This window comes from Lacerta agilis, chromosome 2 (genome assembly GCF_009819535.1).
Source record: "Lacerta agilis isolate rLacAgi1 chromosome 2, rLacAgi1.pri, whole genome shotgun sequence".
NCBI lineage: Eukaryota > Metazoa > Chordata > Lepidosauria > Squamata > Lacertidae > Lacerta > Lacerta agilis.
Window position 1 is genome coordinate 13,198,650 of NC_046313.1, and position 144,179 is coordinate 13,342,828.

The 144,179-nt window shown below is 47.4% G+C and overlaps 2 protein-coding genes across 2 annotated transcripts; both read right to left on the bottom strand.

The window, feature by feature from the left end:
- Positions 1-2,996: 2,996 nt before the first annotated feature.
- ACVRL1 (activin A receptor like type 1) lies at positions 2,997-60,821 on the bottom strand. The gene is made up of 10 exons (XM_033138667.1): positions 60,291-60,821; positions 44,041-44,124; positions 42,408-42,629; positions 40,818-41,035; positions 39,404-39,503; positions 37,112-37,258; positions 35,422-35,697; positions 34,009-34,206; positions 11,847-11,977; positions 2,997-3,390 (listed from the first exon to the last, which is right to left on the bottom strand). The coding sequence occupies exons 2-10, from the start codon at positions 44,117-44,119 to the stop codon at positions 3,256-3,258; spliced, it is 1,506 nt and encodes a 501-aa protein (XP_032994558.1). The 5' UTR covers positions 44,120-44,124; positions 60,291-60,821; the 3' UTR covers positions 2,997-3,255.
- A 20,416-nt stretch (positions 60,822-81,237) lies between these two features.
- Positions 81,238-92,669, bottom strand: ANKRD33 (ankyrin repeat domain 33). The gene is made up of 4 exons (XM_033142528.1): positions 92,344-92,669; positions 89,709-89,838; positions 85,202-85,342; positions 81,238-82,028 (listed from the first exon to the last, which is right to left on the bottom strand). The coding sequence occupies exons 1-4, from the start codon at positions 92,653-92,655 to the stop codon at positions 81,253-81,255; spliced, it is 1,359 nt and encodes a 452-aa protein (XP_032998419.1). The 5' UTR covers positions 92,656-92,669; the 3' UTR covers positions 81,238-81,252.
- Between the last annotated feature and the right edge of the window lie 51,510 nt (positions 92,670-144,179).

A 144,179-nucleotide genomic window follows, 5' to 3' on the forward strand; every position in this document is an offset into this window, starting at 1 on the left:
CATGTAAAAATATACTGCCTGAAAAGTGGCACATCGTTTCCAAGAGTCAGTGAAACTAACTTTGATGTGTCACAGTAAAAGGTAAAGGGACCCCTGACCATTAGGTCCAGTCGTGGACGACTCTGGGGTTGCGGCGCTCATCTTGCTTTACTGGCCGAGGGAGCCGGCGTACAGCTTCCGGGTCATGTGGCCAGCATGACAAAGCCGCTTCTGGCGAACCAGAGCAGCGCACGGAAACGCCGTTTGCCTTCCCGCCGGAGCGGTACCTATTTATCTACTTGCACTTTGACGTGCTTTCGAACTGCTAGGTGGGCAGGAGCAGGGACCGAGCGACGGGAGCTCACCCCGTCGCGGGGATTCGAACTGCCAACCTTCTGATCGGCAAGCCCTAGGCTCTGTGGTTTAACCCACAGCACCACCCGTGTCCCATGTACATGCTGTCACAGTACATGCTGGTTAATCCGAAATATAAAAACATTTCAAAAGTATATGTCTGACAGAGGGAATCCCAACTTCAAATTCCAGCTCAGCTATAGGCTTGCTTTCATGTCTCTGTCCCTTGGCAAATATATCCGCAAAGCATACAAGCACACCTTTTTATTTTAACTAGTCCACCTGTCTAAACATCCCTGTTGGCTATTTTCAACTTAAAAGAAATAGGGAACCGTTGTAGGGTTTCACTGGGGAATTATTATTTGCCATAGGTGAGTGGAGAAGGATTTATTTACAAACCAGCAATTAGAGTTCTTAACTCCCACCAGCCTTAATGGGATTTAAACAGCCTGTACATAGAGGTCCAGCTCTATTTTTGTCTTCTCCATGTTATTAAGAAATTCTCTTTTTTAACCCTTTCTGCCATTTTCCATTCTTTTGTGCTCCTTCCCATGACAGAACGTTTGATTATCTTCAGTTGCTTTCTTTCTTCCCAAACAAAAACCTGTAATTTCAACTGTCAATGACCCCCCCGAAAGTTCCCCCCTGTATTTTTCCCTCACACTTTCTGCAAAAATAATGAGGCTTGCACAAAATGACAAACTTTGTGGGTGCTTTTTTCCAGTACAAATTTAATAAATATAAAACGCATTTCCGTGCAAAATAATTATATTTCTGAAGCAACTTGAAGTTTTTTTTCTTTGTGAAATGAGTTTACAGGTCTTTCACGTAGGTTTAACTCAGCTGCCCTGTCATGGATATATTTTGAGATGGAATAAATGTTTCTGAAGGATGAATGGCAAGGAAGATTAATTCTTTTGGGGTGCCGATACAGCTTGGCGTTTGATTAAAATGGGACAAGCCCTCCACCCCCAATTCCACCCCCCCATTATTATTATTATTTTGCAGTGTTACATGCACCAGGGCATCCCGTTTGCAAGCTGCTCGTGCACTGGCCTGATCCTGCACAGGAGAACTAATGCACACAGTGTATGCAATGTGCAAACAGCTCTGCCAAGCCTCAAAGCTTGGCTCACCAGGTTGTTTGGGGGAAACCTATATTTCCTGGACCTGACATCATATATGACAGGGGTGGCCAACTCCCAAGAGACTGCGATCTACTCACAGAGTTAAAAACTGGCAGTGATCTACTGTATATACTTGAGTATAAGCCTAGTTTTTCAGCACATTTTTTGTGCTGAAAAAGCTGCCCTCGACTTATACTTGAGTGAGGCAGGCGGTGGGGGGCGGCGAGAAAGAAGCCCTTTCTCTCCACTCGTGCCGCTGTTGCCCGCTCACCCCAGTCAACCATTCCTTAAGAAGCGTACAAGAACGGCGGTTCTTTACTCTCCCCAGGCAGCTTGTTCCATTCCTGAACTGCTCACATAAATGCAAACTTTAGACCCCAGAAGACAGAAAGCCTATCAGTTAAGGAAGTATTAAAACACCACAGGTGCTCACTTTCCTTGCCTCCTGCTTAAACAGGACAGGATCCCAGCCTTCTCTGTATAGCACAAGGGAACATTGCGGTGTGGGTTAAACCACAGAGCCCTAGGGCTTGCCAATCAGAAGAATGGTGTTTCGAATCCCCGCGACGGGGTGAGCTCCACAGCGGCAAAGGAGGAAGAGGAAGGAGCAGCCCAAAGGGCTGCTTGTTCCTCCTCCTCCTCCTCCTCCTCCACAGCAGCAAAGGTGAACCGGCTTATACTCGAGTCAATAAGCTTTCCCAGGTTTTTGTAGGAAAATTAGGTGCCTCGGCTTATATTCGGGTCGGCTTATACTCGAGTATATAGGTGCCCCCTTTTTGGGGTTCAGGTCAAAGTTGTTGGAGTTTTTTTCAGGGAGCACTACAGGCAGGGAGAGCCCTTCTTGTCCAACATATCACATTTTATATGGGAGGAAGCCTCTGGGGGTGGAGTTGCTAATGCCCATTCTACTGGAATGTAGACCTTATCACAATTGACGGAGCTCACCTGTTTGCTCATGCTGTGCAACACAATCATGTTAAAAAAAATTTTTTTAAAAAAATTTGCACACACCCAGGGTTATTTTGTAGGGCTTTTCGTAGGGGAGTCGGGTTTAAATGCAACGCAGAGAAAATAACACTTTTGCCCCTTCCTAACCATCCAGACAGCCCTCCATGCTCCTATACGTCTATACACCCCAGGCTTAAATTCCGGTGGCGCAGAACAATTGTCTACATGTGCGTGTGAATCCACTCCTGTTCTTGCAAGCCTGTGCCTCTTCTTCTGCTCTCTCTTTTCTTTTGTAGGCACATATGCATGGTGCAGACAGAACACACATACAGAGAGATCCTATAGGCCCAATCTAAATACTGGCTTATGAATGGTCCTTAAACTGGTGTTTCCAAGGTAGCAGGCCCTTCGGCAGAACAGCTGCGCTCTTTCCAAGCATGGTCCCTCCCCATTTTTCCGGCGTTGGTGGCGAGACGGGCTGGCGTCAGGTTACAGATCCAGGGGGTATTTATATTAATGCACGTTCTAGGAGAAGTGGGTGTTTCTTCTCTCTTCTGTCTCTCTCAACCCCCCCCCCCCGCACGCTTTTTGTTGCTAGAGAAAACAAATTAAAAGATGCCCGATACAAGTCATCTGTTCCATGAAATTCTCCTGCAAAGGATCAATCCCAGCCATGGGGGGGCTCTAGACCAAATCCTCTTGGCCGGGTTTCAAACGAAGTTTGCTGCAGCCGCGGACAGAGGCCGGGACTAGCACACTGGAAGTGGGAGAAGAAGTGACCTTGAACTTTCTTGCCGAGCCAAACAGTCAGAAATTTGATCCCTGGTCCCAGAGCTGGTCCCTGCAGTTACGAGTGTTGTTTGGGTTTGTCGAAGGAGTCGCTGAGTTTTTTCAGAGTCTTTTTAATCCTCAAAGCCGTGAGTCTGGCTGGCGGGCTCTGGAACCAGCATTCCTTCATGGTCTTGGCCAGGGCAGACAAAGTCTGGGAAGCAGGGGTGAGGGGAGATAGAGAGAGAAAGAAAGGGGAGGAGGGGAAATCTTATTTTCACACAGGAACAACTGCAACATTCAACTACTATAGGCTTTCCTCTAGTATACCGGTAATTCTACGTGATCAGAAACCATGTATAACGTTTGTTAGGGATGTGTGCAACCCTCTCCCCCACCACTCCCAAATTTCACAAATCCATACCCTCCAACGTCCAGGTGATCCAAAATGGGACGCTCATTGTCTTTTGGTCCAGAGCTCTTGCAGGAGCCAGATGACTCACGCCAGAGGTCAAGACAAAAAAAAATGAACATCTTTTGGTTCAGCGTTCTGGTGCGAATCAGCTGACTTGCACCAGAGTGTCGGACCAAAAAACCAGAGACATTCCAGGATCCAATCAGAAGCCAGGAAAGGTTTCTATAATTCCGGGATGCCCTGCTTAAGTTGGGATGGTTGAGCGGTATGCTAGTCACACCAAACCATTTTTTTCTTCTCTCGACATGCTTTAGGTGTCTCCCCTGAGTGGGAAACTCCAAAATTACCTCAGCATTTCATTTTAGATAAAATTAGGTGGCAACACCAATCCCAGTTCTGGTCACATCTCATAGAGCAATAGGCCAGGGCATTGCATTTTGGGGAAATTGAGATGGCAGGTGGGAACTGTGCTTGGTTGCCGTTTAAGGAGCATGTCCACCCTCATCATTTAGCTCGGACAATGAGATCCATCTCCGAGGGCCTTCTGGTGGTTCCCTCACTGCGAGAAGTGAAGCTACAGGGAAACAGGCACAGGGCCTTTTCGGTAGTGGTGCCCGCCCTGTGGAACACCCTCCCAACAGATGTCAATAGGATGAGTAACTTTTTAACCTGTAGAATACATCTGAAGGCAGCCCTGAATAGGGAAGCCTTTTAATGTGTAATGTTTTATTATGTTTTTATATAGGTTGGAAGCTGCCGAGAGTGGCTGGGGCAACCCAGTCTGATGGGTGGGGTACAATCATCATCATCATCATCATCATTAACAGCGACACCACTTGCCACTAAAACAGCCAACTGGGGCAGGGGCGTACCCAGGATCAAAACTGGGGGGGGGGGCAAGCCATGGTCATTCAGGTTCAAAAACAAAAACAGCTTCAAAAAACAAAAACAGCTTCAAAAACAGAAAAACTCCCCCCCCCCAAACAGAAAGCCCCAAATGGCTGAAAAACTCAGTTTCCCAGGATCCTCAGTCCTCGCAAAGGGACTACTCACCATGCAAGGGAACTCAGTTTGCCAAGCTCCCTTGCAACGATGAATCCCGGCAACGATGAATTTGCCCCCTGACACTGCCCAAGTCTCATCCTGCATCCCCATTTGACCAAGCAGGGTGCAGGCTAGGATCCGGTCTCTGATAGGCAGGCCAGCTCTTTGTCGGCATGAGGGAGGGGGAAACAGCCGGCGCAACACACACACACACACACAGAGTGGCCAACTGCCTCGGCAAGAGCGGAAGAGCTCAATTGTTATTGAGATTTTGGGAGGGGGAGAAAGACCAGTCTTGAGCTTTTTTTCCTTTTAGGCTGCTGATAACCATTTAATTATTATTTTTTTGCTTCGGGGGGGGGGGGGGGGGCAGCTGCCCCCCCCGGGTACGCCCATGAACTGGGGCCCCATTTGGATGGCAGTGAGTGGCAGCACAGTTGGGCTGGGTGAGTGAGAGGCTCTTCCGAGGCCCGAGGCCAGTGCCCAGCCTGGCCACCTGCTGGCACTGGGCTTAAACCTCAGTAATGATAGGATCCTACAAACCTATGATTAGACGTTTTGCATTTATTTAAAAGGTCCCAGGTTCAGATTTGGCTGCTCCAGGCAGGGCTGAGACACACTCCCGTCTGAAATGCTGGGAATTGCTTCAAGTTAGAGTAGAGGTACATGGACTAATAGAGCGACTCGGCACACAAGCAGATTTCTGCGTTCCGAGAAACAGTTTTTGTCTCTCATTTGCAGACAGGAAAAGGGGAGGTCCGGAAAAATTACACCTATAAAAGCAGCCAGGAGACTAATTTGCACAAGGCTGTATTCCAAGGGAAGGGGCTGAGGGGTTGTGTAGGATTTTCAAATAGGGTGCCAGTTGAAGTGGCAGTTAAATGTGGCTCAGTCTGCGTAAGGAAGCTGGATCTCAATTTAACCGATGCGGACAGAAATATCTTTTTTTCTGAGTGAGCCAGAGTAATTGAGTAATCTCTGCCGCACTGGGGCATCTCTCTACACACCCCATAATTCTCAGGGGGGAACTGCTTGGAAGCTTTCTAAGCATTCATTCAGCCTAGGATGTTGGAAAGTGAGAATAAAGTGCAGACATCCGTACATAGCAACACACTTGGGGGGTGGTGAGGGTCCCATATGGACAGCAACAGCAAAAATGCCAGGGAGCTGGAAATAAAATGTCCACCCCACACCTCATGGACTCTCTGCGGAGTCACACTGCCCAGAGGTGAGCTGGGAGCTATCGTGGCTTTTGTGTTGTTTGTAATCTGCCTTGGAGATTATTAAACTGAAATGCGGAGTATACCTCTTTAAATAATAATAATAATAATAATAATAATAATAATAATAATTTTATTATTTATATCCCGCCCACCTGGCTGGGTTCCCCCAGCCACTCTGGGCGGCTCCCAACAGAAAACTAAAACACAATAAAAGGTCAAACATTAAAAACCTCCCTAAACCAGGGCTGCCTTCAGATGTCTTCTATAAGTCAGATAGTTGTTTATTTCCACAGGGCAGGTGCCACCACCGAGAAGGTCCTTTGCCTGGGTCCCTGTAACCTCACTCCTCGCAGTGAAGGAACCACCAGAAGGCCCTCGGAGCTGGACCTCAGTGTCTGGGCTGAACAATGGGGGTGGAGACGCTTTTTCAGGGATACTGGGCTGAGGCCATTTAGGGCTTTAAAGGTCAGCTCCAACACTTTGAATTGTGCTCGGAAACATACAGTGGTACCTCGGGTTACATACGCTTCAGGTTACATAGGCTTCAGGTTAAGAACTCTGCTAACCCAGAAATAACGCTTCAGGTTAAGAACTTTGCTTCAGGATAAGAACAGAAATCGTGCTCTGGCGGCTCAGCAGCAGCAGGAGGTCCCATTAGCTGAAGTGGTACTTCAGGTTAAGAACAGTTTCAGGTTAAGAACGGACCTCCGGAATGAATTAAGTACGTAACCAGAGGTACCACTGTACTGGGAGCCAATGTAGGTCTTTCAGAACCGGTGTTATATGGTCTTGGTGGCCGCTCCCTATCACCAGTCTAGCTGCCACATTCTGGATTAATTGTAGTTTCTGGGTCACCTTCAAAGGTAGCCCCATGTAGAGCGCATTGCAGTAGTCCAAGCAGGAGATAACTAGAGCATGCACCACTCTGGCGAGACAGTCTGTGGGCAGGTAGGGTCTCAGCCTGCGTACCAGATGGAGCTGGTAGACAGTTGCCCTGGACACAGAATTGACCTGCACCTCCATGGACAGCTGCGAGTCCAAAATGACTCCCAGGCTGCACACCTGGTCCTTCAGGGGCACAGTTACCCCATTCAGGACCAGGGAGTCCTCCACACCTACCCGCCCCCTGTCCCCCCAAAACAGTACTTCTGTCTTGTCAGGATTCAACCTCAATCTGTTAACCGCCATCCATCCTCCAACCGCCTCCAGGCACTCACACAGGACATTCACCGCCTTCACTGGTTCTGATTTGAAAGAGAGGTAGAGCTGGGTATCATCCGCATACAGATGAACACCCAGCCCAAACTAAATGGAAGATCAACTGAATTTCCCCCCTCTTTTCTCTGCTGTTTGGATGCGATCTGCAGTTGCCCAAATCTCACATGAACTCTTGGCGATAAACATTGCTACCATCTCAGGCCAAGCCTTGGAACAGAATTAGTTATGGTTTCCGCCTTCTTCTGTGGAGTATACTGCCTTGAATGGTCATAAGCATGGAAAAGGTCTTTCGTAACCTATTCTGGATCCCTCCCCTCTTTCATATATTCATTCAATACCCTATTTGGATGGCTTTTCCTCTCATATTTATGGACCTGCTATAACGACTGAGGAGTGTACAGATACTTTGAAATATGTTGTCCTTATTGTGCAAGAATGAACTGTATGAAAATAACTTCTGGGGAGCTGAACATAAAAATTCCACAAAGTATGAATGAATCATAGGAAAGCTTTATATCACGAATATAGGCAAATTAACACTGGCATAACATTTTAAATATTCATTTTAAACTCTTTTTTTGGGTATATGTTTTATGTTCTGTACGTCTGTACTATATAGACCACTGAAGAAGACTCGTGGTTGAATTGCATTTGGTTTAGTTATGCTCAGGCTGAGAATTTAAAGGTTTCGTTAGTGTTAATTTGTTCATGATATAAAATTTTCACTTACTTAGTTTGTATCGTTTTACTTTGTAGAATTTTATGTTCCGGTCCCAATTTTTCTTTTTTCCCCTTTTCTTCTGCTGGGACATATTTTCCTTTTGTCGGGTTTAGTTTGTGTGAAATTAAGTTCCTTTACAGGCTTGGCATCAGTACTAATATTCCCTGGGCCCCCAGCGCCCGGTGGCTGGGACTGAGCTGCCATTCTGTTTTCCACCCCCACCCCCACCCCACTTGTCCAAGCAATGCTCAGGAGCATGGTAGGAAATCAAAATGGTGGCTCAGTCCACCCAGTGCTGATGGCAGCCTTGTCAGTCTTCTGTCAGTGGCTTGTCGCTGACAGGAAAGCCTACCTGGGCTCACCAAAAGGCCCTTTGCTGAAGGCCCCCTCAAACCCAGTGCCAACCCTGCTTCTTTCATCTGTCTTCTCTTCGTTCAATCTTATATGACCTTTTTTTTTAAAAAAAGCAGCCCAATACTATTCATGTTTACTCTGACGGAAGCTCAATAACAATTCGTATTCCTAAGCAGATGTGTCTGGGCTCGCATAGCTTCAGTTCACACGTCTAGTCGGAAGCGTACGAAGAAAACAGCAACACACTTTTTAAATCCCCATGTTGAACCTGACCCATTAGGTAGCTCTGTGTCTCACAGAGCATGGTTCGCAGACTTCGTGTCTGTTCACAGTGAAAAAGCAGGAAGAACTGGTGGCAGCACTTGCATTTTTTCCCTCCTGGGTGTGTGGTGGAAGGGTTATACAACTGCTTCACCACGATAACAAATCTAAACAAAGCTCAGGGAAGGGTGTTGGTGCCCGGAATGCGGTCCTGCAATGAAAAATCTGGATCTGTCTGCATAAGGAAGCAAACACACGATTCCTTTACCAGATTCTCATGGGTGAAAAACCTCAAGCCACACTCACTTAGCCTATCTCCTGCAGGCACCTTAAATGTGGATGTGTGTGAACCAGGTCACATTGTGATTTTATTTTATTTTTAAATCCATGCTATAGGAAGCTGAAATGGTTCCCTTATAGGCTAGCATGCTGAGGATACGGGATCTCAGGACTGTGAATACCCCAGGACAGGGATGGAAGACCTGTGACTCTCCATATGTTGCTGAACGACAACTCCCATCATCCCTGACCATTGGCCATGCTGACTAGGACCCATGGGAGTTGGAGTCCAACACCTGCAAGTTTCCCATTCTCAGGGACAGGCAAGTGATAGGCTTGGGGCTCCCCAACCTAAGGCTCTGCCCTCCTCTCATTTTGCATCTCAGATGCTTTCTCTACTACAAATAAAGAATATAGGCAAATAGCAATTTAATCCCACCTTCCCCATGAGAATGGCCTTAGAGGCTCTTGGACCAGAGATACCTGGGTTGAAATCCCCATTCAGTGGGCCAGTCACCATCGCCTAGCACTGCCTTAGCTCATAGGACGAGACCTGGGCGGATTAAGGAGGAGGTGCTAAGATGCAGTAGTAGTAGATCCAGTAGTAATGTACGGAAGTGAGAGCTGGACCATAAAGAAGGCCGGTCGCTGAAGAATTGATGCTTTTGAATTATGGTGCTGGAGGAGACTCTTGAGAGTCCCATGGACTGCAAGAAGATCAAACCTATCCATTCTTAAAGAAATCAGCCCTGAGTGCTCACTAGAAGGACAGATCCTGAAGTTGAGACTCCAGTACTTTGGCCACCTCATGAGAAGAGAAGACTCCCTAGAAAAGACCCTGATGTTGGGAAAGATGGAGGGCACAAGGAGAAGGGGACGGCAGAGGATGAGATGGCTGGACAGTGTTCTCGAAGCTACTAACATGAGTTTGGCCAAACTGCGGGAGGCAGTGGAGGATAGGCGTGCCTGGCGTGCTCTGGTCCATGGGGTCACGAAGAGTCGGGCACGACTGAACGACTGAACAACAACAACACTAAGATGCAGAATACAGAGGAGAGGCTCTTGCCAACCCCTCTGTTGTGTTTCATACCAGGGGCTGAAAGAGTCCTTTTGTCTCTGTTGGGCTTTTGGAGGGTCAAAAGAGTGGGCAGAGCCAATGTTGCTGGCCCTTCCATCCTTGCAGAGTGAAAAATAGGGCCCTGTTTTAAGAAAACCAGTTGCTAATGGGGGGCATGCCCTGTCTTCCAGAGGAAAACCGAGATTCAGTGATGTTCTGGCAGTTGTTGAACTCCAGCTCCTGCTGTCCGTGAACATTGGCCATGATGGCTGGGGCTAATGCAAGGTTGCCCATCTCTTACTTGCACAAAGCAACCAAATCCTGGTTTTCTCTTATTCACTTTTAAATTCTTCTGCTGCAGAGGGCAGAACCACTCTATCTCCCGACCACCCAAAGTCCTGGTCATCCTCCCTCTGAGCTCCTGAGATTCCACCCGGCAATGCCCCCACAGATTCACATTCTTATCTTCACAGCAAGGCATTTCCTTATTTAATTAAGTGGAAAGATAAGTGGAGATCACCAGGGATCCAAATGTTGTATCCTAATGCCACAGGGTGATTGCAAATCTACGTATTATAGATTTGGGAGGGGACCCCCCACCAAAAAAAAACCCCTAGAAATTAATAAATGGTAGGATTTTGACTATCTGGGATGTGAAGGGAGAATTGCAAGCTGCAGAGGAATTCTTGGGCTAGCTCATGCAAAAAATAAACGACCTGGCCAAGCTAGGGCCATTAAGAAACAATACAGGGCCATTGAGGACCATTGGCAATGCAAGAGAACTGTCCTTGCCCTGAGGTGTGAACAGAGACAGGGGGTTTGGAAGGTTGCCAGGGTTAATTGTGTGTGAGGTGACAGGAAAAGAGTCTTGAGCAAGCATTGCTGGAAAGAAGGAAGAAAGACTGGGATCCATCTTGGGCAGGCTGGCTGAAGGCTGCCAGGCAGAGATACCTTGGACTCTAGGGTTTCACTGCTGTGGGGTGCAAGACCCTCTTGAAATGAGCATGTTGTAAGAGCTGGACTCCCTCCATGGAGACGCAAGGTGTAAATAGGTGGATAAATCATATTTCTTAAAGCGACAGCAGTCTCCGCCGTGTCTCAGTTCTCCCAAGGGCCACAGACCCTGCGTGAGTGCCTGGAACCCCCTGGAATCTTGCTGCAACTCAGCAGAGAGAAGGGGAGGCACCCAATTTTTGTAGCATACACAACACAGAATGCTCTGCCTAAACCAGATCTGCCTTGGGGCAACAGGTTTGGGGGTGTTGTGGCCCTCCAACTGCTATGGGACTCCCATCTGCCGTAGCCAGCATGGCCAATGGGTCAGGGATGGTGGGAACTGGAGTCCAGCAACAGCTGATGAGTCACAGGTTCCCTACCCCAGTGTCACAGTTTGAACTCAAGGTTTTGTCAGTTTCATGTCAGAGGTCTGCTCAGCCCATTAAAAATTGCTGATCCAGAAACTGCCGCTTCTCCTGCTTGCCCTTTCCTTTGTTGGATCCTGTTTCTTGCATACTCTGCAGTGTGCCTGGAGAACTCTTGGCTTCGTTGCTACAATGGGTTGGGGAAGGGTACCGGCAAATAAGACCAAGGTAAGAACAGGTGGGAGAAGCTACCTATGTGTGTCTTCAGGAACGGGTAGTTTCAAAGCTACAATGCAACACAGACACCCCTTACGTTTAAAGCATATGGCTTCCCCAAAAAAGTTCTGGGAACTGTAGTTTACCCTTGCAGAACTATATTTCCCAGCACCCTCAATGAACTACAGTTTCCAGGATTCTTGCATGGGATTCTTGTGCATTAAACGTATGGTGTAGATGTGACCCAAGGCTGCCGACTGACACCTTAGATGTTGTGAACATCCTTTCTCTATGGGCACAGAAGGTGCTGCTCAGTTTCCCCAATGGCTTGGTCCCTCGATTTGACATGGAAGCCCAGTTCACATCCAGCGATGATGTGAAACGCTCTCCTTGTTTCCTTACAAGGGTCGAGGACAGGGCAAGAGATAGAGACCTGGCTCGTTGGTCTCCTCCCCTCGGCTGCATAGAATCCCTCCCTACTTAGAAAAAAACACGAGTCTTCCTGATGCTTTATCACTCACCACGTCTGAGTACAACCGATTTGGGATGGTGGGCGTCTGTTGGTCGATGCAAACCACCTTCTTCATATCGTCAAAGCTGGGGTCAATTGGCACCATGTCAAAGAAAGGAGGCTTGTAATCTTCGACAATCCCTGCGATATGAAAAGATGGAGCAACAGGGAGGGAGGGAGAGAGAGAGAGAGATGTTTTGAGGTCAGGGTTTGCAGATCTATAGGGCATTCCATCCATATTACTGTCCACCAAACTGTCCAACTCATCTGCAAATGTGTGCGATATGTACCTTGGTCTGCTGCAGGCCCGCAAGCTCTGCTAAACTTGAGTACGAGCAAGAAATGGCACACAGGGTGAAAATTTGCAGACAGAGGGATATGTTGGTCCAAACAGAAGGCTCCGTTTCCAACAGCTCCCTTTCACTTCTATGGGGAAATGGTCTGCAATCTGGCTGGGGGATACATGCAAAAGGAGTCTATCACACTAGACCATAGCTGTCAAGTCTCCCTTTTTTGGTGGGAAACTCCCTTATTCCAAGCCGTTTCCCTCTGCTATCCCTTATTGTTGATATCCCTTAAATTTCCCTTATTTCCGGGAAGGAGAGTTGGAGTCCGGGGACTCCTTGGGTCCCTGCCTTTCTCAGCCCTGCCTGCCTGCCTGCCTACCTCACAGGACTGTTGTGGGGATTAAATGAGGACTAGGACCAGGGAGCTCATTGGAGAAAAAGGTGGAATATAAATACCTAATAACAAATAGACAGACAGACAGATATATAAAGAAGATAAAATAGACGAATGTTTCTTGGCAACAGGTGCTCAGATTAAGCATTGCTGCCCCTAACAGAAGGCAGAGCAGAGCCAACCTGGCCAGAAGCCATCAGTGGTCCTCTCCCCCTGCATGAATTTGCCTAATCCTTTTCTAAAGCCATCCAAATTGGTGGCCATCGCTGCTCCCTGTGGCAAGGAGTTCCAGAGGTTACCGTGTGCTGCATGAATAAGTGCTTTCTTTTCTCTGCCCTGATTTCTCTTTCCTGGGAGCTCTTTCCTGGTATAAATTAATTTGTAGCTTGGGGGGATTACCACTGGGCTGTCCCCAGGACAGGTGAGGGTGCTGATCCCTTATTTTCAAATCCGAAACTTGACAGCTATGCACTAGACAATGGTGTCACTAGGAACAAAGGGCAGGTTTAGTTGTACAGTAGTTTCAATGGTGGTGAATCTCTTTACTTTCTCCCATATGTGAGAATGTTTCAAGGAAGGCACATTTCTGACACTTGGTTGTGCAGTCTCCACCGACAATAATTCAGCAGGGGGTACAGAGATACACTATACCTCTAGGGGCCCCTTGAAATATACATGACCTCACTGAAACCCTCCCCTTCCCCCTTCCTGTCATCACCATATCAGCATGGAAAGCCTTAATCCACAGAAATACTCTTTACAGTGATGATGAGTGTTTCATCTGTCAGCATATTAAGGATGCTTTGTGTATTCAATTGTGCAATTTTAATTTTTCTAGTAAGGCTGTTTCCCATACTATTTGGTAACATTGGTCCATGCTTACTCCTGACATACTTACTCTCCAGTGTCTGGTTATGATGTTTCTAGTTGCTGAAATTAACCAATAAGCTGAAAATGACACGGGGACAAATAGAAGAAGACGCCTTCACCCCGGTATGGTTCCCCTTTATCACACACACAGCCCAACAAGACAATGACAAAAAATCTACCAACAGCATACAAATCAATATGGCTAACCTGATCCAAAACACCCACCCAACCCACTCACACACACATGAAAACAAAGACCACCACGGCCAATCACAGATGAACAACCACACCCTAAGCCAACCCCAACCTCTCTCACCACCAAAGGAACACAAGCAAACAAGAGAGAACCTACACAAGCAACGCTGACATCAAACTCTACATATATTAAGTAAAATAGAAGCATCGTCACCCCACCCCACCCCCACCCATCCTCCCCCATCCACCTCTTTCCCCCTTATTTATTTATTAATTAAATTTTTATTAAAGATTTTCTTGATTTACAAAGGTATTTGTGCTGGCCCCAGGGGTATGTCCGTAAAACGAGGTCCAAGTCCAGTCCTGGGTCAAGGGGTCCAAAGGAAGTCAGTCCGGCAGGGAGCAAGGCAGGGAGCAGGTCAAAGTCCAAGGCACGAGGTTGCAGGTTGAGCACACGCTTGCAACAAAGTTGCTCACGCAACTTGGGCTGGGTCTGGCTGGCTTTTATCTGGCCCTATGCTTAGGGCAGTCCCGATCCTCCGGAGACTCGCCTCTCCTCCGGGCCTGGAGGCGAGCACTCCTCCTGCAGACACTTAACTCCCTTCGCCTCTCTGCCCTGAGCCTCTGTAGCTCAGGAGAGGATGGTGGGTTACTGGACCCAGGGGATGCCTCAGCTTCCTCTGAAGAGGCTGGGAGTGGAGCACCTGCAGGCAATGGGTCCTCCCTCCCATCAGGAGCCAGAGCAGACTCTGCTGATGCCTGCACCTGGGGATCCAGCACAGGTGGGGATCCTTCAGGCTCAAGCCCTGGCCCTGGCCCCGGCTCAGCTGGTTCTGGAGGCGGGGAATCCCGTGCAGGCTGGGATCCCTCAGGTTCAGCATCAGAGTCTGACTCCCAGGCCATCACACCATCCCCCCTCCCAGGCCTCCCCCTCAACCGAGGGGCCGGACCAGGCTTGCTGGGGTAAGCTGCATGGAAATCACGGAGGCAGGCAGGCGCGTGGACGTTTTCCGCTGGTTCCCATGAACGATCCTCAGGCCCATACCCTTTCCAGTCGATGAGGTATTGGAGCTTCCCCCTGCGGTGTCGTGAGTCGAGAATGCGCTCCACCTCGTACTCAGGCTCCCCCTCAACCAAAACTGGCTGCGGTCGTGGGTTGTCTGGGTGGAACTCGTCGGGCGGGGCGACTGGACTAAGTAGGGACCGGTGGAATACCGGGTGAACCTTGAGCGATGGAGGTAACTGGAGGCGAAACGCCACCGGCGACACCTGCGCAGTGATGGTGAATGGGCCGGCAAACCGTGCATCCAGCTTTCGTGAGGGCCGAGAAGGATGCAGGTGACGGGTAGAGAGCCACACCCGATCACCAACATGGAGTTCTGGCCCCTCCTGACGATGTCGGTCAGCCTGGGCCTTGTATGCGTCCTTGGCCTGGTGCAGTTGCTCCATCAATAATTGTTGCTGGGACTGAAGCTCCTGAAGCCAGTCTGTCACTGCGGGGACCGCGGAAGCTGGCAGCACGTCTGGGAACAAACGAGGATGGTAGCCGTAGGAGGCCTGGAACGGGGTTTGCTGGGTGGAGGCGTTCACTGCATTGTTGTAGGCGAACTCCGCCAATGGCAAGTGATCGACCCAGTCATCCTGCTGAAAGCTGCAGTAACACCGGAGATACTGCTCCAGCACTGCATTTGCCCGTTCCGTCTGGCCATCGGTCTGCGGGTGGTGGGCCGAAGATAGACAGACCTCCGTCCCAAGGGTCTGGTGCAGGGCTCGCCAGAAGTGGGATGTGAACTGGACGCCGCGGTCAGAAACCACACGCTCGGGCAGGCCATGCAGGCGGAAGATGTGCTGCAAGTACAGTTGAGCCGTTTCCTTAGCTGTGGGTATGGACGGGCAGGGGGCACAGTGCACCATCTTAGTGAAATGGTCCGTGAAAACCAGGAGGCAGGTACAGTGACGAGATGGGGGCAAGTCCACCACAAAGTCCAGCGAGACCGTGTGCCAGGGACGCGGTGGGACTGGTAATGGCTGGAGCAGACCGGGGGGTCGCCCGGTAGGACCCTTGGCCCACCGGCAGACATCGCAACCAGCAACATAGCGTGCCACATCAGCCTTCAGGCGGGGCCACCAGAACTCCCGGCTTACCAGATGGGTGGTCCGGTACCGCCCAAAGTGCCCTGCTGCTGGGGCATCGTGGGACATCTGGAGAACCTCAGCCCGCAATGGTCCTGGTGGGATGTATAGACGACCCTGGTGCAGCAGTAGGCCCTGGTGCAGGGCCAGCCCCGGATATCGAGGGCATGACCCGTCAGACAGTTCCCGGAGCCGTTCCTGTGCCCAAGCGTCGACCCGTTGCTGTTCTCGCACCCGAGCCTGCAGCGGCTTGGCCTCCTGAGTGGCCAGGAATGCGGCTGGTGGTAAGATAGTCGCCGGCACTGCCTGCTGTACAGTGTCTGCGACGTCCTCAGGTTTCCGGGACAGGGCATCCGCTTTCCGGTTTTGGGAGCTAGGGATGTAGCGGATCCGGAACTGGAACCGGGAGAAAAACAGCGCCCACCGGATCTGCCTTTGGTTCAACTTGCGGGTGGTCTGGAGGTACTCCAGATTCCGGTGGTCCGTTCTCACTTCCACCGGGTGTCGTGCCCCCTCAAGATGATGGCGCCAGACCTCAAAGGCCACCTTGATGGCCAGTAGTTCCCGCTCCCACACGGTATAGTTACGCTCCGCCGGAAGGAGCTGCCGGGAGTAGTAAGCGCAGGGTAACAGTGGCGCATCGGGTCCGTGTTGCTGAGACAGGATGGCACCGAGAGCCGTACTGGAGGCATCAGTCTCCACCACGAAGGGACGAGAGGGATCAGGATGCTGTAAAATCGGCGCCCTCTGGAAACAGGCTTTCAACCCCTGAAATGCCACTTCAGCCTCCTCATCCCAGGAGAAGGGCGTCTTGGGGCGCAGCAGTCGGGTTAATGGGGTGGTGCGATGAGCATAATCTGCAATGAAGGTCCGGTAATAGTTGGCGAACCCTAGGAACCGCTGTAAGTCCTTGCGGTTCCGGGGCGCTGCCCACTCTCGAACCGCAGCCACCTTCCCAGGGTCCATCTGCACCCCGTCAGGGGAGAGTCGGTGTCCAAGGAAGTCTACTGACCGCTGGTGGAACTCGCACTTGCTGAGCTTGGCGTACAGGCGGTGCTCCCGCAAGCGCTGCAACACGGACCGAACATGACTCTCGTGACGGGCTGGGTCACGGGAATAAATCAGAATATCATCTAGGTACACCACCACGTATTTGTCTAGCAAGTCCTGGAACACGTGGTTGATGTACCGTTGAAACACGGCGGGCGCGTTGCATAATCCGAACGGCATAACCAGGTATTCAAACTGCCCATACCGGGTCCCGAATGCAGTCTTCCACTCGTCCCCGGCACGGATCCGAATCAAGTTGTAGGCCCCTCGGAGGTCCAGTTTGGTGAACATCTGCGCCCCCTGCACCCGCTCCAGCAATTCTGCAATAAGGGGCAAGGGGTGGGATGGTGATCTTATTCAGGGCCCGGTAGTCATGGCAGAGGCGAAGCTCCCCACACTTCTTCTTAACGAAGAGTACAGGAGCGGCAGTGGGTGAGGTAGAGGGTCTAATGAACCCGCGTTCCAGGTTCTTGCGAAGGAAGTCCTGCAAGGCTTCACGCTCTGGCTCCGAAAGAGAATATAAGCGGCTCACAGGCAGGGGCGCCCCAGGCTGTAGGTCTATGCCGCAGTCGAAGGACCGATGAGGCGGCAGTTTGTCTGCCCCCTGTTCCTCGAACACGTCTAAATAGTCCTGGTACACGGCAGGGAGCGTTGACACAGCCTGACCCATGGGGGCAGCTGCTACTAACTCGGACTGAGCATGGGAACCCGGGTCTGGGAAACGTACAGTCCGATTGACCCAGTCGATCTGAACATTGTGCGACTCCAGCCAGTCCATCCCAAGCACCAGGGGAAACCGGGGCATGGTGGCAATGTCCAGGGTTCGCACCTCCCGGTGCTGCTGGTAGCACAGGACCAAGGGCTGGGTCTCCCGAGTAACAGCGCCCGAGCGTAGGAGCCGTCCGTCAATTGCCTCCACCTGTACTGGTTCCGGCTTGTTCTGAAGCGGCACCTGATGCTGAGTGGCGAAGGCAGAGTCCATATAGGAGCGGGTTGCCCCCGAATCCACCAGAGCGTGGGTGAGAATCCAGGGCCCACCGGGGGGGTATAGACGCACCGGTATCATGAGGTGTTGCAATTCCACTGGTGAGGGCCCATCATGCGATGCTTGGGACCCCAGGTAGCCTGGGCCATCGGCTACTGGGGTTGGCCGTTTTCCCTGCGGCTGGTGTTTCTCAGGGCAGGTTCGGGCGTAGTGTCCACTCCCACCGCAGTAGAGACACAGGTTCCCCTCCCGACGCCGAGTCTTTTCCGAGGGGGAGAGGCGAGGCCGCGCTGCCCCGAGCTGCATCGGCTCCTCCAATGACTCAGCTTTGGCCACGGAACTGCAGGGAAGCACCGGCGCCGGGAGCCCGGAGTGCCGGCGGCCCCGGGCCTGGCGACGGTCCTCCAACCGATCGTCTATCTGCAGACTCCGTTGGATGAGGGCATCCAGTGTGGCAGGGCGATCCAACGTGGCCAGCTGATCCAGTATCTCGTCTGAAAGTCCCTCGAGATACTGGTCCCGCAGGGCAGAGTCGTTCCAGGTCAAGTCCTGCGCCAGCAGCCGAAATTCCGTGGCGTAGGTGGCCACTGTGGACTTGCCCTGTTTCAACCGCCGAATTGCCCGATTGGCTTGACTCCCCTTCTGAGGGTTGGAGAACGTGGTTTCCAGATGATTGCAAAACCCCGTATAGTCTGTCAGCAAGGGGGAGTCTTGCCGGAGCAGCGGCAACGCCCACTTGGCCGCCTGGTCCTTCAGCAAGCTGATCAGGAAGTGCACCTTGGTGCGGTCGTCAGGGAAATCCCGAGCTCGCCCCTGAATATACAGCTTGGCCTGGGCGAGAAACATGGGAAAGCTGGCTGGGGACCCATCAAATTTCTCTGGCAGGGCCACTGGGTACTTGCCAGGAGCTGGGGCGGCAGCCCCAGGAGCCGGTAAGGCATCCAAACGCTGCTGAAGCGCCGTAACCACATTGCTTAGCTGCTGCACGGTGTGGGTCAAGGCCTGGTTCTCCTGCGCCAATGCCACCAGCACAGCCGCCTGGTCAGCCATGGCTACTAGTTCCTCCCGAACGCACCCCAGCAAAGGGGGAGTGCGGGTGTGGCGTGAGCAAACTGTGCTGGCCCCAGGGGTATGTCCGTAAAACGAGGTCCAAGTCCAGTCCTGGGTCAAGGGGTCCAAAGGAAGTCAGTCCGGCAGGGAGCAAGGCAGGGAGCAGGTCAAAGTCTAAGGCACGAGGTTGCAGGTTGAGCACACGCTTGCAACAAAGTTGCTCACGCAACTTGGGCTGGGTCTGGCTGGCTTTTATCTGGCCCTATGCTTAGGGCGGTCCCGATCCTCCGGAGACTCGCCTCTCCTCCGGGCCTGGAGGCGAGCACTCCTCCTGCAGACACTTAACTCCCTTCGCCTCTCTGCCCTGAGCCTCTGTAGCTCAGGAGAGGATGGTGGGTTACTGGACCCAGGGGATGCCTCAGCTTCCTCTGAAGAGGCTGGGAGTGGAGCACCTGCAGGCAATGGGTCCTCCCTCCCATCAGGAGCCAGAGCAGACTCTGCTGATGCCTGCACCTGGGGATCCAGCACAGGTGGGGATCCTTCAGGCTCAAGCCCTGGCCCTGGCCCCGGCTCAGCTGGTTCTGGAGGCGGGGAATCCCGTGCAGGCTGGGATCCCTCAGGTTCAGCATCAGAGTCTGACTCCCAGGCCATCACAGTATTGCAATGTCTCTCTCGTATTTTTCCATATAACATTTTTACAAACCAGTTTTTGTTGTTGAGACATTATGAAGAAAAGGGGGGAGAGACAGGGCCGTCTAGTCCATTTGGTCTGGGGGCGCGGCGCACCAGGGCGCCGGGCCCCCAGGGGCGCCCCCGCGAGCCCGCCGGCATACCGGGAGCCCCCTCCCCAACCCGACCCCATGGGTGGGTGGGCGGGCGGGCGCTCGTGCGCCGGCGGCACAGCCCGTCTTCGAGTGCAGCAAGTGGGGGGGAGTAGCGCGGCCCCGCCAGCGGCCTCCCCCCCCACCCCCCGACCAGGACGCATGGGGGCGCCGGAAGGATCGAGCCCACCGGCATACCAGCCGCCCCCCTCCCCAAGCCGCCCCCGCCCTCAAGGGCGGGCTGTTGGCCGGGCGCTCGCGCGCTGGCGGCACAGCCGCTGCCGCCCATGCCGGGAGCACTGGAAGGGCGCGCAGAGCCCCGCACAGCTCCAGCGCCACGCCCCTACTCGCCCACCCCCCCTCCCGAGGGGTGGCAAGCACGAGAGGGAGGCATTGGAGAGGCGGTACGCCAGGGGCGCCGGAGGGATCACTGCGCCACGGCGGCCGATCTCCTTAAGACAGCCCTGGGGAGAGAGATGGGTGGGATGGGGAAATAGGTGGGGTGGGTCTTGTTTGTATCTTTCACAGTGCAGGCTGTTCCACTAGGCTGACTGGGGAACTGCCCCACCAACCTCACTCTGCCCTCAGACAGGCCCTACCTACCTGCATTTTTCTAACAAGCAGCACAGAGGGTAGCAATGCCTGTCACATCCCTCCTCCTCCTCCTCCTCCTCCTCCTCCTCCTCCTCCTCCTCCTCCTCCTCAATGTTGCTTCTTGTGGAACTCAGCAGAGAGAAGGAGGGGGGACGAGACTAGAATTAGGATGGCTTCACCTGTCATTGGCTTTGGCGCCACCTACTGTTGGTCTCCATGCCTGCCGCCCTACCTGAAACAGCTGTGATTTTGTGAGATGATTTTCAAAGCCTGAAACACACAGGCAATGATTTGTGGGAAGCAGGGGTTCAAGCAAGCAGATATATTTTCTGTTGCTACCTGCGGCGCATGTACAGCATCATCAGGTATGTGGCGTTAATTTGAGAAAGAAGAGCCCATGCCCATTTTAGAAAGCACCAGGATCCCGTCTGCTCATAATTATCCTAAAGATGACCTTTCAGCCTTTCTATTGACTGCTGCTCGTATGGAGATAGCCAGAAGTTGGAAAACCGGTCTTGGGTTGAACATTGATTCTTGGTATAACAGAGTATGGTCAATAGCATTGGCTGAGAAACTAGCATGCCAGGTGAGAGCGGCAAAGGGCAAACACAACCAAATTCCTTTTATAACATATGGCAAATGTTTACTGAATACATAAATTGTTCACCCAGCACTCGTGGGAAAATGTGGCATGATATCTGAAGAGTAATTAAGTGAAACTTTAACACATGGCATGATAAAAGTCTATAATTTGTTTTCTCAAAATCTATCTTCCGTACCAAGAAAATAAATAAAAACAGCATTTAAATATTTAAAAAGAAAGATAGAAAGCACTAAGATCCTGAAGATGGCCTGAAGACTTTATTCACAGATCAAGGGAAGCTGAAATGCTCCAGATTTGCTAGTCAGCACCCTCATTTTGCAAATGGGTTCTGAGCAATGCAGTGACGTTTTTGATGCTAGGATAGGATATCAGGAAATTTCAAAGCTATGGCAAGCAAGATAACTGCATGTTTTTGGCACATTGTAATCAATTCCATTCACATTTTTCTGGTTTACTCAATACATTCAGTGGAATAGCACAGCCAGCATAAGATAACTGCCAATGAAGCTGAGGAGTTTGGCAAGAGACTACAGGAGGGGGAACGGTCAATTTGTTCAAAAAATGTCATAGTGCTGAAATCAGCACAAGAAATAATGGCAAGATTGCCGAAGAACAGTCGTATTGTTGATGGCGCAAAACCATCACATTGATACGTGCCCTATGAGCCAAACGTTTGTATGGCTCTCATTAAAAACAATCAAGCACATCCACCAGCCATGGTAATCTACGCTCTGGTAGCCTGCACTAGATTAGACTACTGCAATGTGCTTTCCATCATCATCATCATCATCATTTATTACTTATACCCCGCCCATCTGGCCGGGCCTCCCCAGCCACTCTGGGCGACTTCCAACAGGATACTGGGTATTTGAAGACTGAGTGGAAACATATACCGTCGTAGCTTGGTTCCCAAATGTAATCCATTCTGGAAGTCCGTTTAACCTACAAAAACGTTTGAAAACCAAGGCACGGCTTCTGATTGGCTGCAGGAGCTTCCTGCCCTCAACTGGAAGCCACATTGGACATTCAGGTTCCAAAGAATATTCAAAAACTGGAACACTCACTTCCGGGTTTTCGGCATTTGGGAGCCAAAACGTACGAGTACCAAGGTGTTCAAGAACCAAGGTACAACTGTACAGTAGTACCTTGGATTAAGAACTTAATTTGTTCTGGAGGTCCGTTCTTAACCTGAAACTGTTCTTAACCTGAGGTAGCACTTTAGCTAATGGGGCCCGCCGTGCCACCGCCGCGCCACTTCTGAGGTAAAGTTCTTAACCCAAGGTTTCTGGGTTAGCAGTCTGTAACCTGAAGTGTCTGTAACCCGAGGTACCACTGTAGTTGAAAATGGATCCATTTGAAATGGGATTGGCTGTAGAGACCATACCTTCTCATCTTTAAATAACTTCCCTGGCTATGGTTCCATTTCTGGGCACAATTAAAAGCCCTGGTGCTGATCTTAAAATCCCTAAGTACCTTGGAGCTCAGGTTCCCCTGAATGTTATCATCATCAAAGACCCTTCTTGAAACTCCCGACTGCCTGAAGTTAGGTGTGTGGTGACTGGAGAGAAAGAGCCTTCCATGAGTGGCACACCACATTTGGAAAATCTTTCCCAGGGAGAATTGCCCGATGCCACACACCTAACAACTTCCCAGTGCCGGGCAATGTTTTTATTTGCACAGACATTCAGTGGAGAAGCTGCATGCTCCAGCACCAGGGGCGGAGAGCAGGTGGAGGCATGGCTGGAGCACGTCCCGGGAGCGTGGTATGTGTCCTGGGGGCATGGCACACCGCTCCGCGGGGCGGGGCATGCATCCTGGGGGCGTGGCACATTGCCCTCAGGGGCATGGCGCGTGTCCCGGGGGTGTGGCACCCGGTGTAGTGGGAGGGTGCGTGGCGCGCGTCTGGGGGGGCGACCGCGATGGCACCCCCTCCCCAATGGTGACAGGGTGGTACGCTCCCCCTGCCCCCCCATTCCTCCGCCAGTGCAGGCATTCCAGCATATCAGCTAGCTGGTTTTAATGTGGTGCCTCGGATTATTTCTGCTGCTTATATTACTCTTTTGCATTATTTTATATCCGGATGCAAAACTGTTCTGTAATTTGTGAGCTGCTCTTAAAAGTTGTCGGCCAAAGAGCAGCACCGTAATTTTGGGACAGTTAAATACATAAGACTTACAGATATCCTGAGAGAACCTCTGTTGAGCAGTGCCTGTACCACGACAGCCAATGTAAACCCTAACATGGAAAAACCTTGCTGTATTCTTGATGGCCTGGTACAACATCACAGCTCAAGCCCATTTGCAGATGGGCTAGCACCACTCTGATTACTTCATAATGTTGCTTTTTCAACATGTGTTTCTGAAGCCTTTATCTGAAATGCATGTTGGAAAAGCAGCATTATGAAATAATTTTGAGTGATGTTTGATGGGCAGGGGTGTACAAAAGATACAGAAAAATGGTGAACAGCGGCAGTAATGTTTCATGAGAATTCTAAGGTCCTCATCACCAGAATGCCTCTTAGTTCCAAAAACAAACAATTTTGCGAACTACTAGCAGGGAAAAGGTCATAAAGGGCTCCTGCTATAGCAGTTGTGAAGAGCTGCTTTGAACTTTGCTGGGTGTAAGCTTGTCACAGTGATTGCTGATGGCACTGATATCTTAATCTTGTTCCTGCATCACGGGGAAAACATGTCCCATGTAATCTACTGCAGACAGTGACAAATTGTGATATTAAGCCATGGAATAATCTATAGCTGACGGGTGCAAAATTACAGTATTTTGCTATTTGCACACACCCTAGCCAAATTTGACAGTACAGGAGGTTTGTTTGGCAACAGGGAATCCAGATCTGAAACGCTAAGCAGTGGGGAGGAGGAGGAGGAGTTTGGATTTGATATCCCGCTTTTCACTACCCTAGGGAGTCTCAAAGCGGCTAACATTCTCCTTTCCCTTCCTCCCCCACAACAAACACTCTGTGAGGTGAGTGGGGCTGAGAGACTTCAGAGAAGTGTGACTAGCCCAAGGTCACCCAGCAGCTGCATGTGGAGGAGTGGAGACACAAACCCGGTTCCCCAGATTACGAGTCCACTGCTCTTAACCACTACACCACACTGGCTGGGGCATTTCTGGATTCCAAGAAAATGCCAGGCTTTAGACCAGCGCTTTCCAAACTCTGTGTTGTGACACATTAGTGCATGGGTAAGCAAACTAAGGCCCGCGGGCCAGATCAGGCCCAATTGCCATCTGGATCCGGCCCGCGGACGGTCCGGGAATCGCCACGCGGATCACCAGCGCGCATGTTCTTTCCTTCTCCCTCCCTCTCTCTCACATGATGGCAGAAGCGATGGCACATCTTCCCTCTTCCTGGCTTCTCCCCACCCTGCCTAGAGGAGGAAGAGGGCAGGGCTCAAGTGGCCGCCATTTTAAGCAGCCCCTCTCTGGAGCCCTTTCGCGCGCCGCTCATCGTCCCTCCGCCACCGCTGCCAGCCCCTGCCGCTCACAAGACACAGGTAAGCAGTCACCAGGGCTCGTGGTGCTCTTGCATCACCCCCCCAAATATAGTCCGGCCCCCTGCATGGTCTGAGGGACAGTGGACCGGCCCCCTGCTGAAAAAGCTTGCTGACCCCTGCATTAGTGTGTCGGCCGCAGTCAGGGGCGTAGCAAGGGGGCGGGGCGGGCCGCCCCGCGTTCCATAATGGAGGGGGTGACAAATTATCAAGGAACAATTTTTTTTTTGGAAATGCCTGCTCCGAAGGTCTTACCTTACTATACTAGGGATTATATAGCTATATATGAAATTTCATGCATATCGGTTAATATCTTGACCCTCCTCCACCAAAATAGCTGTTCACTTCGCTGTTTTCCTAACCCTGTGGAAAGCCATCTAATTAGACTTTAATTTGATTTTGAGATCTTTTTAGGAGGTCATTTAATTATCGTTTGATTTTATACCAATGTTACGTATCTGATGTTAGCCACCCTGAGCCCGACTTCGGCCGGGGAGGGTGGGATATAAATAAAAGGTTTTTTAAATTACTTGTTATTATTCCTTTGTAAGAAAATATGAAATAACGTAAAACCATTTTTTGCGGGGGGTGGGGAAGCAATTGGGGGGGGGGTTGACAAGAAATTTTCCACACCGGGTACCACCTGACCTTCCCATGCCTCGGGGGGGGGACAATTTTTTTTTGTTGCCCCCGGGTACCAATTTACCTTGCTACGCCCCTGGCCGCAGTTTGTAGGTGTGTCCTGCGAATGCTCCACACGCTCCTCCCAGGGCTGGAAAAGGGTTGGTTTAACGTCCGGTTTGCTAGTAAAACTGAATTACTGTGTCGTGAAATGATGCATGTCTAAAAAAGTGTGTCACCAGCAATATGAAAAGTTGGGAAAGCTCTGCTATAGACCAGGGGTGGCCAACTTCCAAGAGACTGCAATCTACTAACAGAGTTAAAAACTGGCAGTGATCTACCCCCTTTTGGGGGGTTCAGGTCAAATTTGTTGAGCTTTTTTTTTTAAGGAAGGAAAGCCCTGTTTTTTGGGGTTCACGTACAAGTTGTTGAGCTTTTTTAGGGAGGAGGAAAGTGACATTGAGCTTGTGTTGGGAAGAAAGTCCTGTTTTTGGTGGGTCAGGTCATTTTAGGGGTGGGGGGGCAAAGATGTTGAGTTTTTTTAGGGGAGCCAAAGTTTTTTAGCTTCTTTGGGGGGAGCCACTGATCTACCAGTGATCTACCACAGGCGTCCAGTGATCTACCAGTAGATCACGATCTACCTGTTGGACATGCCTGCTATAGACTGACATATCCCAAGATATCTTTGGGTGGAAGAAGTCTGAAGATAAACAGCCTGGGATCTATTTTGTGATACGTTTCCATCTGAAAATGCTGTGCACACACACACACACAGCCACCATGTGTGCATTTACAGGCTTTTGATGGCAAAGCACATGATCCTGCAGTCTGGGGGTGGAGAAGCATGGAAGGAGAACTCCAAGCGGGAACAAATCGACGTGAGTCGTGCACCAGGAAAAATACCAAACGTGACCCACAGTGCCTGGAAAATTAATGTCATTGAACCACGCAGCATCAAGGGCACATGAAGACATTATGGGGTGGAAAGTACTGGTGGGAAATAGCTGTGGAAAAGACTACAAGTGGAGTACAGATTGCTACTGACTATGAAGAGGTCTAAATACAGAGTGTAATACGATTTCGTTTAGACATGTAATATAATTTTGTTGTAGATTAGGGGGAGGTCTAAACTCTAGAAAGGAATGAAGGATAGGGTTTTGATTATTTGGAATACGAAGGGACAAAAAACAGGTTGCAGAATTTTTGAGCTAGATTACGCAAAACCTCCTGGCTAAGCTAGGGCCATTAAGAAACAATACAGGGCCATTGAGGACCATTGGCAATACAAGAGAACTGTCCTCCCCCCCTTGTCCTAGGGGTTTGGAAGGTTGCCATGGTAACGAGATGACAGGAAAAGAGAGGTTTTAGAAGAAGGAAGAAGGAAGACTGGGATCCATCTTGGGCAGGCTAGCTGAAGGCTGGCTGCACCCTGCAGGGGACAAGCCCCTCTTGAAATGGCCATGCAGACTGAAGGTGAATAAAATATATTCCTTAAAGCTACAACAGTCCCTGCCGTGTCAATTATCCAAAGAAACACAGACCCTGGGGGATGCGTGGAACCCCCTAGCATCTTGCTACAGCTCGGCCAAGAGTGGAGGTTGAAGCTTCACGCAGAGGCCAGACATGAAGTCAATGTATCGCTGGGCTTTTGAAGTAAGTCCAAATGTGCCTTTCTTAGCAAGGCCGACCCACCCATGAGGCAAGGGGAGGCAACCACCTCAGGCAGCAGTCTTCACTAGGGCAGCAGATCCCAATGTCAGTCTTTCTCCCCCTTGTTCCTGATGTAGATGTTCCCTCATCCCTTATTCTCGGGGGGGGGGGTTGCCATTTTGGGATCTGCCTCAGGTGCCAAAATGTCTTGGGCTGGCCGTGGCTCAACGTAAAGGACATAAGATGAGCTCATATGCAGGACACGAGCACACGAACCTCAACAATGGCTACTGAAAGTCACATGGACTCTGATAGCAGAGGTGATATAGACTCATCATAACCACTAGCTATAGATAGGAACTCAACCTGCATGAATCTGTCCCATCCCCCTTTAAAAATGCCCATGTTCGTCGCCATCGATACTGGTTGTCTGTCCGGTATCCCCTGCCGTTCAACTTCATTAGATGACTCTGGGTTCTAGTATTATGAGGGGGGGGGGAATTACTGCTCTCAGTTTACTTTCTTCACTCTATGCATAATTTTATACACCACTGCCATATTCACACACACAAACACACACACACACACACACACACACACAAACACCCCCCCCCCACACCAGTTTACTCTGTTAGTGTCGAAGCAATGATTCTTCAACATCAACTTCATTGGACTGGTCACGTTGTGTGGATGCCTGATTATTGTCTCCCAAAGCAACTACCCTACAGTGGTACCTCTGGTTATGTACTTAATTCATTCCGGAGGTCCGTTCTTAACCTGAAACTTCTTAACCTGAAGCACCACTTTAGCTAATGGGGCCTCCCGCTGCCGCTGCGCCGCCAGAGCACAATTTCTGTTCTGATCCTGAAGCAAATTTCTTAACCTGAAGCGTTATTTCTGGGTTAGCGGAGTATGTAACCTGAAGCGTATGTAACCTGAAGCGTATGTAACCCAAGGTATCACTGTATTCCAAACTTAAAAATGGAAAGCGTAATGCTGGTGGTCAACAGCAGAGGTTTAAAGACTCTCTCAAGGCTAAAAAAATGTAGTATGAATACCGACAACTGGGAAACACTGGCCTGCACTATTGGAGAACAGCCTTTACCGAAGGTGTCATGGACTTTGAAGACGCTCAAACTCAGGACGAAAGGGAGAAACGTGCTAAGAGAAAGGCACGCTTGGCAAACCCTCACCGTGATCAACTCCCGCCTGGAAACCTATGTCCCCACTGTGGAAGGACGTGTGGATCCAGAATTGGCCTCCACAGTCACTTACGGACTCGCTGTTAAGACCGTGTTTATGGAGGACAATCTTGTTGTTGTTGTTCAGTCGTGTCCGACTCTTCGTGACCCCATGGACCAGAGCACGCCAGGCACGCCTATCCTTCACTGCCTCTCGCAGTTTGGCCAAACTCATGTTAGTAGCTTCGAGAACACTGTCCAACCATCTCATCCTCTGTCGTCCCCTTCTCCTTGTGCCCTCCATCTTTCCCAACATCAGGGTCTTTTCTAGGGAGTCTTCTCTTCTCATGAGGTGGCCAAAGTACTGGAGCCTCAACTTCAGGATCTGTCCTTCTAGTGAGCACTCAGGGCTGATTTCTTTGAGAATGGATAGGTTTGATCTTCTTGCAGTCCATGGGACTCTCAAGAGTCTCCTCCAGCACCATAATTCAAAAGCATCAATTCTTCGGCGATCAGCCTTCTTGATGGTCCAGCTCTCACTTCCGTACATTACTACTGGGAACAATCTTACTTGGCTACGAAAAGAAGAGACTTGCCTTTTTTCTAAGCTTACAAAACCCCATAACGAAAAAGGATTTGGTTGCAGAACTCAGCAGGAAGTTTCACCGGGGCCAATGGTCCTGCGAGGCTGACCAGGGTGCAGCCACCCCACCGCCACCCCCCAATCAAAGCTCAAACTAGTCTCCAACTCTGGCAAGTTGTTTTCAAGGGGTTGCCAAGCAAATGGCAAGAAGCCGGGTTCATTGTTCCTAAAGCCTTGTGCCTTTGGCGCCACCTGGCGGCCAAAATCTCTGCTCACCTAGAACCTCTGGCAGCTGGTCTTTTGTTCGTTAATCCATTCCAATGCTAATTGGCTCCATATGTCCTTAGCACTGGAGACTTTAACCATTTGGGGCTCGCTGACGCGGTGTTTTGTGGGTTTTTAGAATACTGATTGCCCTAATGCCCAGCGAAATGTCGCTCTGTGCCTTGTTATAACTTAAAAAAAAGAACTGTCAATGCAGTGGATGATCAGGCCCATCAAAACAGTCATCAAAGCAAGCAAGGATTTATTTATATTTTTTGTATAGGACTCCACGTTTGGTAGAGCTTGTGTCTGTTTCTGCCGGCCTATGTGTGCAGGCATATAGCCACATTAGGCACTTAACAGTTAACAGACATCTAATTAAGGTCGTGCACTGTGAATATAATAGGCTTATTAATGGGCAGCGCTTATTCCAAAAGAGAGAGATAGGATTAGCCTGGCCAATCTGTGCCTTGACTAGGAGATCCTTTTTGCTTTTTAATTAGCAAGTGTTTTTCTTTTCAGCCACTCATTTCTGGGGGCAGGTAGGGCTGAGAATTAGCAAACTGCTGCTTCACCTGTAATACAAATTCCCCACCCTGGGAAAGGCCAGGGTGAATCCTGGCTGGCACCATTGTGAACTGAGAAGAACCCAAGCCACAGGAACAAGCGAAACGTCATGATCTCAGGAAGCACGGTTCTGAATCGTGGACCTTAGTATCAGGCAGATTGTGCCTCCAATACTTTCTCTATGGGCAAGAGATCGGGATGCAGTGGCGTAGGGAGAGGGGGTGAAGGGGGTGGGAGCCCCGGGTACCACCCTGGAGAGGGTGACACTCTGGGCGCCCCTCCCTGGCTCGCCTCCGCCCGCGCATGCGTGCTGGGAGCAAAACCATGCCCCTGGGTGCTTCCAGGTTTGCCACCCTGGGTGGCTGGGCAGCTTCCTCTGCGCTTGTCGGGATGGGTTTATTTCCCGAAGCTGAGGCTCCAATACTTTGGCCACCTCATGAGAAGAGAAGACTCCCTGGAGAAGTCCCTGATGTTGGGAAAGATGGAGGGTACAAGGAGAAGGGGACGACAGAGGATGAGATGGTTGGACAGTGTTCTCGAAGCGACTAGCATGAGTTTGACAAAACTGCGGGAGGCAGTGGAAGACAGGAGTGCCTGGCATGCTCTGGTCCATGGGGTCACGAAGAGTCGGACACGACTGAACGATTGGCCCTGGCTCATCTAAGATGTTTCCAGATGGGTTTTCTGAGTTGCGCAAGATCTGGCTGTTATCTAGCACCTTCCAGTGCAATTAAGATACGAAAAATGATGGGAAATTGTGCTGGAAAGTGCACAACCCCTGGCTGACAATGTTGTGTAACCACCACACAAATCTATCTGGAAGAATGCTCAATAAACAACCAGCCTAGAAGCTGCCCAAAATAACTTCCATGCCTGGGGGGGAGATCAGAACTCAGGTCTCCCCAGTCCTAACCCATCTCTCTCACCACTAGCACACTGTCTATCATTTAGCATTTCCTTACTTTTTTACTCTGTTCTTCCCTGCATGAAGACTAAATAGCAGCTGCACCCAATCTCGGTCTACATCATTCCAAGCAATTTTCAGGGAACCTGCACGCACTGCAAAATTCAGCAGACCCTCCAAGTGTCCCTGTTCTCCAGGCACAGTATTGGATTCACAGAAGCCATCCAGGTATCTGTTTTGATCCTGGAATGTCCCGCTTTTCCTTAGGACATCCCTACTTTCAGGGGCATAGCAAGGCTCTGCGCTGCCTGGGGCGGTGGCGGCGCATAGGCACCCCCCTGGGGGAGGGGCACGATGCCCCCTCCTCGCTGGCATGATGCCCCCTCCTCGCTGGCCCACCCCCCACCGAAAAAAAACGCTGGGAGGGGGGGAAAGGGAAGCAGAGCAGGCGCGTTCAAGCGCTTGCTTTGCCTCCCCCTTTCCTCCTTCTAACGGCTTTTTTTTCTGTGCGAGGGGCGGGCCAGCGAGGAGGGGGTGTCATGGCAGAGACAAGCGTGACGCCCCCTCCTCGCTGGCCCGTCCCTCGCGCAAAAAAATAGCCGCTGGAAGGGGGGGGCAAGGTGGCATGCCCCTGTTTGGGGCCCGCCTGGCGGTGTGGGGTGGGGTGGGGTGGCCAAAGTGTCACCCCCCTTCCCTGGAACCCGGGGCGGACAGCCCCCCGCCCCCTACTACACCCCTGCCTACTTTCACTGGATAAATGTTGGAGGGTATGGAATAGGGTGTCCCTATTTCCTTCGGAGAAATGTTGGAGGGTACGATAATTGCGCGGCGCCATTTTCACCCTGCAAAGCTGCATAGCGAAGGTCAGATTCTGGCTTCTTTCCTACATGCATGCATGCATACGGGGAGAAACAGGACAAGAAGCCTTTTCTCGGAGGCCTCTGCATCCTTATGAAGACAGAAATGGCTTTGCTGCGGTTCCCCTGCAGGATTGGCTGGGGGATAGTAGAAGTTCCATGGACATGGCCCATTGCCAGACTGAGCTGCGATGCTGCTTGTTTCCTAATCAGAGCTGAACAAACAAAGTGCTGATTGAGTCTAATGGCCCCTTTAATCAGTAAGCCTGGCGCTGACACTAGATTACAGTGTTTATAATTTACAGCTAATCACTCGCGTGGAAAAGGAAAATAAAAGAGAACCCTCCATCCAACTAGACCAGCCGAAAGCCTTCGCATTAACAAGCCTGATTAGTGATTATTTCTGAGCAGGGAGCCAAATGCAAGGGAGATGGTGGTGTACGGCTGTCTTCCCCTTTGCATTCTCTGGCTGCAGCTGCTATTTTAAATCCTAAATTGACCATTTAGACAGGCTGGCTGTGTGAGATGTTACCGTAGGGGTGGGAAACTGGATCTGGCTAGGGGAGCCAGATCTTGATCTCCCTGACCCACACACCTTTCAATCACATGTCAGCATGATTCGGGGGACGGACAGACCTGTTTTTTGCCCGCATGGTTTGAAATAAAACCGTGCAGGAAAAAGGCACAGCTTGCCAAATGCCAACGTTCAGCTGATCATAGGAGATTGCAAAGCCGGGCACACAGCACTCCACGTGACTCTGGGACAGGGACAGATGAAGACCCATAGACCACAAGAACCGGGTGCCCCTATGAGAAGCCCACAAGCAGGACATAAGCACAGGGCCGGCGCGTCCATTAAGGTGAACTAGGCAATTGCCTAGGGCGCCAAAATGGAGGGGGTGCTGGCCAGGCTTCGGTGGGGGGGGGGTGGGACGGGCTAGCAGCAGCTTCTCCACTGTAGTGGAGAGGTGCTGCTTGCCCCCTACACCACCCCCCGGCTCCCGCTAAAGCAGGCTTTGGCGGAAGGCGGGCCAGGCGAGCAGCAGCTTCTCCACTACAGCGGAGAAACTGCTGCTTGCCTCTCCACCACTCCCACCTCCCGCTAAAGCAGGCTTTGGCGGGTGGCGGGTGGCAGGGGGCACCAGAAGGTGGACTGCCTAGGGCGCAAGAAACTCTAGCACCGGTCCTGTGCAAGCACAACAGCATTTCCCACACTTCCAAGTCCCAGCCACTGATGTTCAGAGGCATGCTGCCTCCAACAGAGGAGAGAGGCATCGTACCAGAAGCCGAGCACTGCATAGAATGGTAAAATGCACATGGTCACTTGCTATGGGATGGAGACAGAACATTCCAGAGGTATTTGCTGGCGGGGGGAGCGGGAGAGTCCAGATGGGACTTTGGATGTCCTGGGAGGAATCTAGACACATATAAAAAACGTTGTGAGTATGCTTAAAAAAAACCAAACACTTTGAAAAATATATTGAATTTGCCATAGCTCACCATCACCATCTAGTGTCACATTTGTATAATGCACCTTAGAACATACAGTGGTACCTCTGGTTACGTACTTAATTCGTTCCAGAGGTCCGTTCTTGACCTGAAATCGTTCTTAACCTGAAGCACCACTTTAGCTAATGGGGCCTCCCGCTGCCGCCGCGCAGCTGCTGCCCGATTTCTGTTCTCATCCTGAAGCAAAGTTCTTAACCCGAGGTACTATTTCTGGGTTAGCGGAGTCTGTAACCTGAAGCGTCTGTAACCCGAGGTACCACTGTACTTAAAAGGTTTGATTTGCAGCTGTATAGCCGAGTCCCTGAAGGGACGTGGGTGGTGCTGTGGTCTAAACCACTGAGCCTAGGGCTTGCCGATCGGAAGGTCGGCGGTTCAAATCCCCGTGACAGGGTGAGTTCCCGTTGTTCGGTCCCAGCTCCTGCCAACCTAGCAGTTTGAAAGCACACCAAAAAAGTGCATGTAGATAAATAGGTACCGCTCCGGCGGGAAGGTAAACAGTGTTTCCGTGTGCTGCTCTGGTTTCACCAGAAGCGGCTTAGTTGTGCTGGCCACATGACCCAGAAAGTGTCCCTCGGCCTTTAGAGCGAGATGAGCATGCAACCCTAGAGTCGTCCACGACTGGACTTCACTGTCAGGGGTCCCTTTACCTTTACCTTTTAGCCGAGTCCCTGATCTAATAAGACAGCAGGGACTGTTATTGCTTTTGCTGATCTGATGTAAGCCACTCCGGGAGCCCTTTTGGTTAACGAACTGGTTAAAAATGCTTAACACACTTTTAGAGAAAAGCTTGGAAAACAAGCCACACGCTATGGCTTAGGACAAGGTTGAGGAGCCAGCAGTCCAACAACATATGGACAGCCACAGGTTCCCCATCTCTGGGCTAGGGAGTCAGAAAGAAGGCATTTGTTGTGGGATGTAAACACAGAGCAGCCAAACCCAACACTGCTAGAGAGGACATGAAAGTAACTCAGTCCTCCAGGCTTAACTTCCTGTTTACCTGGACTGAGTTACAGGAACCAGAAGTAGGTGTGGTCTTACCTGGGAACTAGATCCCAAAGAAGACTTCCCCATTTTGCCTCGTCTTTTGAACAAGCAGGATGATCTCTCTCTGCTTGCAGCTGAGAGAAGCAGAGGTGAAGCCTGTTCCCCTATGGAAGCAGCTTCACCACATGTAAATAGATTTATCTAAGCTTATCTGCCTCTTTGAACCTGTACTCATGGATGAATGTAAGTAAACTCTGTTATAGCTAATAATCAGTACTGTATTGTGTCTTTGCTTTTAAGAGGGAAGAAGGGGAATATACCAGGAATATATATTTCTTATAGAGGCTTTAGCAAGCCTATGCAACCGTTTTCTGCTGTGTTTTAAAAGGGAATGTGACTCTGCTAAGTTAGGAGCTTGCTCACACAAGCTGGGATGATATATATAAAATAATATATACTCATCCCCACTCCTAAGCATTCCCACATTTGTGGCCATCATAAAAAGAGTGGGATTGATGAACCAACTTGATTATATTAGAACCTTGAGTTAATGGTCCCCTTACCGTTAACGACAGTTCTCCGGGCTATCTCCCAGAGGACGAGGCCATACGCCCAAATGTCAGTCCGCTTGAAGGATTCAAAGCGGTCCATTTGAATCTGTTCGTCTAAAACTTCAGGCGCCATGTAGCGTTTCGTGCCCACCCTTGGGTTGTTGCCAATGTCCAAGTAGTCGCTGCTCTGGGAATGCATGACTGCCAGACCTGAGAGAGAAACGCAGCGCCAATGGTTAGAAGAGTGCTGGTCTATGATGGCAACTGTTGAGCCTGTTACAACAACACCCTGCCAACTTATGCCAAGACTAAAGCATATACTCGTAACTGAATTACCGTTTTAAGCCTGCCTGAACAAAGCTGCTGTATGTGTAACTCGTCAACAAGTATTCTGTGTGAGTAAATGTTATTTTCACATTTTACAAGACTGTTTGTGTAATTATTGTTTTAAAGGAGAGGGGAAGTGGGGGGGGGGAATACCAGGAGAATCCAGTCTGCCTTAAAGCACCCTGGATTACTAAAAGGCTAAAACTAGCCTTTCTAAGCTTCCCTTTTAAGCTGCAAAGGGATGTACTCTGCTGGACTCACAAACGCAAGGAAGGATAATATCGAATACATATACCCCCACCTAGCATCTATTCACATCCCTGCACAAAAACCACACCTCTCCATTCTGGCTTGGAGTGGCTAGCAGCACTGGCGGAGGAAGGTCGGGTGCGGGGGGTGCGATGCGCACCGGGTGTCAGCCGTGACGGTGGGTAACATTGCCGTGCCACACACTACTGCGGGCAGCTCACCCTGCCCCCTTGCCATTCCGGGTGCCAGGGCAGGTAGCTCCGCCCTTGGCTAGCAGCCCACCTGCCTGCCTTTCCATGTGCCCACGTGTGTGTAATCACTTGGAAAGGGGACGCGGGTGGCGCTGTGGTCTAAACCACTGAGCATCTTGGGCTTGCCGATCAGAAGGTTGGCAGTTCGAATCCCCATGGCGGAGTGAGCTCCTGTTGCTCTGTCCCAGCTCCTGCCAACCTAGCAGTTCGAAAGCACGCCAGTGCAAGTAGATAAATGGGTAGGGCTGTGGCGGGAAGGTAAACAGCATTTCCGTGCGCTCTGGTTTCTGTCACAGGGTTCCGTTACGCCAGAAGCGGTTTAGTCATGCTGGTCACATGACCTGGAAAGCTGTCTATGGACAAACGGCGGCTCCCTCGGCCTGAAAGCGAGATGAGCGCCGCAACCCCATAGTCGCCTTTGACTGGACTTAACCATCCAGGGGTCCTTTACCTTTACCTTTCTTTCTAATCACTTGGAAGATGTGAGAGTCAGACTTCCCCATGACTCTCTTTCCCCCCTCAAAAGCTTCCTAATTCCTTAAGCAGAGGTTGGGCCAGCATTTCCAGTGTGCCACCTCAGCACCTAAAGTCTACTTACCCAGATCAGCAATGCAGCATTGCTTGTTGTTCTTGACTAAGATGTTCCTACTTTTTAGGTCCCGGTGAGCAATGGCTGGCTTGCCCTGGGTGCCAAAGATCTCCACGTGGAGATGGAGGAGGCCACAGATGATGGAGTTGGCGAAGAGCAGGCAGCTCTCCACATCCAGTGCCGTGTGCTGAAGGTAGTCGTAGAGGGAGCCATGCTCATGGTAGTGGGTGATCAGCCACAGCTGGGTGCTGGAGTTCCTTGAGGTCATGTCGGAGGCAATGAATCCTGTGGTCGGTTAAAGAAGAAGAAGAGTTTGGGTTTGATATCCTGCTTTATCACTACCCGAAGGAGTCTCAAAGTGGCTAACATTCTCCTTTCCCTTCCTCACCCACAACAAACACTCTGTGAGGTGAGTGGGGCTGAGAGACTTCAGAGAAGTGTGACTAGCCCAAGGTCACCCAGCAGCTGCATGTGGAGGAGCGGAGGCGCGAACCCGGTTCCCCAGATTACGAGTCTACCACTCTTAACCACTACACCACACTGGCAGAAATCAGGAGGGCAGAAATCAGGAGTGGACCCCACACAAGGGCATGAATGATCAAGGTGCTTCAGAAAGAAATGCAAAATGGCTGCCCGTTTTGCCCTAAGGGAATTTTAGGAGGGGATTGTGAGAATGAGGGGAAGGTGAAGTAAGAAGGATGGAGGAGAAAGGGAGAGAAGCAGGAAAAGGTGAAGCTAGGATAACTAAGAAGGGATTGCAGAGGAGCAGATGAGAGTTAAACCTGAAGGAGGGCACTGGTGAACTGAGAATAGATGCTATGCTCTTGGACCCACAGCCCATTATACTCAATACTCTGCTCTGACTGGCAGTAGGCCTCAAACTCATTCTTCACGATTCCAAACAGAGGCATCTCCTAGGTTTGCTATCTGTGACTGCACTGGGGCAGGAGGAGGAGAAAATAAAGGAGATGTGAGGTAGGGATGGACAAATGCTGCCGTTTTGGTTTTGCTCAGTTCTTCATTTTTCCAATCTGGAGTTTCCAACCTTTCCATAATGGTTTATGACCTCTGTTTTCAAAAGCACCTAATAAAATTCACCAGCATTTTAGGGCTTATTTCTACTAACATACAGATTTTTTGTGTCAATTTTGCCCAATATATACATTCAGCAAAGCACATTCATATTTTCCCCCTAATACAATGCACTTCTGTATGTTATCTTCCCAAGCACATGCATTTTTATGCACACTTTGCCCTTATATATTCATTTCTGTACACATTACTTGGTTAGAGAAATGAACTGCAAAATTCAGAAATTGTAAATTTTGAAGACTATATATACAGTGGTATCTTGGTTTTCGAATGTAATCTCTTCTGGAAGTCTGTTCGACTTCCGAAACATTCGAAAACCAAGGCGCGGCTTCCGAATGGTGCAGGCGCCCCGGAAACAACAGCCAACAGCTTCATCAGACGTTTGGCTTCCAAAAAATGTTCAAAAACCAAAACACTTACTTCCAGGCTTTCAGCATTCGGGAGCCAAAATGTTCGAGTACCAAGGCATTCAAGAGCCAAGGTTCCACTGTATTTAGTGCTTTTTAAAAAAATAATAGGTGTCAGAGCTCTGGCTCAAAAAGACGCATCGACAATACTGATTTATCTGTGCTGACATTTCTGGAAAAATTGCCCCATTTCTGCTCACCTAAGATGTTGTCATGCCTCAGCAGCACTGTGTTGTAGATCTCTGTCTCACGGAACCACGACTGCTCATCCCGGGACGAGAAGATCTTGACCGCCACATTTTCCCCATGCCACATAGCACGCCACACCTCCCCATATCGTCCTTTGCCTGTTGGGGGGTGGGGGGAGTGACAGTTTTCACACTAGGTTTCGCTTACCTCCATCTAGGTTCATCATCCTGAGCTGGTGCATAAACATACACTAAAGAATGCTAGCATATATCTTTCATGTGCCACAGGCATCAACCACTGAGATGCAGAGTCCATTTTTGCCTGAGACGATGTGGGAATTGTCACCCAGGGAAAGGCGGAGCTAGCAGTTCCGTCACCTGGACTGACACACATGCTGTGCACCCGGGGGGGGGGGGCAGGCCATGGGGCCGGGGCCAGCATCCCAGGGAGGAAGAGCGAGCATCCCAGGGGGCAAGATGCCCATGGGGGCCGAACGAGCTACCCATGCTGGTGGAGCGAGCTGCCCATGGTGGGCTGCTTCCTGGGCGGGGGAGGGAGGGAGCCGCACTGCTTTGCCAGTAGCCTTCCTCCCTTCCCTTTTGCTTTAGATAGCAGATTTATTGAGCATAAATCAGGACAAAGAAAAACAGGTCATCTCTCCTTCCTCTCCTCAGAGAGAGTCGCAAAAGCAAAAGCTATATGCAAAGGAAGTTCCCAGCAATCTGTGCTGGTGTGTAAACAGACATGTGAACACACAACAGTTCCATGTCTGCAACTTAAGGTGGAATGGAATTTTCCCAACAGGCTTCCCCCCAGGAAGCAGCCCAGGAGTGGGGGATCAATGGTGTGCCACTTGCCCGCAACTCCCAAGCCTCCCCTGAGCTGTCAAAATGAAGGGGGAACGGGGGGGGGGGGAGGCTGCCAGCAAGGCGGCACAGCTCTGCCCCTTCCCCCAATGGCTTGGGGTAGGCTTGGGAGTCGCAGGTGGGCGGCGCGCCGAATATCACCCCCCTCAGTGATGACACCTGGGGGCGCCCCCCACTGCTCCCCTTCCTCCGCCCCTGCACCCAGGGTCAACCTCTTCATGCATCTTACTAGAGATAGCGGAGTCCTCAGCAGGGGTAAAGGGTAATAATGGGAAATCTCCCAAGCTGACATGGTTTATGGTGATCTGCAAAACTAGCAACCTTTGCGTGTGTTAAACAATTTGGACAGTCCATTCCCCTAAAACACAGGTCTCGTGCGGCATGAAGAAAACCACAGGCCAGCACAAGGTGTGGTCATATCAACTGTGCTAATTCGATCTGGGCTTCCAGCATGGGATTTTCTGTCCTGAACCGAAAACTGGAGGTGTGTCAGTTGCATAACTGAGCATGAGAGACACAGACAATGTTTTAGAAGATTCCTTATTGCTGTCAATACGCATGTAATTTTTCCTCACTCAAAATGAGTGGCGGATAAAGTGGTTCTGAAGGTTCCAGTTCAGTCACTGTAAAAAGCACAGAAGTCCAACTGTGATAACAGCGACTCATAGAATCATAGAATCATAGAGTTGGAAGAGACCACAAGGGCCATCCAGTCCAACCCCCTGCCAAGCAGGAAACACCATCAAAGCATTCCTGACAGATGGCTGTCAAGCCTCTGCTTAAAGACCTCCAAAGAAGGAGACTCCACCACACTCCTTGGTAGCAAATTCCACTGCCGAACAGCTCTCACTGTCAGGAAGTTCTTCCTAATGTTTAGGTGGAATCTTCTTTCTTGTAGTTTGAATCCATTGCCCCGTGTCCGCTTCTCTGGAGCAGCAGAAAACAACCTTTCACCCTCCTCTATATGACATCCTTTTATATATTTGAACATGGCTATCATTTGAAGCAGGAGGACAAGTCTCATAGCCAAACTGGTGTTCGATTCATAGGTGTGTTTTGTCACAGAAATTGAAAACAAACAAACAAACAAACAAATAAATAAATAAATAAATAAATAAAATATTTTTGCCCTGCCCATCTTGCTGGGTTTCCCCAGCTACTCTGGGCAGCTCCCAACAGAATATTATTATTATTATTATTAAACATCAAACTTTAAAAACTTCCCTAAACAGGAGTGAATGCACAACCTGTGTGAACAACACAACCTTTCTTGGGCTTGCTATTTGTGATGGCAATTCCACACAATGCTGAGCTAAGGAATGGCTCGAGAGTCCAGAGTTTAGGAAAGAGCTGGAAAATATGATCCTGTTTTCACGCATGTTAGGAAGTGCTCGGTTGGTGACAATATATATGCACACCGGGTTTCTTGCTGCTTACCAACACATTCAACCAGGCTGATCTGCCGAGCCACGGTTCTCTGGACGAGGAAGGGCAGCCCAGAGCCACTCCCGGTGGTGCAGTCATCATTCAGCAGGTTCTAAATGCAATTTGAAACAAGCGGTGACACACAGAGGAACGGCAAGCGAGACACACCTAACAACAATCTACCAAGCCGTATTCAATGCAATTTGTCACAGAACCACCCTGAGATCTATGGCTGAAGGGCGGCGTACAAATTTAATAAAGAATCAAAGAATCACCATCATAATAATGAGAATCGTTTCAATGCAGCCTTACTTATCTGCCTTTGAAATAAATTAAAACAATTCTTTTAGAAGATAGTTAAAAAGACTCTTCTTAAAAACCTAAAAACTCCCTTAAAAGAATCAAATCTTCAAAAAGGGCTGCCTTTTAAAAAACAATTTTTAAACAAATTCAATAACCATTAAACATCCAGCAGTAAATCTAACGGTGTTTGTTTTATCCATTGTCTCTAGACATGGACTTCACATTCAACAAACATATTACTTAATGTAACCCGTCCACTGAGAACATTGAGCGGTTGGTATAGGAAGGTCTCGATTTTGGTCATTCACATAGTTACAGAAAGGGCTCCACATTTCTTGGAAGGCGTCTCGATTTGTTATGTCTTTAATTGCCTTCCTGAGTGCGACCCAGGGCTGTCTTCTGCAAAACTCTGCTAAATGGGAACTAAATTCCCACAGGAATAGCAGGATGAGGGAAAAAGTCACAGGCCCATGCAGCAATACACTGCCCGCACTCTGAGCAGGTGGTCTAACTTCCATTTAACTTCCCCGCAATGCCCTGGAGTGAATCAATTCCAGGGTCATTTTGGGAATCTTAAAAGGCAGCTGTTCCCAGCTATACCCTGGGCATTTATTTTTAAAGGAGGGTCCATCAGTGAGAGGACCTGCTGGAAAGTTCGGGCTCAAAGGATTCTTCCCTAAGGATTCTGGGAGCTGCTGGCTGCTGGCACTGATCCTGGCTTGAAGCACAACTTTGTTGTTGTTCAGTCGTTCAGTCGTGTCCGACTCTTCGTGACCCCATGGACCAGAGCACGCCAGGCACGCCTATCCTTCACTGCCTCTCGCAGTTTGGCCAAACTCATGTTAGTAGCTTCGAGAACACTGTCCAACCATCTCATCCTCTGTCGTCCCCTTCTCCTTGTGCCCTCCATCTTTCCCAACATCAGGGTCTTTTCTAGGGAGTCTTCTCTTCTCATGAGGTGGCCAACTAGGAAGCACAACTAGGAAGCTCAAACCAAAACCTTTCACCAGCCCACCAGCAGCAGTGAAGCGAGATTCTGGGAGATTACAGAAGCTCAAGGGACTTCAGGTGAGCTTGCATTCCAATGCAGGGTGGGACAGAGGTGCGATTACCGACTACTTACTTTTAAGGTGCTGTCACCAAGCGTGGATGCTTTCAGTATGAAATCCATGTCCTCCAGATCATCAGACCTCAACCGTATCCGTCTCTGCCGGCTCTGGAACACCTTCCATACAGACAGCCCAACCAATGCAGCGAGAACCAAAAAAGCAAAGAGGGGAACCAGGATCATCAGGAGAAGGTTCTTAAGAGAAGGACTCTCTTCTTCCGGCGGATCTTCACCTGGTTGGAAAGAAAGGAAATGAACTTGGTTATTGTCGCTTCTCTAATGGTGAGGAGTCCTCTTGGCATTGTCAGTTTTCATTTCTTAGTACAGAAAGTATTGATCTGATGTGTAGAGAGCTTTCCTATTCTGATTAGTTCAGAGCTGTTCTAGAAGTTTCTGTGAGAGAAACAGGAAGAATCATAGAATCATAGAGTTGTAAGAGACCACAAGGGCCATCCAGTCCAACCCCCTGCCAAGCAGGAAACACCATCAAAGCATTCCTGACAGATGGCTGTCAAGCCTCCGCTTAAAGACCTCCAAAGAAGGAGACTCCACCACACTCCTTGGTAGCAAATTCCACTGCCGAACAGCTCTCACTGTCAGGAAGTTCTTCCTAATGTTTAGGTGGAATCTTCTTTCTTGTAGTTTGAATCCATTGCTCCGTGTCCGCTTCTCTGGAGCAGCAGAAAACAACCTTTCACCCTCCTCTATATGACATCCTTTTATATATTCGAACATGGCTGTCATATCACCCCTTAACCTTCTCTTCTCCAGGCTAAACATACCCAGCTCCCTAAGCCGTTCCTCATAAGGCATTGTTTCCAGGCCTTTGACCATTTTGGTTGCCCTCTTCTGGACACGTTCCAGCTTGTCAGTATCCTTCTTGAAGGTTTCTGATGTTTTGGTTATTTCTCTGGGAAGCTGTATAAAGGTAAAGGTAAAGGGACCCCTGACCGTTAGGTCCAGTCGTGGACGACTCTGGGGTTGCAGCGCTCATCTCGCGTTACTGGCCGAAGGAGGTAGGCAGGAACAGGGACCGTGCAATGGGAGCTCACCCCGTTGCAGGGATTCAAACCGCCGACCTTCAGATTGGCAAGCCCTAGGCTCTGTGGTTTAACCCACAGTGCCACCCGCATCCCTGGGAGTTCTGTTATGTTTCTGTCAAGGTCGTACTGACTATAATAGTAAGGCCAGGAGAAGCCTGGGTCTCACTCACTTTCTCTTTAACTCTTTGTTCTGGTGTTCTGTTCCGTATGCTTAGTGTTAAGGTTAAGTCTTATTATAAGTTTATGTTTTATTGTTTTTTGCTGCAACTGGATTTTTATGGACTGTGCCAATCCTGAATGCACTGGATTTGTGACCATTACGCTCATTTACCTTTAGTATCAGTAAAGTTCTGCCGGATGAAGTACAATTGCCTCTTTGTCTATTATTATTTTTTTGGAAACTCTGCTACGTGTTTAAGTTTTTTTTCTGCTCCCCCGTTCAATGGGCGACAGACATTCACTCCAATCAAATGGCAATCTCTCAACTCCCTATGGGATCTCCTACCTATGGGAGCTAATAATCCTCGAGGCACGATCCTTGCAAGAGAAAGCATAGCTGTACCTGGTAACTGGATGGTGAGATTCAAATTACACATGTCGGTTGAACAACATATTATGGCAGTTTTTGTCGTGTGGGAGCCTCTGCAGAACTCAGACATGGATTGAAGGCATCCTTTCTTGCGGATCATTTCCCCCTCTGTCAGATGCTTGCTCACAAAACACAGCTTCCCTGTACAAGTGCTATTGAGACAGTTTGGCTGCTCACACACACAGTTCACCAGATCTGCAGGAAGACAAAGAAAGACAGTGTTTCCCCCTGACGTTTGAACCTTTGATTCTTCCCTGCCCAATAAGGATGATGGAGAAAGGTGGTTCAGATTTTGCCACGAACCGACCTGATCTGTATTTTCCAACACAAGATGTGCAAACTGAATCACAGCTAGCCTTTGAAATCTACACGTCTCTGAATTTTGGGATGCCGTTCCCCGGCCAAATTACGTGTACAAAAACGTGAAAATTCAGGGAAAGTGTGCATAAAATGCACACACGTTAGTAAAAAGGGCATATGAAATACACAGGGAAGATAGCTTTCAAGAATCTGTACAACAGGCAAACTGAATACTAAAAGGCATCTATTAGGAGACATTTGCGCTAAAACACTTGTGGCCTTTCAATTTAAAAATCACAAACTGATACAGAAATGTAAAATGGACTAGGGAAGTTTATAAACGAAATAGGATTTATTTATTTAATGACGATTGACTTGAAATAAGCTGCTAGTTATGCAGCCATAATGCGTAAGTTTTTTGGGGGGGAGGGGGGAACTGATGCAGAAATGTGGAGCTTTAGACAGGAAAAATTACAAACTGGAAGCAACGTAAATTGACAGATGTGTTGAATCCTGCCTCCATACTCAGTGGCAGAGTGGCAGGGCGGGATGATCCTCCGGGGGGGGGGGGGAGGTCCGATCGCAGTGTGGTGGTGTGATCCTCCTGGCAAGGGTCCGATTGTGGCAAGGCGGCGCGATCCTTTGGGGAGGGGAAGGTCCGATCGCCATGAGGTGGTGCGATCCTCCCAGCGGGGGGTTGATCACGGCGTGGCAGCATGATCCTCCAGGCAGGGGGCTGATTGCAGTGCCGCGGCGCGATCTGCTCAGGGGGGATTTTGTCCCCCCCCCCCAGGATGGCACCTGGGGTGGACCACCTCCACCGCACCCCCCTCCCTACGCCCCTGTCCATACTCCTAGCCCAACCAAAGAACACTATAGCCACAATATGCTCAATATTCTGTTTAAAAGGTTCCGGAGTCAGGAACAACTGAAGTGCTACATACAGTAGGACCAAGCACTTTCACCCTTGCTAAAACTCAGAAAGTCTAGGTCTGATCAGTTCTCCCCCGGGTGAGACTGCAAGACCATCTGAGCACAGGGCCGGCTCTACTACATACTCTCCAACATTTCTCTGTTGAAAATAAGGACAGGATGTTGAATATAAAATATGCTGATTTGGGAAGTATCCTGAGCAGCTGTAGCTACTCAGGCTAATGGATCACTTCCTCAGTGGGGCCTGGTCCTGAAGCGAAGTGTCTCTTAAGAAACAGCAGCCTCTTTGGCAAACAACTGTTTTTGCAAGGGGGCCTGGTGCTAAAGTCTGCGCCTCTCCCCACTCTTCCGGACACAGTTGTCTCCCACTTACCATTTCCTCCGGCTGCTTCGATGTTTCTTGGGAGGCTCATGATGGCCACGAAAAGGCCAGCGATAGCTCTTTGCCGCATTTTCTCTACAAAAAGGGCAGAATGAGTTAAGGAAAGGGATCCTGGAAGAACGTTTCAGACACATAGGATAACAGCATTTGTCTCACCAAAGAGATTTACATGGAGATTTATACATTTACCTATTTTTAAAAATGTATTCAAGAAGAGCCTGCCTTAGAACATCTGGGGCATGGAACCAAACGGAGGGGAGGTGACCGCAGTCTTAATCTCTCAGGACCTGGTGTGCGAAGTTGAGTGCTGTTGAACTGATGAGGAACACTGAACACAGTGTTATCAAATTCATTATACAGTCGTACCTTGGATCCCAAACGCCTTGCAAGTTGAACGTTTTGGCTCCTGAACACCACAAACCCGGAAGTGACTGTTCCGGTTTGCAAACTATTTTTGGAAGCCAAACGTCTGATGGGGCTTCCGCAGCTTCCAATTGGCTTCCTGCAGCCAATCGGAAGCTGCACCTTGGTTTCTGAACGTTTTGGAAGTCGAATGGACTTCCAGAATGGATTCTGTTTGACTTCCAAGGTACGACTGCATACTTATAGATTGGGGGGTGGGACCCCCTTAAACCCTAGAAATTAATAAATGGTAGGATTTTGATTACTTGGGATATGAAAGGAGAAAGACAAGGTGCAGAGGAATTCCTGAGCAAGCCTTTGTAAAATGACCTGGCCAAGCTAGGACCATTAAGAAAACAACACAGGGCCTTTGAGAGCCACACGGGCAATGCACACTGGCAACTCTCCTTCCCCCTTGCCCTGAGGTGTGAACAGAGACTGGGAGTTTGGAAGGTTGCCAGGGTAACTGGGTGTGAGGTGACAGGAAAAGAGTTTTTAGTGAGTGTTCTGGGAAGAAGGAAAAAGGAAGACCGGGATCCATCTTGGGCAGGCTGGCTGAAGGCAGACTGCAGTGCTGTGGGAGACAAGAGGATGCCAGCATGGTTAACCAGCAGAATCAGGCCACTATCAGAGTCAAGAAGGCATCCTTCAGAGAATAGGATGTCTTGTCCAAATGAGAACAGCACTTCTCGCTGTTCAACTTTAGCACAAAGGTGTTGGGCAGGGAGCTATTCTGCAGGTGGGTCTGCAAAGAGAAGGCAGGCTTTTGAGCAGCCACTGTCTTCTATTCACCGACTCTTCATGATAAAACCCTATCTGGGGATGATGGTGTGCTAACTTCGAAAACCTGCCCATCATGTGGGGAGTGTTCTGAGCTGCAATTGTGGGTATACAGTCGTACCTTGGATCCCAAACGCCTTGCGAGTCAAACGTTTTGGCTCCCGGATACCGCGAACCGGTGTTCAGGTTTGCGGACGTTCTTTGGAACCCGAACGTCCGACGCGGCTTATCCGGCTTCCGATTGGCTGCAGGAGTTTCCTGCAGCCAATCGGAAGCTGCACCTTGGTTTCCAAACGTTTTGGAAGTCGAACGGACTCCCAGAACGGATTCCGTTTGACTCCCGAGGTACCACTGTGCTGGTTTTCGCGTTTGTTGTTTTTAAAGGAGAGAAGAGTTTCTAATTTTGCTTCTGGGAAAGATCTGGCCTCAAAGGATGCCGAGTTCATCCTGCACTGTTGTGCTATTGGATCCTTTTTCGTGCTATGCTGCCTGGCTGTGCTCCAAGCTGTCCCCTCTGTATCTCCATGAGCTGAGGCCAGCTGTTGATTTCAGGGACCTCAGAGGTTTTGTTGCAGGCTTATCGCTAACATAAAAATACTCTTTGCAGGAATCCAGAAATGTTCCAGCTGCTCCACTGAAGAGACAGGAGTGGGAGGGTGGTTGGGTGGGTTTTTTTTGTTTTTTTTTTGAGGGGGTTGCTTATTTGTTCATTTCCTTGTGAAACAGAAACTCTTGCCAAGCTAAACCCAAGGGTGTCTAGACCTCGCCCATGCCCCTTCCAACTCCTGAAAACTTCCCCTTCGTCAATACAGGCAAAATTTGGGTCCTGAGAGTCTGAGACCGTTTCTCGTCCTGCGTCGCCCACAAATTCCTAGCATAAACAAAGTCACCACTCAGCTTCCTGCGATTCAAAAATTCCAGTGTGTAGCCAGGGCGTTGCAGCCCGGACAGGAATCAAGATTGTTTAGATTCTGTCCTTGATGTTTGGGGGGGCGGAAAGGGAGATATGCAAGCAGAGGGAGTTCTACCAGTCTGCAAAGATCTATCAGAGCAAGGCATATGCAGCACGGCTCCAGCCATGGAAGAATAGAAACTCCTGCCCCAGAAACAGCTTGCTTTGTTTTTGCCGGTGGAGGGGAAGTTGAGGGTAAAGCTCAGAGAACATTGGCCTGTAAATAGTGATATCAGAAAGGAAGACTAAGATCAAGATCCTGTGCAGAGGGAATGTTGGCTCCTTGCAAATCAGAAGTCTGTATCTCTTCTCTGGCACAATGCCCCCCCCCCTTTCTCATTTCAGTCTTTGGGCTCCTCCAGACAACCTGTTTACTGAGCATGCAGCTTGATTTGCTTGCCCAAAGCATATGCAGAGGTTAGATTGAGCATTTGTTCTGGTTTGTTTGCATGGAGGTTATACACAGGGCTTTTTTTCAACACAGTTCCGGCACCTCTCGGGTGGGCCATTATAACAGACCTTCCAAGTGTCCCTATTTTCCAGGGACAGTTCCAGATTTACAAAAGCAGTCCTGGTTTCTGATCTGATCCCAGAATGTCCCGCTTTTCCTTAGGCCAGGGGTGTCCAAACTTTTTCCAATGAGGGCCAGATTTGATGAAGTGGACATGCGTTGACCTTTTTAAGGATTGAAGTTGTTGAGTTTTGGGGGATTTAACCCTAAAGTTAAGTTGTTGAGCTTTTTTAGGATTGAAATTGCTGGCCTACCTTTAGGATTTTACCCTAGGAAATAAACTGCCACAGGGGCCGGATTAAACCGACTGCTGGGCTGGATTAGGCCCTGGGCCGGACTTTGCTCATGCCTGCCTTAAAAAGGTAAAGGGACCCCTGACCATTAGGTCCAGTCGTGTCCGACTCTGGGGTTACGGCGTTTATCTCGCGTTACTGGACGAGGGAGCCGGTGTACAGCTTCCGGGTCATGTGGCCAGCATGACTAAGCCGCTTCTGGTGAACCAGAGCAGCGCATGCCTTAGACCATCCATATTTTCATCTGAGAAATGTTGGAGGGTACAGTAGGATGTCCCTATTTTCATCAGAGAAATGTTGGAGGGTATGTTATAAGAGGAACAGGGAGGCATTCATGGTGAGTTCTGGCACCTCTTTTTCTATAAAAATAGCACTGGTTATACCACCACGAGCATCCATTTGATCTGCTTGCAGCAGGACGGTTATACAGTGGTACCTCGGGTTACAGACGCTTCTTATTACAGACGCTTCAGGTTACAGACTCCACTAACCCGGAAGTAGTACCTCGGGTTAAGAACTTTGCTTCAGGATGAGAACAGAAATTGCGCGGCGGTGGCAGCAGGAGGCCCCATTAGCTAAAGTGGTACCTCAGGTTAAGAACAGTTTCGGGTTAAGAACGGACCTCCAGAACGAATTAAGTTCTTAACCCGAGGTACCACTGTACGCCTTCCATAACAATTAGTTCATTCCACACCTTTAAATGCATTTCTCCATCACTTAAGAGTACCTCCGGACTGTGACTCTTTTTGCAAGAGGGATTCAGGTGCATACCAGAGCTTTGCACAGGCAATTATGGATTAAAGGGCTCTGTTTCCCCAGCACAACAAATCCACTTTGAAAGAGAATTGGGCTTTTTGCGGTCTGGAAAGTGTGGGAGGAACAAATGATTAATGGGAATATATGTAAACATAAATCAGGATAAATACTCATTGTCGTACAACTGCCCCGCTGACAAATCAGACTGAATGCTCAATAGAGACATTTTCTGTCTATCATATGTTTATTTCAATATTTCCTCCCACTCTGTTCTCTATTTCTGCTCATTTTCATCCTCTTGGGCAGCCAGACAGCTACAACACTTCAGCATTGCCTTTGCTCCAGCTGCTGAATCCCAGATTTTTTCTGTCCAAGATCACCTTGTGACCTCGTCATTTCATAACTGGCCTGATCTCTAGTTCTCATAGACACTGTCTGCCTTGAAGTCTCTGGAGGATGCGTCAAATAGGCGCCTTATCGTGTCTACTGCTCTCCAGATCCTTCTTGGATGAGACCAGGAAATCATCAAATCAAGCGTTTCTATAAACTGGCTCCAAAAATTGAGAAACCTTTGGACCATCGCAGCCCATGTAAAAAGGTAAAGGTAAAGGACCCCTGGACGGTTAAGTCCAGTCAAAGGCGACTTTGGGGTTGTGGCGCTCATCTTGCTTTCAGGCTGAGGGAGCCAGTGTTTGTCCACAGACAGCTTTCCGGGTCATGTGGCTAGCATGACTAAACCGCTTCTGGCATAATGGGACACCGTGACAGAAACCAGAGCGCATAGAAACACCGTTTACCTTCCCGACACAGCGGTACCTATTTATCTACTTCAGTGGTGTTCGAAGCTTTTTTCAAAGAGGGCCAGATTTGATGAAGTGAAGGGCCGTGAGGGCCAACCAAAGGGCCGACCAAAGTTGTTGACTTTTTTTTTAGGATTGATGTTGTTGAGGTTTTTTTTAGGATTTTACCCCAGGGAAATAAACTGCCACAGGGGCCAGATTAAACTCACCTGTGGGCCGGATTACGCCCCTGAAACAGACTGTGGACATGCCTGATATACTTGCACTGGCGTGCTTTCGAACTACTAAGTTGGCAGGAGCTGGGACAGAGCAATGGGAGCTCGCTCAGTTGCGGGGATTCGAACCACTGACCTTCCGATTAGCAAGCCCAACAGGCTCCGTGGTTTAGACCACAGGGCCACCCGCGTCTCTTTTACAGCCCATGTACAGAGGAGGAGAAAGGTGAAAAGAACTTTGACCCGAACCCCCCCAAAAAGGGGGTAGATCACTGCCAGTTTTTAACTCTGTGAGTAAATCGCAGTCTCTTAGGAGTTGGCCACCCCTGATGTATCGAAACTTGAAAAATCGATAAGAATAATCGTTAAAATAAAGATATCTCATTCTGTAGCCTACTGTCCACAAATAATTGATGCCAGCTCTTTATCCAGTCTCAGTAAATTTCCCCGGACCAATCTGTGTGCAGCCAGGGAGCCGCTTACCGTAAAATCAAGTGATGTTCAGAACCTGTCAACCTCAGTTATTGACTTCTGCAAATCCATCCTGAGGCAGAAGGGTGAGCAATAGCAATCTGGTACAAGTGGATAACAGGAATGCAGCATCTCTCTCTCTCTCTCTCTCTCTCTCTCTCTCTCTCTCTCTCTCTCTCTCTCCCCCCCCCCTTTTCTATCAAGCAGTATATAAATTTTATGACATTAAATAAATAAATATTTCTATTTGTATAGCCACAAGGGCAAATGTTTACTGCATCTTTGGATTTGCCAATTAAAAAAAGTTACTGTAATGTCGAAACAAAATAGAAAATTGTTTCCAGAAGCACCTTAGAGACAAACTGAGTTTGTTCTTGGTATGAGCTTTCGTGTGCATGCACACTTCTTCAGATACACTGAAACAGAAGTCACCAGATCCTTAAATATAGTTTTCTATTTATTTATAATTTTCTATTTTGTTTCGACTATGGCAGACGAACACGGCTACCCACCTGTTACTGTAATGTATTATTCCCCCCCCCCCAATTACATCTGCTTAATCGTCCCAAGTTCTACTAACAAGCATGCTGTTTGCCACAAGCTGCCAGTGCAAGGCCCAGGGCCTCTTCAGGGCTACTGCATTGGAAAAGGGACTGTGCAGAATCTCCAGCAGTCAGGAAGTGGGATTTCCATGCCCTGGCATGGGCTGTTCTTGAAGGAGGGGATAAAGGATGCTATAGCTATGACAGCAAATATAATAATAGTGTATGCGTCTGCACTTAACAGCTTTTGAATGGATTGCCAAAGCATCACTTCAATGGTCTATCTCCCATCTATCTCTTTATCATCTATCTATCTATCTATCTATCTATCTATCTATCTATCTATCTGATAATTCCAGTCATCTATTGCATGCTAATGGGAACCGAATACCTGTATTTTTGGTGACTAGACAAATGTATGGAGTATAGCTCTACCAAAGGTTCTTCTTGGTCATCACAGGTAAATAAAGGTAAAGGTACCCTTGACCGTTAGGTCCAGTCACGGACAATTCTGGGGTTGCATGCTCATCTCGCTCTATAGGCCGAGGGAGCCGGCGTTTGTCCACAGACAGCTTCCGGTTTATGTGGCCAGCATGACTAAGCCGCTTCTGGCGAACCAGAGCAGCGCACGGAAACGCCGTTTACCTTCCCGCCAGAGCGATACCTATTTATCTACTTGCACTTGACGTGCTTTTGAACTGCTAGGTGGGCAGGAGCTGGAACCGAACAACGGGAGCTCACCCCGTCGTGGGGATTCGAACTGCCGACCTTTCGATTGGCAAGCCCTAGGCTCTGTGGTTTAGACCACAGCGCCACCCACGTCCCTGACAGGTAAATGAAACCCCCCCAATTCAGTGTGCCTCTGAAGGCCAGTTGTTGGGAACAAAAGCAGGAGAGGGCTATTATTGCTCTCATGCCCTGCCTGGGAGCTTTCCAGACATATCTGGCTGGCCACAGGATGCAGGATTTTGGACTAGAATGACCCTTGTTCCAATTCAGCAGGGCTCATCGTACGGTCATCGTTTTTGACATTAAAAAACCCCTTAAATGACATGGAGCTGAGTAGGAAGTGGAACTGATTATACAAGTCGGAACTTGCTGCCAGTGCAGGATTTTGCTGCTGGGTGGAACGGGTGCATGTGCTGATGTGGTCACCTTCAGGGTGCACCGAAGCCACACACCAGAAAAAATGCAGCGGCCATTGCGGTTTGAGGCTTGTGAGCCAGCCGCATGGTGAAGCAATTGCACAGTTGCTGCACCGCAGGCAGAATTTGGCAGGTTTCCTCGTAAGCCACATTTCCTACTTGCCAGCTTGCTTACAGGAACGGACCCCAATTCTCACAGACACAGGATCTCCTCTTTCGTACCTTTGTCGCTGCTGGGATCCAGCCACATAGTGGATAATTCAGACTGCACAATGAAAGTTGACTTGGCACTCTTGTGTAACCCACAATCCCCACCACTGCCATATCCAAACGCACGCCCAGATTTTGCTATAAGGAAAGTGACGGGGAAATGCACTAATAATAATAATAATAATAATATTTATTATTTGTACCCCGCCCATCTGGCTGGATTTCCCCAGACACTCTGGGCGGCTTCCAACAGAAATCAAATACAAAAATATCACACATTAAAAACTTCCCTAAAAAGGGCTGCCTTCAGGTTTTTTCTGAATGTCAGGTAGTTGTTTATTTCCTTGACCTGTGATGGGAGGGCATTCCACAGGGCGGGCGCCACTACCGAGAAGGCCCTCTGCCTGGTTCCCTGTAGTTTTGCTTCTCGCAGTGAGGGAACCGACAGAAGGCCCTCGGCGTTGGATCTCAGTGTCCGGGCTGAATGATGGGGGTGGAGACGCTCCTTCAGGTATACAGGACTAAAATGTGTGCAACATCATATAACCTCCCCACAAATAAATCAGAATGAACGCTACATAAACAGGTTGTCTAGAAGAGACTGGATTTAAATCAGGACAGACTGTTTGTCTATTTAGCTCAATGCCGTCTACCTCAACCACCAGCAGCACACTCTGGGGTCTCTCATGCAGACAGAGGGTCTCTCCCATCACATGCTACTCATAGCTGTCAAGTTTCGGATTTGAAAATAAGGGATCAGCACCCTCACCCACCCCGGGGACAGTCTATGGTTCTCAGGGACAGTCCACACCGCGGTAATCCCCCCAGGCTACAAATAAATTTACACCAGGAAAGAGCTCCCAGGAAAGAGAAATCAGGGCAGAGAAAAGAAAGCACGTATTCACGCAGCACACGGTTAACCTCTGGAACTCCCTGCCACAGGGAGCAGCGATGGGCACCAACTTGGATGGCTTTACAAAAGGATTAGGCAAATTCATGCAGGAAGAGAGGACCACTGATGGCTTCTGGCCAGGTTGGCTCTGCTCTGCCTCCGGTTAGGGGCAGCAATGCTTAATCTGAGCACCTGTTGCCGAGAAACATTCGTCTATTTTATCTTCTTCATCTTTATATATCTGTCTGTCTGTCTGTTTGTTATTAGGTATTTATATTCCACCTTTTTCTCCAAGGAGCTCCCTGGTCCTAGTCCTCATTTAATCCCCACAACAGCCCTGTGAGGTAGGCAGGCGGGCAGGCAGGGCTGAGAAAGGCAGGGACCCAAGGAGTCCCCGGACTCCAACTCTCCTTCCCGGAAATGAGGGAAATTTAAGGGATATCAACAATAAGGGATAGCTGTGGGAAACGGCTTGGAATAAGGGAGTTTCCCACAAAAAAGGGAGACTTGACAGCTATGATCCTACTTGGGTCTTTTAACTGGAGATGGCAGGGACTGAACCTGGGACCAAGCATGTTATCTACCATAGAGCTGTGGTTCTTTTCCTAGAAGGCCAGCCCTTCCATAAGGCAGAGCGAGGCAGTCAACGTAGACGGAACAGGGACTGGACAGACCTGTGCACCCTGCATCTCTTGAGCTAGCCTGCTGCCCCCTGATGGGGTGGAGGACCTGTTGCCAGTGTCAGTGTAAGATTCAAATGCCAGTCAACTGGTTTTGCCTTTTGTACGTGAACTGACTGAGTGAGAAACCGTCTTGCCCTTCGCCTCCTGCAACAAAATGTCTGGGGCCAGCCCTTGAGATTTTGAATTTTTTGTTGTTCAGGTTCAGGCTGGTTTCAAGCATTTTGTGGACTTCGGCTTTTTCTCTCAAGACACCACCTATCACGGGTTCTTGCACTTCCTACCTTTTGCAGCTGGTGTTTCATAAAAGCTAAGAATATGCATTATATGTAGGGCTGCCTCTGAAGACGGTTCAGAAACTCCAGCTAGTGCAGAATTCAGCGGCCAGGTTGCTCACTGGAGCAAGACGGTTTGAGCATATTACACAAATCCTGGTCTGACTGCACTGGCTAGTAATTAGTTTCCAGGGCCAATTCAAAGTGCTGGTTTTGAACCTATAAAGCCTTAAACAGCTCAGGACCATAATACCTCAAGGACCGCCTCTTTTCATATGAACCTACCTGGACCCTGAGACCATCTTCTGAGGCCCTCCTTCATTTTGCCTCCTGCTTGAGAGGTGTGGAAGGTGGCAACACAAGAACGGGCCTTCTCTGCAGTGGCTCCCCATTTGTGGAATACTCTCCCCAGGGAGGTTTTCCAGGCGCCTTCATTACACACCTTTCGGCACCAGGCAAAAACGTTCCTTTTTAACCAGGCCTTTGGTTGATCTGTTTGACATCCTGTACCCTTTTAAAAGGGACCCGGGTGGCGCTGTGGGTTAAACCACAGAGTCTAGGGCTTGCTGATCAAAAGGTCGGCGGTTCGAATCCCTGCCACGGGGTGAGCTCCCGTTGCTCGGTCCCAGCTCCTGCCCACCTAGCAGTTCGAAAGCATGTCAAAAGTGCAAGTAGATAAATAGGTACCACTCCAGCGGGGAAGGTAAACGGCGTTTCCGTGCGCTGCTCTGGTTCGCCAGAAGCGGCTTTGTCATGCTGGCCACATGACCCGGAAGCTGTACGCCGGCTCCCTCGGCCTATAGAGCGAGATGAGCGCCGCAACCCCAGAGTCGGACACGACTAGACCTAATGGTCAGGGGTCCCTTTACCTTTACCTTTACCCTTTTAAAATGGGCTCTTTTCTGGGGGCGGGGGCATGTTACTGGGTTGTTTTTATTCTGATTATATATGATGTGATATTTTCTGTGAACCGCCCTGAGGCCTCCAGGTATAGGGCCGTATAAACTAATAATAATAATAATAATAATAATAATAATAATAATAACGGAGTATGAGGTAGACGTCCACGGCTCATATCTTAGCTGGGTGCACTGAGTGCCCTTCACTCTCTCAGCCTGGACCCCCATCCAGTAGCAGGTACTACAGATGGAGCTGCACTGCTGACCTGGCTCCCCCACACTGTGTGCCATTGCCAGGTACTGAGAATCATGGAATAATAGAGTTGGAAGAGACCACAAGGGCCATCCAGTCCAACCCCCTGCCAAGCAGGAAACACCATCAAAGCATTCCTGACAGATGGCTGTCAAGCCTCTGCTTAAAGACCTCCAAAGAAGGAGACTCCACCACACTCCTTGGTAGCAAATTCCACTGCCGAACAGCTCTCACTGTCAGGAAGTTCTTCCTAATGTTTAGGTGGAATCTTCTTTCTTGTAGTTTGAATCCATTGCCCCGTGTCCGCTTCTCTGGAGCAGCAAAAAACAACCTTTCTCCCTCCTCTATATGACATCCTTTTATATATTTGAACATGGCTATCATATTACCCATTAACCTTCTCTTCTCCAGGCTAAACATACCCAGCTCCCTAAGCCGTTCCTCATAAGGCATCGTTTCCAGGCCTTTGACCATTTTGGTTGCCCTCTTCTGGACACGTTCCAGCTTGGGGCAAAGAAGCAAGGAACTCAGAATGGTGACGGTGCGATGGCAGAGCCAATCTGATGCTGTGCCCGAACTCTGGCAAGCTCCCTGCTAATTTGCCCCTCTCCCTCTTGGCAAACGGAAGCGGTGTGTGGTGTTGGCAAGCCAAGTCAGCAATGTAGCCCCCGTGCTGCTGGGCTGGGCGCTCCTGCCCCCCATTCCAATCCGCAATATGTCACGAGTATAATACTCACTGTAGGATCTTTGTAAGGATTGCTGAGAAGATGATAAGAAGAAAAGTCTCCTCTATAAATGCCAAGTACGATTCTGCGGCTGGAAACCTCAAACGCATTTGTTGGTTCTGCTTTTTTAATGTCAAAATAGTACTCATGACTCGGTTCCTTTTTTAAATAATTTTTTTAAAAAAATCCAGAGTGTGTGACTTCAAGGATGGTATTTGGCCCTGTTTCAAGGTTAGGGGCTGGAGAATTTCCCACGGGTGCAGTCCTCCCCGCAGCGACCAGCTATTTTTAAAAACCGAGTGCCTGTGATGGAGTGAAGTGTACACAACTGGGTGACAGATCCGCAACCTATAGCCACATCCACACCATGCTTTTAAAGTGATATGATGCCGCTTTAAACAGTCATGGCTTCCCCCAAACAATTCTGGCAGTTGTACTCAAGAGTTGTTGGGACGCCCCTCTTCCGCCAACAGCGCTACAACTCTCAGAGTTCCCTGTGAAGAGGTATTGATTATTAAACCAACCACAGCTCTGGGAGGGAAATAGGGGCCTCCTAACCATTCTCAGCATCCATAAAACTACAGCTCCCAGAGTTCATTGGGGGGGGGGGGAAGAAGCCACAACTGTTTAAAGTGGTATCATAGTGCCCTAAAAATGCAGGTGGCCTAAGAGGACACCTAGAGTTTACCTCACAGGTATTGCCATTTCAGCCGGCTTCCTAAAAGTTTCACAAAATACGTGAAAATCTCACCACACATTTTTAAAGTACATTTTTTACCCTTTTGAGGTGCGGAAAGCTGTGTTCCAGATGTTGTTGGCTCCAACTTCCATCACCCCTTGCCTTTGAATATACAGTCGTACCTCGGGTTACGTACGCTTTGGGCTGTGTACTTTTCGGGTTACAAACTCCCGTAACCTGGAAGTGTAACCCGCCACGCGCGTGATCCGCGCATGCGCAGAAGTGTTCTGCGCGCTTCGCGCATGCGCATAGCACGTTTTCGGGTTGCGTACGTTTCGGGTTACGTACAGCGACCCGGAACCAATTAAGTACGTAACCCGAGGTACGACTGTACTGATTGTGGCTTATCCAAGTTCAACAACATCAGGCTCCCCATGTCTGGGCCGCACAGCAACACAACTCAGAAATCGGCACAATGAACTTTCATAATTCACTGTTGCGACATGAGTGCATGTGTGTTTACACTTACAATTCTACAGACCCTCCAAATGTCCCTTTTTTTCCAGGGACAGTCCCGGATTTACAGAAGCTGTCCCAGTTTCTGATTTGATCCTGGAATGTCCTGCTTTTCCTTAGGACGTCCCTATTTTCATCTGAGAAACATTGGAGGTTATGGAGTTATGCAACACCTGAGCCAAGGCGATAAGTAACTACACAACCTTTAGAAGACATCTAAAGGCAGTCCTGTATAAGGGAGGTTTTTTTTTAATGTTTAATGTTTCATTATGTTTTTATGTGTCGGAAACTGCCCAGAGTGGCTGGGGTAAACCAGTCAGATGGATGGGGTATAAATATTACTACTAGTAGTAGTACTACTACTACTAGTAGTAGTAGTTGTATTGAATAGGATGACCCTAATTTCATTGGAGAAATGTTGGATGTTATTAGTTTTATTCAGATTGCACTTCAAGGCAAGCCTGCCCAAATTCTTATTTCCTGAAACAATACCTGATCTGAAACATAGCCATTCCTTTAAATCCACACTTCTCCAAATATTGCAATGCACTTCTCCAGCCTAGTAGTGTGTACAAAAAAAGCATATACTTAGGTAAAGTGTGCATGAAATGAATAAATTGGTGAAAAAAATAGCAGACAAAAATGCATTACACTACACAAAATGGGTTCGTGTATATTAGAGGGAAATTGTACAGCAAAGTGTGTGTATTAGGAGACAATCACACTAAAATGCTGGTGAATCTTGATGGGGATTAAAAACAAGATACAACTCCCCCCCCCCCCGCCAACAACCCCCAAACTGATTTTGAAAATGTGGAGAAGTGAACTTTACAGTAGAAAAATGAGCAGGTCGGAGAAACCGAAATTAACAGATTTTGCCCGCTACTAATCTTGAGACATATTCATAAATAGCATTCAGGCAAGGGACTGATCTAAGTTATGCAATGATACTTGGATGACCCAGTACCACCCTGGTTAGACAATTAAAATAATACGCAGTGCCCTAAAGATGGATGCCCAAGCAACAATTTACAAGGAGCATGAAACTAATTCGGTGTGGAGAGCTGTTCAACTCTTCATATCCAGCATCGTCTCCTGCAAAATGATTTCTCCTATTTTTTTATTTTTTGCAGAAGAGTGGGTGCCATGCTGCATCACAGAGTTCCTCAGTTCCTGCTGACATTTTCTTTGCGCAGGGAGGAGGAGCCTACAGAGAGGGTCAACCGGTTGGCAGCAAGAGGGAGAGAATCACCAATCAGTATTCAGTAATGTCGAGATCCCAGGGTCGGTAGGAGCCAATTTTGTGGATAAACAATGCTGCAACTGCATAGTTCTGGACCTTAGATTTAATGGCATATACCGGAAGCCTGCAACTTACGCAGGGGTTATGTTCCGGGGATTGCATCTAAAGCTAGTCAGGGCTTTCCCCCCGAGCCGGAACTCTCTGGAACTGGCAACCTTTCAGGTGGGCGCCATTGCCATTATAAGAGAACATGGTGAGTTCCGGCACCTCTTTTTCTAGAAAAATAGCACTGCGTATAGCCATTTTTCCTGGAACCCTGTACGCTTTCTGCCCTCTTTTTACAGTGGTGCCTCGCAAGATGAAATTAATTCGTTCTGCAAGTCGTTTCGTATTGCGAAAATTTCGTCTTGCGAAGCATGGTTTCCCATAGGAATGCATTGAAATTTAATTCCCATAGGAATGCATTGAAATTTTCATCTTGCAAAGCACGGCCATAGAAAAATTCATCTTGCAAGTCACCTAAAAAATCGCAAAACCCTTTCGTCTAGCGAGTTTTTTGTTGTGTGAGGCATTCGTCTTGCGAGCTACCACTGTATTTATTTTACAAATTTTTGCCACACGCATAAAGCTCAATGCGCACAAGTTAAATGCATGCAAATTGTGGGCTTACTGCAATAGTTTTGCTCAGGTTTGAGTTTCATTGATGTTTTATTTACTTATCTGAACAATTTCTATACCACTTAATTATAATCAACTCTAAGCAGGGTGCAAAAAGATAAAAACCAGATAAAATTATAAAATCAGAATTTCGTTAAAATGCCTGCTGGAATAGAGAAGTCTTCAATAGGCCAGATGTCATCTTGTGCTACTTTTACACTCTAAACTTTTGTTTTGAGAAGCTGTGATGGCTAGGTACAAATAAACTGATCTGATCCAGTGGCCTTACATGTGTATTGCCGGTACTTTAGTTGTGAAGCACACAATTCTCATTCCCACTAGCCGTTCCACACTTTACAAGGGTGTCTACATTCCTGATGTGTTAGACCAGAAGCTTGTGTCTCTCCAGATGTTCCTGGACTACAACTCTAATCAGCCCCAGTCAGCCCGGCCAGTGGCCGAGGAAAATGTGATTTGCAGAAATACTCTTGAGCATGTGCAATTTTGCAATTTAGAAATTGACGTAAATCACGGCATAGTTTCTGTTGTCGTGAACGGAAAGAAAATGACATTTGCTTTTGTTCGCAGAAGTGATGCGTATTAGGTAAAATTGCACAAAGGTGCGACTATTAGGGCAAATTTGCACCATAATGCTAACAAATTTTTCGCAAACTTAAATAAATCCACAGACTTCTGCGGAAATGCTGAGAGCTGAACTTAAGGTAGGAAAACTGAGAGGAAGCAAAATTGACAGATTCGTCTGTTCCTAGCTGGAACCAGACATTGGGGCGCAAACCTGGGCGTTTGCCAAACAGCTGCAAAAGCAGAAGGGGGAGGGTACGATTTGAAGTGGGAAAGTGTGGTGGGGGGAGTGCTTAACCCTTACCCCACCCACTACCATCCTCCTGCAACCTCCTCCTTTCAGCTCTGTTTTCCTGCAACATGGGAGGAATTCAACATCTCACTAAGGCCAACTATTTGATTTCCAGGTGGAGCAATCCTCTTCTCCTTCCCCTGCATAATGTTCTGGTGTCTCTCCTGACCCTTTCCAGCCAATTTTAGGGGGGGCACATGGGGGAGGAGAAGGGGGAATAGCCCCATTGTGCAGGTGGAAGCCTTTGAATAGGGCTTCCGCTTTTGATTCCTGCGCAGCGGCTCACATCTACAGTGGTAGCTGACTTAACAATTTCAGGAATCTGTAGCTTCCTCAGGAACCAGCCATTTAGGAAATTAGAATTTCTCTATACTACCTGGATTAATAAAGTTGTATCCTGTGCTTTGTCAGGTTGCCCTTTCATTGTGTTCAAGAATGCCACACTAAATATATTTTTAATGGACACGCCTATCAGTTTCGGATGCAGACAGAGACAAAATCACTGCAACACAGGGGGTGGAGTGGGGAGCCACTGACCCTCTAGGTGTAATTGGGCTCTCTACTGCCATGAGGCCCAGCTAGCATGGCCAATGGTCCAAGCCGATGTGTGTTGTTTTCTAAACACATCTGGATGGCACAAAATTCTCCACCGCTGCCATAAATCCTCTTACAGCTGCCCTTATACCTGAAGGAGCGTCTCCACCCCCATCGTTCAGCCCGGACGGTGAGGTCCAGCTCCAAAGGCCTTCTGGAGGTTCCTTCACTGCGAGAAGTGAGGTTACAGGGAACCAGGCGGAGGGCCTTCTCAGTAGTGGCGCCCGCCCTGTGGAACACCCTCCCATCAGATGTCAAGGAAATAAACAACTATCTGACTTTTAGAAGACATCTGTTTAGGGAAGTTTTTAATGTTTGATCTTTTATTGTGTTTTTAATATTCCGTTGGGAGCTACCCAGAGTGGCTGGGGAAACCCAGCCAGATGGGCAGGGTATAAACAAACAAAAAAAATCATAATTATTATTGTGGTCAACTTTCACCGCCAGTGGTCCGGCAACCCACCCACAGATTCCCACGATCCACAAATGAAATGTTTCAACCCACCCCTGGAAACATCTGTTTTGATTTTTCTCCGCGAATTGGTGCTGCTGTCTAACATTGTCCTTGCGGCGTTTTTGCCCAAGGATTTCGCCATAAATCCCAGCTCAGCTGAGCTCAACAAGAGTCCAAGCAATGGCCAGTTGGTTTTGTGGAAGAGCTCAAGGGAGCTGGTCTGGCCTGCGAAGGGGAGTCTGAGAGCAAGGCTGGAAAAAAAAACCTGAAGATGCTAAATGCTGCTAGGATTTTGATTCCAGTAGTGATACATTTCAATCTTTTCTCCAATCTTAGAAAATCCTGTTTTGCTTGACAGCTTCTTTAAAAAACATCCCCCCAAAAGTAAAAATGAAAATGTCAGAAACATTGAATCCAACTTACCCAGAAGTCTATGTAGGTGGAAGTTTGGGCACGTCCTGTATCCTGCTGCTTTCCTGCTTTCAACGGGCCTCGGCTAAAAGTTTTCTTCGGTACCAAAGTCTGAAGTGTGTTTTTTTAAAACACCCGCAGATGCGTTTATTTAGATCACCCTGGGCAGCTCCTCACCATTCTCGGACGCCTGGCCTGATACGGAATCATGGGTCTCCTTTCCGATGACCGTACGAACCTTCCTGAATTTTCCAACTTTAAAGGCGCGGCGTCCCCTGATTTAGTCTGAAGCTCCTTTCTGGCAAAGCCTATCCCAGGGAGGCCGGCGTATCGAAAGCAGGCTTGAAATGGGGAGCAGGAGCCAGGATCCTTTTTTTACAGTCCCCTCTGCACTTTCCAGCTCTCGATCTGAAAGCAGTGGTTTGGCAAGCTCTGGAGGTGGGAGAAGTTAAAAATGTTTCTTATTACTGCCTCTTCCTGCTTGGCTTTTCTCCACCACTCCCAGCTAATAAAGCATTTCCTATTGCAAAGCACAGATCTACACACACACACACACACACACACACACACACACACACAGTCCCTCCCTCCCTCTCTCCCTCCAGAACACAGTAGGGTCCTGCACAATTATTCTTCATGATCTCCTATTTCTGACAACTAAGCAATTCTCATTGCCTCACCTTACTCTGTTCCATTCCTCCAGCTGATTGGTTCCTCCCCCCCCCCCCCCTGTTTTTGTTTCCAGAATGTAATTGACTACGTAATTCGGGGGTGGGGGTAGGGGCTGTCAACCAGATCAGAGTCTCTATTTCACCGGTATGGGCAGAAAGATTATGCCTTATTTCTGCCAAGCAACCAGAACAGTGATCTGGCCAGCCACCAAAACCCACAGTCCTGGCTACAAGCTTTGTGGATGCCTTGGGCCAGCTGCCATCACCGAGTCTCTTAACCTGTAAAGACAGAGGTCTGTGGACCAGACAAGGCAGTGACCTTGAAGAGAGACGCTGTGTTAGTTGAGAATTGGAGTGTGCTTGAACCCCCAGAAAATGCACCGTCGTCTGGAGTTGCCTCTGTCCAGATTGTTCACCCACAATGCACCAGGTTCCACTCTGGCTCTGACAGTGTACCTCCAGATTTTGTCTTGGCTCTGTCCTCAGCCCAGTGGCCCTGTATTTTTGCAATCAAAAGCTGGCATTCCTTATTGACCAGCCATATCACACGTCACTGGCATTTATCTGCTCTGGACATTGGATCGAAAAGCAAATTTTGGCAATCCCCACCATTCTTTTTCAAGGACCAGTAGAACCAACCAGCCACATCTCATGACCATTCTGCTTTCATAGCTTCGGTAATTTTCCATAAGTCAACTCTGGAAACTAAATATAAAGTTGACCAACATTCTTCACTATGGGATGAATGTCAATGCCACACTGCAGCAACTCTTAATAAGCATTGATTGATTGATTGATTGATTGGTTGATCGACTGCACTTCTAAGCCATGCTTACTCAATAAAGATCCCAGGGTGGTTCACAAATAAATAAAACAGGCCAACAAAACACCAGTAAAATTCTAAAACCTAAACCAAACACCCACAATTTCCAGCTGTACAAACAGCTGACAAAGGAGATTTCGTGAAAGGGCTAGTATGTCCTGTTGTGTGCCACAGTATATCCAGTGTTTTTTCCCCCCTTAAACAAAATGTTTAGGGGTACTCTCATTTTCCTACTCATATTGAAATACTGTCCCTCAATGAGGCCAAACTTAGATTCACAAAATGTTTAGGGTTATGCGTACCCCTACGTCCCCCCCAGAAAAAAGGCACTGAGTATATCTGATACAAAATAAAGACCGTGTGCATATTTATTGGAATGTATGAGAGTCTGAGGTGGTTGTTTTTTTCCAAACCACTTTCAAATGTCGAAAATTTCAAATTTTGACTGAATGCAGAAAAAGGACAAATAGTCAATTTACATAAGCTGCCAGTGACATGACAGGAGTGGAAATAAAAGGGTCGGAATGGAATAGCTCCTCTGAAATGTCCTGCTGTGGGAAGATGTGGGGACAGACCCTTTCCAGACACTGCAGAGTTATTTAAGAATAGGTTGTTAAACACCCCTTATCCTGTTTCCCACATGTGTGGGTTGATACATATCAACTGAGTTTACCAGAATGCCGCTCAGTTTTTTAAGGGCTGTTTCATTATCTCAGCCAACGACTTTTTGGATGGGAAAGAGAACTTCGTTGAGCCTGCATCCCTCAGTTGGAAATAAACAGTTTTGATCTGATAAAAAGCAGGTCTGTTGCCATGCAGACAGGAAAAGGAAGTCCCCTCCTTGCAGGAAATGTGTCTTGGAATACCTTTTGCTAATCGCTTTAGCCATCTTTCCTCCTCCTTGGAAATCTCGGCTGCCCACCCCTTCATAATGGAGTCAGTTGGTCCCGGTCTATTTCTGAATCAATCTTTCATTACTGCTCCTTTTAACAGTGGAAGTGCGTTTTTCAGCACAACCTTGTGACATCCATAGTCCCCCCTCCCTTTTAAAGGATTATGTTGTGCAAGATTTCTCTCTTTTCTCTCTCTCCCCCCACCTCACTTTTCATTCATTTTAAGTGTAACCCCCCAGCACTCTAAAACCACAAGACAGAGAGAAATGGAGTTGCTCTTTGTCAGATACCGACAGAAACTCATCATGTGAAGCTTCCTTGTCACCCAGCATGAAGTTTCGGCAATGAGAAAGCTTTATCTGTTAAATTTCTGCGTACCGATTAGCAGCGGTTAAAAGCATAGGAGCCATGTTAGGGAAAAAAGGCAGAAACTCTAAGGAGAGATAGCATTCAGATGTCATGAAGGCTCTGACTGGGCCATGAGGCATAAATTAGGAAAACTATGTAAATAAAAACTCTGATTGCTTATTGGTACATTATATACATATAATAAAACACTAATAATGGTTAGACTAATGGAGTCATGGCAAAGCGCAGGGAAACAATTCATTGAACAATGTGTTCTCTCATGTTCATGGTGCCATCTTAAACACCTTAACACAGGGGTAGGCAACCTAAGGCACCAGGGCCGGATCTGGCCCAATCGCCTTCTAAATCTGGCCCGTGGACAGTCCAGGAATCAGCATGTTTTTACATGAGTAGAATATGCCCTTTTATTTAAAATGCATTTCTGGGTTATTTGTGGGGCATAGGAATTCGTTCATATTTTCCCCAAAATATACCAGTAGTCTGGCCCACCACATGGTCTGAGGGACGGTGGACCGGACCACGGCCAAAAAAGGTTGCTGACCCCTGCCTTAACCGTCATGGCTTCCCCCAGAGAATCATGGGAACTGTAGATTTTAAGTGTGCCGGGTATTGAAGCTCTGTGAGGGGTGTGTGTGTCTCCTAAAAACTCTCAACAAACTAAATTTCTCAGGATTCTTGAGAATAAGCTATGATGGTTGAAGTGATATAAGAGTGCTTTTAAAAGTATAGATGTGACCTCTTATTAGGACTGCTCTGTATGATCTCTTGGGGTTGGTGTGTGTTGCTGCCTTTACTTTGTAAATAATTTTGCCGAGTGCCCATTGGGATCCCCAGATCTCAGAGGCTTCTTGTATCTAATTTCAAAGTGAACCACATGCTATTCCAACCCCCCCCCCCCCCCCCCCGGTTTCACTGCAGGATTTGGACAAACAAGCTTGGCAGGGTGTTTTTTTTAATATATATAAAAAGCTTGTCTTTCGTTCTCTTTGTAAATGTTGTGCAGAATTAAAACAAATACTTCACTGTCTGAGGCTATTCCCATCACTTCAAATCCTCGATGGGAAGAATTGAGTTTCCCTTGCCGTATATATGAGACTCGTAGACTCATAGGGTTGGAAGGGACCCTGAGGATCATCTAATCCAACCCTCTGCAATGCGGGGATATGCAGCTGTCCCTTACGGGGATTGAACCTGCAACCTTGGCATTACCAGCACAAATACAAACATCACAAGCTCATGCTGAAAAACATGGCGGCAGAAACACCAAGGAGGAAGCTTAAAGTTGCAAGGGACCTTTGCTGGATGCGACTGACCAACTCCTGAGTATAAGCGTTATAAAAGATCTTTGCCATCATTGCTGGATAATATTGCGCTAGGTTAGGGCTGCATACGCACCATACATTTAAAGCACATTCCTCCCACCCGAAGAATCCTGGAAACTGCAGTTTGCCCCTCGCAGAGCTACAATTCCCAGCCCTCTTAACGAATTGCAGCTCCCAGGATTCTTTGGCCAGGGTGGGGTGGGGGGTTATGCTTTAAATATATTTTCAATGTGCTTTAAATGTATGGCATGCCTACAGCCTCAATTCAGTCCCACGGGGAACCACGGTTTCCATAGCTGTCAAGTATCACGTATTTGCCGGGATTCCCCCGTTTTTAAACACGTTTCCTGCTACAATCCCGGCTTAATCAAAAACCCGTATATTCCCTTCCTTCCCCGTCTCCCCCGTTCTTTGCCTGCTGTCACTAAGAGCCAGATTATCTGCAGACAGGCAGCAGCCAGAGGGGGGGGGAGGAGGGGAAAGGAGGAGGAGGACTTGTAAGCGCCATGGGGAGGGACTCGCAGCCTCGCTCCGTCCTGCTTCTTTCTTTGCGCGCAGGCTCCACGCGCTCCATGGGACTCGGCTGAGGCGGGAGCGGCGCTGCCGGTATTTTCTTCTTCCTCCTCCTCTTCCTGGGGGTGCTGGGGGAGCAGTTCTCCTTAGCTGCCTCTCGCTTGCTTGCTGTCCTCAGGAGCTTCGCTTCAGCCTCCTGCGCTGGGCGGGAGGGGTGGGCGGGGGGAGCGTCGGAGAAGAGAGAGAGAGAGAGAGGCAGGCGAGGGGACTGTCGCCGGCTCCGCGTCTTCCTTGGCGGCTCTCGGGCAGCCGAAACTGCATGCGGCTGCGGCGGCAGCTGCTGCTGCGGCGGGAAGCGAGCCCGGAGTGGAGGGATGCGGGGCTTGGGACGAGGCAGGATCTTCGGCGTCTTCTGGTGGCTGTGGTCTGCTGCGCCCAGAGTGGCGCCTCAGCATATTTTCCCATTGGCTCCGCCCACTTTTGCTTCTGGCTCCGCCCACCACTGCCACGTGACTATCATAGGTGAGGCTGCTGATCCCTTATTTTGAAATCCGAAAGTTGACAGCTATGACGGTTTCACTTCTATTTCCAGCTAGCTGTGGAAATACGATGCCTCAGCAGGATCAAAGGGCCCTAACACACCCTGCAACAGGTTGAGTCCCAGAACTGGGACATGCGTCTTCCTGCGTGAGTCATGTGACCTGTGCAAGCTCACGGAACCCATGAGACACATCCCCCCCCCGGGGTCGTGCTTGCACAGCATCCAAAAATGTGCATTTTGGGGTGCCGCATGAGATCGTGGCCCCGGAAAAAAATGCTTTTTTCAGGGGGAGTTAAGCACTTTTTTTCTGCGCAAGATCTCGGCGCAAAATCATACAGGATCGCAACACCCAAAATGGCTGCCGTGCTCTTGCGCGAGAAAACAGGGTGTCCCATTCCCCCCCCCCCCTGGGATGCTTGTAGGATATGCCCTGGTGGAGAAGTAATCCACGTGCATGTTATTCCTTGAAGGAGAACTACCTGAAAAATATTTACAGATGGTGTTTAACTCTGAGTAGACTTGCTAATACAGTATAAGACTGAATCAGATAAACGCTAGAGATGCAATGAGGTTGAGGGTATGTTCTATCATATGTGGTGGACTTGAAAAAGGGTAAAGGAGTCTTAGGAAATAATCTACAATGAATTGAAAAAACCGTTTCAAAGTACTTTTCCGAAACAACAACAACCCACCAGTCCTTTTTGTTGGGGTTAATTCAGACGGAAATTCCCAAGTGTCAAAAAAGTTTCTTTATGTATGCCACTACTGCAGCCCATGTTTTGTTAGCCCTCAAATGGAAAATGAGCGAGGTCCCAACTAAAGAATAATGGCAACTTAAACTGATGAAATATGCGCAGCTTGCAGACCTAACATATAGAATAAGAGAAGAAGAAGAACATACGTTTAAAAAAGATTGGAAGATGATTATTGAATGTATGGGGGGAAATGGTGTACACTTGAAAACGTGAGCAGCATTAAGATAAATTCAACAGTGTAAATACGTCTTGATGGGTGCAGTAATGGAATACTGAATGCTTCAGTTTATGTAAAATCTGCAAGGGTTTTACGGTATGCAAATGAAGCATGGAAAGAGAAGAAGGGAAATCATGGATATTTGAAGGTTGTTTAAGTGAATATTAAGAAAATTGGGTAAAAATTATAGAAAAAACAAAGAAGTAATCCACGTATGCTTTACTTTTCACGGGACGCCAGTGTTGTGAGAAGCCGCAGCTAGCGACATTCTCTTTTCTATGTAACGTTTTAAGGAGCAGAAGCTCATTTTTGGTGCCTGGCTATTCCAACCGTGGGAAAACCGCCCATGCGTTGTTACAACCAGAGTCAAGAATTTCTCATCCAGCAGACAAAACACGGCAGCCGAACCAACTCCCACACACAAGCTCTTGAGGAGAAACATGACATCAGTCAGGCATTACAAAAAGGATTTAAATGGGAAAAGGACGTGGGGTGGGGGCGGACATGCTCCGACGGCATAATATTTAGATTTCAGAAAGATGTTTTGTTCAAGTGTTCGACTCGTAGCTTGCCGCGCTCAAAGCCCCCTTATGTTGTTTTGGGGTGGCGGTGGTGGGGATGGCGGGGATAAGTGAAATTTTGCCTTATCAGGCCTGCCAAAATGAAGCGACAGGCGGCCTTGGCCTCTGAGGTAAAACAAAACGACTTCGAGGCCGATCCTGCTCTCTTCTGAGGAATGGGCACCATTAAGGGAAACAGGAAGGCAACAGAGTTTGTTTTTAAAATGGAGGGCCTTGAGGGAAACAAAACAGCCCACATCAAAATAAAGAATGGTCACAAGGAAGGGCTTGTGCTTCCCTTAGCAACTGAGGTGGAATGTCAAGGTGGAAGAGCAGAGAATACCACTTCAGGCAAGACTTAAGGGAACTACCTTTTTCATGCCCCCTGTGATAATAATAATATCAATAAAATTTTTTCCTGCAAATAGAAAACTAGCACAAGAAACGAAGGGCTAGGCTAGAACTTTTCTTCTCCTTTGGAAATGTAAAGAAGTGGAGGGAACTTTCTTCCACATGTGGTGAACATGTAAAAGGGTATTGGGAAATGATTTATAATGAATTGAAAAAAATGTTCAAAATTACTTTCCCAAAGAAACCAGAGTCCTTTTTACTGGGAATAACCCAGACAGAAATCCCCAGGTGTCAGAAAAGGTAATATGTATGTATGATACACCTGCAGCCCGTGTTTCGTTAGCCCCAAAATGGAAAGTGAGCGTTTCCCCAGCCACTCTGGGCGGCTTCCAACAAATATTAAAATACATTAAAATGTCACAGATTAAAAACTTCCCTAAACAGGGCTGCCCTCAGGTATTTTCTGAATGTCAGGTAGTTGTTTATTTCCTTGACCTCTGATGGGAGGGCGTTCCACAGGGCGGGCGCCACTACCAAAATGGCCCTCTGCCTGGTTCCCTGTAGCTTTTGCTTCTCCCCGTGAGGGAACCGCCAGAAGGCCCTCGGCGCTGGATCTCAGTGTCTGGGCTGAACGATGGGGGTGGAGACGCTCCTTCAGGTATACTGGGCCGAGGCCGTTTAGGGCTTTAAAGACTAGATGGGTCTCTGGCCTGTTTTGGCAGGGCTCTTCTTATCCTTAGCTTCCCCCTTTCTCCTTCCCCACCAGACGCTGAAGACAAACTAGGACAGTGTGTGCAGAGCAGCTATTTCCCACATCCGTGTGCCGCCCGCCCCCATCCCATATGCGTGCTGTGCTGGAGAAGTTAGATAAAGAAGAAAACAGCACAGAGCATGGAGATGAAATTATAAATCTTCCCCCTGAAAGCACTTTCTTCTTCTTCTTTTTTACACTGGATGGTCCTTCAGGTACTCAGGGCTGGGGGAATGATCGGGAAGAAAGGGAACTTCTTCTGTGTCGTCAAGAATTGAATTTCTGTAATAATAATAAGTGGGGGGCAGTCTTCAGAAAAAGCCACCAGAACTGTTACTTGCTAATAAGAACATTGACAAATACAGAAAGTTGAATCATACAGTTGGAAGGGACCCTGAAGATCCTTTTGCTTCCAAAGCAGAATTTCCAAATTGAGAGGAGGGCTGGTGCCCCAGGTGGCAGGTTATGGGGACAGCTGAGCTAACCCCATCCTGCTCTGATAACATGACATTTGGGAGAGAGAGAGAGAGAGTCCTGTGAACCAGGCCAGAGTGACATTTGAATGAAGACTTGGGCTATGCAGTTATACAGTTGTACCTCGGGTTACAAACACTTCAGGTTACAGACGCTTCAGGTTACAGACTCCGCTAACCCAGAAATAGTACCTCGGGTAAAGAACTTTGCTTCAGGATGAGAACAGAAATTGTGCGGCGGCAGCGGGAGGCCCCATTAGCTAAAGTGGTACCTAAGGTTAAAAACAGTTTCAGGTTAAGAACGGACCTCCAGAACAAATTAAGTTCTTAACCCGAGGTACCACTGTACCTTTAAAGCACACCCAAAGCACATTTTCCATCTCAAAGAATTCCAGGCGCTGTAGTCTGTCAAGGGTTGCTGGGAATTTTAACTCTGCGAAGGGGAACACTACAGTTCCCAGAATTCTTTGAGGAGAGAAATGTGCTTTTGGGTGTGCTTTAAAGGTACAGTATGCCCAAAGCCTGTGTCTACTGCAGCCCCACCCTAAATCTTTTTTTAGACACATCCATACTGTTTTTTTTCTCATTCCGTTCGTTAACTTTCTGGCTTCATCCTTACCCCTTCGGGGTCCATAGTTTAAGGGGAGATTGGACCAGTCAGCTTCTTAATCTTGATGGGTCTCCAGGGCATGTTGGATGGGCATGCTTGGCCTCCCCCACACTGCTAGAGCCCATTAATGCTGCTGCCTGAGGCAACACTTCAATCAGTTGCAGGGGCGGAGCAAGGGGGTGGGGGGTAGGCCACCCCGTGTACCACCCTGGGGGGTGACACTCAAGGCGGCGCCCCACCCCCGCGATCGGCGCCGCCTGCACGCAGCAAGTTTTAAGGCTGCAGCGCGCAAACAGCAGCGTGCGCTGCAGCCTTAAAAGTTGCTGTGCCACCTCACGGAAGGGGTGCCGGCCGCTCGCGCCTGCCACCCAAGAAGGCGGGCGCGAGCGGCCGGCATCCCTCCCGACCGTGCGACGGCACAGCAAGTTTTAAGGCTGCAGTGCGCGCTGCTGTTCACGCGCTGCAGCCTTAAAAGTTGCCGCGCGCAGGCTGTACTTGGGCTCTGATTTTTGTGTGAACCACTTTGAGCACAGAACTTCTTGTGGCATATCAATAAACTGACCGTGAAATTGACAACTGACCATTTTCACATCAACGCATAGCTTGCTCAGGAGACGACATCATCAGAACTCCAAGAAACTCCTAACGTGTATGACATGCATGCTTCTTATGCACGCTGTGCGAATTAAATCTTCAAAAAATATTTAAGTACATCTTTCCAGTAAATGGAGACTTTGGGTGCTCCCAGGGCTCAGCCACAGCTAGCGATCCATAGTTAAAAGTAGAAGTTGGCAAATGTGTCCTCTTTTTTGCTCTTCAAAATATGGCAAACCTCCCTCTGTGCCCCCCTGCAGGAGGAGGGGGTGTTGTTCTGTCTGGCAAGCTGGAATATTTGTGCAGACGGAACGCTTGGAAGTCGACATCACTGCATTGCAACCCTAGTCTTTTACATAAACACCCAAGCAAAGCTGTATTGGAGCTAGGGATGGGAAGACCTGCAAATGTCATTATCTACTCATGCAGTGTTTTAAATAAGCAAGATTAATTCCACTGACATGTTTTTTTTAAAAAAAGATATTTATTGAAAATTTTCAAAATAAACATACATAAACAACAACAAACAATAAAAACCAACTATAACAAACAAAAACATATAGACTACAACTTATTATTTCCAACAATTTCCCATCTTTGCTCACATCTTAATGGGACTTCCTCCTATCCCCTCCTTCTGTGTCCCTTGTAAATACCTTTCTTGTAACCTCCTAAATCTAATTCCTTATATTATTTTTACTAACAATTACAGAACTCTTTATATTCCTTATCCCTTAGTTCATTTTATCCTTACCAAATTACTTAAACCTATCTCATATCTTATCTTATCTTATCTTATCATTTTATATATCATAAATCTAACTACAACCTATCTTATTCTCAAAATATATCTAATTTTTAAATTTTACAATGCTCTTTTAAATACAGTTTAAATTTTCCCCACTCTTTATCCACCGCGTCGTCTCTCTGGTCACGGATTCTCCCAGTCATTTCTGCAAGTTCCATATAGTCCATTAATTCCACTGACATTTGAACCTGTTTGCAGTTTATAATTCCCAGTATCCTTAGAGGCATAGCTGTCAAGTTTCGGATTTGAAAATAAGGGATCAGCACCCACACCTGTCCCGGGGACAGTCTACGGTTCTCAGGGACAGTCCACACCACGGTAATCCCCCAGGCTACAAATTAATTTACACCAGGCTACACACCATCATCTTTCCCCACCTCAGGGTCTCTTTTCCGGGGAGCCTTCTCTTCTCATGAGATGCTTCAGGATCTATCCTTCCGCTGAGCAGCCAAGGCCGATGTCCTTCAGAATGGACACCACCCCCATCCATCTCAACTGAATAGAATCTGAATCACATGCACCACAAGGCCTATGCAGCCTCAACTTAAGGTGGCTCCTGGCCTGGCTTTTTACAGGCCCCAGCTGACTGCGCAACCTGGCCTTTGCAAAGGCCATATAGACAGATGCCTTTAGCTTCTGCACCCCTCCTTTGCACACCTGTCAACGCAACCACATAGGCATTTTCCACAACAGCTCTGCAGCACAAATCCCTTCTGCAGGCAGGTACCCGTTCGCAAGAAATGCGCTCCGCTCCCCACAGCGGACCCATGCTCCCTCGCCCTCTCGAATTTCCCCTCTGCAAGCTGCATCCATGGATAGAACATCGCACCTAAATATTTCACCCCCTCCTGACAGCACCACACACGGAGGGATATTTCCCACACACAGCTTGATGGGCACACCCCCCCCAATATATACCGTATTTTTGGCTCCATAGGACGCTCCGGACCATAGGGCGCACTTCGTTTTTAGAGGAGGAAACAAGAAAAAAAATATTGTTTTTTGTTTGCAAAAACAAAAAGTTTTTTGTTTGCAAAAAAAGAGAGACTTGACAGCTATGCTCAGAGGGAAGTCGTCGTGATCATTCATCTGGTACAAAATGGATATAATTGGGTGGTAGTATATGCTCTGTAGGGGCCACGGGTGGCGCTGTGGTCTAAACCACAGAGCCTAGGGCTTGCCGATCAGAAGGTTGGCGGTTCAAATCCCCATGACGGGGTGAGCTCCCGCTGCTCGGTCCCAGCTCCTGCCAACCTAGCGGTTCGAAAGCACATCAAAGTGCAAGTAGATAAATAGGTACCGCTCCAGCGGGAAGGTAAATGGCGTTTCCATGCGCTGCTCTGGTTGGCCAGAATTGGCTTAGTTATGCTGGCCACATGACCCGGAAAGCTGTCTGCGGACAAACATCAGCTCCCTCGGCCAGTAAAGCAAGATGAATGTCACAACCCCAGAGTCGTTCGTAACTGGACTTAACTATCAGGGGTCCTTTACCTTTACCTTTATAAACTCTGTACCTATTGTACAAATGTTTCAGCAGCTGGGTTACACACATCTATTTTACTATCACATTTGCCTCTAAGGCAACAAAGAATTCTGCATGATTCTGAAACACTCGTGGGTGTCTTTTGCGGTTTTAACTGTTTATGATTTACAGCACTAATGCTGCAGAATTCTTGTACAGGTCCAAAAACATCTCTGGAGACTGTGACATTTGCTTCATTTGTCCCCATGAGAGCTTCCCTGACTGTTTTCATAAGCAATGTTAACAGTTGCTTGGAGATATTTTGGAAATGCTAGGTTAGAAAAAAGAAAAAAAGGAAATGCTGAAGCTTGGCACGTGTAACAGGTTTGGGAATTTGCATTCATTTGCTATTTCAGCATATTGTGTAATGCCGCTACAGAACATTCCCACTGAGCCATGTTTCTGGGATTGGGTGGAGCAGAAAACAGATTTTTTTGGTTATTGTTTAGTTGTCTCTAAAAAAATAACCTTAAAGTGGTTTATAACAGCATCTATGGCGAGAGAGAGGTCTTGATCAGCATCATGCATGGTACACGATGTAGTGTTTTGTTTTTTAAATGCTTTCTACCTGTGCTGCAGTCCAGTAGATAGAGACTGCTGCCCCACCCCAGCAGCTATTTGCCTGGGAAGCTCCTGGGAAGCTACCATTGGCTTCCTTGGTGGTGACTGCAGTCCTAAGGAGTCCCTGCCCTCCTATGAATACGGTCAGCTTGCTCATCTCTTCTCTGTCCAAAGCAGTGCTGTCAAGTATCCCATTTCCCCCGGGATTCTCCCTTATTTCGAGCAGTTTCCCGCTGCTCTCCCTTATTTTTTATTTCCCTTAAATTTCCCGTTTTTAATGGAAGCTAACTTACTCAAACTTACTAACTTACTCAATCTTACTAACTTACCTATTAACTTACTCAAACTTACTAACTTACACAAACTTACGAACTTACTCAAACTTACTCAAACTTACTAACTTACTCAAACTTACTAACTTACGCAAACTTACGCAAACTTACTAACTTACGCAAACTTACTAACTTACGCAAACTTACTAACTTACTCAAACTTACTAACTTACGCAAACTTACTAACCTACGCAAACTTACTAACTTGCTCAAACTTAGTGACTTACGCAAACTTACTGACTTACGCAAACTTTCTAACTTACGCAGACTTACTAACTTACTCAAAGTTACTAACTTACTCAAAGTTACTAACTTACTCAAAGTTACTAACTTACTCAAACTTACTAACTTACGCAAACTTATGAACTTACTCAAACTTACTAACTTACGCAAACTTACTAACTTACTCAAACTTACTAACTTACGCAAACTTACTAACTTACTCAAACTTACTAACTTACGCAAACATACTAACTTACGCAAATTTACTAACTTATGCAAACTTTCTAACTTACACAGACTTACTAACTTACTCAAACTTACTAACTTACACAAACTTACTAACCTACGCAAACTTACTAACTTACTCAAAGTTACTTACTTACGCAAACTTACTAACTTACGCAAACATACTAACTTACGCAAACTTACTAACTTAAGCAAACTTACTAACCTACGCAAACTTACTAATTTGCTCAAACTTAGTGACTTACTCAAACTTACTAACTTACTCAAACTTACTAACTTACGCAAACTTACTAACTTACTCAAAATTACTAACTTACTCAAACTTACTAACTTGCTCAAACTTAGTGACTTACGCAAAGTTACTAACTTACTCAAACTTACTAACTTACTCAAACTTAATAACTTATGCAAACTTACTAACCTACGCAAACTTACTAACTTGCTCAAACTTAGTGACTTACGCAAACTTACTGACTTACGCAAACTTTCTAACTTACGCAGACTTACTAACTTACTCAAAGTTACTAACTTACACAAACTTACTAACCTACGCAAACTTACTAACTTACGCAAACTTACTAACTTACTCAAACATACTAACTTACGCAAACTTACTAACTTATGCAAACTTACTAACCTACGCAAACTTACTAACTTGCTCAAACTTAGTTACTTACGCAAACTTACTAATTTACTCAAACTTACTAACCTACGCAAACTTACTAACTTACGCAAAGTTACTAACCTACACAAACTTACTAACTTACACAAACTTACTAACTTACGCAAACTTACTAACTTACTCAAACTTACTGTATATCTGATCTGCATTAGAGGAAATGACACCACACACACACACACACACACACACACACACAAAACCTTCGTGTACCATTCCCTCTGATGCAGATCTGATCTCGCCCCCCTCCCCAACCCCACCAAATGCCCACCTTGCGCCCAGCTACACAGGCGGACCCAATCCCAGCCTGATCATTCCCCACCAGCAGCATCCTTTATTAAGAGTCCCTTCTTCAAAGACATCTCTGCCGCTCTCAACTTGGCTGCGACTGTGTGTGTGTGTGTCTGTTTGTTGTGGAGGTGGGAGTTAGAGACCCACGGGAGGAGGGAGAGAAAGCTCTCTACGTCACCCCACCCCAAAAAAAGCCTCCCTCGCCGTCTCCTCCTGCCTCTGCCTGCTTTGCCCCCCCTCCTTCCCCGGACGAGCCACGCGGCTCTTGCTGTCCCTGCGAAGATGATGGGGGGGGGGGGGCGATGGAGTGAGAAAGAGGTGCGGGTGGGGTGGGAGTTAAAGGGCCAAGCGGCTTCACAGGCAACCCACAGAGCCCACCTCTCGGTGTTTTTCTCCTGTGCTGCACGATAGCTCGCTTTCAGATCCAGGAGGACTTTTAAGGGTCTCTGACGCGGCTCTCTCCTCGCTCCTCACACTTGGCGCGCGCTCGGCAGCCGGATGTTGAGGAACGTGGGGCAGGAAGTTTGGGAAGCGTGGCCTCTTTCCCTAGCATGGTCCTCCAGCTGCGTGGGCGGCGAGGTGGGTGGGTGATCGATTCTCCTCCTCCTTCGGCTCCTCCTCCTCCCTCAGAGGCGCTCTAGGATTTCAGAGGGGGAGCAGCTCTGCTCTCCCCGGACTCCAACTCTCAGCTTGCCGCCCAGCCCTGGTTCCCCGCGCCACTGGCGCCACAGGGTAGAGACGTGCCTGGGGAGAGGAATATTCCCTTTGAAATAAAGGAAATTTAAGGGATATCAACAATCCGGGATAGCAGCGGGAAATGGCTTGGAATAAGGGAGTTTCCCGCAAAAAAAGAGAGACTTGACAGCTATGCTTAGAGGGAAGTCGTCATGATCATTCATCTGGTACAAAATGGATATAATTGGGTGGTAGTATATGCTCTGTAGGGGCCGCGGGTGGCGCTGTGGCCTAAACCACAGAGCCTAGGGCTTGCCGATCAGAAGGTCGGCGGTTCAAATCCCCGTGACGGGGTGAGCTCCCGTTGCTCAGTCCCAGCTCCTGCCAACCTAGCAGTTCGAAAGCACGTCAAAGTGCAAGTAGATAAATAGGTACCGCTACGGCGGGAAGGTAAACGGCGTTTCCGTGCGCTGCTCTGGTTGGCCAGAATTGGCTTAGTTATGCTGGCCACATGACCTGGAAGCTGTCTGCGGACAAACATCAGCTCCCTCGGCCAGTAAAGCAAGATGAATGTCACAACCCCAGAGTCATTCGTGACTGGACTTAACTATCAGGGGTCCTTTACCTTTACCTTTATAAACTCTGTACCTATTGTACAAATGTTTCAGCAGCTGGGTTACACACATCTATTTTACTATCACATTTGCCTCTAAGGCAACAAAGAATTCTGCATGATTCTGAAACACTCGTGGGTGTCTTTTGCGGTTTTAACTGTTTATGATTTACAGCACTAATGCTGCAGAATTCTTGTACAGGTCCAAAAACATCTCTGGAGACTGACAATTGCTTCATTTGTCCCCATGAGAGCTTTCCTGACTGTATTCATAAGCAATGTTAACAGTTGCTTGGAGATATTTTGGAAATGCTAGGTTAGAAAAAAGAAAAAAAGAAAATGCTGAAGCTTGGCACGTGTAACAGGTTTGGGAATTTGCATTCATTTGCTATTTCAGCATATTGTGTAATGCCGCTACAGAACATTCCCACTGAGCCATGTTTCTGGGATTGGGTGGAGCAGAAAACAGATTTTTTTGGTTATTGTTTAGTTGTCTCTAAAAAAAATAACCTTAAAGTGGTTTATAACAGCATCTATGGCGAGAGAGAGGTCTTGATCAGCATCATGCATGGTACATGATGTAGTGTTTTGTTTTAAAACTCTTTCTACCTGTGCTGCAGTCTAGTAGAGACTGCCCCCCCCAGCAGCTATTTGCCTCAGGCCTAGGAAGCTACCACTGGCTATCTTGGTGGTGACTGCAGTCCTAAGGAGCCCCTGCCCTCCTATGAATATGGTCAACTTGCTCATCTCTTCTCTGTCCAAAGTAGGCCTCATGGATTTTTATTTTTTTAACACAAATGTGTCAGCATAGAAATACACTGGTACCCCGGGTTACGTACTTAATCCGTTCTGGATTACAGTACGTAACCCGAAAAGGACGTAACCCGAACAATTCGTCCCGAAAAACCCCCGAACCCCCCGAAAAACACTCTGCGCATGCGCAAATCGAGCGCGCGTGTCGGGTTGCACTTCCGGGTTAGCAGAGTTCGTAACCCGAAAAGTACGCAACCCGGAGCGTACGTAACCCGAGGTATGACTGTATTTTGCTATCTCCCTATACAGGGGTACCTTGGTTCTCAAACGCCTTGGTACTCAAACAACTTGGAACCCAAACACTGCAAACATGGAAGTAAGTGTTTCAGTTTGTGAACTTTTTTCGGAAGGCAAACATGCTCCGTTTTGAGTGTTACGCTTCCAATTAGTGCCAGGCTTCTGATTTGAGTGCCACACTTCCGTTTTGAGTGCCACACTTCCGATTTAGGTGTTACACTGAGGTGTGCCTGTTTTTGCTATTTATTTTACGTTTTTGTTATTGTGGCTTTTTGTTTTTGTGACTGTGTGGAACCCAGTTCAACTACTGATTGATTGATTGGTTGTGTGACTGCAGTACATTGTTTATTACTTTCATTTTATGGACCAATGGTCTCATTAGACAGTAAAATTCATGTTAAATTGCTGTTTTAGGGGTTGTTTTTAAAAGTCTGGAACGGATTAATCCATTTTGCATTACTTTCTATGGGAAAGTGCGCCTCGGTTTTGGAACGCTTTGGTTTTGGAACGGACATCCGGAACGGATTAAGTTAGAGAACTAAGGTACCATTGTAATCTAATCTGGTCCTGTTGGCAGTGATGGGAACAGCAACAACCAAGCGGACACATCTCTGAGGTTTTGTTTATTAATAAACGCACATACAGCAATCACTTTCAGTTTTATTAAGGGTTTCCTAAAATCAAGAAGACGTAAAGGGCCCCTCCTCCTTTTGCCCTGGCCCACCCTACACACCCAATAATATAGGGTGAGCACTTAATCATTGCAAAAAGAAGAAAAGGAGGACATGTACCACCAACAAAAGAGGACATACAAGGGCAGATTTGCATGGAATGTGCGTATCATATATACCAGGCATAGGCAAACTCGGCCCTCCAGATGTTTTGGGACTACAACTCCCATCATCCCTGACCACTGGTCCTGTTAACTAGGGATGATGGGAGTTGTAGTCCCAAAACATCTGTAGGGCCGAGTTTGCCTATGCCTGATCTATACAGATGCAAATTTAGAAATAATTACTATAATTCACATAGAAATACAGTACACCTCATCATAGCAGGGAGGACTGGTACCAGGTGACATCTCAGCCTGCTGCCCAGGTGCTAACTGTCGACGCGCACCTGTGCTATTTACCTCTTAAACTGGACTGGCACCAGAGAGCTCTTTGAATGGAGCAGGGAGAGCCAACATGGTGCCTGATTGTAGGCCATGGGAGTTGTAGCTAACAACATCTGGAGGACCTCCTGTATTCTTGGAATAGAGCACTTTTGTAAAGTAGGACACGGAGACACCCTATCAGCAAAATAAGCTCTCTCTGGACAAGGCATCAGGAAGGGCTAGAACTGGGCTCCTGTTGTACTGTGTGCAACTGCCCCAAGTGAAGCACGTCTCTGGAGCTACTCTGCTGCCCACCAGTCTATCCTTACTGAGAAGGTCAATAATGGCCTCCTGGCTCCCTCTTGGAAGATCCCCTCAGGTCAGCCCGGACAACCTGTGTGCATAAAAGCAGAGCTAGGATGGGCTGCCCTCTCCAAATTATCCAAGATACGTCACCATCATGGGGTATTGCAGCATCATTTTCAGAAGGGAACTTTGGGTGGTTCCTACTTGGTCCTAAAACGGACGCGGGTGGCGCTGTGGGTTAAACCACAGAGCCTAGGGCTTGCCGATCAGAAGGTCGGCGGTTCGAATCCCCGCGACGGGGTGAGCTCCCATTGCTCGGTCCTAGCTCCTGCCTGCCCACCTAGCAGTTCGATAGCACGTCCAGTGCAAGTAGATAAATAGGTACCACTCTGGCGGGAAGGTAAACGGCATTTCTGTGCGCTGCTCTGGTTCGCCAGAAGCGGCTTAGTCATGCTGGCCACATGACCCGGAAGCTGTTTGCGGACAAATGCCAGCTCCCTCGGCCTATAGAGTGAGATGAGCACCGCAATTTCAGAGTCATCCGCGACTGGACCTAATGGTTTGGGGGTACCTTTACTTGGTCCTAAAAGCACCATACCGCAAGCAGGAGAAGTCCACTTGTATCCCTGGGGTGGAAGAAGGAACTCATCGACATTTGCAAACTCCTCTAAGCATTAAAATTGCTGCTGGTTGTGAAGCTCCTGTTCCCCAGAGCTGTTGATTTCTGAAATTAGTGATCCTTTGTGCTTTTTCGGCCAGAGGCCAACCTTTTGGAGGCCACATGGTAGTGGTGGGTGGGTTCAAACCAAAAGTGGGCGTGGACACAGTAGGAGTGGCTAAATCTGGCAGTAGGCAGGGCCACCTCACTCTCTCTATAGTGCCCCAACACATGCACATACACATCCCATGCACCCATGCACACACATGTACAACACATGCCATACACAAAAACACACATGCAAAACAAACATCCTTTAGCCATCCAGTCACTTATTCCTTCTCTCTGTCTCTTTCTCTTTCACACACTGGTTTGGAGGGGATCCAAAATTTCCGGGGTTAGTTAATGAACCTGCCCTCCCAGGCGCTCCCTCCCCCCTCCCCCCTCCAAACAATAAGGCTTGAAAAAAGCATTGGGGAGATCTGTCAAATCCCAACTTTACTGTAAAGCTTACGGTACAGATGGGATTTGTCAGGAACTTTTTGCCAAGTCAGCAAAATGCAAAACGGTTGTGAGACAGGGGTATAGTTGACAGTGCTGTGGTAAAACCTGAGTCTCTTTGCATCTGTATGAGAACTGTGAATATTTTCAGACGAGCAAATTGGGGCCTAGCTAAGGGTGAAGACGGAAGTAATATTTAAAGAGAAGTCGCTGGGGATTCGATACTTATATAGACTGTGCTCATCTTCCTCCCAGCTTCACAGTTTTCAGGACAGGTGTTACAAATGACGACAAAACCACTTTGGAGATACGGGAGGTGACGTCACAGGTGCTATTGTGTTATCTGGATGACATCACAAGTGCTAGCCACAGTTCACTTCTGCTGCCCATCACCCCAGAGCTTGAGATCTGGTGCAAGAGAATGGTATATAAAGGTAAAGGTAAAGGTACCCCTGACCGATAGGTCCAGTCGCGGATGACTCTGGGGTTGCGGTGCTCATCTCACTCTATAGGCCGAGGGAGCCGGCGTGTGGCCAGCATGACTAAGCCGCTTCTGGCGAACCAGAGCAGCACACGGAAACACCGTTTACCTTCCCGCCGGAGTGGTACCTATTTATCTACTTGCACTTTTTGGTGTGCTTTCGAACTGCTAGGTGGGCAGGAGCTGGGACCAAACAACGGGAGCTCGCCCCGCCGCGGGGATTCGAACCGCCAACCTTCTGATTGGCAAGCCCTAGGCTCTGTGGTTTAGACCACAGCGCCACCTGCCCCCTTTAGAATGGTATATAATTTGCACTAAAGGTGGAAAGGGCATTTCCAACCCAGCCCTGCTTATCTACCAATGTAACTTCCATCTTCACCTCAACGTAGAAAGAATTTCCTTGGAAGCAACAAGGGCTTGGTGAGATTGAAGTCTTGGGGTGAGCTATATGTCACACCATCAGTGTGAACAGGGGTGGACATTGGTAATATGGTGCCCTGAGCAAGGAATTTCTTTTGCCCCCTTTCTATTAATTTCTTTTGCCTCCTTTCACAATAATTCCTTTTGGTACAATTGCTTTTTTATGGAACATCTCAGTAGGTACCTGTATAAATATAGGTTGTTGTTGTTGTTGTTTTGCACTCCTTCGGCTTGGTGCCCTGAGTGGGGGAACTCCCCAGACTAAATCCAGCGCTGATGTGAATGTATGCGGCCGTTCCCTGATGCCTTTTTAAACAGAGTTGCTTTGAGAGAAGGGAATTTGGAGTGGAAAAGTGTCTGTTTGTGTGCAGGGGTGGGGGGAGCACCTTTCTCTGCACTATTTTCCTGCTCCAAAATCCCTCCACCCTAGAGCTCCGTACGTAAGGGCAAACACACATCTGAAACCTGGGGAAATGGGAAAGGGGGGTTGATGGGATCGGGCAATTTGGAGCCGAGAAATGGCAGGCAGGATGGGGATTAAACACTTTCCACTTCCACTGCTCTACTCTGCGTTCCCTTCCGCAAGAAGCACCCGAGTCCTGTTCCACACACCCCACTACCTAGCCTGGCAAGAGCTGGTCAAGAATGATGAGTGGGCAATAATGTTATCTAAAACCATTGGAATAGAGACTTCCGGGGAGAGGAAGGTGGCGGACTAGTCATCTACTGTCCACACTCCGTCGACAGAGATGTGGTGATTAATGACAGGCAAGCCATAAATCTTGGTTATTATCCCATTCTCTCTTGGGAAACAGGGAGAACAGGGATTAACTTCTGATGCTCTGAAAAAACTGCTTTCCACACTGGGGGACTGAGTAGTTTCAGGGGATCTGGACAGGGATGAGTGAAGTTATTTAGAGCAAGGAACCTCCATCGTGCTCAAACACTACATAATAGTCCTTAGGGTCAGTCATCAGGACATAAGGTCAGCAAAATGTCCCTTAAAAAATTACTTTTGAGACTGATGAATTATGAAAGAAGTGATCTGTCAGCTCCCCTCCCTCAAGCCATTATGACTTTTTGCCTTTGCCTTTGCCTTTCCCCTTTCCCTTCTCTTTCTTCTTGGGTTTCCCTTCCTCCTCTTTCTTCTTCTTCGCTTCTTTCAGCTCCTTATAGCGCCACTTTGGCAGCTCCAGCATGTGCTTGTCCTGAGAACGCGGCGGCACGTTCTCCTTGGGTGGCGACTGAGCAGGCGACTTGGTGAGTTCGATTTTCGGGACGGGGTAGATGCTGTTATGGCGCATGCGCAAGGGGAACGACAGCAGCTTGACGATGGTGCTGGGGGGCCGGTAGGGCTCCAGAACCCGGGTGGGTGTCATGAGCTGGCCATTGCAGGCCGACGCGCTAACCATGGATTTGGCATCAGGATCCGGCGTGTACTCCTTGAGGATCTCGGGCACCGAGAGTCTCTGCTTCCCCACTTCCGGCGGGCTGTCGGGGCAGACGGTTTGGCAAGCAGTGCCCACGAACGGACTGGCCAAGCAAGTGGTCATGCGCACCATGTGGTCCATCACACCATCCGGCTCAGGGTCGTGCGGGAAATTTATGGTGAAGGTGGAGCATATTGACTCCGACAGCCGCTTGGCTCTGGATTTTGTGACCATTGCTTGCGCCACCAGCTCGGGCAGAGCAGGCCACTGCGGCAAGTACTTGCTGCAGAACTGCTCGGCGCATGGGCGCTGCAGAAGGGTTCTGATTCGGACAATTGTTTCAAAGCGCCCCGTCAGGGCTGCCCATTCCCGTGCTGTCTTTCCTTTCACCGGGTCCACAGCTGCAAGGTCAGCTCCTAGGAGAAATAGCAAGGTGTTAGGGAGTCTGCCGTGGTCTATTCCCTTTCAGTATATAGTGCAGAATGAATAGGGCAGGGGGTGGGGGTAGTTCAGTACTGAGACTCCGTACCCCCCCCTCGAGAGAGCTTGGATTGGCTAATGAACAAGAGTGCCTCCCAAGAGCCCCCCACGGAGGGCTCAAAAGATGACACCTTAGAGCCCGGAGCCTGGTGGGGGGACACTGAGGAGCAGTCAGTGGAAAGGATGAGCTGGGAGCTGATAAAAACAGGACACTTGAGCGATCAAGGGGCGTCAGGAGAAGGAGGGCCCTCCAGGTCAGGATTAAAAGCTGAGAGTCAAAGTGGGTGTGCAAACAGTCCCAGTCCTGCTGACTTTCCACCCCTTGTGACTCCCTGCTCCTGGAGGATTCTGCATGTTGCTGAGCAATGCGTCAGACTGGCCCAGAGGAGGAGGCCATCCCCTCGAAGCAGCCTTTGTCTGCCCGGGAGGGATCCAGAATGAGCACCAAAGGGGAAGGGCATGCCTAGAGCTTAGTTTCAGCAACGCCTTCGTTGAGTTAAGACAAACCAGGGACATTGCTGTATTGCTGTTTTTTCCCTGCTAATAAAAAGCTAAGTGTCTTCCATGTGTGTGCCTGCCCTGTGACTCACCTGGCTTGTTGACAGCTCCTTGATATCTGAGCTCCGGCAGTTCCTCCTCAATATTTGACCATTCCTGCCATGACACCTCCATGGGGCTCATTACACATGATAAAGGTAAAGGTCCCCCTGACCGTTAGGTCCAGTCGTGGACGACTCTGGGGTTGCACGCTCATCTCTATAAGGCCGAGGGAGCCGGCGTTTGTCCGCAGATAGCTTCTGGGTCATGTGGCCAGCATGACTAAGCTGCTTCTGGCGAACCAGAGCGGCGCACGGAAACGCCGTTTACCTTCCCGCTGGAGCGGTACCTATTTATCTACTTGCACTTTGACGTGCTCTTGAACTGCTAGGTGGGCAGGAACTGGAACTGAACAATGGTAGCTCGCCCCGCCACGGGGATTCGAACCGTTGACCTTCTGATCAGCAAGCCCTAGGCTCTGTGGTTCAGACCACAGTGCCACCCGCTGTGACACCTCCATGGGGCTCATTACACATGGTACTCGCCATATAACTTTTGCATGCCTTAATTGCACAAGTCCTTTGGACAGGAAAAGATCTCTCTAGTTCTCCTGTGCCGGAACCAATGGGAAGAGTCCTTCTGTGGGGTGAGAGCAGCTATTTTTGGAGGTGTGGGTGACTTTCATCTGGTTCATGGTGAGTAAGGAGGTGGTTAGAAACCCCTAGCTTGTAGTCTTGATCCTGAATCAGCGCGCACGCACACACACACACACCTCTTTCCTATTTGGACTGAATAGAAAAAAGGCACAAAACCTGCAAGCATGTTTATTTTGGCCCATAGGTTGCCGTTAGATGGCACTGGGGCACTCATGAACCAGTCACATGTTGTCCTTTGTAAGTGCCTGTAGATGGCAGTAGGTACAAAGTGAAAAGGCAACTACAGAGTTAGACCAAGAACATGAGCAGGCAGAGCTTCTGGTTTCCATCACTGGCACAGGAGTGGAAATACTGGAGTACAGTACTCGGATTGCAAATACTAAGGGGGCTTATCAGAAGTTACGCCTAACGTGAGTTATTCAGTGTTGACAAGAGGTGAGTGAAAAGTCACTAGCTATCGAGACACTCTTTGGGAACTCAGTCTTGAATGAAACCTTTTGCTTTGTGTTTCTGAACAATCGGCCTTTTTGCAAATACAGTGACACCTTGGTTCTCAAAAGGAATCCGTTCCGGAAGTCCGTCCGACTTCCGAAATGTTCGAAAACCAAGGCACGACTTCCGATTGGCTGCAGGAGCTTCCTGCACTCAATCGGAAGCCGCGTCGGACGTTCGGCTTCCAAAAAGAGTTCGCAAACCGGAACACTCACTTCCGGGTTTGCGGCGTTTGGGAGCCTAAACGTTCGAGTCGCAAGGTGTTCGAGAAGGAAGGTATGACTGTAGATCAAACAGGAGAACTGTATTTGCTTTGGAGGCTGAACAGTAAGGGGAAAACATCCTTCCCTTGGATTTGTTTCCATAGGTAAGGCATGGCAGGGTGTCTGAGCCATCTGCCCATTCTCACACTCTGGGCATTGTTGGACAGCTGGGCCCATAGCTGATGGATTGTTCATACCCTCCAACATCTCTCTGATGAAAATAGGGACGTCCTACTCAACAACAACAACAACATTTATACCCTGCCCATCTGACTGGGTTGCCTGAGCCACTCTGGGTGGCTTCCGATATATATAAAAACAATAAACATTAAAAAAAAACTTTCCTATACAGGACTGCTTTAAGATGTCTTCTAAAGGTTGTACAGTTACTTATCTCCTTGGCTCAGGGGTCAGATAACTTCATACCCTCCAGCATTTCTCTGACGAAAATAGGGAGGTCCTAAGGGAAAGCGGGACGCGGGTGGCGCTGCGGTCTAAACCACAGAGCCTAGGGCTTGCAGATCAGAAGGTTGGCGGTTTGAATCCCCATGACGGGGTGAGCTCCCGTTGTTCGGTCCCAGCTCCTGCCCACCTAGCAGTTTGAAAGCACGTCAAAGTGCAAGTAGATAAATAGGTACCGCTCCGGAGGGAAGGTAAACGGCGTTTCCATGCGCTGCTCTGGTTTCGCCAGAAGCAGCTTAGTCATGCTGACCACATGACCCGGAAGCTGTCTGTGGACAAACGCCGGCTCCCTCGGCCAGTAAAGCGAGATGAGTGCGCAACTCCAGAGTCGTCCAAGACTGGACCTAACGGTCAAGGGTATCTTTACCTGTACCTAAGGAAAAGTGGACATTCTGGGATCAAATCAGAAACTGGGGTGGCTTCTGTAAATCCAGGAGTGCTCCTGGAAAATAAGGACACTTGGAGGGCCAGACTGCTGGTGTTTGGCTCTCAAAGCAGCAGCAAGTGGCTGGTTCTAGTTGCCATCTTAATTTCCCACAATGCTACTGACACAGCATCATTATTGGGGCATTGTAAGAAATTGCAATGGCAGCTAGATGCAGCAGCCACTGTTGAACACTTGAAGGATGAGCAGCAGGTGTTAAAAAAAAGTATTCAAAAATCCTTTCCTCGTGAACTGGCTAATGAGGAGTGACATACCTGCCATGAGCAAAGCTGCAACACAGTCGTTCCTCCCCTGTACTGCAGCCTTCATGAGTGCAGTCAGACCCCGCAGGTCTCGCACCTCCAGCTCCAGTGTTGGGTAGTAGTTCAGAAGATAGTTGAGAATAGTGATGTGTCCTTCATGGCGAGAGAGAGAGAGAGAGAGAGAGAGAGAGAGAGAGAGAGACAGAGACAGAGACAGAGAGACAGACAGAGACAGAGAGACAGATACAAGAGACACACAGAGAGAAATAAAGGAAACGGCGTTAGGCATTGAAATGTTTCTCAGAGGTTTTGCATGCACTAAAGACCACAAGAGTTAAGAAGAAGAAGAAGAAGAAGAAGAAGAAGAAGAAGAAGAAGAAGAAGAAGAAGAAGAAGAAGAGGAGTTTGGATTTGATGTCCTGCTTTATCACTACCCAAAGGAGTCTCAAAGCGGCTAACATTCTCCTTTCCCTTCGTTCCCCACAACAAACACTCTGTGAGGTGAGTGGGGTTGAGGGACTTCAAATAAGTGTGACTTGCCCAAGGTCACCCAGCAGCTGCATGTAGAGGAGCGGAGACACGAACCTGGTTCCCCAGATTACAAGTCTGCCACTCTTAACCACTACACCACACTGGCTCTCACAATGAATGATTTTCCTGTCCATGCAGACTTTCCTTTCCGTCTGGGAATTGAGTGGTTCATGTCTACCAGCCTGACACAAGCCCAGGTCACCAATGTCTCCATGTGAAGCCCTCCGAAATATTAGGTTCATGGCTTGGGGGGTGCTCCTTGCTTCTAAATTATTGCCAGTGGCTCAAGTGTCTTTGGTGGAGAGTAATGCCCAGGCCTAGGTGTGACTGATCCATCCATCAGCTGTGGCCATTCCTGGACTGGGACAGCTTGGCCTCAGTTAACCAGTGTTAATAACTTCCAAAATAGATTACTACAATGGGGGTGGAGCTGCACTTAAAGATGTTATAGAAGCTGCAACTGATGCAGAATGGCAATGCCTGACTGTTATCTAGCGCATTGAGGAGGATCACATTACCCAGATCCTCAAAGCCCTACAATGATTGCCAATAAAGCTCCACTGAGCTTCAGAATTTGAATGATAGATGTAAATACCAGCCAATCAAACACTGGTTCGGCTGTCAGTCTTGGCCTTCTCTCCATGCTACAGAAAGACGGTTTATTTCCCACCCACCCCTATTCTGAAAAGTGCTTTCCATTAAAATAAAACAAGGAAAAAGGAAACATTATTTTAAAAGGTGTGTTTGGGAGAAGAACACAAGAGGGTATTTCATGGTAAGGTCACAGGCACCAGCCAATCAGTGCTATGCACAGCTAACTGCTTCTGCAAAAAGCACTTCCCTATTCTGCTTCTTTCTTGCAGAGTTCAATCCTGGAGAAAGAAAGATGCATTTGGATTGAACACAGTGGATACACTTCCAAACATACTCTTTTAGTTTAAATACATATCAGCTGGATAGCTCAGTTGATTAGAGTTTCGTGCTGATAACGCCAGGGTTACAAGTTCGATCCCCATAAGGGATTGCTGAATATTCCTGCATTGCAGCAGGTTGGAGTAGATGATCCTCGGGGTTCCTTCTAACTCTACGACGCTATGATTCTTGACTATTATTATTATATTATATCTACTCCATTGTTTCATATCTCCCCCATTTCACTTTTGGTGAATTTAACCGTCTTGAGTTGTTTTTTTTAATTGGGTCTGTTTTTGTGGTTCAGCCATCTATCAATCACAGGCATTGTTCACGCATAATACTCAGCCAAACCATGGCTAAGCAGGATGAGGGTGCAAGACCAAGAGTGGCTGCTTTGCAGAGTTAAGTCATGGTTTAGATTAGAATTACGTCCAAACCTGAGTGCATGGTCTGCCTCTTCCAAACAAACTGTCAGGGATTTGCCTTCTCCTCGCGAGGAGAGCCCGGGTGGAGGTCCTACTCGTGAGGAGAGCCAGGGTGGGAGTACTCCTTGCGAGGAGAGAGGGGAAAGAGATCCTCCGAGGGGGGAGGATCAGGTCAGGGAACTTCCTCGAGAGAAGGTCTTGCTTAGGTACAGGGATCCCCAGCCACTGCTGTCATCTGACTCTTCTCAAAGCCTGTCGCCAAAGCTCTCTCCCACAGAAGAGGAGGAGGAGGAGCAGATGGTCAGGGATGCAAGAAGAGACCCAGCACCACCAGCCAGATACGATCGGAGGGAGAGTTGCAGCTTCCGGCACAGGTACAGCGTCAGGGGGCTAGGAGACCCAGAAGACATCGTTTCAGGGTGCCGAGGCTTTGGTGCTGGGCGGGAAACCGGAGAGGAGCACTTCCGGATTCTGCATGTTTTTAGCTAGCTCTGCACTGTAAATAAGTATGCACAATAAAGTAGTCTTTAGAGTAAGAGGACTCTGTCGTTACTTGTGAGCAACCCCCTGGGGTATCCTGAAATAAACCACGGCCAATAAGCCAAGAACAAACTGCAGTAGCAGCTTGTGGTTTGTTAGAAGCGAGACAAACCATTAGCCTGGATTTCCATAGAGCCAAACTATAACTTAGCTCCAGGTAGCATGTCAGCAGCAGGACTAGGGGGAAGAAAGAACCAGCAACCTTTCTTGCTCTGGGCAACTACACACTTGTCTGTTCACACTTAGCCATAGTTTGGCTTTGTGTTACATGCAGTCTGGGCTACAGTCTGCACAAACAAATTACAGGGCGCTAAACAGACAAATACATTAGGAAGGGAAGGAAGTGTGAAACGGTAACTCCTCTGCAAATCTGGAATGCCAATAGGGGCCTGAATTCAAATGTGCACATCTTGCATTCAGAATATTCATCAAATTTGATCTTTATTGAGATGACACAATTTGGCTTCAATTTTCACAGAAGAATGGCCATCTGCAACCTGAGCTCATCGTCACCTTTCAGTAAACCCCTTCTCATTGCCAGAATGCTAATTCAAATAATCACAAGATATCTATCTATCTATCTATCTATCTATCTATCTATCTATCTATCTATCTATCTATCTATCTCTATCATCATCTGCTTGCTCGTAATCTATATATATGAAATTGTTCAAGTTAGATGTTTGTTAATGATCGCCTTTCTCCATAACCCGTTGATCGATTCTGTTCAAATTTGGACACAACGTTCCATGGCCATATGGGAGTGATCATATGTACTTACATTGTACAAATACCACACCTTTTCCCAGGTAAAAATGTGATTTTGTGCAAAGAAAAAATAGCGCCCTCCAGTGGACGTTAAACAGCACAGCACACCACACCCATTTCCAATCCCACCTCCTCCTCTCCCGACGTCACTGCCACCATCCAATCGACAGGCAGACCGGCCGCAAATGCTGCTGCTGCCTCCGCTGGCGGGTATAGAGCCACGCTGGGCGGAATCGCCATTTTCGCAGTTTGCGGCGCTGCCTCGACCGGGTGTAGAGAGAGGCCAGACGACAACATCGCTACTCACATTTGGGGCCTCGCCTTGCCCAGCTCCAGAGCGAGGCCACCTGAAAACGCTAATTGCTCCGCTTCCAAGTTTCTGAAGCTGCCTCCAATGGCTGCAGACAGGGCCGGCGCGTCCATTAAGGCAAACTAGGCAGTTGCCTAGGGTGCCAAAATGGAGGGGGCGCTGGCCAGGCTTGGGCAGGACGGCGGGACGGGCGAGCAGCAGCTTCTCCACTACAGTGAAGAAGGTGCTGCTTGCCCCCTACACCACCCCCCGGCTCCTGCTAAAGCAGGCTTGGGCGGGGGGCAGGCGGCCTCTCCATCACCCCCCACCTCTCCACCCCCCACCTCCTGCTAAAGCAGGCTTTGGCGGGGGGCTTTGGCGGGATGGGCGAGCAGCAGCTTCTCCGCTACAGCGGAGAAGGTGCTGCTCGCCTCTTCACCACCCCCACCTCCCGCTAAAGCAGGCTTTGGCGGGGGGCGCCAGAAGGTGGTCTCGCCTATGGCGCAAAAAAACCCTAGCACCGGCCCTGGAGAGCCAGGCAGGACAAAGAACCTCATAAACTAAAATAGTAGTAATAATAAGTTGTAGAAATGAAGACAAAAACAGGAGGGGCAAACGGAGAACACGCAGACTGAACTTCAACGAGATCAGGTATAGATAAGCATATGCTTTCTCTTTCATACGGTATCTTACTTTTCCATTTCACCAAATCAGCCGCAGCAAGGCGTGGCCGGGTCAGCTAGTTAAGCATATAAGAAGACCTTGCTGGATCAGGCCAGCAGCCCATCTAGTCTAGCATCCTGTTCCTAATGTGGCTAAAAGGAAGCCCATGAAAGCCCAAAAGCAGGATTTGAGTGCAAGAGCGCTCTTCCACCCTGCAGTTTCCAGCAACCGGTACTCAGAAGAAGCGGAGAAAGGACGCAGCCTGTCATCAGGGTTAGTCGCCCCTGATGTCACTATTGGAAGCAGAGCAATCCTGGCCAGATGCCCAGCCTTTCTTGTTTCTGTCTCCCACCCCTGCTCAACTGTATAAAAGCAGGACACTTCCTACCTGCCTGAGCTGCTATCATGAGTGCTGTGTTTCCATCATTATCCTGATGATTGATATCTATGTAGGGACATTTGCTGAGAATGGTGACAATGTCTATGAAGCCTTTGAAACACGACACCAATAGGCCGTTCTGTGGAGGAAAAGGGAACAGGTGTTAAGATTCAGCCACTTGAGCAACTGGTGCTACCTCTCGTACATCTTTCCTGCCCATCTTGCCCGTTCCAGAAACACAGTCCTTTGGTCCCAACAGGGTGGCACTTCCTGCTCCAGGGGTGACTCCGATTGCTCTCCCAGCAGCTAAGTCCAAAGCCTGAGCTCCAGTCACTGATTGGTTCCAGCACCTCAGCAATAATAGCCAGTGCCACTCGTATAGCATTCCTGCCACTGCTACCTATCAGTCAGGACATAGCACAAATGTTGTGGTTGTGTTTTTTTTTATTTAAAAAAACCCTAAATTATTTTTTAAAATGCTTTAAATACTTGTTTCTAATTGTTAATTTTATTGTTCATTCCTTTTGTAAACTGCTCTGGGGTTTTATTACAATCAAGCAGTATGTAAATTGTCATGAAATGCAGTGGCACCTCGGTTTTCGAACATAATACGTTCCGGAAGACCGTTGGAGTTCTGAGACGTTCGAAACCGAGGCGCAAAGGGCAGTCTGCAGATTTAATAGAGAAAATTGAGAAAAATAACATATACACTCAGCGGAAGCTGTTCGACTTCCGAGGCGTGTTCAAAAATGGAAGCTTTTACTCCCGGGTTTACAGCGTTTGAAAAGCGAAACATTTGTCAACGGATCAGGTACAGGTAGGTAGCTGTGTTGGTCTGCCATAGTCAAAACAAAATAAAATAAAAATTCCTTCCAGTAGCACCTTAGAGACCAACTAAGTTTGTTCTTGGTATGAGCTTTCGTGTGCATGCATCCTATAGGTATCTGACGAAATGTGCATGCACACGAAAACTCATACCAAGAACAAACTTAGTTGGTCTCTAAGGTGCTACTGGAAGGAATTTTTTATTTTATTTTATTTTGATTTGTCAACGGAGACGTTCGAAAACCGAGGTACCACTGTAAATACAAAATGCGGCTGATACTTTTCTTTATTTACCGTGCATGGAAAGATAGTACAACTGAACACACGAGGATGGCTAGAATGCCATGATAACACATTTCAATATTTTTTTCATTCTTTTGCAATATTTATAAACCACTCAGGAACAAAGTCCTTTGTTTGCGTTATCGATAGCAGGGCACCAATGCTGACAATCAAGGGGAGGGCCTGCGGCTCAGTAAGCATGACTTGCATGGAACAGTTGCCAGGATCAATCCCTGGCATTTCTGTATACGCAGATCTGGGAAAGACTCTTGGTTCGAAACCTTAAAAGAGCCACTGCCAGTCAGTGTGGACAGTAATGAGCTAGATGAACCGATGGTCTGACTCGGTCCTAATTTCAGTCCCAGGATAAAGGGATGGTGGGACACTGGTCACAGCTCAGAGGAGGGGATGGGCTGGGAAGTGTTAGAAGCAGGGCTCTTGGGGGATAGCGAAGAAACAGAACAGGCTGAGGAGGTTTCCAGTTTGGATGCAGGTGCCGACAGACAGCAAGGACACAGGAGAGGTAGGCCATGCAGTTCTCCCTCAGAGCTACTCTGACAGCTTCTCTGATGATAGCTTGCCAGCCCCCAACCCACGCCTAGAATGATTGTCGCGTGTTGCCATGAAGTGTGCCAGGCAGACACAGAGGGAGTCCCTTGGAGCTCGCCGTAGCAGAAGATCCCAGAGAGAGGGGCTAGGGAGTGAAGGAGGGGCTGACAAGCCAGTTTGAACAACTGGCTTTCCTTTTACAGTGGTACCTCAACTTACGGCGATAATGCGTAGGTCGAAATTTTCGTAAGTCGAAAGGCGCTATCTCCGGAGGGGAAAAAATTCCGTAAGTCGAGAAAACCACATTTAAAAACTCGCAAGTCGAGGTATCGCGCCGCCGCTTTCCCTTCGTAAGTCGAAAAATTCGGAAGCGGCGGCCATTTTTTCCCCTTCCGGAACTCCTTCGGAAATCGAAAACGTCGTACGCCGAGGAGCTCGTAAGTCAAGGTACCACTGTAGATATATCTCTCTGTGTCCTTTGTTTTGCTTTCCTTCATAAACTAACTGCAACTTCGCCAAGTGTCTCTTTCCCTCACACCTGTGAATGATCTGCTCTGCCTGTCGGCTCCCCGACATTACCAGATCGGTTGTAGTGTGGACAAATGGCCTTCCTGAGGTAACTGTCTAATTCATTTATGCCTTTGACTGCCTTTCGTTTTGCACACCCCACCTGGTGCCACCCAGCCAAACACATAGTCAGTGAAAATTGATGGAGCTAGGCATCAACACATAGCGGAGTGGTATAATGACCACTTTGCTGTGCAGTCACCACCCCACAAGGCATGTCGAATTCACTGCATGGCTGGGATGGTTTACCAATAGCTTCCTGTTAGGGACAGCGATGCTTCGGGTGGTTTTTTGGACTAGAGAACGGCCACGATTGGGCTATGGCTCTGTTCTAAGGAATGGCTAAGAGTCACGGCTTTCTATACATCCCGGGGCCATTGTATTGCTAGCTTTTTGGTGCTGCTGTGAGAAGTCCAGTTACCCGTCCATTGATGTCCAGCTCCATGACTTCCTCCCTGGTCACCCCGCTGTCAAGTTTCTCCTGCAATAGCTTTGCATCGTTCTTGAGACAGATCTGGTAGAACGTGAGCGCCGCACCATCATCATTGCCAGATGGGGCATGTTCATAGACGGGGTACACAGAGTCATCAGAAAGGATGCTGCAGGTGTCTGATCCTCCCCTCTTACTCTCCCCCCCTTCGTCCTCCTCCTCTTCTTCATAGTCTAGATCAGGGTCCGACTCATCTAGGGCGGGCGATGTGTCTGGCTCTCCTTTCCTGCTGGCATCGGTCATCCAGACCCCTCAACGCAAGCAGTGTTTGTTGTCGTTTTGGGTGCCCATGATTGTGTCAGTCTCGATGACCTTTTCCCTTGTGCTTGACTGCCCTCCTCAGTTACACACTGGGGATCTGTGAAGCAAAGAAGATGCAGAGACAAAGATTAGCCGCCCTCAGTGAACAAATACGACTCCCCCCCCTTTCCTGAACATTTCATGGGTTTGAGAGATCATTTGATAATCCCTTAATTGTACTGAGCACAAGCCATCTGTTCAGAAGCTACTGAAATAGTCATTTTCAAACTCTGTTCCTGGAAACACCAAGGTTCCATAGGAGATTATAATTGGGGGATAATCAGTGAGATGATCAGTAATGGCGGCAAATTTTCTCAAGGGTGTCTCTAAACTCTCAGTATTTCATGGGAGGGATTCCAACACATACCAGATCTTTAGGTTTTTGCGCAATTAAAGTGGGTTAAGGGGCAACAACAACAACAACAACAACAACAACTTTATCATTTATATGCCACTCATCCGACAGGTTTGACCCAGCCACTCTGGGCGGCCCCAGCCACTAAGGAACATGATAAAGTTCTAAATGGTAACAATTAATTGCACATTTATTCAAAATCCAGTGAAAACCTTTTGGATCCACTTTATTTATTTATTTATTTAAATAAATCTTTATTGAGAATTGTAACATTCATATATTAAAAACAATACACAACAAAACAAACATCACACACACACATAACCATAATACATCAAAAAGAAATTTGAACAAAACAAATCATACATATTCATTCATTCAATCAATCATGCTATCTATTAATAAAATATCAAAATTCGCTACTTATATAAATAAATCATAACCGATGCAAGTTAATCATAAAACATAATACCTAGTTGTAAACTTGGCTTAGGCTTCCACCTGCCCTCCTCCCGGGTTGCTTAATTTACTCGTTACTGCGTTTTCCAATCATTTAACCAAAATTCTTGTGAATTTATCGACTTTTTATCTTTCCTTCCCTTTTTTACCAATACAGAATGTTAGAAATGGATCCAAGTTTTTATATTCGGGCACTGGTTTTTCATATATATTCCAAATTTCTCCCATCTTTGATTAAATTTTTGATTACTACCACCTCTTATCACTTCTGTTAATTTTGCCAAATCCAGGAAGCTAAATAATTTTTCTTGCCATTACTGTATACTAGGTACTTCTTGTGTCTTCCAGTAAGATGCAATCAAAATTCTTGCAGCCGCTACTGCATACAGAAACAAATTTCCATCTTCCTTTTTTACTCCATCATCTAATATACCTATTAAAAGGCTTCCGGATTTCTTTTAATGTTATATTTCAAAATCTTCTTAATTTCTTCAAATATTTGTGTCCAATTTTTTTTAATTTTACCACAGTGCCACCACATATGAATGAACGTCCCTGTTTCTTTCCTACATCTCCAACATAAATTATCTTTGGTTTTATACATCTTATGGATTTTAACAGGTGTAAGGTACCATTTATAAAACATCTTGATCATGTTTTCTTTTATTCCCTCTGAAGCTGTGAACCTCCACCCTTCCTTCCAGAGTTTTCCCCACGATTTTAACTGTATGGTCTTCCCTAAATCCATTGCCCAATTAATCATTGTCTCTTTTACCATTTCGTCTTTGACTTCCCACTCGAGCAGAACATTATACATTTTAGAGATTATTTTATTATCACTTTTTAGTAGGTGTGTTTCCAATAAAGAGGGTTCGTTTAAAAAGCCTTTTTGCCTCATATCCTTATTAAACTTACTATGTACCTGATGGTACTGTATCCATCCTGTTAGATGATGTTTGATGTCTTCATATTTCTTCAGTTTAAGTATCCCTTCTCTCTCTTCCAATAAATCATTATATTTCCCCCAGCTTCTTTCCATATTTACCTTCTTTACAGTAATAATTTCAATAGGCGACAGCCATTTAGGTGTTTTTGGCTCTAAGAGGTTCTTATGTTTGTCCCAAACCCTCAACAGAGATCTTTTAATAATGTGCGCAATAAATCCTTTATGAGCTTTTAATTTGTCTTCCACCATGTAAGCATGCCATCCAAATTTATTTTCGATTCCCTCCAAGTCTAATAATTCTAAATTTTCTAAAGTAATCCAATCTTTTAACCATAAAAAACAAACCGCATCATAATATAAATTTAGATCCACTTTTAAAAAGGAAAACGAAAACAGGCGTTTGTGGCTTGGAAAGTGGCAGGAAAATGCATTGGAAATTCAGTTTCAGGGATGTGCCAAGAAAAAGTGGGACATTCCAGGATCAAATCAGAAACTGGGATGGCTTCTGAAAATCTCTGGAAAATAGGGACACTTGGAGGGTCTGTCTTGGCTTTCAATGACAGGCCTAGTGCTAGTGATAGCCATCGCTGTGGGTGTTTCAGTCAGGTCTGAGACTGCACCAAGAAGGCAAGAACATTGCTTCAGGAACCATGCCTTTGGGCAAGCATTAGAGCAGCACACAAATTTCCACGGGCAATGCATTTCATCTTCCCCAAGTGTTCAGCGAAGCACAGGCTGTTTTGCTGCCACTGACGGCTTTCCCAGTGTTTTCAAACGGGTGCTGAAAGCACCTGCTGAAACCTGGGTCCTCCAGCATCATCAATCTGTCAGTTTGCATTTCTTAGTGCAGAAAATATGGATCTGATGTGTAGAGAGATCTTTCCTGTTCTACTTAATTCAAGAGGGTTCTGAAAGCTTCTCTGTGTGAAAGATGATTCCTGATGTTTGGGTTATTCCTTCAGAGAAGCTGAGTACAGCTGGTTTAAACTGGTTCTGTTATCTCTGTCAAGGTTATGCTGAGGCCAGAAGGAGCCTGGGTTTCACTCTCTCTTTCTTTCTGTCTCTCTTTCTGGTGTGGTGTTCCATATGTAGTGATAAGTTGCTGTAAGTTTAAGTTACGTCTGCTACAACTGGATTTCTTATGGACAGTGCCAATCCTGAGCGTATTGTGACCATTATGCTCATTTGCCTTCAGTAGCAGTACAATGGTACCTCTGGTTACGAATTTACAGTCATACCTCGGGTTGTGTTCGCTGCGGGTTGCGTTCGCTATGGGATACAAACGTGCCGAACCCGGAAGTACTGGAACGGGTTACTTCTGGGTTTTGGTGCGCGCATGTGAAGAAGCGCTAAATCACGCTTTGTGCATGTGCAGAAGTGCCGAATCGCACCGCACACATGCACAGATACGGCACTTCAGGTTGCGGTCTTTTCATGTTGCGAACAGGCCTCTGGAACGGATCCCGTTCGCAACCAGAGGTACCACTGTAATTCGTTCCGGAGGTCCGTTCTTAACCTGAAACCGTTCTTAACCTGAGGTACCGCTTTAGCTAATGGGGCCTCCCACTGCCGCCGGCGTGCGATTTCTGTTCTCATCCTGAGGTAAAGTTCTTAACCCGAGGTACTACTTCCGGGTTAGCGGAGTCTGTAACCTGAAAATGTTTGTAACCCGAGGTGTTTGTAACCTGAGGTACCACTGTAAAGCTCTGCTGCATGAAATGCAATTGCCTCTGGCCTATTTTTGGGGAATCCTGCACCGTGTTTAAGTTGTTACTCTGCTAACTATACATTGGAATCTACTCTGGATCAATACTAAGTAGAATTTCAATGTCATGATCAAGAGGTAGACCTAACCCACGCAGCTGTCACGACCACCACAAGGCAAGCTCTTTCCTCCTCCCAACCCCCAAAAGTCCCAGACAAATAAACACCCAAAGTGTCAGAAAAGAGTTCATACCACGGCCCGGCACCTCTGAGAGGCCAGTCCACATTTTGAGAATAGCAGGCCTGGTGGGTCTCCGTAAAAGAAATGACCCAGCGCTGACATGCCTCCAAAAGACCCCTAGTTAGCAGCTGGTATGACTGCATAAGCCATTGTTCCAGTTTGTCGTTTAGGTCCCACAGGTCATTGTGTATCAGGATGGACCTGGCCTACTGCGCATAATAATAATAATAATAATAATAATAATAATAATACCCCGCCCATCTGGCTGGGCTTCCCCAGCCACTTTGGGTGGCCCCCAACAGAATATTAAAAACACGGTAAAACATCAGACATTAAAAACATCCCTAAACAGTGCTGCCTTCAGATGTCTTCGAAAAGTCAGATACAGTGGTACCATGGTTTACGAACTTAATCCATTCCAGAAGTTCTTAAACCAAAGCGTTCTTAAATCAAGGCGTGCTTTCCCATAGCAGCAGGGGACTCAATTTACAAATGGAACACACTCAACAGGAAGCGGAACATGTTCTGCTTCCAAGGCAGAGTTCACAAACCAAAACACCTGTACTTCCGGGTTTGCAGCGTTCTTAATCCAAGTTGTTCATAAACTAAGCTGTTCTTAAACCAAGGTACCACTGTAGTTGTTTATTTCCTTGACATCTGATGGGGGGGGTTCCACAGGGCGGGGGGCCACCACCGAGAAGGCCCTCTGCGTGGTTCCCTGTAGCTTCACTTCTCGCAGTGAGGGAACCGCCAGAAGGCCCTTGGAGCTGGACCTCAGTGTCCTGGCTGAACAATGGGGATGGTGGAGACGCTCCTTCAGGTATACTGGGCCAAGGCCGTTGAGGGCTTTAAAGGTCAGCACCAGCACTTTGAATTGTGCTCGGAGACGTGCTTTATGAATTGCACAGGTCAGTTGCCCACCAGTGTTGCAACTACCCCAGGCCTTTTTTCGCTGGTGTAGATGTGGTCTGATCCAAAGCGTTGCACTAATTAATGGCTCAAAGCGGGCAAACAGCATATGGCTGTATCACGCCGGGATCCTGTCTTGAACGTGCGCTTCTTTTAAATCAAAAACAAATACTGCTTTCCAGTAGATTTTTGCTGCTCATCTGGCTCCTGCTGCCTCTAGTGTGACTTCTGAACAGGGTCCAGCCCCACCTAATCACAGCACTGCCACAAAATCCTCCGACACAAAATTTTTTTTGCTTTGGGTGAACCAGCAAAGGGCCTGGTGAACTATACAGAACAAAACAGGGAGAAAAAAAATTCCATATATGATTATATGCACTCCTTCTTGGCTCATTGAGCTTACCTGCTTAACATTGTTGTCGTTCTAATTATTTGCAAATCAATAAAATATGGTTTGTTTGTTTTTTTAAAATGTAAATTCTCTCCTCCATTCCCCTGGAAAACAAGTCACATTAAAGGTTAAGGTAAAGGGACCCTGACCATTAGGTCCAGTCGCGAACGACTCTGGGGTTGCAGCGCTCATCTCGCTTTACTGGCCGAGGGAGCCGGCGTACAGCTTCTGGGTCATGTGGCCAGCATGACTAAGCCGCTTCTGGCGAACCAGAGCAGCGCACGGAACACACCGTTTACCTTCCTGCTGGAGCAGTTACCTATCTATCTACTTGCACTTTGACGTGCTTTCAACTGCTAGGTTGGCAGGAGCAGGGACCGAGCAACAGGAGTTCACCCCGTCGTGGGGATTCGAACCGCCGACCTTCTCTGATCAGCAAGCCCTAGGCTCTTTCCTCTCCTCCATCCCCCTGGAAAACAAGTCACATTAAGCGTTTCCAAACGCCCTTCTGGCTGGTTTCCCTAGCAACTCTGTGTGGCTTACAGCACATAAAAAATGGCAAAACACCAGACATTAAAAATTCCGATACATGGCTGTGTTCAGATGTCTTCTAAAGTCAGATAGTTGTTTATTCCTTGACATCTAACAGGAGGGCTTTCCACAGGGCGGGCGCCACTACCGAGAAGGCCTTCTGCCTGGTTCCCTGTAACCTCGCAGTGAGGGAACCGCCAGAAGGGCCCTCAGCGCTGGACCTCAGTGTCTGGGCTGAGCGATGGAGGGTAGAGATGCTCCTTCATATATACTGGGCCGAGCCGTTTTAGACTTTAACGGTCAGCACCAACACTTTGAATTGTGGTCGAAAACGTACTGGGAACCAATGTAGGTCTTTCAGGACCGGTGTTTATATGGTCTCAGTGGCCACTTCCAGTCACTAGTCCTATCCGTCGCATTCTGGATTGGTTGTAGTTTCCGGGTCACCGTTAAAGGTAGCCCCACGTAGAGCGCATTGCAGTAGTCCAACCGGGGGTGTGTGTGTGTGTGTAACCAGAGCATGCACTACTCTGGCGAGACTGTCTGTTGGGCAGGTAGGGTCTCAGCCTGCGTACCAGATGGAGCTGGTAAACACAGAATTGACCTGCACCTCCGTGGACAACTGTAAGTCCAAAATGACTCCAGGCTGCGCACCTGGTCCTTCAGTGGCACAGTTACCCCCAGCCCTGTCTTTAGCATATGCGCCGCTGGGGCGCAAGATCTGCCCCTCACCCCCAAATTTAGTTTAGCCCCAAATTAACTTTTATTATGCTTATGTCAGACACCACGCTTACGCCTTATCTCTTGTTGTGAGTGACAAGCGCCGTAGTTGAGTCTGACAAGCACCGCCGTTGTGAATGACAAGTGTGGCACGTCTTTGGTAAATGAACGCACAAAGTCGAAAGTCCTTTAGTGAAACAGTAGGTATACATTTCGGCAATACCTAGGTACATATGTATCTTGGTTTTTTCTAGCTTGATCAAAATTATTTATTATTTCATAACAGGTAGATAGTTAAGAGTTTAGGCGGGCTTCTGCGGCGGGCGCCTGGTGCCCTCCAGAATTCGGCACCCCTTGCATTCCCGGTAAAGATGGCTCTGGTTACCCCATTCAGGACCACACCTGCCTGCCTGCCCCCATCTCCCAAGACAGTACTTCTGTCTTGTCAGGATTCAACCTCAATCTGTTAGCCGCCACCCATCCTCCAACCGCCTCCAGACACAGTATCGGTTTCTAGAGCCACAACGGGCTCAGGAACTCTCCAGTGGTTTGACTTTACCCCCCGAAGGCACACTCTTTGATTGTCTCCGAGACAGTCAGATGCCAACTAATCATTACTCAGAGAAGAACGACTGAAATTAATGGAACTACCTTAGTCTGGATAGCTCAGTTGGTTAAAGCGTGGTGTTCATTATGCCAAGGTTGCAGGTTTGATCCCTGTATGGGGCAACTGCACATTCCTGCATTACTGGGGGGTGGAGTACGGACTGGTATCTTCAGGGTCCCTTCCAACTATGACGCTACAATTCTAGTCATAGAATCATAGAATCATAGAATTGGAAGAGACCACAAGGGCCATCCAGTCAACCCCCTGCCAAGCAGGAAACACCATCAAAGCATTCCTGACAGATGGCTGTCAAGCTCCGCTTAAAGACCTCCAAAGAAGGAGACTCCACCACACTCCTTGGTAGCAATTCCACTGTCAAACAGCTCTTACTGTCAGGAAGTTCTTCCTAATGTTTAGGTGGAATCTTCTTTCTTGTTTATTAATTTCAACAGTTTACTCTGACTAAAGCTTAGTTGAATGTCACCCAGTATAAATTGTTAACGGAAGGTGAAGAGCATTAACATGAAAATCAGTGCGAATCGCATTCCTTGATTTTCCTCCAGTCGATAACTGTGAGAAATAAATGGGATGTTGGAGAAACTCAGCTCAGCAGTTCCCCGAGTTTTTCATGGAAGAATTACATGCGAGACTTTGGAGAGCATAGTGCTGTACTGTATTATATTCTCGCTAAGTGGATCAAGGGTTTGACTTGGCGTAAGGCAGATTTATATGCACCGGGTCAAGACATCCATTCCTTCACACATTTCAAGGCATCAATTTGTTTCCTGATGTTCTGGCAGATTGTCAGTTCTTTCACATCGGCAGGCTGCAAATGATTCAACAATTTGTGTGGGATGTGGTAGGGGTCCTGAAAACGCCCCAGAGCTCTTGGTTGAGAACGCAAAGTTGAACGGCTTACTTAACACTCCCAGGAGAAAGACCTGCCTACTAATAGAATGGACCTTATTGAACCGACAATGCGATCTCTGCAAATTTCAGTCAATGAACCCTTTCATTAGTCTCAAAATGCATTTAGGATCTAAAACCCTATTTCCTGATTGTCGGCTCTTCCTTGCATGGTTTTAGTGTAGCTAAATCCGGTGCTCCCCCCCCTAATTTTTTAAAGGGGTACTCTCATTTTGACTCAAGAAAACCACCATTTTTTAGTTCAGATCGGGGAAAACAAATACAGTAAATGGACAAAAGTACAAAGATTCACAAAACGTTTTTCTGTGTGTCCCCCCAGAAAAAAAGCGTTGGCTAAATCTACACACTTTCAGAATGAAATGCATCATCAAACGTAACAATTGAGGCCTCACAGATAAGGCAGAAATCCTGGTCGTGGTAATAGAGTGACTGGGGCAACCCAGTTGGGTGAGTGGGGTATAAAGTAGATAATAATAATAATAATAATAAAATAATAATAATAATAATAGCAAGGGAATGAACCATTGGAAAACCATACCTAGGTCGAAGTGGATTCTCCATTGTTTGCAGTCTTTAGAGGAAACTGGGATCTGTTCTCAGAGTTTGCCAGAGAGCTCAGTTTGATTCATTAACAGCAACCCTGGGGAATATACACTGATCCAGTTCCTGCTTTGAGATCTAGTCCTTCAGAAGGTGGTCTTTACACCGCTGCTCCCTATCTCCTTGCCAAGACTTACCCTGAAGTACTCCAGTGTTCAGCCCTTGTTCCTCCCTTTGGTTTTCATTGCCGCGTTCCTTGGGTGGAGCATCATTCCGAGATGCGAAGACATGTGGAAGTTTTCGGATACAGCCTCCTCCTACCATCCCCAGGGATGAAAGGAGCTTCGGCCTTAGGGCCCAAGATGGGGATTTAGACTCCGGAGCTGTGACAGCTTGCACGTTGCCGTAAGCTTAGCTAGGGAAGACATCTTAATTTGCAATGTTGCTTAAAACGGCTCTGAAGCAGGATTTGGAAAGTATTTAAGTCAAGGGTTAAATTTTAGCCGCCTGACTCTCGTTTGCTTATTTATACATGGGGTTCCTGGGCCTAGCAAGCGACTTCGGCTTGGGAGAAGGAAGCCATTGGATCCAAGAGACGGAGAGCGCTTTATGCTCTCCTGATCCCCTACAATTGGCATTCACTTTGCACACATGGTGCGTATTCTGGCAGCCGGGGAAGCAACGCTCAGCTGGCATTGAACTGCAGAACTTGCCCAATAAAGGGCGCATCAGCAGCGCATAACAGGCTGCTGGTTTGTAAGTCAGTTGTCGGAACTGACCTAGAGGTAGATAAAACCAGCAATTTGCTGAAAATCCTGGCCCAGGCCTCCATGTTATATAACTATGCTGCTTGGTGCATATACCCTATTTTCCCCGCGTATAACACGCCCCTGTGTATAAGATGCCCCCATTTTTGGGGACTCCAAATTAGAAAAATGGGGGGAGATTGCCCAGAGTTGTTGAGCTTTTTATTGCCGAAATTCGCTCACCAGCACGCATCCCAAAACCTGCCTTTCGTCTGTCCCCTCGTCAGCAGCAGCCACCAATCACCCGCCCAATTGTCTCAGCGACAGCAAATCGACACAGCCCTTGCAGCAGCCAACAGTAGCACCCTGAATAGCCGCTGACAATCTCCGGGTCGCAGCAGCCAAACAATCCCATCCCCCCCCCCCCGATGCACTATCCATGTATAAGACGACACCCCTCCTTTTTGTCATAATTTCTAAGAAGGAAACAACAAATCGTCTTATGCACAGAAACTGACGGTAATTTGCTGTTTAAAATCACGGTAATTTGCTGTTTAAAATGCCCCAGGGTCTTTTCACCTGTGTTGCAACGCAGAACTGTGTAAATGCACTTGGACAAAGGTGTGCAGCAATAATATTTGGAGAAGAAGGAGGAGGAGGAGGAGGAGGAGGAGGAGGAGATAGAGGAGGAGGAGGTGGTGGAGGAGGTAGAGAATAAGAATAAGAAGAAGAAGAAGAAGAAGAAGAAAGAAGAAGAGAAGAAGAAGAAGAGTTTGGATTTGATATCCCGCTTTATCACTACCCGAAGGAGTCTCAAAGCGGCTAACATTCTCCTTTCCCTTCCTCCCCCACAACAAACACTCTGTGAGGTGAGTGGGGCTGAGAGACTTCAGAGAAGTGTGACCAGCCCAAGGTCACCCAGCAGCTGCATGTGAGGAGCGAGACACAAACCCGGTTCCCCAGATTACAAGTCTACCACTCTTAACCACTACACCATGCTAATTCTCCAAAAGAGAAGGGCTATATAGATGTGGCAGGGAAGACAGGATGGGTTGGGGTTTAGCAAGGTCTAATGAGGTTCTAGGGGCCAGGTGGCGCTGTGGGTTTAACCACAGAGCCTAGGGCTTGCTGATCAGAAGGTCGGCGGTTCGAATCCCTGCCACGGGGTGAGCTCCTGTTGCTCGGTCCCAGCTCCCTGCCCACCTAGCAGTTCAAAAGCACGTCAAAGTGCAAGTAGATAAATAGGTACCGCTCCGGCAGGAAGGTAAACGGCGTTTCGTTGCGCTGCTCTGGTTCGCCAGAAACGGCTTAGTCATGCTGGCACATGACCCAGAAGCTGTCTGCGGAGACAAACGCTGGCTCCTCGGCCAATAGAGCGAGATGAGCGCCGCAACCCCAGAGTCGGACACGACTGGACCTGATGGTCAGGGGTCCCTTTACCTTTACCTAATGAGGTTCTCATGTCACAGATATGTTTCCAGCTTCACCTACTTCCTGGGTCCATGTCCTGGGTAAGCAGTATCTCTATTTTTCCTTTCAGACAGATGTTGGTGCCACCTGCCATCTTGTTCTATCCTTGCAGCTCTTCCATCTTTTCTCAGGTTACAAAAAAAAAATCATCTTTTTTTCCGGGAAATGGATGCGTAGTCTCAGTAGGCATAGATGCCTTTAGTGCTTCTCGTCCATCTTTTTTAAAGACTGGGCGTTTTAACCCTTTTGAGGGGTGCATTTTAGGACCATATTTTCATTCTGTATTAGTTATTATTATGATTGTTGTTGTTGTTGTTGTTATTATAGGTATAAGAGAAGTTAGACTTTTTGGGGGAGTTAAATCAACATTTGTTGGCCTGCAATAGCGAACATAATATAGGAAATAACAGGATATGTATTACCCAGTAAACTCTTCTGTATGTTACATTGGAATTAAGCAGATTTTTGCTCTTATGCTGTTGTTGAGAAATACAAAGGTTGGTCCAGTCAATAGGCTTGTTACCAGCCAGAAAAGCTTTATTTCACCACAAACCCTTTGCGTTCTCTTGTTCTCTTATAATGGCAATGGGTGCCCACCTGAGGGGTGCCGGAACTGAGTTCTAGGACTCAGCTGCAAATAAACATTTTTAAGTGTGTTGTAAAGTGCCGTATACAAATGTGGCACAAGATGGCGATGGTGAGCTATGGCAAATTCAATATATTTTTCAAAATGTATTTTAAAGAGGCATTTTCACAGTATATATATATAGTGTGTGTGTGTGTGTGTGGTTGTGTGTAGATTCCACCCCGGTGAGTTCCGGCTGGAAAAAAAAGCCCTGTGAACAGTTAATATTATCAGGGTCATCATTTGGATTTCTTTCTCTTTTTAAAATATATTTATTAAATTTTATAAAAACACAACAAAATCAAACAAATACAAAACAATACAACCATACAAAAAACAAACCTACAATAAAACAAAAAACCTTATTACTGTCACTAACTTCTATCCTTTACATTGTATATTGACTTCCTCTCATCTCCCCTTCCTGTGTTCCTTGTCAATCATCTTTAGTAATTTCTATACATCTTGCAAAACCTTATTTTACTATAAAATACCTACTCATTAATCTTATCTAATACCTTACTCATTCTCTCACAATTCCTAAACACTTAACCAAACTCTAAATCTACAGTTTAACTTTTCTTCCAAATTATATCTAATTTTCAATCATACAATGATTTTTTAAATACAATTTAAATTTCTTCCACTCTTCTTCCACCGCGTCGTCCCTCTGGTCACGAACTTTCCCGGTCATCTCAGTGAGCTCCATATAGTCCATTTTCATCTGCCATTCTTCAATCGTTGATATTTATTCTGTCTTCCAGTTTTTAGCTATTAAAATTCTTGCTGCTGTTGTGGCATACATAAATAAAGTTCTATCACACTTCATCATTTGGATTTCTTAGCTGGTTGGGTCTTATAGCACAAGCCAGCGAAAGTATGTCAGAGCAGTCAAAAGGAAAGGAAAAATTTCCTTTAGTGGTAGAAAGGAAAGATTAGTCTCTTAGGCTCCAACAATTTTAAAAGGGTCCTGGCTGTTGTTTGGCTTGGTGTTCCCCATCACAACCACCAAGCCACATATTTCTTGGTGGGAGAGCAAGCAAGATCTCTTTAACAAGCTTTGCATAACATCCAGGAAAAGAGCAACCTGCAATGTCAATTGCCATCCCTTCTTCCTCTTCTTTTTATCATATGGGGTGGTCTTGTAGTAAGGTTAAAAGCTTACTGGGAAATGATATATAATGAAATGAAAAGGATGTTTAAAATAACCTTTGTAAAAACAAAACAAAACCAGAAGCTTTTCTTTGGGGAATTATAGGGACAGAACTACCTAAATGTATAGGAACTTATTCATGTATGTGGCTACAGTGGCAAGAATGTTACTCGCCCCAAAATGGAAAGAAGCAGAAGTCTGAGCAGAGGAAGAATGGATACAAAAACTCATGGAATGTGCAGAAACGGCGCAACTTACAGGAAGAATAAGGAATCTAGATAACAAATCTTTTATAAAAGAATGGAAATGGTTTGTTGAACATTTACAGATAAATTGTAAACAGATAAAAACATTGGCAGGATTATTGTGACAACCTGCAGTTTTGTAAGAGTCTATATTTAAAGAAGATGCATACAGGTGAAACTTGAAAAATTAGAATATCATGGAAAAGTCCACTTATGTAAGCAATTGTTTTCATTAGCTACTGGAGTTTAATATATGAGATAGACTCATGACATGCAAAGCGAGATATGTCAAGCCTTTGCTTGTTATAATGGTGGTGATTATGGCCAAACCCCAAAGTTGAAATTGTTAATTTGGGGTTCTCATCAGCTGTACGCCATAATCATCACAATTATAACAAATAAAGGCTTGACATATCTCGCTTTGCATGTCACGAGTCTATCTCATATATTAGTTTCACCTTTTAAGTTGAATTACTGAAAGAAATGAACCTTTCCACGATATTCTAATTTTTCGAGTTTCACCTGTAAATGAGCAAATTAAGTTAATTTGGAGATGCAGAAGATATTAGAAACAAATTTGAGGGAGCGCAGAAAGAGCAGGTAGGAAGTCAAGTGTTGAAATGTCAAAATGATTGTAAAATCAGTGAGATGTATAAATTTGAAAAGTATATAAAAATAATAATAAAGCCAATTGCTATCCCTCGCTTACCAAGCCAATCCCGTTCTGGAAGCTGTGGATGAAAGCAAAAAGCGGAGGTGATATCCGCCCTTGTGACTCTGACATGCAGTCCACGTGCTTCTGAGACGGACAATTAGCTAACCTTCTCCTCCTGCCTTAATGCAAGGAAAGGGCCCGGAGCAGCTTTAGGGCTTAGGGGGTTATCTTAGGGAGCCGTGGATTATAAACCCCTCCCTATGAGCTCAGCAAGTTCTGAGCGGGTTATGTCACTTCTGAAACCTTAGCGGGCTGGAGGTTAGGCGTACTGTTTGCTCTTGTTCTCTTCCTGCGCTTGCAGGCATGCTTCCTGCAACATTTCTGCACCATGTATATTTATCCTTGGACCTGCCATTGAGGTCTGCAATAAAGTGTTGCAGCGTGGAGTGTTCCTGCTCAGCATTCCTTGGGGAATACGCCCAATCCACATTGAGCTGTTTTAGGGTCATTTCCCCTAGGGTTTATTTTCAAAAGGGTGTGTGTGTGTGTGTGTGTGTGTGTGTGTGTATAAAATTTTGCAAACCGCAAGAGTTCCCCTCCCCCCCAGGCTGCTGATCCACATTCCTCTTGTTTTGTCAACATAAGAATCCGCACTCGGAAAATAAGTTTGCTCTTGGTATACAGGAAGTTGGTTGACATCTTGGGAGAACATTTGCACCGTGTTATTTAAATACAGTTATTAGACTATGTCTTTTTTCATGGATCACTGCCTTGTCGTGGCGAAGGGGCTTGAATAACTCGGAGAAGCTATGAGCTATGGCCGTGCAGGGCCACCCAAGACGGACAGGTCATAGTGGAGAGTTTTGACTAAACGTGATCCAACTGGAGCAGGAACCGGCAAGCCACTCCAGTATCCCTGCCAAGAAAACTCCATGGACAAAGACAATGGCAAGTTCTTAAAGAAATGGGAGTGCCTGATCACCTCTTCAGTCTCCTGAGAAATCTCTATGTGGGACAAGAAGCTACAGTTAGAACTGGATATGGAACAACTGATTGGTTCAAAATTGGGAAAGGAGTACGACAAGGCTGTATATTGTCTTCCTGCTTATTTAACTTATATGCAGAATTCATCATGCAAAAGGCTGGACTGGATGAATCCCAGCCGGAATTAAGATTGCCGGAAGGAATCAACAACCTCAGATATGCAGTTACAGGTAGGTAGCCGTGTTGGTCTGCCATAGTCAAAACAAAATAAAAAAATAAATAAATTCCTTCCAGTAGCACCTTAGAGACCAACTAAATTTGTTCTTGGTATGAGCTTTCTTGTGCATGCACACTTTTTCAGATACGCAGATGACAGAACCTTGATGGCAGAAAGTGAGAATTAAAGAACCTTTTAATGAGGGTGAAAGAGGAGGGCGCAAAATATGGTCTGAAGCTCAACATCAAAAAACTAAGATCATGGCCACCTGTCCCATCACCTCCTGGCAAATAGAAGGGGGAGAAATGGAGGCAGTGAGAGATTTTAATTTCTTGGGCTGCATGATAACTGCAGATGGTGACAGCAGTCACGAAATTAGAAGACGCCTGCTTCTTGGGAGGAAAGCAATGACAAACCTAGACAGCATCTTAAAAAGCAGAGAAATCACCTTGCCGACAATGGTCTGTTTAGTTAAAGCTATGGTTTTCCCAGTAGTGATCTATGGAAATGAGAGCTGGACCATAAAGAAGACTGATCGCCAAAGAATTGGTGCTGAATTATGGTGCTGGAGGAGACTCTTGAGAGTCCCATGGACTGCAAGAAGATCAAACCTATCCATTCTGAAGGAAATCAGCCCCGAGTGCTCACTGGAAGGACAGATCCTGAAGCTGAGGCTCCAATACTTTGGCCACCTCACGAGAAGAGAAGACTCCCTGGAAAAGACCCTGATGTTGGGAAAGATGGAGGGCACAAGGGGAAGGGGACAACAGAGGATGAGATGGTTGGACAGTGTTCTCGAAGCTACCAACTTGAGTCTGACCAAACTGTGGGAGGCAGTGGAGGATAGGGGTGCCTGGCGTGCTCTGGTCCATGGGGTCATGAAGAGTCGGACACGACTGAACAACAACAACAACAACAACAACAACACAACAACACAACAACAACAGACTATGGCAGCCAAACATCATCCGAAATCTGGAAAACACATCTTAAACATCTCAGTTTCAGTCTGTTCTGATCTGCTTTCTGCTTCTCCAACGGCGCCCTCTTCTGGTCCCTCCTTCAACAACAACACCCTCCCTCAGAGAGAGGAACCAGGGATTTTAAGGTAATTATATACCCTCCAACAGTTCCTTGATGAAAATAGGGGTGTCCTATTCCATAATAATAACTGAAAAATATTATTTACCTGGCCTATCTGATTGGGTTGCCCCAGCCACTCTGGGAGGCTTCTAACATATATAACAACATAATTAAACATTAAACTTTTTTTTTTTTAACTTCCCCATACAGGGCTGACTTCAGATGTTTTCTAAAGGTTGCATAGTTACTTATCTCCTTGGCTCAGGGTGTGTGTGTGTGTCACAAAACTGCATCCCCTCCAACATTTCTCCGATGAAAAGAGGGCTGTTTTAATAAAAAGTATGACATTTCGGGATCATATCAGAAACCAGGACGGCTTCTGTAAGTCCAGGACTGTCCCTGGAAAATATGGACATTTGGAGGGTCTGCAATTACTGATGGCATCGTATGCTGAGGTTTGCCTGCATACCCAAGTCCAAAAAGCATCAGGGTTACTAGAGATCAAGGAGCTTAACACAAAACTGGTCAGAACTGCATAAAGACATCAAGAAACTGGCAAAAAAGTGATTAGTGGCAGATCTAGCTATGGGTTAGAATTCAGGGGTCAGCAAACTTTTTCAGCTGCGGGCCGGTCCACTGTCCCTCAGAACTTGTGGGGGCCCAGACTATATCTTGAAAAAAATATAAACGAATTCCTGTGCCCCGCAAATAACCCAGAGATGCATTTTAAATAAAAGCACACATTCTACTCATGTAAAAACACCAGGCAGGCCCCACAAATAACCCAGAGATGCATTTTAAATAAAAGGACACATTCTACTCTTGTAAAAACACGCTGATTCCCGGACCATCCGCAGGCCAGATTGAGGAGGCGATTGGGCCGCATCTGGCCCCCAGGCCTTAGTTTGCCTACCCATGGGTTAGATCTTCCCAGGCCTGTCTTAGGCAGATCGGCCGCCGTGGCGCGGCGATCCCTCCGGCGCCCCTGACGTGCACGCCACGCCAGTAGCCCCTATGGATAAGACGGCCCTGGATCTTCCCTCCATTCTGTTGGGTTGATTGATTGTTTTTCATACCAACACCAGTCATATTCTCGTAGGGTTTTGCAAGAAAGAATAAACAATTAGAATGACTGGCAGGGTCTCTCTAGAGTTTCAGACAGGAGGGATTATCAGACGTACCTGGAGATGCCAGGGACTGATCCTTGAACCCACAACCTCTCACCGATGAACTCTATTTATTTAATATGTATTTAGGTGATTTATATACAGCTTCAATACTTCAAAAAAGTCTCTCAGCGATTTGCCACAAATTGCCACAAATAAGTACAAAACAAAAAACATTCTGAATTTTAAAGCAGCACGGAACAAAGTATCACAGATAAGTGCAAGCAGTACAGTTAAAATTCCAAATTTTAGAGCAGGGCAGAGCAATGAGAAACATCAATATAAACATCATCGTCCTAGCAGTTCCCAGAATTTGAAATGTCAGTGCAGCTCTCAAGCAGGTTATGCACAGCTTCCAGGAAAATGCTTAATGTGGAATGCTGTCTGTGCCCGGCAAATACAAAGCGGATCTTGCATCTGGGCAGATGCACTCAAATCTACACCTTGGCAGCCCCTGCCTATTCAGCAGCCTACCATTCCCTCACTTCTGGCACCAGCTGCAGCAGGAGTCCAAGGCACCACAAGGTGGAGATGGTTGACTGCAAATCTCAAGGCAGCCCTATGCCCTGGAGAGTACAAAGCAGCATTTAGGACACACGTGAAATCCACTAGCAGGAGAAGCATGGCTGAAGGAGTGACAACAGAAACACTGTGATTGGTTGATGCTGCTACCCTTTGCCTTCCATTTTCCAGTCAGCAACTCAATGCAAAATCATAAATATACGAGGCAGTTATGCGACCCCCCAAGCCAAGGAGACACCTGAAGGCAGCCCTGTACAGGGAAGTTTTTTTTTAATGTTTATTATTATTATTATTATTATTATTATTAATGTTGGAAGCTGCCCTGAGTAGCTGGAGCAGACCAGTCAGATGAGCGGAGTATAAATAATTAAATTATTATTATTATTATTATTATTATTATTATTATTATTATTATTATTATAATAGAATAGGACATCCCTATTTTCATTGGAGAAATGTTGGAGGGTATGTTCTTCTACCAATGTGAAGGGTTTAGTTGTTGTTGTTGTTGTTGTTCTTGTTGTTGTTATAATATGAGGTTGTGGCGCTCATCTCGCTTTTCAGGTTAAGGGAGCTGGCGTTTGTCCACAGACAGCTTTCCGGCTGATGTGGCCAGCATGACTAAAACACTTCTGGCGCAACTGGACACCATGACGGAAACCAGAGCGCACGGAAATACCGTTTACCTTCCCGCCGCAGCGGTACCTATTTATCTACTTGCATTGGCGTGCTTTCAAACTGCTAGGCTGGCAGGAGCTGGGCCTCAGTACCACTCTGCCTAACCCTAAACTTCTCAGAAGTCCCAAACTGGTTTGTCACCTTACCGTCTTAAATGAGCACGTTTCGCTATTCCACAGACTGGAAAGAAAACATAGCAGCATAATTTAACCTTTTAATAGCCTTCACTTCATTGGATAATTCTCAATGGGCCCAGGGCATACATCCTCCCCTTTTGCCCTGTGACATTCCTGCATCTACTGTCACCGCACAACAGGAGATTGTACCGTGTGCCCTGAGTCTGCGAGGTGTTCAACTGAGTCAAGCCTGACTGAGGTAGGTAACAGCCTCAAAACAAAAGATCCGCAAGTGAATTTATTTAATGAGATCAACTTCCCTGCAGAATTCACCGGGAGCTGCCGGGGTCACTGTTCATCTTCTGTAGCATCCTCTTCTGGGGAACTGTCCGGGTATTCCTCGTCATCTATAGAGTCTTCAATGGCTTGGTGGTTCCAAATCACCGTCAAGTTCATGTTCTGCCGAGCCGGGGTCGCGCCGTAGCGAAGGCCGCTGGCAAAGAGGCATTGCCCCAGATTCCAGCAAATGACATAATACACGGAAATCAGCCAGAGGACCAGCCCCGCGAGGACGCTCACAACAAGTAGCCGGGCGGCCGGTACGACGCACTGCTGCAGGGTCAGGTTCTGCCAGGAAACCGGGAGCAGCTGGAGGAGGAAAGCCTTGAGATCCCAGCTGCCCTCCTTCGCAAAGGTCTTGCGGTGTTTGTGGATGGGCCCGTAACGGCTTCTGCGGGTGGGCGCCTTGTTTTCAGCGAGGAGGGCCGATTTCTGAGCGCCCACCACCACTGTCCGATTCCCCTCTGCGTCCCACTTGGGCTCCAAGCTCCTGTTCTTATTGAGGCCCTTCTTCAGCTCCCTGGAGACATCGGGGCGCCCGATCTGCCGCAGAGCCCGCGCCAGACGGTCCCAGTCGATGGCGCCTCTCTGCATCTGCAGCCACTGCTTCAGGCTCTCTTTGCACTGGTCCATGTCGGAGATGCCTTCCCATTGGCCGGCAGGGAAGAGGTCCCCCTCTTCTGACGGCCGCTCAGCATCCTTCTGAGGGGTGGCAAGCCGGATGTAGAGCTCGTGGCATTCTTCCGGGTTCAGGAACTCCGAGACACAGCCTAGCACGGTGGCCTCGGGGTCATTAGCTGCCATCTTAACGTAGCTCATGTGTGTTGCCAGCAAGAAGAGGGGGAGTCCTGTCAATGCCAACATGGTAGGGGAGGTGGGATTTGTAGCCTAGGTTCAAGATCAGCTCTGATCTACATTTAGCACGGGGTGTGTGTGGCTGCTGGACTTGTCATGTTGCCCAGCTCCCTGTGTCTCTGTGCCTTGCACACCCCTGTTCCTGCAGCCTCTCCTCTGGGCCCCTATGAGGTCAGTGAAACCTCATAACCTGAGCTCACAGCTCCTGCTCAGGGATTACTGAAGCTTTTGCTAGGTGGCTGCTGAGGACTGTATAGACTCCAAAGGGTAACATCTGCCCGGATGTTTATGATCAGGAGCTGTGTCTACCTTGGTCAAACACCCATGGGTATCCATACTGACTGAGCTGTGATGCCTGGTACGCGATTCTTACAGGACCACCAGGAATAACTTTGTGGCGAGGTAGGTTTAGTGGGTGGGTGGGTTCTACAACAGGGAGAGTCAACATAGTGGCCTTCAATTGTTGTTGGACTACAACTCCCATCAGCCCCAGCGAAAGAGGCCAGTGATCAGGGATGATGGGGGTTATAGTCCAATATCACCCGGAGGGTGTGCCATTGGCTACCCCTGTTGCAAAGCACACACAGTAGGAAATTGTTGTGGGGAGTGGAAAAGATGGAATCTGGGAGTTAGACCAAGCAGGGGACTCAGCTACATCAGTAAAGAAACAGGGATTTGAACGCAACACCAGATGGTGCCAGACAGAGAGCAGAAAATTTTAAAACACGATTTTCCATAGAGATTTTATTTTCTTTTTGTTATGATGATCTAATTTCTGACTTATTTATAGTGGGGTTTTTCCTGTGTCTACATCCACCCCGGACTGTGTGGCTGATGGAAAAGATGTGATGTGTACAAGGCCATTCTAGAGATCGTGGGAAGGGTCTCTTGAAGCCACTCCCCTGCCAGGAATCTGCCTGCCTGCTCCTCTCCACTTTTCTCCCTCCTTTGTTCACATTCCATTCTTTTAAGTTAAATGCCATGCTAAGGCTGGCACTGCCATTATCCACACTTCTAACCCTTTATCCCTCTACCTTGCAATTCTGTTTGGTTTGTTGACTGCTTCTCTCTCTCTCTTCTCTCTCTCTCTCTCTCTCTCTCTCTCTCTCTCTCTCTCTCTCCATCAGTGTTAAACAACAGGAGTCCTGATCACAGATCTCATATAGTGTGGCCCTAAATAGCATACGTTTCTTTGTCATTGCACTTTTATTACGGACAGGCAAAATACGTCAATTTCAGTTTCTAATTTTTTCCGTCTTAAGTTCACTTGTTCACACCCAGTTTGCTGCTTCTTCTTTTTTTTAAAAAAAGTCCCCGTGAAAGTTCATCAGCACTGTAGTGCGAATTACTTCTAAAACACATATCTTTGCCTGCAATTTCCCCTAACGTACACATTTTCGCAAAGCCACTTTCCTTTCCGTCATGCATTCCTGTATGTTTTTTCACTATCGTGTGCATTTATGATCACATTTCTGATCGCTGCCGTTGTTTCACGCTCAGGTTTCTTTGCACTATGGAGCAAAGTTGCGCGTGCTACACTAAGAAAGGGACGGATCCTCAGCGTAGAAGGAACAAAAGTCATCAGAGGGTTATGTTAATGACCATGGACTGTGTGTGTGTGTGTGTGTGTGTGTGTGTGTTTTGGGACCTTTCTATGTCCCAAATTCCACCCTACCCCCCACTTGCAAGATGAAGCCATTCTTTGGTCATGGGAGCATGGGACTCGTGCACTAAATCATAGCCAAGCTTCTGCAGGAATTAAAGACCTGATCTTTCACCTTTCTGATCAGGGTGTGGTGGAAACAGCGAATCTGGTGGTCTGATTTGAGGTCAGCTGCCCTTCAGTGCTTGGTCATCACCATCACAAAAAGGGCACTATAATTTAGCCAGGAAGGGAAGTTGGCGGATTGATTTAGATCCCTGGAGGTGTCTCCTCTAACCTCACCCCTCTCAGAACCAGGTCAGGGCTGGGTTATGGGCAAAGTGCAGCAGGCTGGAAGGGGGTCCGATACCCACCTTCCTGCAGCTGGTGTATGAACACCATAGCTCCTGTGTCTTCTCTGTGGACAAGTAACCAAGCCTCCTCCGAACAGAATTATTTGACCTACTCAGTGGCCACTGGAACAAGTTAGGAAGGGATTAGCAGGGAACCGTCCTCCTTGGTATCATTCCCGCCTCCCCTTTTGATTACTCATATATTTATTACCTCTTCCCTTTGCCTTTTGGCACCCAAAGGCAGCTTGCATATTGCATTAGGAGCTTTAACTGAAAAGATATTTGAGTACCGGTGGGTAAGTGTAATGCATCAAGAAATTAAAATCTGGTTGAGATAAACAGCGGAGGGGCTTGATTTGTGTTGGAGAGTCGTGTTGCTCTGGAAAATCCATTTTCACATGCTATTCTGTCGGTTCTACACCCCGGTTAAGAGGATGCTTAGAAATGGGCAGGTGGAGATGTGATAAAAGCGCAGAAGACTTTAAGCATATTTGGAAGCATGGGCGTACCCAAGGGGGGGTAGGAGGGGGCACCTGCCCCCCCCCGAAGCAAAAAATAATAATAATTAAATGGTTATCAGCAGCCTGAAAGGAAAAAAAAGCTCTCCTAAAAAGCTCAACTACCGGTCTTTCTCCCCCTCCCAAATCTAAATAACAATTGAGTTCTGTGTGTGTGTGTGTGTGGTGTGTGTGTTGCGCCAGCTGATTGTTGCAAAGGAGCTTTGGAAACAGTTCCCTTGCATGGTGAGTTGCGAGGGCTGAGGATCCTAGGAAACTGAGTTTTTCAGCCACTTAGGGGCTTTCTGTTTTTTTTGGGGGGGTTTCTGTTTTTTGAAGCTGTTTTTGTTTGCTGTTTACATAATATGGTCAGTAATCTAAAAACGAACTGAACCCCTAAAAAACGGGGCATTCCTCATCCCCAAAAAAGGTCAACAACTTTGAGCTGAACCCCAAAAAACGGGGGTAGATCACTGCTGAAAGTAGATCACAGTCTCTTGGGAGTTGGCCACCCCTGGTATAAGACATGTAACTAGAATAAAAATTTAAAAAAATTCAAGCAAATAATTGTAATAACTACCATAATAAAGCACTGCTATAATTATATATAATTTTCCTAAAATTTTGGTTTCATTCGCCTTTCCGTGCTGAAATGTCACAACCTGAACGACCATGGCTTGCCCCCCCCCCCCAGTTTTGATCCTGGGTACGCCCCTGTTTGGAAGTGTTTTTTTAAAAAAATAATAATAAAAACAATCAAATGCTTGATGAACTTAAAGAGGTGAGTGATGGAAATAAACAGTATTGATGCAATGGTGCTTAGTGCAATGATTTGGGTTGCTACAAGCCGCTGGGAACAACAAGGTCTTCCTTCAAACTAAGAAATGCCCGAGAAAATTGTGAAAGGCAGCACTGATGTATAAGCAAACTGACATATTATAAAACAACGTGGGTTGGTTAAGAAACAATAAAAGAACCTTCCGGCGACTGGCAGCCTTTCCTTAGATATTGTAACAGAGCAAATCTATTGGAAAATGCGAGGCCAGAAGTGCTGGATGTGATATAGAAGTATTATTGAACATGCCAAACAGAATATAGATTTTTGTGTTAATTTTTATGAGCTCCCCTTTAATTTACTAAATTGGATCCCTTATTTTATTGCTTTTTTTCCTCCTCTAGCGGTCCTTCGCTAGAAGGAATAATTTGTAGAATGCGTACTCGTTGTATGGATGTCCTAAATGTTTTTTGTGGCATAATACAAATGTAAATAAAAATCTATGAAACTGCATTCTAGCAGTTAAAGGAGCTACTTTGGTTGTTTCCAGACAGGTGCTCAATATTACAAATGGGTCTTTGAGATATCGCAAATGTTGGGAGCAGGTTTTTTTTTTTTTTAAATTTATGTACCAGATTTCCCTCAGAAAGGGAAAATCCAGAGTAAATAGGGGGTGGCTGGATTGGGAGAGGGCTGGCCTTTTGATACCAACAACGTTGTGCTGGTGTTGCGAAATAAATGTTTCCACGACAAATACTCATCTGGAAGTACCTTGACAAAAGCACCCTTGTGTTAGGGGACCAGCCAGCAATAAATCACACGGTGTATGTGAAGTTAACTCTATATGAGCAGAAACAAGGCCTGCTCAGGGGAGTCATGCCCATAGCTGTCAAGTTTTGGATTTCAAAATAAGGGATCAGCAGTCTCACCTCTCCCGGGGACAGTCACATGTCAGTGGTGGGCGGAGCCAGAAGCAAAAGTGGGCGGAGCAGCAATGTAAACTCCAAGTGGGCTCGGGCTCGGAGCGGAGCAAAGAGGAGGGCAGCCATGTGCTCCGCGCGATGGAGCCCCATCGTCTTCTTGTCTGATCCCATCAAAACAGGACAGGAAGCAGCAGCTGTTCAAAGGCAGCCAGGCTCCGCCCACCAGCTAACCCTATTGGCTGGCTGAGGGGCTTGGCGGCAACAGATAGGGGCTGATGCAGGGGGAGGAATACACCCCCCTGTAAGGACGGGAAACGGCTCCCACTTGCTTTGAGGGCTGAGGCTTTTCTCTCCAAGTAGGCGAGGTCTTCTCACCCAGTCCCTGGCCAGCAGGGAGGAGCTGCTTCCATTAAAAACGGGAAATTTAAGGGAAATAAAAAATAAGGGAGAGCATGGGAAACTGCTTGAAATAAGGGAGAATCCCGGGGAAAACGGGATACTTGACAGCACTGGTCATGCCTAATGAGCAACTCTTCTCAGTAGCTCTTGACCCAGTGAGGCAGTTGCGGAGGCTGAAGATCCCCACCTTCCCACAGCCCTCTAAATCTCCTCATCCCCCGGGTCCTTCCCAAGAAATCTGGGCCTCCACTGATGTGCCTATCATCGCCCCTCCCTCTCCATCCTACTTCTGGTCCTGGAAGACCAGGAAGGAGGGAAGCTTGGGGTGAATATGCACAAATGCAGCTACACATACAAGTCGGGCGCAAACTAATGTGGAAATGAATTAGGCCTTAGGTGTTGGAGAAGCTGTTTATTGGTCGGGAATGCGCTTCCAAATTGAAGACCTAGTAGAATCATGTTTCAGAAATGAAACCCAGAAAGAGCTGATGGCGTGTGATGAAATTCCGAAAAGAAATTTGATAGAAGCAGGGCATGGTTTTAAAGGAGTCGTTGGTTACTATTCCAGGCCAATGGATGTATGTTTGCTTGAGGACATCGCAAGCAAATCAGTCATCAAACACTTCGTGTCTCTTTTGACAAGGCATAGTAGACCACAAGGAATCAGAAGTGGCTACAACTTGGATTTTGATCCAGAATTTTGCAGCATATTTGCCAAACAAAAGAGGAGGGCGTCCGTTATTTTCGGTCCAAAGCAGGCCCTCTCAGGGTCCTGGAGAGTCCACTTCCAGCTTTCAAGGCCCCGAATCAGTGGGGGCTGGTGCCCTCTGGAGCCGGAGGGATTTCTAGGAGGTCAAGGGGCCATTGCCAATGAGGTCACAGGGGTTCCGGTTTTCTCTCCATCCTCCTCCCTTCTAAAGATACTTAAGCACTGCAATTTTACATAGACTTAGGACCTAAAGCAACTGAGAAGTTTGGTTCAGACAGGCTCCCTACTGACAAAGCTGCAGTAAGAGGAAAATTATGTGGTCTCCATCTGTTCACCGGATCATAGAATTGTAGAGTTTTTCTGCCTAGGTGCAGATGGGTCTAACAATACTTTTGGATTGAGATTGGCTGAGTGGAGCAGAAAACTCGTTGATCACAGAATGAGTTACATAATTATCCAGGGGAAGCATCTCTTAAGTACAAATTGATTACAGAAGGATGTGTCGAACAGGAAGAATGTAAAATGGAGTAATTTCTAATGTGGCTATTATGATAAAATGATATTTTTTTTGGAGGAGGGTGCCAATAGAATGAATGGCAGATGAAAATGATGGACTATATGGAGCTTGCAGAAATGACGGGGAGACTCCGTGACCAGAGAGACGACGCGGTGGAGAAAGAATGGAAATTTTTTAAATTGTATTTAAAAGATTATTGTATGGTTGAAAATTAGATATAATCTGAGGATAATAGGTTGTAGAGTTGAGGATAGTTGATTTAGTTAGAAGATGGTAAGGGTTAAGATAAGATATAAATTTAATTAATTAGATAAGGAGGAACCAGGATATAATATAGTTTAGAGGTAGGAGATATTAATGGATTTGTTGTTGTTAGAAAATAGATTAAAATTATGATTTTGGAAGTTACAAAAAAAGGTATTACAAGGGACGCAGGAGGAGGAGATAGGAGGAAGTCCCATCAAGATGTGAGAAAGTATTTTTTTTAGAAAAGTAATAAGCTGTTGTTTTTGTTGTGTTTTTATGTTTGTTTTAATGTAGTTATGTTGTTTTTGTTTTTTATGTTAAAAAATTTAATAATTTTTTTTAAAACAACAAACAAACAAACACACACAATACCATTGCCAAGGGCACAAGGGACCCTCTGGCAGCAGAACTCCCAACAGTGCCAGGCAATTGGTCCTAGACATCATTTTAATTTTCTACAAAAGAAAATTAAAATGGAAGCTAGACCTTGATCAAACCCAGACATCTCCTGGCAAGACACCGCTGCCTGAAATCCCAGGCAGCCACGCCAGTCACTGTAGACAGGTATAGCCAACCTGGTGTGCTTTAGATGTTGTTGGACTACAACTCCCATCATCCCTGGCCATTGGCCATGCTGGCTGGGGCCATTGGGAACTGTAGTTGAGCACACCTGTCGAGCACACCAGGTTGGCTACCCATGGTGTAGACCAAACTTGGGCCTCCAGCTGTTTTTGGACTACAATTCCCATCATCCCTGACCACTGGTCCTGCTAGCTAGGGATGATGGAATTTGTAGTCCAAAAACAACTGGAGACCCAAGTTTAGGAAATACTGGTAGGCAACACTGAACTAAATGCACCAATGGCCTGAGTCTGTGTGAGCCCCCAATGTCCTTACGATGAGATAGAGGAGATGCCAGCTTCTAAAGATCCAAGAAGCCAGTGACTATAACACTTGTTTATTTATTAGAAATATGTATAAACTTCTAAATATTTAGGAACAGCATGGCAGCATACAGTTTAATATAGGTGTTCTATAAAATGTTTGTTCAGTACGATGCATCAAGCCACACCCAAATTGTACCATACATTATGAATCTCTATTGTGTGCCCCCACAGGGTGTTTCCAGACAGAGGGTTTAATTTTGCAAATATTGATCTATTGCAAACAGGTCATTGGCAACATTTTTAACAATCTCATTGGATATCCCTCAGAATGGGTAAATCTGGAATAACAGGTGGCAGGGCTGGAAGGGGGCAAATACGGGTTGGCATTTTGATGACGACGAAGCCATGCAGATGCTTCAAAAAAAAACCCTACCTGGGCTAAAAATAAAGAATCATAGAGCTGGAAGGGACAACGAGGGTCATCTTGTCCAACCCCCTCAAGTGCAGCAATCTTTGGCCCAGCATGGGGCTTGAACCCATGACTCTGAGATCAGGAGTCTCATGCTCTGACAACTGAGCTATCCCACAGGCTATGGAAGACTTCCCTTTCCCCCGTCAGCCGCTGTTCGATGTGTCTGCTTGTAGGTACCAAATAAATCCCAACTTCAGGGCCGAGCCTCTCTCTCTGAATCACCCCTCATGCCCCCTCAAAGTCAGGAGAGCGAAGGCTGTAAGGGGCCTCCATCTCTCTCCCTCCCTCCCTCCCTCCCTCCTCCCTCCTTCTCTCTCTCTCTCTTTCTCTCTCTCATCCCAAAACACATGCACACGAATACATGCTCTGGTGGGATCTCTGAGCCTCATGAATAAGCAAACAAAAGTGGCCGACTCTGGCCTCCCTCTGTTCCGATGAATCAAAGCCCCACGGCCCAGAGTTGCTTCGAGAGGAGGGAAGGGGTGTGACGCCGCAAGCGACCCAGGGGCTGCAGGCATTTAGCGTGACTAACAGATTTACGAGGGGGAGGGAGCCCAGTGGCCGCATCGCATTGCCTTTTTAATGAGCTCTCCGGCCTATACAGTAGCCTCTTTGTAGCGGACAATGTAGCAGACATAAATTTTTGAGGGATGAAGGGGGTGGGTTTGGGGGGGGGCTCTTCTGAAAGATTGCTAGGCCAATCTCTGAGCCTACATTGTCCACCCGAGAGCACCCTCGGCCGGGCCGCCAGAAGGGCGAGAGCAAGGCCCGGGGCCTTGCCCCCATCAATATCCCCCCATTTTCCTTTGGGGAAGTTGTGTGTGGGATGCTGTGTCAGGTTGCCCTACCCATCTCGGGTTGCCTGGGCCGAGCCACACGCTGCTTACAGGTGTTGCCGCGCCTGATTTGTGGCCTCTGATGGAGAGGCCTCCGGGGAAGAGGGGCGATGCTGTTGTTGAAGGGGCATTTCCTAGTCAGAGATCATGGTGGAGAGGGAAAGGCCACGGCCCAAGGGATGGGACAAACACGGGGCAGTCTAAAGGGCAGAGGGGAGATTAAAGGTTATGGGGCTGGCGCTTGTTGGAGACAAAAGGCTCGGCTCGGTGGATCACAGGGCTAATCAAATCTGGAAGTGTTTTATATCCTCGTACACATGCATGCACAGACATAAGAGGCAACAACCTCAGGACAACCCTGTCGAATCTGGCATAGGAGTGCGCTCCCTCTGGTGTCCTGTTTCCAGTGGTAGCCAGCCCGCCCGATGCTTCAGAGAAGCCTACAAGCAGGGAGCAACGGCAACAGACGCCAGTGTGGTGTAGTGGTTAAGAGCGGTAGACTCGTAATCTGGCGAACCGGGTTTCGCTTCCCCGCTCCTCCCGGGAGCTCTTCTCTTCTCATGCGATGCTTCAGATCTGTCCTTCCGCTGAGCAGCCAGAGCCGATGTCCTTCAGAATGGACACCACCCACCATCAATCTCCAAACTGAATAGCATCTGAATCACAGGCACCACAGGCCTATGCAGCCAGTGTGGTGTAGTGGTTAAAGAGCGGTAGACCGTTATCTGGGGAACCAGGGTTCGCATCTCCACTCCTCCACATGCATGCTGCTGGGTGACCTTGGGGCTAGTCACACTTCTCTCTGAAGTCTCTCAGCCCCACTCCCTCACAGAGTGTTTGTTGTGGGGGAGGAATGGAAAGGAGAATGTTAGCTGCTTGAGGACTCCTTGGGTAGTGATAAAGTGGGATATCAAATCCAAACTCTTCTTCTTCTTCTTCTTCTTCTTCTTCCTTCTCCATGGTTTGCTCCCCCAGCAACTTGTCTTTGCAGATACACTGCCTCTGAAGGTGGAGGTTCCATTTTGGCAGCCATAGCCGTAGCAGCTCTGGACAAGTGCCAGGAGTGGCTCGTATGGAAAGGTCACTGCCACGGTCCCGGCTCTCTGGCCATGGCATTGCCGCCATGCACTTGGTACAGCACAGGGGAGAGGTGGGATGGTGAGGTCAAGGCAGGGCAAGTGCCCTGGCATAGCCAAACCGGGGCTCCCTTGGAACTGGAGGCTGCAGAGGACCTTGAGCCTGCTGCATGTATGAATAATAATAATAAAGTTTTAATGTACACTGAGACATAGCACAGGACTCTTAACTCCAGGGGTTGGGGTTGAGCCTACATTAGGGCAAAGATTTCTTGCCTTGCATAGATGACCCTTGTGGTCCCTCTCAGTTCTGTGATTCTTCTATAAAGCATGATTTACATACAAATTTGAACTTGCAATAAAAAAATACAGTGTGTGGCTCCATGCTATTTGTATACCTGTATACTGGAGTGGGGAACGTGTTGCTCTCCTAGATGATGGGAGTGTAGTCTGGCAACACCTGCAAGTGTTTCCTATCCCTGTTGTATATAGTGTCACACACACACACCACACCTATGCACACTTTCCTCCCTCCCTTCCCTGGGCACTGAATCAAATCCCCCCTCCACCTATCTTAAACTTTTCAAGCATATATATCTGTGCGTGTCTGTTTGGGAAACTGGGATGGGCAGATGTGGACAAGTTGTATCAGAGGGAAGTTACTTGCAAAAAGAACAGACAGTGATGGTTACCTGGAAGCTTAGATGAGTGGGGCAATTTTGCGACCTGTCAAAAAAGGGGGGTGGTTGATGTCCCTTAGGGATGGTCAGGTGGAAGGTTTCATGGACCAGTTGGATGTAGAGGAATAATGGGAGGCACCCCCTCGGCTTGATGCCCTATGTGGGGGAACTTGGCCTAAATCTGGCGCTGTGGGAGTTGTTGGTAACCCTCCATTCCCCTCACAGGGTTACCCTTCTCAGAGCACTTTTACAATCAACCCCCTCTTCCTTGGGAGATGTGGCCCCCGCTCCCTTCTGAAGCCACACACCCCTCCCCAGGCCACATGCCCTCCCCTGGACTCTTCCCAGATCCTCCTGAGTGCCTTTGGCTGATTGAAATGGTAATGTTTTCAGCTTTGTAAGTTAACGGAAGGAGCAGAGAAGGATTGGGGAAACTGAGAAGACACAAGAGGAAGTGGAAGATAAAGGAACCATGGAAGGAGTGGAAGGGAAGTCTGTCAATGACTTTCTTTCTTTCTTTCTTTCTTTCTTTCTTTCTTTCTTTCTTTCTTTCTTTCTTTCTTTCTTGAGTGTAATAGTACAGGTATATGTAATATGTAATTTCCCTTTTCCTATTTCCTATTACTTTCAGGGTTTTTTTCCCCGTCTTTTATTGTGCCGATATGTATCCTAAATGCAAATAACAACAACAACAACAACAATAGAAATGAAATGTGTCCTTGAAGTGTACAAATGTAAGAGGACACCCGTTTTTCTGTGCCTCTTTTGATTCTGGTTTGCCACTAATGGTGTGCAACTCTGGAAGACTTCCCTCAATAGAAATATTTACTTACTTACGTACTTACTTACTTAACTTACTTACTTATACCCTGCCTGATCGCCGAAGAATTGATGCTTTTGAATTATGGTGCTGGAGGAGACTCTTGAGAGTCCCATGGACTGCAAGAAGATCAAACCTATCCATTCTGAAGGAAATCAGCCCTGAGTGTTCACTGGAAGGACAGATCCTGAAGCTGAGGCTCCAATACTTTGGCCACCTCACGAGAAGAGAAGACTCCCTGGAAAAGACCCTGGTGTTGGGAAAGATGGAGGTCACAAGGTGAAGGGGACGACAGAGGACGAGATGTTGGACAATGTTCTTGAAGCGACTGGCATGAGTCTGACCAAACTGCGGGAGGCAGTGGAAGGACAGGAGTGCCTGGCGTGCTCTGGTCCATGGGGTCACGAAGAGCCGGACATGAATAAACGACTAAACAACAACAAATACAACAACCCTGCCCATCTGACGTGGGTTGTCTTCTTGGTTCCTCAACATGGGGGCAGATGCTCCTTCAGTCCTCTGCAGGTGACAAATGCAGCTGTGCGTAATTTCTCTCTAGAAACAAGTGCAGACAAAAATAATCGGGGAGGTCTGTTCTTTTTCTGTCTTTGCACAGTAATCGTCAAACGCTGCCATTACTTTGTAACCTCACCAGCGAACAGGAAGTATTCCTGGGAGAGGTAAAAGGTAAAGGGACCCCTGACCATTAGTTCCAGCTGCGGACAGCTCGGGGTTGCAGTGCTCATCTCGCTTTACCTGGCCGAGAGAGCCAGCGTACAGCTTCCAGGTCATGTGGCCAGCATGACAAAGCCACTTCTGGCGAACCAGAGCAGCGCACGGAACGCTGTTTACCTTCCCGCCGGAGCGGTACCTATTTATCTACTTGCACTTCATGCTTTCGAACTGCTAGGTGGGCAGGAGCTGGGACCGAGCAACGGGAGCTCACCCCGTCGCGGGGATTCGAACCGCCGACCTTCTGATCAGCAAGCCCAAGAGGCTCAGTGGTTTAACCCAAAGCGCCACCCGCGTCCCTCCTGGCGCTGTGGGTTAGACGATGGAGGCCTTGCATGCGTGCTGCCTCGATCTGCACTTGCCATTTTATAGGAATTGTTGTGGATTAAGAAAGACACCCTGTGACAAACTGAGATAGTAAATGGCTGTATGGGCAAACCCTTCCCTTCCCTCATTTAATACAGCCTCATCTGTCTCCTTCTCTTTCTCATATACAATTCCATCACTGAATTGCCAAGGCATTCCTCCCGCCCAGCTTTTAATTGTGACTTTCCGAAGCAATCCCGCAGAAAACAAACATTAACAGGGATTTATTTATTTTTTAAGGGGAGGGGGGGCCACAACGCTTCGACAGCACTGCCTTGCACCACCCTCTTTGGAAATTCCAATTTATATGCACTAACTCTCTGTTCCTGCCTTTCCCACTCATGTACTCTAAAGGCTATAAATGCCTGTAATATAAAATGGATCTCTACTTGGTCTCCCAAGGGAGAACAAGAGCTCAGTTCGTCTGTTGTGTCCTTCCTAGGTTACAGAGGGTATTTGTTGCGTGGCGATAGAGGGCCCCTCCAAACTGGTGGCTCTTTGCAGCTGTGTTCTGCAACATGCCACTGATGCAATGATGGGACGTTAGTGGTGTATTAGTACAGAACTATCCACATATTATTCCACTTTATTCGGCGTTCTGTGGTCTTCCTCAATGTTACCGCATTATTGCCTTTGGGAGGGGCACACCTGCACCACAAGGCAACAAGCGTGGGACAAGAAAACCCGAAACCCTGAGCATTTGTGGGAGGAAAAGTGATGGGATTTATTTTTTTAAAACAGGAAGTTACAGGACATACACCAATTGGAATTGCCGGAGTAATTTCTGCAGGAACAAACGGCACTGAAAGCAGAATTACTTATAACCACCCAGATCCCACCATGAGCACAAATTAAAGCACAACGAAAAGGATGTATAGAGAGGGTTCCATAGGAAATGTAAGGTTGGATTATTGTTGAATTACAATTCCCATCATTCCTGGTCATCAGTTATGTGAGCTACGGTTGATGGGAGCTGGAGTCTAGCAACATTGGGGGCGGGTGGGTTATGGTTTCCCCTTCCCAGAGCGCTATATTTATTCACACAAATTAATACATCTCAGAGTAGTGAGATAGCTTTCAAATTCTCCAGAACTCCTCTTTAGGGTGGGATAATCATTTTGGAAAACAGTTTACCCTAATATAATGCATTCTCAGGGGCGTCACTGGGGGGGGGCGGCGGTAGGGGTGGTACGCCCTGTGTGACAGGGGAGGGTGGGTGTGACAAGCGGCGGACCCTCCCACCACTCCCACGCGCCACCGCTCCCTCCATCACCCTGGGAGTGTGTGCGCTGCTGCTGCTCCCGGGGCGACGGAACGAACGGCGCCACGTGGGGTGACAAGTGGCGGCCCCTCCCACCACTCCCACGCGCCGCCGCTCCCTCCGTCACCCAGGAGCAGCAGTGCACGGCCCGCCTCCAGCCAGTGGCGGAAAAAGCCACTGAAAGAGGGGGCTTTCCCCCTTTCAGCGGTTTTTTTTGCCGCTCCGCTCCCTGAGCGGAGCCCGCGGGGAAAGGAGAGGGGCAGACCAGTGAGGGGAATGACACCCCCCTCGCTGGCCCAACCCCTCTCCTTTCCCCGGGACGGCTCTGTTCACGGAGCGCAGCGGGAGAGGGGCGCATGGAGCGACGGCCCGCCCCCATGGGTGCCGCTTGGCTTGCTGCCCCTGGCAGCCCAGCTGCTAGCTACGCCCCTGTGCATTCTGATATGTTGTTTTCACTAATATGATTGGTACCCATTATTAGGTTGGAGAACGGCAGCACAGAATACTGAGAAGTGTGAATTTCAAGGGGGAGCTGTCATTCTGGAAAGGTTCACATTAGAATTCAAGCTTGCACAATAGAATCAGAGCTAGAAGGGACCCTGGCGATCATCTAGTCCAGCCCCTTGCAATGCAGGAATATGCAGCTGTCCCTTACAGGGACCAAACCTGCAACCTTGGAGTTATCAGCACCTCACTCTAACCAACTGAGCTATCTAGCTAATGGCTGTATCAAATTTATCCAATCGATCTCAGTGAACTTGCTCCTAGGTAAGTGTATGCAGGATTGCAGCCATGAAGTGCAATTCTGTGCATGCTCCCTCAGAAGCAAGCTCCACTTGTTCGATGAGGTTTACTCTCAAGTAGGTGTGCACAGAATTGCAGCGGAGATTCGGGTAGACCAGGCAGGTTGCAAAACAGGTCCAAGGTCTCGCCAAAAGAACTCAGAGTAAGAGGCAATGATTACCCCAGCAATGGAGGAAGCCGTTCCGGCACCTGGAGTGGCGTGCCCAGGGGTGGGGAGAGCTGCCCATAGGGGCGGGGCGCACCATGGGGCCTCCAGAGTCTGCCTGCTTCCTCCCACTCAGCTGCCCTACAGCTGGGGGGGGGGAGGCAGCGGGCAGACCGTTTGGGGCAGTGCGGAGCCTGTGTGCGCCCAAGCCACTGCTTCTCTCCCAGGAGAGATGTGTGGCTCGGGCGTGCTGCAGGCCCTGCAGTGAGTGCCGCTCGGCATTTTGTCACCCCCCTCAGTGGTGACACCCGGGGTGGCCTGCACCCCCCTTCCTCCGTGTCATCCTCCCTTTGAAAACCTAAAAGCCAGTAGTTAAGCATCAGTTTCCCTCTACCAAAAAACAGCAACTCCTGCAATGTTTGATCTTACAATGGATCTAGTTGTACTTATTCCGTAGCTGCAGTTAAAATGAATCCAGCAGACTTACTATCTGGTTATCTATGTGGGGGTGGGGGGCGAGCGGGAAGGGAAACTGTGAAGTAGTATTTTGTGTCCAGGGGGCACAAGCATTCGCCAGGGTTGAGAAGCATTTTCCTGTCCCCTCCCCAGGATTTAACTCCTAGAGACTAGTGGAAGGGAGAGGATAATACATGCATAAATCTTAGCAAAATAAAAATGCAAAAGGCATATTCCAAAGTTATTTCCCACATGCGAAGATCACAGAGGGGTTTGAAGCGTGAGGAAATAGCAGAATATATTAAGAAACGTGTTAGAGAGGATGAAATTAGATAAAAACTGAGTTACAAACATCAGCGTTGGGTGAGAGGGAACTCACTCGTTTTGGAATATGATTGCTGAGTAACAAATGTAACTTTCTATATAGAAAAAAGAAGAAAACGTTATTATTGTATATGAAAGGCAAAATGAATACAGTATACTGCTTTTTCCAGGGACAGGTATTAACAAATTGAGGCCGTAGAAACAGGCAGGCCTGTTTTAGGGGTGCTCACCTGGTTTCCTGGTATCACATCTGTACTGAAGTTTATGGCAAAACGTTATCTTGGGGCCAAGACTGGTAAAGCTGCGTTGCTATTTGCAACGCGGTGATTTGCTACACTGCAACATGGCAAATGGGTGGTATTATCGCTTTTGGTTCCTGAAGCAGCCTTCCATCAGAAAGGCAGCGTTTCTGCTTCTTTCCCCATATGGGGAATATGATTGAATGGCAGAACAAAGATGCCTGGAATATAATGCCTATAATAAAACAATAGCCCCCACATTCCTCCCCCTTCCCCCCCCTCATGCATGGAATTTCATATGTTTTCCTGATTAAATTCCAACTGCCTAGTCAACAAAGGCGAATGATCAATTTCAATTTCTCTCCGTTCTGGGGTGGGTGCCGAATTACACTTGCTAATTCCAAAGCTGTGATTATACTACGAGGGGCCGTATAGCTTCGCAGGCCCCATGTGTGTGTGTGTGTGTGTGTGTGTGTGTGGTGTCGGAGGAAGGGGGGGAGGGCAAGCAATTTAGCAGAGCAGCATAAAAGCCCTGGCGAAATTTAGCACGGGAAAGGGGACTCTGGCTACAATAATTGTATTTTTGATGTCGCAGATGGGGCCAGCTGCAGATAGTCCCTATAAAGAAGATGGATCGCCTTTCTCGGAGAGAGGCAATCACAGATCAGCGGCTTGCCAGCAATGGGGTGGTTTGGGAGTGGTGGTGGGGACTGTGCCCCCCTGCTTTTATTATGACCTGCGTTCATCAGATCTTTATAAGGTAACAGGATATGAATCGGAGATGATTTGTCAAGTAAAAACGTTAGAGTGTGTTCCCTTTAGAATTCATCTCTTGTGTTGGCCGTATCTTTCTAAACCTTACCTGCATCTGATCTATCTATCTATCTATCTATCTATCTATCTATCTATCTATCTATCTAATAAAACCTAGGCATAAGACAGCCCATATTTCCTTTAAAAATAGCATTAAAATCTCTCTCCCTCCCTCCCTCCGCCCTCCCTTCTCCCTCCCTCTTTGGAGATTTTGCAAAAAAAAGCCTTTGTGTCCAGATTTTCACTTTTTGAAATATGGCAACCCGACTTGAGCACAGTAGCCCTAACTTGGGGGTTAGGGTTATTTCAGCTTCAGGACTGGTTCCCACTCCTCACTTTCTGTTTCTCATACATTCCAGGGTCTTTCCATGAAGCTGCAGACTCCCTTTCTTCAATTTAAGGTTCAGGGTTTTCCGTGGGGTTTAATGTGATGTTTCTGTGGCCTGGATCGATTATCAGATGGTCTCTCGTGAAATCTCCCCCTTTTGTCCCTTTCCCCTCATATTCATTCTCTGTTCCTCATTCGTGTTCAGCACCTAAAACAATAACACATATTGGGTCAAGCTCTTTGGGGGTTTTCCAATTCGGGACCAGAGCTCGTTGGGAGACTAAAAAATTAATTACCACTCACCCTTGAAGAGTGTGGCCTTTGCAGGTCGGGAGGTCATCCTTGTATCATGCCACTGAAGATTTTATTTTAACCGGGCAAGAGCGGACTGTGCATGGTCTGTGGCTAATGAATTTGTGATGTCAGGTTCCCAGGCTGTAATGCCTTGTGTTAATTAACCTTCCAAACACAGGCATGATATTTTGCCAAATCTAATAATGGACTATTTACATGGGAGCTAGGAAAATATTTTACACAGGAATGGGCCGACAGGCAGTTTTGGCTAGTTAATGTACTGCAGCTAGAAAGAGAGATATTTTGCAACTTATTTTGCACAGCAGCGCTGTGAGGGAATTTTAGGCTCTGGGTTTCGTGTTCTTACTGGGAGGGGGGAGCTATTTAAATGGTAAGGTGTATTACTTCACTGGCTTCAAAATGGGGTAAGTGTATAGGGGGAGACTGAGAATGCGTATGAAAATCATTATATATGTGTGTGTGTGTGTGTGGTTTTCATTTTGCAAAAATAAAAATAAATAAACACAAAAGCAGAACAAATTATTATATATATCGTGTTTTGATTTCTCTCCCCCTCTTTCTGTGGTTCCTCTTGGTTATAACACTTTTACTGCCAAATTATAAACCAAATTATTATCCCATATAATCAATATGTATTTTATACCCTTCTCATTTATTGCTGGAAATATCTCTTCAACTGTTTCTTCGTGCAAAGAGTTGAAGAGTTTTATACCACTGCACGTTTTCACATTAATCCTGCTTAAGGATTTAATCTGTTTACAGTAATTTTGCAAATACGCAATAAACGATTTCCACTCTGTATTAAAAACTTTATTGTCTCGCTTTCTCATTCTTCCAGTGAGTTTCGCCATTTCTTCATATACTCCATCCAATAGCTTTTGTTACCACTCTTCTTTAGTTGGGACCTTGTCTTCTTTCCATCTTTGGGCTCTGAGGGTGCAGTTAGATGGGGAACGGGTTCTTCACAGAGGGGTTGAAATTACAAGTGTGAAGAAAGAAGTAGAGACCAAGGCTTCCTCCCCCCCCAGCTGGAACTCTCCGGAACTCAGTTCTAGGAGAATGAGGAAGGTGTTTATTGTGAGTTTCAGCACCTATTTTCCTAGAAAAACGGCACTAGGAGAGACCATTGTTAAGGACCATGGACACCAAAGAAGGAATCCAGTGGATTCTGCTAAAAATAATGGTCTACACATTCCTGGGTTAGGGCTCCCGTTTGTCCAGATTCTCCTGGACACAGCCAAGAAACAGGGTTGAAAATGGCGGCCGGGTGGATTTTCACTGATCCGGCAAAACCCGGACATATGACAAGTAGGGTGTGTTTTTTAAGTCCTGGGTCCACCTCTGAAGATGATTTCTGAGACAAATCAGCATATGACTGGGTGACATCAGAATCTGGTGGCCATTCAGGGCAGTGGGGTTTGGTGAAGCACCTGCCCCGACAGCCATTTCAGAAGATCCGTTTCTGGTGATTCCGGTGACGTCGGGCAGAGATCCCACCAAACTGTTTCCAGAGCCAAACCCCACGCCTCCGCCCAGCATCTCTGCTAACGGAGGAGCTCTTTGATTTGTGGGTGACACCTTTTCGAACAGAGCTTAACATCTGGACTGGAGCTGCTCACTGGCTCCTAGTATGTTTCCAAGCACAATTCAAAGTGTTGGTGCTTATCTTTAAAGCTCTAAACGGCCTCGGCCCAGTGTACCTGAAGGAGCGTCTCCACCCCCATCATTCAGCCCGGACACTGAGGTCCAGCTCTGAGGGCCTTTTGGCAGCTCCCTCACTGCGAGAAGTGAGGTTACAGGGAACAAGCCAGAGGGCCTTCTGGGTAGTGGCGCCCACCCTGTGGAAAGCCCCCCCATCAGATGTCAAGGAAATAAACAATTATCTGACTTTTACAAGACATCTGAAGGCAGCCCTGTATTGCGAAGTTTTTTATGTTTGATGTATTTTATCGTGTTTTTAATACAGTGGTGCCCTGCTAGACGAATGCCTCGCTAGACGAAAAACTCACTAGACGAATGGCATTCGCTAGCGGAAGGCTGCCCCGCAAGACGAAAAAGTCAATGGGGCTGCCTCGCAAGACCTCCGCGCTGCATTGCCGCTTCGCTAGACGAAAAATTCGCTCTACGAAGACACTCGTAGAACCAATTATTTTCGTCTAGTGGGGCACCACTGTATTCTATTGGGAGCCACACCGAGTGATGAGGTAATAATAATAATAATAATAATAATAATAATAATAATAATAATATATTACTATTCATATTATTAATTTATTTATTTTGAGCATCTTCTGGCTGGCACCAGCCTCCCGCTCTTTGTCGCTTCTGCCTAATTCTACACGCCTTCTGTTTGTTGTGTTGCTCTTGATGCCTCCTGCCCTTTGTCTGTCCAATTCTCTACCCTCCTCCTCCGTCTCCTCCTCCTCATCTCTCCTTCATCCCCACCTCTTATGTAATGCCTTTCCTGGATGCTCATGGCTGCCCCCCTCCCCTTTCTGCATTGCTGGCTACCAATTAACCCCCTCCTCCCCCCTCCCCATTTGTGCTTCTCCTTCATCAAACCCTGTCATCCCCCTTTCAGCTTTCTCCTGCCTGTCTCACGACACACACTGTAAGGCCGCTGGGCTGGGAACGTATCACATCTGCGCTCCATAACCGTGCATATACGGCGTTGCTTAATATTTTATGGCGATGGGATGCACATATTGAATATAGGCACCGCGTCTTGTTGGTCAGCAGTTCGGCTCTCTCCCTGTCACCCTCTTTTCTTTTAAATAAATCTACTGCCCCAGTAGCATGAATTTGTGGCATTTCTTTTTCCCAGATGGGAATGAGGGATAGAAGGGGGAATGAGAACTTGTGCCCAGGTTTATTTACTGAAATGCACAGCATTAAAAAATTTTCTGGAGTGTTCCGCCGAAGGAATGAAATGCAGCTTGTCTGAAATGTGTCAGGTGACTCTTTGTTTAATAGGTAACAGGGGCACAAAAAGGCAGGGTCGAACAGCACCCACATCATACATTGAAAGCACTTCTAACACTCAGCAGCCATGGCTGGGTCGGATCCTGAAGCTTCCTCAATCCCCGTGGGCCACTTTGCTAAGGTGGGCTGGGTTTTTCACCCATCAATCAATTGACATCCCCATGTGAAATATACTCACGAGCTCTTTATTCAGCTTGTAGTAGCAAAAGAATAAGAATAAGAAGAATGTCTGTTTCCCCAAAATGTCTGCTATATATACATTATTTACACAATGGGCCCCACGTGATTGGCTAATTCCCGGCTACTCCTGTAGGCCAATCAGGTTGCGGATTCACTTCCTCCAGGAGCCTGATTGGCTGCTCTTGCAGGCCAATCAGGTAGCTGATTCACTTCCACCTGGAGCTGGATTGGGTGGCTCCTGCGGACCAATCAGACTGCTGCATTCTGGATCCTATTTCTAGGGCCAATCAGACTGCTGCATTCTGGATCCTGTTGTTCTAGGATTCAGCTGAGTACATAACACCATGACTTCAGGTGGAGATCCACTGAATTCAAGCTGTTTGATTTCAAGCAATCCCAGTGGAGCCTGCTTTTGGCACAAAATTTAAAATGTGCTGAGTACAAGCCCTACTTGCCAGCAAATGATCAGGAGTGTCCTTTAAGGCTCCTGGTTTTTCTTCTGCAGCCTTGTCTTTACCTGCTGCACACCTGGGGAAAGTGAGTAGTGTGGTTTGAGGAAAAGGGTCTCTGTGGCCAAATAAGGTTCCTTGCTGTAGGTTCCCCACCAAAGTTTTAAGGGCCAGAAAATCTAGCCTGGCTGCTGTTGGATTTAAACATCCATCAGCCACAATCCGAACGGTCAGGTACAGTGGTACCTCGGGTTACATATGCTTCAGGTCACATACTCTGCTAACCCAGAAATAATGCTTCAGGTTAAGAACTTTGCTTCAGGATAAGAACAGAAATTGTGCTCTGTGTTTGTGTTACTTTGTTCCGTGAATTGGGACTGTTGTCCTTTGTTCTTTCTCTTTGCTGTCTGATGCTAGAGAGAGAGGGAGCCATGTTGCAGTGCTCCGTGTGTGTTTATATGTAAATAAAGTAGATTAGCCACAATGCTGAGTTGCTGAGGTCTGTTTACGCATGCTGCGAAGACTCTGCTGATCCCTAAGTTTGCTGATGCTTCTTGGTATCAGTCGCTGTGATGTTCGGGCAGAAGAAAGCTTTTGAAGCTCCCGAATGACCGACCAGGAGGGAAAGAACATGTCAGCCGGGCATGTGTCTCTGCCAGGGTCCTACACAAGAGTGCTCCTGATAACAATTACATCATGCCTGAATATCTGAAAACAACACAGATCTCAAAGGGCAAATGGATTTGTGTGCTGTTCAGCTCTGTAAAATATCACACCTGATCATGCAAGGAAATGATGCCATTCTCTGATTCGGTTCACCATGAATGCATCCAAGTTATGCAGTGGGGGGAAGCCAATCTATAGGTATGCGTGTCTCCCCAGAATACTCTCTTAAATTGGTCCTTGGGGCCACATTGCTCTTCAGCTGCCCGATGGCTTTAGCATATGTCATGCGGTAGATGTCAGGACCAGCCCGTGATATTTTTTTTGCCTGTGAAGGAGCATCCTGTTGGCAGCCCCTTTCACTAATAAACCCAGAGACTTAACCCACAGACCTCAGTGCAGTCCCTGCTCATTTCAGTGAGGATTGTGCAGGAGATTATGTCCTAGTGACTATGTCCCTAACATGGACCAGATCTGCTGGTCACTCGCTCTGTGGCCCTTACAGTGCCTATAACCCAACACCTGAGGCATTCACCTTGTACCACCTCATGGTAGGGCTCAATAGCAACACCTGGAAGGGAGAAAAAGTAGGAATACCTCTTAGCTCTATCCCTGGGATGCAGGTGGTGCTGTGGTCTAAACCACAGAGCCTCTTGGGCTTCCCAATCGGAAGGTCAGTGGTTCGAATCCCTGCGACGGAATGAGCTCCAGTTGCTCTGTCTCAGCTTTTGCCAACCTAGCAGTTCGAAAGCACGCCAGCGCAAATAGATAAACAGGCACCACTGTGGCGGGAAGGTAAACAGCGTTTCCATGCGCTCTGGCTTCCGTCACAGTATTCCATTGTGCCAGAATCGGTTTAATCATGCTGGCCACATGACGCGGAAAGCTGCCTGAGGACAAACGCCGGCTCCCTCGGCCTGAAAGCGAGATGAGCGCCGCAACTCCATAGTCACCTTTGACTGCACTTAACCGTCCAGGGGTCCTTTACCTTTTACCTCACATTATGGCTGTTCATTAGGGATTTGCAATTGCCCAAACATCCCAAGCACAGAGCTCGTTTCCTCTTTAGATACCCTGGTGGGATGGACATAGCATAAGCCATACCCTCCAATATTTCTCCGATGAAAATAGGGATGTCCCATTCCGTAATGATAATTTTTCTATTTATACCCTACACATCTTATCAGGTTGCCCCAGCCTCTCTGGGCGGCTTCCAACATATATAAAAACATAATGAAACATTAAATTTTTTGTTAAAAAAAAAATCCCTATACAGGATTGCCTTCAGATGGCTCAGGGATCAGATAATTCCATACCTTTCAACATTTCTCCAATGAAAATAGGGATATCCTAAGGAAAAGTGGGACATTCTGGGATCAAATCAGAAACTGGGATGGCTTTTGTAAATCCAGAACTGTCTCTGGAAAATAGGAATACTTGGAGGGTCTCCATTCTCTTTTCCTTCTAGATGGGGTCAGCATTTTGGGATTTGCATACCCACCAACATTTTTCTGGTGAAAATAGGGATGCCCTACTCAACAACAACAACAACAGCAGCAGCAACAATTTTATTATTTACACCCCACTTATCTGACTGGGTTGCCCCTGCAATTCTGGGCAGCTTCCAACATACATCAAAACATAATAAAATATGGAACTTTAAAAAGTTCCATATACAGGGCTGCCTTCAGATGGCTTCTAGAGGTTGTACAGTTCCTTATCTCCTTGGCTCAGAGGTCGCATAACTTTACACCCTCCAACATTTCTCCAGTGAAAATAGGGACATCCTAAGGAAAAGCGGGACATTCCGGGATTGAACCTGAAACCTGTAAATCTGGGACTGTCCCTGGAAAACAGGGGCACTTGGAGGGTTTGCATGTAAAGTGAAAGGGCTAAAAACAGGGTTACACATAATGCTTTCAATCACCTGTAGGTTTTTTTTCCTTTTTAGCACACACCATGGATCACCTCTAGATGGGCCTGAGTGACAAGGGGCTTGGTGGGGCTGTCTAAAATCAAAGTCATGCAGAGAGATGGAGCGTGTAACTTGACCCTCTCATTCCTGCCATATTTTGCACGGCTCAGCCATGTGGTTATATTTTGTTCTCTCTCTCTCTCTCTCTCTCTCTCTCTCTCTCTCTCTCTCTCTTGAAAAGGGGTAATGAAAGTGGGGGTGGGGTGGGGGGAGTGCAGTGTGACTGGGATCCTTTTCACCTAACGAGGGAGAGACAGCGCAACAAAACAGATGCCTTTCGCTTAATCTGCCCTGTCCCTCTGTAAACCTCCTCCTCAGCTTTGATGTCTCCTTGAAATATTCCATGTGTTTCCAATAAAGTGGGTTGTACTTCGGGTCCCCCCCCCTCTATTTTTTTTTTAATTGAAGCAGATCTCTGTGTGCTCCATCTTCCCATTCCACAGGTCCTATTCCTTCCTCTTCAAATTTCTACTGAAGTTCAAATATCCTTTATGTCATTCAATACGCTTTTTATAAGGTTGTCTTTGCATGTAATATTTTAAAAATTTATGTTTTAACTGTATTTGTGCATATTTGTCATGCCAGAGACAAAGCTTGGGGAGAGCTGATGTCATGCCTAACCCAGGCGTGAGTCAGGATGATTTCATAGCTTCCAACATTTATCCCAGGGGTAGGCAACCTAAGGACCGGGGGCTGGATGCGGCCCGATCGCCTTCTCAATCCAGCTCGCAAACGGTCCAGGAATCAGTGTGTTTTTTACGTGAGTAGAATGTGTCCTTTTATTTAAAATGTATCTCTGGGTTTTTTGTGGGGCATAGGAATTCGTCCTTTTTTATATTCAAAATATAGTCCGCCCCCCCCCCCAAGGTCTGAGGGACGGTGGACCGGCCCACGGCTGAAAAAGGTTGCTGACCCCTGATTTATCCCATGAAAATAGGCATGTCCTATAGGGTTGCCATATTTCAAAAAGTGAAAATCTGGATGCAAAAGTTGTTGAGCTTTTTGGACAAAGTTGTTTTTTGCACAATGCTCCTTCTGACTACAGTATTATGGCAATGTCCAGGAAATTCTAGATGTATGGAAACCCTAATTATATCATCATCATCATCATCATCATCATCAGTGCTTTTTCCTGGGGGGTACGCATACCCCTAAACATTTTGTGAATCTTTGTACTTTTGACCATTTACTGTACTTATTTTTGAACTATAAAATGGTGATTTTCTTGAGTAAAAATGAGAGTACCCCTAAACACTTTTTTTAAAAATGCACTGGTGATGATGATGATGATATTTAATAATAATAATAATAATAATAATAATAATAATAATAATACAGCTACCAGACCAAGGGTGGACCTCAACCCATATCAAATTCATACTTTCCCATGAAGTGCTCTCATTGTCTCTCAGCCTCTAACCTACCTCACAGGGCTATGGTGAGGATAAAATGGAGGGAGGGAGGAGAGCCATGATTGCTGCCCTGAGCTATCCCAAATGGGATAAAAAAATAAGATAAATACGTTCTCACCCGTTTCTCTGAGCAAACAGGTGTGCTCTACCAAACTTTGTGTCCTATCATTGGGGGAAGGTTAAGATATTCAGTAAACTCTACAGGTATGTATTTTCAAAAAGCTGAATTGTGGTGCTGCCATTTCCCCCCATGAGCAGCAGCACACAATGGAAGGCTTCACATTACGGCCTATCGCTCAACATCCAAAAAACCCAAAGTGCTGCACCCACAAGTACAAAATAACCTCTCTGCAGCGCCACAAATCTAACTCAATGGTGTAACATTGGAAAATGTCAATCACTTCTCCTACCTGGGCAGTTATCTTTCCACAAGTGCCGGTACTGATGCCGAAATCCAGCATCGCCTGAGCTCTGGAAGGGCAGCTTTCTCCCAATTAAAGTGCAGAGTGTTTGAGGAGCAGGACATTCGCAGGGAAACCAAAATGCTTGTTTACAAAGCTATTGTACTACCAACCAAACTGTATGCTTGTGAAACATGGACCACTTATAAACGCCATCTCCAACTCCTCGGAAGATTCCATCAAACGTGTCTCCGAATTTTTTTTACACGTCACTTGGGAAGACAGACGAACTAATGACAGTGTACTGGATGAAGCAAAGGTCACCCGTGTCGAAGCAATGATTCTTCAACATCAACTTCAACTACTCTATTCCGAACTTAAATATGGAAAGTGTAATGCTGGTGGTCAACAAAAGAGGTTTAAAGACTGTCTCAAGGCAAATCTAAAAAAATGTAGTATAAACAACAACAATTGGGAAACACTTGCCTGCGAGCGCTCCAATCGGAGAACAGCCTTTACCAAAGGTGTCATGGGCTTTGAAACAAAATAATAATAAAAAATTCTTCCAGTAGCACCTTAGAGACCAACTAAGTTTGTTCTTGGTATGAGCTTTCGTGTGCATGCACGCTTCGTCAGATACCTATAGGATGCATGCACACGAAAGCTCATACCAAGAACAAACTTAGTTGGTCTCTAAGGTGCTACTGGAAGGAATTTTTTATTTTATTTTGTTTTGACTATGGCAGACCAACACGGCTACCTACCTGTAAATGGGCTTTGAAGACACTCGAACTCAGGACGCAAGGGAGAAACTTGCTAAGAGGAAAGCACATTTGGCAAACCCTCACCGTGATCAACTCCTGCCCGGAAACCTATGTCCCCACTGTGGAAGGACGTGTGGATTCAGAATTGGCCTCCACAGCCACTTATGGACTCATTAATAAAACTGTATTTATGGAAGACAATCTTAATTGGCTACGTGTGATCTCCAAAGTAGAAGAGAATCCTCCTTCCAAGAGAATTGTGAGATTAGAGTTCATTTCTGCAACATTTGCTTTAAAAGTGTTTAAATTGCCCGGGACTCTTTTACCCTTTTACAAGTCCACCACATATTATAGAACGTACCCTCAGCCTCATTGCAACTCCAGCACTTATCTGATTCAGACTTAAACATTTTAGCAAGTCTACTCGGAGTAGTCTTACCATCTGTAAATCATTTATAATGAATTGGGGGGGGAAGGTTTACAAGTACCTTTCCCAAAAAAACAGAATCCTTTTTGTTTCGGATACCGGTAATTCAGATGGAAATTCCCAGGTGTCAAAAAAGACTACCGGTATTTATGTATTCCACTGCTGTGGCCTGTGTTTTGTTAGCCCCCAAATGGAAAACGAGCAGGCCCCAACGAAAGAAGAATGGCGACTTAAGCTGACGGAATATGTGCAACAAACAACAGACAACAAAGCTTAGCTTTGCCAACCAGGAACCGTTGAGGTTTGGGAGCATTTTAGCCCTGTTAAGTTCCGAAGTAAGAATATTTGGTGAGTAATTTTAAGACATTAATTGTTTATTGATTTCAAAAAAATGCTAATGCTCACTGTGTACATTGCTATTATTATTATTATTATTATTATTGTTTAAGAAGAAGTCCATCCCTTGAAGAAACGATAACAGTGAAACGGGGATAATGCAAGCTAGCCGCCCGTCGGAAAACAGACGTGGACGCCTAAGAAACTTGAGCACTTTATTGCATTGAACTTTTTGCACATTGAACATTGCACTTTTGGAATTCTAATTGCCTCTTTTGAGAAATTTGTACGTGTTATGGATTATATCCCCTCCTGTTGTATATATAGATATATATGATTGAATACTTGCACGGTTTGTGTTATTTGTATACATCTGACGGAATATGTGCAGCTTGCAGATTTAACATATACGTAGAATAAGAGAACAAGATGAACATTCATTTAAAGAAGATTGGAAAATGTTTATTGAGTATAGGGGGGGGGGAACTGTGTACATTTAAAAACGCCGGCAGCATTAAGATAAATTCAACAGTGTAGAGAAGTTTTGATGGATGTAATAATGGAATACTGAATGGTTTAGTTTTTGTAAAATATGCAGGGATTTATGGGGTGCCAATTGAACCACAGAAAGAGAAGAAGGGAAGTCCTTGATTTAAGGTTGTTTAAATGAATACTCTAAAATGTAAAATAGAAAAATTTAATAAAAATTTTGTTTGTGTGTGTGTGTGTGTGTGTGTGTGTGGTGTTTAAATTGCTTTCATGTTCACAAAACTGAGACACAATTGCATCCTTCCTTCAAACAAAATGTGAACTTTATTTTTTATTTTTGTGAGAAACTGCAAAAGAAATCACTAATGGTTTTTGACTGTCAGATAGATAGATAGATAGATAGATAGATAGATAGATAGATAGATAGATATAGATAGACAGGCCTGTACACAAATGCTAAACGAAATCCTATGCTGCTTTGACAGTCTGGGGGCACTGATATGATAAATTCTAATAGACATTTAAAAAAAATAATACTTGTATTTATTTATTTTCACCTTCCGGCAGAGCTCTAGGGTGAAATGCAGAGGTCACCTGCTTCCAAAACATCCCCACTGACCTTCTTTCCTGCGGTCCTTCTGCCCTTTCATACTTATAAATAATCTCTCATTAACAGAATTGCCTGAGGACCAAAAAAAATGAACCTTTCTTCTTCAGCCTTACACAAACGAAGCTGCATTTATTAGTCCCGTTCCCCGAAGCAGTTCTGCATAGCCGATACACAAGCCGCGGGACGACAATCGGCAAGTTTCTACAGGGCTGTGTGAAGCAGAGGGAGGGGAGGTGTGTGGGAAGCACCAAAGGCAGGACGGGGCAGGGAAGATGAAGACGCAGCCAGGTTGGCTATACTGTGATGGGGCGCTCTGAAGAAGGCACCTGATGCCATTCCGTATCAGACCGTCCACAGGTCTGGGCCTGACTGTCACCTGCGGGGGGAGATGACTTCAGCATCCCGTTGATGCTGCTCTGGGAGAAAGGGAAGGATGATGCTGTCAGAGGCAGTCAAGGCTTCTGAATGCTGGTCACTGTAAACCACGGGAAGTGAGAGTCCTCTGATGGTCAGATCCTGCTTGCAGACCTTCCAAGTGTCCCTGTTTTCCAGCGACAGTCCCGGATTTACAGAAGCAGTCCTGGTTTCTGATTTGATCCCGGAATGTCCTGCTTTTCCGTAAAGATAAAAGGACCCCTGATCATTAGAAGAAGAGTTTGGATTTATCACTACCCGAAGGAGTCTCAAAGCGGCTAACATTCTCCTTTCCCTTCCTCCCCCACAACAAACACTCTGTGAGGTGAGTGGGGCTGAGAGACTTCAGAGAAGTGTGACTAGCCCAAGGTCACCCAGCAGCTTCATGTGGAGGAGCGGCGACACGAACCCGGTTCCCCAGATTACGAGTCTACCGCTCTTAACCACTACACCACACTGGCTCTCAACCACTACACCACACTTAGGTCCAGCCGCAGACGACTCTGGGGTTGCGGCGCTCATCTCGCTTTATTGGCCGAGGGAGCTGGCGTACAGCTTCCAGGTCATGTGGCCAGCATGACTAAGCCGCTTCTGGCGAACCAGAGCAGTGCACGGAAACGCCGTTTACCTTCCCACCGGAGCGGTACCTATTTATCTACTTGCACTTTGACATGCTTTCGAACTGCTAGGTTGGCAGGAGCAGGGACCGAGCAACGGGAGCTCACCCTGTCACGGGGATTCGAACCGCCAACCTTTTGATCGACAAGCCCTAGGCTCTGTGGTTTAACCCACAGCACCACCCGCGTCCCCTCCTGCTTTTCCTTAGGACGTCCCAATTTTCATCAGAGAAATGTTGGAGGGTATGGAGTTATGCGACCCCCAAGCCAAGGAGATAAGGAATAATAATAATAATAATAATAATAATAATAATAATAATAATAATAATAATTTATTTATTTATACCCTGCCCATTTGGCTGGGTTGTCCCAGCCACTCTGGGCGGCTCCCAACAGAATATTAAAAACACGATAAAACATCAAACATTAAAAGCTTCCCTAAACAGGGCTGCCTTCAGATGTCTTCTAAAAGTTAGATAGTTGTTTATTTACTTGGCATCTTATGGGAGGGTGGTCCACAGGGCGGGTGCCACTACCCAGAAGGCCCTCTGCCTGGTTCTCTGTAACCTCACTTCTCACAGGGAGGGAACTGCCAGAAGACCCTCAGAGCTGGACCTGAGTGTCTGGGCTGAATGATGAGGGTGGAGACGCTCCTCCAGGTATACTGGGCCGAGGCCATTTAGGGCTTGAAAGGTCAGCACCAACACTTTGTATAGTGCTCAGAAACGTACTGGGAGTAATTATATAACCATTAGAGGATATCTGAAGGCAGCCCTGTATAGGGAAGATTTTAAATGTTTAATGTTTTATTATGTTTTTATACATGTTGGAAGCCACCCAGAGTGGCTGGGGCAACCCAGTCAGATGGGTGGGCTATAAATAATACAATTGTTGTTGTTGTTGAATAGGATTCCCCTGTTTTCATTGGAGAAATGTGGGAGGGTATGTGCTTGTGTGCTTCTCCCAGAAGCATCTAGTTGACTGTGTGCCACCTCTAGGGGGTGACAGCGTCATCAGCCCCCTCAATATTCCTTAGCAGGGGACTCGGCCCCCTGACTACTGAGGGGGCAGAGAAGGCAGAGCCTCCAAGCTGAGCTCAGCACAGCATCATCAGAAAGCTACACCAGATGTACTTTGTACTCTTTGGTTTCCATAAGATGGAGGGCATCCACCCCCTGGCTTAGGGGATAGTGGAGAGACAGGAGGCTTTTCCAAACAGCCTGAAGCTCACCCTCATCAGATTCCTTCTCCGTGCAGTGGCATAGTGTGGGTTGCCGGCACCTGGGGCCGTGTGGAGGGGGTGGGTGGAAGGGAAGCAGATGGAGAACGCATGCGCATTCAACTACGTATTGGCATCCGTGTCACTCATGAGATCGCAACCACAGGGATAAGAAAAGAAGAATCATTCTATTGTCTGGAGAGGTCGCTTCCTCGTTTGCACGGAGAAGCTGTTTCCCATGGAGCCCAGTGCGCAGCGGTGTTGAGGTAGCACCGGGTGTTGAAATTTTGCGCCTCTAACAACCTTGCACCTCCAGCAACCACCCCTGCGGCCCTCTCCCCACTCTGCGCCACTGCCTCCATGCGCTGCAAGGTCCCTGGGTCGTGACACACACCGGAATGCCATATGAGCAGGGCAGTTGTTGCAACTTGCGGCATACTTTGTGTCTATGGCCGCAAAGCTGCTCTTGCTGTCGAAGGGTTCTCCGTAGACCGAAAGCTGTGCAAACCCTGAATCAGAAACCCCTGAGCCCCCCTTTCTGCAATGCCTTCATCCCCCTCCTCCTCCACCCCCACCCCTCCCCAGCAGAACTGTATCCGAAGGGCTCTGCGCTCCCGCTTCACTTGCTAATGACCTCCGCTGAGGCCATGACAGGATCCCCTGGGGGACTGCGGGCGGCAGGGGGGGTGGGAGGGGTCTCAATCTGGCAGCAATTATAGGAGGGAAAGTTAACTCCTCTCCCCAGTTGCTTCCAACATCAATGTGTCAAAACAAAGAACTGAAACATTTCAAACGCCAAATTCAAATGTCACCAGCAATAAGGGCCTACACTTTCAAGCTGCAGCAAAGCACCACCGCGGCCCTTTTAATCCTTCGCCAGCATCGCAGCTCAAAGTTGGCTTAAAGGCAAATAAGAGACTGTTCTGTCAAATGGATATACGGGAGGCGGCTGTCTCCACAACTCCCCATTCTGTGTTCCTTCTCTGAGTTGTAAGATGTTCTCCCCTTCCCTGGGATTTCCTCGAGAAGGGTGAGATTCTGTCTCATTTAAAGGGAAATAAAAACATCTCGTTACTTCAGGTTCGGCAACGATGGGCAGGCAGCAGCAAACGATTTCCCTGACCGCTTGCAAGATGAATGTCCGATTCTCAATTATTTCTGCCTTTTAAACCTAGGGATGCGAGCAATTGATTCTGGGGCAGGCCCTATCATTGGGCAGAGTGAGGAGGCTGCCTCGGGTGGCAGATTCTGGAGGGTGGGCATGGCCCTGAGCTGTTGGAGGACAGAACTAAGCATGCCACACAGCTTGCCCTACAGATGCCCTCTCAATAGCACAGAAGATTCGGGTTCCATGAGGGGCATTCACCAATATCATCAACATTTTGGTGCTCCAGTGGCTGATGCTGGCAGACCAGCCTGGATGGGCTGAATAATGTCCAAGAAGGTGACATTGGGAGTTGCCGCCAGGACCATATAACACCGGTCCTGAGAGATCTACATTGGCTCCCAGTACGTTTCCAAGCACAGTTCAAAGTGTTGGTGTTGACCTTTAAAGCCCTAAATGGCCTCGGTCCTGTATACCTGAAGGAGCATCTCCACCCCCATCCTGCAGCCCGGACACTGAGTTCCAGCGCCGAGGGCCTTCTGGTGGTTCCCTCATTGCGAGAGGTGAGGTTACAGGGAACCAGACAGAGGGCCTTTTCGGTAGTGGCGCCCACCCTGTGGAACACCCTTCCATCAGATGTCAAGGAAATAAGAAGCTATCCTATTTTTAAGAGACATCTGAAGGCAGCCCTGTTTAGGGACGTTTTTAAAATCTAACGCTGTATTGTTTTAACATTTCGTTTGGGAGCCACCCATAGTTGCTGGGGAAGCTCAGCCAGTTGGGCGGGGTACAAATAAATTATTATTATTATTATTATTATTATTATTATTATTATTATTATTATACCTTGCAAAGAGGGCAGACCAGGTGGAATGATAAGCATATCAAATTGGCAGCGACCTATAATAAATAGTAAATGAACTGGGAAGCTGGTGATGCAACAGTGAGTTCACACGTCACAGTGGTCACTTGATAAATCTGAACATCTGAATTTGCTACAAAATATTGCAAACATTTGTTAAAGATTGGAAGCCTCTTGTAGACTTTATGCATGAAAAAGCAATAATGATCTGTGGATTTGAGGACTGAAGATAATGTTTGCTTATAGAAAGTGGCTTTTGTTGGGTGTTATATTGGATTGGATGAAGCGGATATTGTTTATATATAGCAGACAAATGAAGAATCGGAAGTTGTTTCTGAATTTTATTTTCCTTTCTCTTTTAACTTTTCTACTCTTCTTTCTTTATTTCCCTCTTTTTCTTTTTCTACTCCTTTCTTCCCTTTTCCCCCCTTTATGTTTTTACTGTATTTAGATGAAAGTCTTAGTTCAGATAAAAAGGGGGGTGGGAGATATTTGATATTAAGCTTTGTATTTTTCCCTATAAACCCTAATAAAACTTATTTTAAAATTCTCTTATTTGCTACAAAATACAGACTCTCCTGGCCTTGTTCTCACTTGCACTCCTCATGTAATACAGTGGAGCAAAACATTGCAATTTTTCCAAATACAGCTCTTTGGCAGATTCTAAAGCATGCTAAGTCTCAAATCTCATCAGCATATCTCTATATTTTTTTTACAAGTCCCAGGGTGTCAGAGAGAAGGATTTCTGCTATTGATCCCAGTG

Bases quoted from the DNA above. Each gene is read 5' to 3' on its own strand.
- ACVRL1 (XM_033138667.1), bottom strand. From the start codon at position 44,119: ATGCGGCAAAGAGCTATCGCTGGCCTTTTCGTGGCCATCATGAGCCTC. The intron at 37,259-39,403 runs GTAAGCAGCAAG...ACCCCCCAACAG, and splicing joins CAGCCTGGTTGAATGTGTTG to GCAAAGGACGATATGGGGAG. The intron at 3,391-11,846 runs GTGAGTGATAAA...CCTGCTTCCCAG, and splicing joins ATCGGTTGTACTCAGACGTG to ACTTTGTCTGCCCTGGCCAA.
- ANKRD33 (XM_033142528.1), bottom strand. From the start codon at position 92,655: ATGACCGATGCCAGCAGGAAAGGAGAGCCAGACACATCGCCCGCCCTA. The intron at 89,839-92,343 runs GTAACTGGACTT...TTTCCTCCACAG, and splicing joins AGCTGGACATCAATGGACGG to AACGGCCTATTGGTGTCGTG. The intron at 85,343-89,708 runs GTAGGAAGTGTC...CTCGCCATGAAG, and splicing joins CATGATAGCAGCTCAGGCAG to GACACATCACTATTCTCAAC.